The 144179-nt window shown below is 43.6% G+C and overlaps 4 protein-coding genes across 6 annotated transcripts; 2 read left to right on the top strand and 2 right to left on the bottom strand.

Annotated features, from left to right (window-relative positions):
• Positions 1–27144: 27144 nt before the first annotated feature.
• On the bottom strand, positions 27145–35461 carry pmm2 (phosphomannomutase 2). Its single transcript, XM_084002162.1, has 8 exons — positions 35182–35461; positions 33780–33891; positions 33040–33116; positions 32785–32876; positions 32563–32662; positions 31462–31537; positions 31191–31306; positions 27145–27810 (listed from the first exon to the last, which is right to left on the bottom strand). The coding sequence occupies exons 1-8, from the start codon at positions 35254–35256 to the stop codon at positions 27706–27708; spliced, it is 753 nt and encodes a 250-aa protein (XP_083858288.1). The 5' UTR covers positions 35257–35461; the 3' UTR covers positions 27145–27705.
• Positions 35462–37276: 1815 nt separating this feature from the next.
• Positions 37277–39954, top strand: hmgb2a (high mobility group box 2a). Its single transcript, XM_084005875.1, has 5 exons — positions 37277–37392; positions 38217–38381; positions 38736–38890; positions 39046–39220; positions 39339–39954. Exons 2-5 carry the CDS (start codon positions 38235–38237, stop codon positions 39501–39503), a joined length of 642 nt encoding a protein of 213 aa, XP_083862001.1. The 5' UTR covers positions 37277–37392; positions 38217–38234; the 3' UTR covers positions 39504–39954.
• Positions 39955–58337: 18383 nt separating this feature from the next.
• On the top strand, positions 58338–100507 carry wdr17 (WD repeat domain 17). 3 transcript variants are annotated; one of them, XM_084005815.1, is made up of 32 exons: positions 58338–58404; positions 61434–61562; positions 66518–66701; positions 69529–69759; positions 71547–71657; positions 71900–72040; positions 72432–72554; positions 73220–73407; positions 73497–73665; positions 74653–74744; positions 75349–75431; positions 75520–75606; positions 79571–79735; positions 80010–80125; positions 80251–80337; positions 83253–83402; positions 83479–83609; positions 84678–84803; positions 85804–85959; positions 87210–87274; positions 87877–88009; positions 88212–88300; positions 90536–90635; positions 90768–90907; positions 91414–91525; positions 92723–92864; positions 93827–93929; positions 94064–94165; positions 94830–94928; positions 96420–96487; positions 99234–99331; positions 99421–100507. In XM_084005815.1, exons 2-32 carry the CDS (start codon positions 61440–61442, stop codon positions 99538–99540), a joined length of 3834 nt encoding a protein of 1277 aa, XP_083861941.1. In that variant the 5' UTR covers positions 58338–58404; positions 61434–61439; the 3' UTR covers positions 99541–100507. The 3 variants fall into 3 exon arrangements, 2 of the variants coding, with proteins under 2 accessions (XP_083861941.1, XP_083861942.1); XM_084005816.1 differs by lacking the exon at positions 58338–58404 and adding an exon at positions 61163–61182; XR_014596861.1 differs by lacking the exons at positions 58338–58404; positions 94830–94928; positions 96420–96487; positions 99234–99331; positions 99421–100507 and having other exon boundaries at positions 93832–93929.
• Positions 100508–105791: 5284 nt separating this feature from the next.
• On the bottom strand, positions 105792–136159 carry hpgd (15-hydroxyprostaglandin dehydrogenase). Its single transcript, XM_084004997.1, has 7 exons — positions 135821–136159; positions 133686–133809; positions 129845–129951; positions 123773–123869; positions 108702–108778; positions 108390–108553; positions 105792–106321 (listed from the first exon to the last, which is right to left on the bottom strand). The coding sequence occupies exons 1-7, from the start codon at positions 135911–135913 to the stop codon at positions 106198–106200; spliced, it is 786 nt and encodes a 261-aa protein (XP_083861123.1). The 5' UTR covers positions 135914–136159; the 3' UTR covers positions 105792–106197.
• Between the last annotated feature and the right edge of the window lie 8020 nt (positions 136160–144179).

Here is a 144179-nt window from a genome sequence, read left to right as displayed (position 1 = left end):
GGGTTGAGGAGGGGCAGCCACAAAGGGAGAGGTACACTCGACAAACATCTCATTCTCATGAAACAAAAGTCGTTGTAACAAGTGAAGGTGTTAGTGCTCGACAATCTGAGCTTACAGAACTTAAAGATATTGTTATGAAACAGCAGGATATTGTGATGAAACAGCAGGAACAATTGGATATGTTGGTTGAAGCTCTAGGGCCACAGAGTGATTACAACAGGGGGGTGCAGAGGCCTAGACAGAGCCTTCTGTTTAAGCGTTCTGCAGATGGGCAGCCCATCTGTATTCGTTGTAACCAGGTAGGACATACAGCTCATTACTGTAAACAGTCTGTCCTGTTGTATTTAGATGATGTCATCGTGTTTTCTTCCACCCTCAAGCAGCACTTGGAGAGACTCGAGTTGGTTTTCAAACGCCTACAGGAGCAGAATTAAACCTGCCTAAATGTAATTTCTTCCAGGAACAGGTGCAATACCCAGGGCATGTGGTGTCACAGGAGGGGGTTGCCACAGACCCCGAGAAAATTGCAGCTGTACGAGATTGGAGGAGGCCCATCTACCTGAGCGAGCTAAGATCATTTCTTGGCTTCACGGGCTACTACCGGAGATACGTGGAGGGCTATTCCAAGCTGGTAGCGCCACTTAACCATCTAGTCAGCCTATTGAGTCCCCGGAAGGGTAAGACCCCAAAAATCCCACTGTTGTCACGATGGGATGTGAAGTGTGAGAAAGCATTTCAGGCCCTATGGGAGAGGCTCTGTACAGCCCCAGTATTGGCTTTTGCAGACTTTGCCAAACCTTTCATCCTTGAGGTAGACGCCAGCCACCAAGGATTGGGGGCGGTCCTATCACAGGAGCATAATGGTAAGATCAGACCTGTTGCCTATGCGAGTCACAGCTTGAAGAAAACTGAACGGAATATGGAAAATTATAGTTCAATGAAGTTAGAGTTTTTAACCCTTAAGTGGGCAGTCTGCGAAAAGTTCAGGGAGTACCTCCTGGGAAATTCCTTCATTGTGTACACCGATAATAATCCCCTTTGTCATCTGCAGACTGCAAAGCTGGGTGCCATGGAGCAGCGTTGGGCATCGGAGCTGGCATCCTTTAACTTTATACTCAAATACCGGCCTGGGCGTTCAAACTCCAATGCTGATGCCCTGTCCCGGTTGTCATTGGAGAAAGCCTCACCTGGCACAGCGATTCCCAGGCAGTTGGTGACAGGTATTGGGACATCGCAAGCACAAGTGCAGGCCATGTGCAGTGAGGTGACAACCCTCCCTGGTTGCACTCGTTCTGGCCTCTCCTCATTACAAGCCATAGATCCAGTTATTGGACCGGTCTTGAAGCTCTGGCAGAAGGGCCGCCCTCCTGAGGCTGGAGAGAAGGAAAGACTTGGTAAAGGGAGCAGGGAGCTGGCCCAGAAGTGGCATTGTCTGTTGGAGAAGGAGGGATGTCTGTACCACCTTACCTATTCCTCGGATGGAAATAAGGAAGTCCACCAGCTGCTGCTGCAGCAGAGCCTGCAGAAAGAAGTTTTTACCCAACTGCATGATGCCCATGGTCACCAGGGGGTTGATCGTACTACTGACCTAGTGCGGAGCCGTTGTTTCTGGCCAGGGATGCTGAAGGACGTGGAGCAATGGTGCAAGGAATGCCAGCGTTGTATTGTGGGTGTGAGACCAAAAGTGAGAGCTTACATGGGCACGCTCCAGGCCTCCAGCCCCAACGAGATACTGGCCATGGACTTTACCTTGTTGGAGCTGTCGAGTGATGGGAGAGAGAATGTCCTGGTTTCAACTGATGTCTTCACAAAGTACACCTTGGCCATCCCGACGAGGGACCAGCGTGCTAGCACTGTGGCTGACGTGTTGGTGCGAAATTGGTTCCATCTGTTGGGCGTGCCAGCTCGCCTTCACTCTGATCAAGGGAGGAACTTCGAAAGTCACATCATCCAGCAGTTATGTAAGTTATACAGCATTAAGAAGAGTCATACCACTGCATACCATCCTGAGGGCAATGGTCAATGTGAAAGGTTCAATAGGACATGATCTGCTGCGCACGCTGTCCCCAGACCAGAAGAGGCGTTGGCCCCAGTACCTTTCCAAGTTGGCATATGTCTATAACACCACTGTCCATCAGTCTACAGGGATGAGTCCTTATTTTCTTATGTTTGGTCGTCAGCCACAGTTACCTGTCGATCTTCTACTAGGCAACAGCAGTGAAGAACTGAGTGGAGGTTCTGTGGAGGAGTGGATCCAAGAACATCAGGATAACCTGCACAATGCATACGGCCGAGTGACAGAACGCCTACAGGAACGACTTGAGCGTAGAAATCTCAAGCACCATGCAGGTATCCGGGATGCGGGGTTCCAGGAGGGTGAGCTAGTATACCTGAAAAACCATCAAGTGAGAGGGCGAAATAAGATTCAGGATACTTGGGGCTCAGGCCTTTATCGGGTGGTCATGTGTCCAGGGGGCTTGGGGAATGTTTATTCTGTTCAATTCAATTCAATTCAATTTTATTTATAGTGTCAAATCACAACAGAAGTCATCTCAGGACACTTAACACATTGAGCAGACTAGAATACGCTCAAAATTTCAAGAGTCAACACAATTTCAAAGTCCCAACAACACCCAGGGGCAAGCGAAAAAACTGTCTTAATAGGCTTTTAGGCAGAAATCTCATGCAGCCCAGGCCCTTGGGTTTCTAACTGCATTTGGTGTTGGTAGTATGGTAGTAGTAGCATTAACAGTAGTGGTGGTATTAACAGAAGCAATAGTATCAACAGTAGTAGTCCATGGCAGCAGGCACAGCCACGCAGAGATGAATCCATCCCAAGCACGTCGCCATAGACCAAAAAGCAGGAGTAGTTAAGCAGTCACACAGCGGGCAGGTGCTACAATGTGGTGTTTCCAGCGTCAGGCCAGTAAGCAGTCTGCATCAGTCAGGACCTCAGTGGACTCTGCTGGACCAGAAAGCATAGCCAGACTCCCGGGAGTAGTCAAGTTAGTGACAGTATAGATGCCGATTTTAGTCAATTACTTTAATTAAAAATACTGGCGGTAAGAGGCAAACAAGACCACATACACAGAGAGAGCGCGCGCGAGAGAGCGAGAGAGCGAGAGAGAGAGAGAGAGAGAGAGAGAGAGAGAGAGAGAGGCTCAGTGTGTCACTATAATCCCCCAGCAGTCTAGGCCTATAGCAGGCAAACCTGAGCCAGCCCTAGCTATAAGCGGTGTCAAAGAGAAAGGTTTTAAGCCTACTCTTAAATGTGGGAACAGTGTCTGCCTCACAAACCAGAACCGGAAGACGGTTCCACAGAAGAGGAGCTTGATGGCTGAAAGCTCTGGCCCCTGTTCTAATTTTGGAGACTTTAGGAACTACAAGTAACCCTTTATTCTGAGAGCGTAGTGCTCTGGGAGGACTGTAGGGTTTAATGAGCTCTTTAAGATATGATGGTGCCTGTCCATTAAGAGCCTTGTAAGTGAGGAGAAGGATTTTAAATTCTATTCTGGATTTTACTGGGAGCCAGTGCAGAGAAGCTAATACAGGAGAAATGTGATCCCTTCTTCTGGTTTTAGTCAGAACACGCGCTGCAGCATTCTGGACCAGCTGGAGAGATTTAAGAGATTTATTAGAGCAGCCTGATAATAAAGAATTACAATAGTCCAGCCTTGAGGTAACAAATGCATGGACGAGTTTTCCTGCATCTTTTTGAGACAGCATTGGCCTAATTTTAGTAATGTTACACAGATGAAAGTAGGCTGTCCTTGTAGTTTGTTTAATATGCGAGTCAAAGGACAGGTCCTGATCAAAGATAACTCCAAGGTTTCTTACAGTAGCATTTGAGGCGATAGCAATCCCATCAATAGTCGCTATATCTTTAACAGCGAGCTTCGGAGGAGTTTAGGCCCAAGTACAATAACTCTTTTAACATCAGGAAATTGCAGGTCATCCAGGATTTTATGTCATCAACACATGCCTGGAGTTTAACTAGCTGATTGGTTTCTTCAGGCTTGATCGATAGATATAACTGAGTATCATCAGCATAACAATGGAAGTTTATAGAGTGTCCTCTAATAATGTTGCCTAAAGGAAGCATATATACAGTAAGTTGAAAAGAATTGGTCCGAGCACAGAACCTTGAGGAACACCGTATTTAACTTCAGTGTGCCTAGAGGATTTTTCATTGACATGCACAAACTGAGATCGATTGGATTAATAGGACTTAAACCAGCTTAATGCGGTTCCTTTGATGCCAATACATTTTTCCAGTCTACATATTAGAATCTCATGGTTAATGGTGTCAAATGCAGCACTAAGATCTAGCAGAACAAGTACAGAAACCAGTCCTTTGTTAGAAGCAATAAGAAGTCATTTGTAATTTTCACCAGAGCTGTCTCTGTACTTCGATGTACTCTAAATCCTGACTGGAAGTCCTCAAGTAGACTGTTATTGTTGAGAAAGTCACACAGCTGATTGGCGACTACTTTCTCAAGGATCTTAGAGAGAAAAGGAAGATTTGATATTGGTCTGTAGTTTGATAAAACCCCTGGATCTAGAGTAGGCTTCTTAAGAAGAGGTTTAATTACAGCTACTTTAAATGACTGTGGCACATAGCCTGTTAATAAAGACACATTGATCATATCTAATAGTGACGCGCTAACTAAGGGTAAGACTTCTTTCAGTAGCCTGGTTGGTATCGGGTCTAGGAGACAGGTTGAAGGTTTAGAAGAAGAGAACATTGACGTAAGTTGGTTTAGGTTGATTGGAGAAAAGCAGTCTAAATATATATCAGGTCTTAATGCTAGTTCTAAAACTCCTGAGTTTGAGGGTAACGCGGTTCCAATTGAAGGCAAGATGCAAGTAATTTTGTCACGGATTGCTAGAATTTTATCATTAAAAAAGTTCATAAAGTCGTTACTACTAAGATCTCTAGGAATGCATGGCTCAGTAGAGCTGTGACTCTTTGTCAGCCTCGCTACAGTTTTTATTCCTCTATTAAAGATGAGTAGTAGGCTGGCATTACGGAGAGCCTTATACGTTTTAAGACAGTCCTGCCAAACTAGGCGAGATTCTTCCAGTTTGGTGGAGCGCCAGATGGTTTCAAGTTTACGCAATTTTTGTTTTAATTTACGAGTTTGGGAGTTATACCAGGGAGCTAACTTCCTATGCTTTATAGTTTTCTGTTTTAGCGGAGCAACAGAGTCGAGAGTCGTTCGCAGTAGGCTTCCAGATTCATCTATAAGAGAATCGATCTGGGAGGGTCTAAGATTAACATAGAAGTCCTCCGTTTCATTAAGACATGGAAGTGAACTAAAGACTGGCGGAATTACTTCCTTAAACTTAGCTACTGCTCTATCCGATAGACACCGAGAGTAGTAGCTTTTTCCTAGAGGAGCGAAGTCCAGCAGCAATAAGTCAAAGGTTATCAAGTAATGGTCAGATAAAGAAGAATTTTGAGGAAAGATTATTAAGTTTTCGATTTCAACGCCATAAGATAAGACGAGGTCGAGAGTGTGGCTATGACAGTGAGTTGGTTTCTGTACACTCTGACTGAAGCCAATATAATCTATTAAGGAAGTAAATGCTACACTAAGGCTGTCATTTACAACGTCCACATGGACATTAAAATCCCCCACAATAATTACTTTATCTGATTTAAGGACTAAACTTGATAGCAACTCAGAGAATTCAGATAGGAATTCAGAGTATGGACCAGGAGCACGATACACAATAACAAACAGAATTGGCTGCATTGTTTTCCAGTTTGGGTGCGAAAGGCTGAGAATCAGACTCTCAAATGAGTTATAATTTAGTTTTGGTTTCGGATTGATTGACAGGCTTGAATCAAAAATGGCTGCAACTCCTCCTCCACGTCTGCCGCCTCGAGATATATGAGTATTAATATGGCCGGGAGGACTAGCTTTGTTTAAGCAAACATAGTCTTCATCACGCAGCCAGGTTTCAGTCAGGCCGAATAAATCAATATGATTATCTGATATTAAGTCATTGACTAATACTGCTTTAGATGAGAGAGATCTAATGTTTAAGAGTCCACGTTTAATTCTCTTATTTTGTTTTACTACATCGGAAGTGCTCATTTTTATTAGGTTTTCATGTGAAATCTCTCTTCTGTTGGACCAAATTAATTTGGTTGGTCGGGGGACAGACACCGTTCTTATGTGGTTTTGGTTTTGGGTGGGTGACTGCTCTGAAGGAGGCGCAGAGAAGTGTGTAAGACTGCAACTCTGCTTCATGGTCTCAACACTGGTTTGTCATGTTTTAGGACTACCAATGAGATCAGCAAGGTTTCTAGATAGGAGAGCAGCTCCATCCAAAGTGGGGTGGATGCCATCTCTCCTGATCAGACCAGGTTTTCCCCAGAAAGGCTGCCAATTATTAACGAAGCCCACATCGTTATCTGGACACCACCTCGACAGCCAGCGGTGGAAAGATGACATGCGGCTATACATGTCATCACTAGTAAAGTTTGGCAGGGGACCAGAGAAAACTACGGAGTCCGACATCGTTTTTGCATATTCGCACACTGAGCCAACATTAATTTTAGTGACCTCCGATTGGTGTAATCGGGTGTCATTAACGCCGACGTGAATAACAATCTTAGGCCCCGTCCAGACGAAGCAAAACAAACTTTTTTTCTCCGTTTTGCCTTGGCGTTGTTTCAAGAAAATCTGCGTCCAGACAAATCCACTGAAAACGACTCAGCGCGCTGTAGTACATATTCCAGGCCCTTATGCGGCGCTGTTTCTGCTACAAAAATGCAGAAGAAGAGACGGAGCGTGACCGGATGTTTGCCGTTGTTGTGGCAAAACGTGAGAGCTACGGCTAAATATCCACCCAACCACCCGATCAATAAACACCCATTAGATGACAATTTGGCCCGTATAAATAAAACCAACAATAAGCACCAACAGCCGTCACCCTAAGGACCTTGACGAGGCGTTGTCACACGTTGGGATGGATTAATTAGACAAATAAATGCCTACATTCATGGGAAGTTAGCTAGCGGTTGTTTGTTAGCATCGTAATAAAGTAGCATATCTGCAACTTTTTTCCTGGAATATCGCCCCCCTCTCTCGGCTCCGGTTTTTTTTTCATACAGTGGCCCTGATACACCGACGTACAGACGAGCAGAATATCTGCTACGAGCACGTAGGCCGCCGTTATTGTTGTTGGTACGAGACGTCGCAGGGAAGAAGTCAGGCTCGAGGAGCGGGGCGATGACGTCAGCGTATTCGTTTTCGCCGTCTCCACGAAAACGATCACGAAACGGAGGGGTGCCGTTTTTTTCTTTTCCACCCTGAGAGCTGGTTTCAAAAAAGTGCGTTTTCAGGGCCGGATCTGTATGGACGGAAGGCGAAACGCACAAGACTTCTGCGTTTACGCACTGAAAACGTTTTCGTGTGGACAGGCCCTTAGGAAAACCAGCTCTCAGGATGGAAAAGAAAAAAACGGCACCCCTCTGTTTCGTGATCGTTTTCGTGTAGACGGCGAAAATGAATACGCTGACGTCATCGCCCCGCTCCTCGACCCTCGAGCCTGACTTCTTCCCCTGCGACGTCTCGTAACAACAACAATAACGGCGGCCTCCGTGCTCGTAGCAGATATACTGCTCGTCTGTACGTCGGCGCATCAGGGCCACTGTATGAAAAAAAAACGCAGCAGAGAGAGGGGGGCAATATTCCGGGAAAAAGGTCGCAGATATGCTACTTTATTATGATGCTAACAAACAACCGTTAGCTAACTTCCCATGAATGTAGGCATTTATTTGTCTAATTAATCCATCCCAACGTGTGACAACGCCTCGTCAAGGTCCTTAGGGTGACGGCTGTTGATGCTTATTGTTGGTTTTATTTATACGGGCCAAATTGTCATCTTATGGGTGTTTATTGATCGGGTGGTCGGATGGATATTTAGCTGTAGCTCTCACGTGTTGCCACAGCAACGGTAAACATCCGGTCACGCTCCGTCTCTTCTTCTGCATTTTTGTAGCAGAAACAGCGCATAAAGGCCTGGAATATGTACTACAGCGCACTGAGTCGTTTTCAGTGGATTCGTCTGGACGCGGATTTTCTTGAAACGACGCCAAGGCAAAACGGAGAAAAAAAGTTTGTTTTGCTTCGTCTGGACGGCCCCTTACTGTATTTACATTTATCCTTTGCCAGCAGTTTCAATTGAGCTTCGATGTCGCCCGCTCTGGCCCCTGGGACACATTTGACTATGGTCGCTGGTGTCGCTATTTTCACTTGTCTCACTATGGAGCTGCCAATGACCAGAGTTGGCTTCTCAGCGGGTGTGTCGCTGAGTGGGGAAAAAAACGATTAGACACGTGAACATGGTGGTTAACCGTGGGCTTCGGTTTAGAACTATGCCTCCTTCGGACATTCACCCAAGCTCGTGGCTGCTCGGGGGGTTTGCCAGGGGATGGCTAGCTGCTACGCTATGTCGGTCCGCACAGTGTAGAGCTAGCGTCAGCTGGCTGGTTACAGCGGCAGCCGATGGAGGATTGTTGGTGCGGAGCCGCGCTTCCAAATCATTTATCCTCGCCTCCAAAGCAAAAAGTGAACTACATTTATTACATGTACCGTTATCAGTAAAAGAGGCAGAGTAGTAGCTGAACATCAGACACACCGGGCAGGAGAGAAGAGAAGGAGGACAGGGAAAGAGAGAAGCCTTCGTAGCCGCTAGGCTAGCTGTTGCGCTAAAGTAGCTTGCAGCGATAGCGCGTAAACCACAGCAAATTTAGCGAGGCAACTCAGAGAGTGAGCGATGTGTCTGCTGAAGCAGGGATAGCGTGTGCTTAGTTTAAACTTGGCGGTAGTAAGCCGCTGAACAGGGAAACTACGTTAAATTAACACAGTTAGGCTAGAGAGAAAACCTGTAGTGACTATCAGGGAGAAACAGGAAATGACGCAAAGCGCTTACCGTCAGTGAAGCCTCAAGAGGATTCAGGTCGCGAGGATTCAGCAGAGATAAAAATGAAATGAAATGAAAAAATAAATGAGACAAGGACTCAACCTCCTCTTTACAGAAGGAACATACAGGGTAAACATCAGGTCTAAATTTATGAATAAAGTCATTGCATGAGTAATATCTGTGTACACTTTTAATATGATTTTCTTTAACCTTATTGGGGACAAAAAATCTATTGCATTCATTCCAAATATTCCTGCTAATGTTAGGAAACACTATTTTCCAGCGATGAAAGGAAATAGGACACTGACTTTGAGTAGAGGTCATTACACCTCTGATATGAGCATTATTATATGAACGTTCCTCGAGAACCTTTCCACCCAGCCACAATCTAGGAATGTTCCCTATGAAAGGATCATATAATAGTGACGCTTTAATGAGAGTCAGCAAATTGGTGGATATACTTTTGAGTACTCTGGAATGTTGAGTTCGAGAAATGTCTAATCCTCTCTGATGGATAATTTCTTCATAGGTAGCTAGGTCCCCCCTATCATTTAGAAGTTCAGAAATGAACACTATACCTTGGTCGTACCACTCCTTCACAAATAGGGTCTTATTTCTGTTTACAACATGTTGATTGTTCCATAAAATACATGTGTGTGGGGAGAAGTTGTGCTTGAAAGCAATCTTCCATGTCTCAAGGGCTTGTTTGTGAAAGTTAGCGAGTTTGACAGGTAGTTTACCTGGGATAAAATTACAGGAAAGCAAAAAACCTTAATCCACCACACTTGTCAAACATCATGTTGGGAATAAAAAAACATGGGGAATTATTAACTAAACAATGTTTTAGCCAATTAATCTTAAATATTCTATTAATGGTTTGAAAATCCAAAACATTAAGGCCTCCTTCTGAATATTGTCTATAATAAGTGTTTTCCTCTTTACATACTCCGTCTTATTTTTCCAAATGAATTTGAATAAGAGTGAGTCAATAGCTGCACACGTTTTCTGGTCAACATATAAAGATAAAGCTGGATATACCAATCTGGATAAACCTTCCGCCTTAACACAGCCCAAAACGGTCAGGGCCCGGTTTCCCGAAGCCTTCTTAAAGCCTTCTTAACGCTACGTCATTCGTAACCCCTACTTAGAGTTCCTACTTAACATTTCGCGGAATCTCTTTCGTACGTCATACGTTGGTAAGAGTGGTCTGGAGCACTCTTAGAGCCTTCTTAGCTCTACCGTAGTGATGTTTCAGCTCCTGACGCTAGTCGCCGCCACTGTACAGTAATCCAGAAATCCCCATTGCGCATGGAACTGCACATTGCCAGTGTTGTGTTTCACCAGTGGTTTTAAGTCATTCATGAAGAAAATAAAAATAAAATGCGCATGCATTTCATCACAAGGCTAATCTTTACCTCAACCTCAGAAGTAGCTAGGTATATTACAGTGTCATTTAATTAGCCCATTAGGCCGAGTCAATGTCAAGGCATGCACAATCCTGCAAGCAATTTGGGAAATTGTCACATCGTCAAACAATTAAAAAATGTCATAAATGGACGCCGGTGACGCTTATGACCGACGCAGCTATATTGCAAAAGTTTCGACTACAACGGCAACAAATACGCATGTAATTTAGTATGTAATTGGCTCAATCTCCTCCGCTGTTTCTATATCTATTATATCTTTTTTTAAATCAGTATAGGCTATGGTAGTATGTTCGACCATGGTTAAATAAATGTTTAGGCCTAGAAGGATTTCTAGCAATGTTTTATTCTCAAAAACTGCAATAGCCTACGTTTTATAATATAGTGCTGTCATGCACATGCGCATGAAATGGAAAATCGAACTCTGAGCAATCGATTTCAGCACTTTCTTTCTGGACAGCGCCGTGTAAGTACGACATAAGGAGTGTTTCTTAAGAAGACTCCTAAGAGACCGTTCGGGAACCACGACTATAGAGGTAAACAACTTTGGTAAGTCATAACGTAGGAGTCTTTGTAGACTAAGAGTGGACGTTATCGGGAAAACGGGCCCAGGTCTCTTTGCAACCAGCAGTTAAAGATGGTTTTGGTTTTTCCAACTTTTGGTAAAAAATTTTTTAGAGATCCTTTCATCTTTAGATTTACTTATAGTGATTCCTAAATAATTGACAACTTTTTTAACCTTTATATCATCAACAAAGAGGATATCAGAATCGTGTACAGTCATTATTTCACACTTATCTTTATTAATAGTGAGGCCTGATGCAAGAGAGAAAACTTTAACGGCGTCTATAATGATGGGTATTTGAAGCTCATTTTGAAGGAACAAACAAGTATCATCAGCCAGCTGGCTAATGGTTAGAACATTGTCACTATCTTCATACCTTCTACACCTACGCAGTTGACAATATACAAATTAAGAAGTTCTTAAAAACGAGGAGTGCTAAGGATACACAACTATTTATGTTAGTATAGAATGTACTTATGATATTCCTGAAGTTCTCTTCAAACCCAAAATATTGTAAAGCCTCCAGAATGAAAGAATGCTCAACAGTATCAAAAGCTTTGTAAAAGTCCAAAAACAGTATCAATGACTTGTCATCAAATAGTTCTGGGTATTCTAAAATGTCTAAAACCAACCGGATATTATTAGAAATGTGCCGACCTTTCATAAATCATGACTGTGTTGCAGAAATTATTTCTTCCAAACAAAATTTTAATCTTTTAGCATACAAAGCAGCAAGTAATTTGTAGTCTGAATTAAGCAAGGTAATAGGTCGCCAATTATCAAGTAATAGAAGATCTTTGTTTGGTTTTGGAAGAAGAGAAATTACTCCTTGCTTCATAGAAGCCGTCAACTCCTTATTTTTGACACAATCTACCAAGGCTTCCAAAAGCATGTGTTTTATATCTTCCCAAAAGGTTACATAAAATTCATAAGGTAATCGATCTGGGCCAGGACTTTTATTAAGTGGCATTTTTGTAACAACAGACTGTAATTCATTTAATGTTATTGGACTTTCACAAAGCTCACAATTTTCTGCAGATATTTTTGGTATAAATGGGTTTACTTTGTCAAAAAATACACAGAAAGCATAAGGGTCAAAGGAGGATGTGTATAACTTCTGATAAAAAATTGAAATAAATGAGGAAATAGCCTTCTCATTCTCAGAGAGATTGTTATCAATATATAATGCAGAAATGTTCCTTGCTTCACCACGTTTTTTCTCCAAACTAAAGAAGAAGGAAGGATTTCTTTCTCCATGTTCTAACCACTTGGCTCTGATATGGAAATTTTGTACTTCTTGATGAGAGATATCTGAACTGAAGACTTACACATGAGAAGGTTTGGTGAATGTAAATGTGTCCTGTGACCTGTGACCTGTGGCCTGTGGCCATTTGTGTGTGTTTTGCAACCCATGGGTGTTTTGCGACATAGGTGTGGTTTATGACCCAGGTGGGGTTTGCGACCCATGCAAGGTTTAGATAAACATAGGAGTTTACGACTTCCATCCCTGTGAACTGAGTGAAAACACACCCACAAGAAGATGGATAAATATCATGTTCGTCTCACAATACGTTGAGTCTACACTTAGTAACAGACCAGCATGTTGCTCTGTGAATTCTCCTCTTGATCAAGATTAAATCCCTGTTTGGACCTTGAGCTGACTCCGATCTCCTTCCTCCAGTTCTATACCAACGGGTAATTATTTTAACACTTTGGCGCCCAACGTGGGGCCCCAATATCTTTCCCTCTCTTCGTACCAGAGGACCTGAAGACCTTAAGGCAGAGGAAATAGAAACCCTCTGAAAAGACCTCCACCGCGGGGCTCATATAGCCTCGTTTTGGACAGGAGGCCAGGTCCTCTGAAGAGGGGGCGGTGACGGGGCCAACCACAGAGGGGAGACGGACCAGCCAGGCAAACAGAGTCAGGGACTCATCGAAAGGATAAGAAATTTCTAATAAGTAAAGCAAGTCGGGAACTTGGGGGATCGATCTCTTAGAATAGGTCAAAGGACCTAATAGGAAAAAGGAAATAAATAGAATCAAGCCAAGGCTTGGGGGAGCAGGACTCACTTAGATTTAGGGCAGGACCCTAAATCCAGGTAAGCTGTCTTTGGAAGGACAAAGATTAAACTAATCCCGAAGGCCTGCGAAAACAAAAAGACGTCAGGGAGGGTCAGAGACCCATAGGTAAGAGTACTCAAAAGGAAAGAAATGAAAAGACCGGTAAAATAGAAAAAACGTTTAAATAAAATACGTATTGAAAATAATTAAATAGATAAATTAATAAATAAACAAATAACTAAACAAATTCAAGCTGGGAAATTGTAATAGTTGTTTTAAATTGTTGTTGTTTTTTTTAAATTGTTGTTGTGAACCTGACGAGGTTCAATATAAATGAGATGCAAAACGAATGAGCCAAGAAAGCTCTAGATAATGTAAAATATATAAAGAAGTGGGAAGAAAAGTATGGGTTTAAAGGAAAGTTGCAGGTGGAAGAGTGCAAAGAATTGGTAGAAAAAATAGAGGAAAGGTCAAAGGGAAGTGAGAAAAGGCAGAACAAAGAGGGATACACACAGGCGAAAGCATGGTTAGAAGAGGCAGAAGCAAGGAAGAGAGGAATGTAGAAGCAGAAAGTAAAAGTAAGTGAGACAATGTAAAGAAGAAACTGAGAAAAGAGAGGTTGAAGAAAGGAAAAGATAGGAAGAAAAGGAGAAAAAGGAAAAGAAAAAGATTCAGTATGTAATAAACTTTATCCTGTTTTGTACTCCAACCGAGATAAACAGAATGACAAGTATGTGCCTCTGGGTCTCCACCCTCCCCCGTACAACATCCCTCAGCCACCACCGCCTCTTGTCCAGGCCTCAGCTCCACTCCTTCGCCCTCCCTCTCTCTTCGCATCTACTCTCTCCACTCCTGCACCGATAGCAACAGCCGTAGGAAGCACCTAATTGGTGTTGGAACTGCTGGATACAAGCTACGACTGACCATGAAAAGCCAAGAAAGGCGGAACAAAAAAGGCAAGTGAAATATTTGTCATGGATGATGATGATGATGATGATGATGATGATGATGAAAATTATGCTAATTCATTCACTGATGTGTATTTCCGAGGCAATGTCAATCGTGGATGCTGGAGAGGGAGAGGAAGAGGAGAAGGACGGGGAGGACGGAGATTTGGAGATGAGAGCTGCTACAGTTGTGGTAAATTTGGACATTGGGCTCAAGAACGCAGAGCTCCAAAGGGCAGAGGTCAAGGAGGCTGGCGGGGGAGAGGAGGAGCAGGGAGACCCAGACGAGTTGATGATTCATCGGCGTGACTTCAATAAATCAGGTCATGCACAGTCACACACACACACACACACACACACACACACACACACACACACACACACACACACACACACACACACACCAAGACACAGATGAGGAGGAAGAAGAGGTATGTTCACTAGAAAGTTCTGAAATATTTTTAAGCATGAATCAAAAACCGATTACCGATCACCAGATTATTGGTTAACAATTATAAAACTTTAAAATGTTTTCTATGCGATACGGGAGCATGCAGAACAATTAGAATAATCAGAAAAGATGAAGGCGGTGGTAGACTGCCTACAGACAACTATTCTTTTCTATGGCCATGTCTGCAAACTTAGCAAAATTTGTAATAAATTTGTAATTTGTAAAATTTGTGTAAAAGCCAGATACTATTATATGTGGATGACATCTTAATAGCGTCTAAAACTGAAATAGATTGCAAAACAGATACCTTAGCTCTATTAAAATTCTTAGTTGAATAAGAATTTAAGGTCAGCAAAAATAAATTGCAATTGTGGCAAAAGGTTGTAAAATATTTAGGTTTTAATATTTCACAGTCAGGTAAACATCTAGACGAAAAAAGGAAAACAGCTATTTTACAAGCACCAAAACCTACAACCAAAAGACAAATGATGTCTTTCTTAGGTATGACTAATTTTTGCAGACAATGGATTGCTAATTATGCTGAAATAGCACAACCGCTCCAAAATACTATATATGACCAACCTATGGCAGCTCAAGACAAAATAACATGGACTCAAGGAACGAATGATGCTTTTGTTAGACTCAAACAAGTTCTAGTGAGCTCTGCAGTATTAGCTTTCCCTGATTACTCAAAGCCGTTTGTTCAGACTTGCGATGCAAGATCTGGTTTTATGACTAGTGTTCTAACACAACCATTTGGAGGAAAACAGAGACCTATTGCATATTATTCATCAAAACTTGATAACATCACAAAGGCTATGCCACCTTGTTTGCAGGCAGTACAGGCAGCTGCACTCAGTGTGCAGAGTTCTGCTTCTATAGTGTTATTTCACCCACTGACACTTATGGTGTCACATGCGGTCTCAGCACTTCTAATGCAGAACAAAATAGCTTTATGTCACCAGCGCGACATCTTAGTTGTATGACTATCCTACTGTCACAGCCACATCTCACTATAGAGAGATGCACTACATTAAACCCATCAACCCTGCTACCCAATGAAACAGATGGAATAGCACATGATTGTGTAGGAGAAACTAGTGCTAGAGTTTTACCAAGACTAGATCTCACCGATGTACCACTTGATGCTGCTGATATTGTGATATTTGTAGATGGCTCATGTAAAAAGAATCCTGACGGGACAAATGTAAGTGGATATGCTGTAGTAACATCTGACAAGGTTTTGAAGTCAGGCTCCTTACCGTCGCATTTCTCTGCGCAGGCAGCAGAACTTGTTGCACTTACAGAGGCGTGCAAAATAGGGAGAAATAAAGATATAACTGTATATACAGATAGCCAGTATGCATTCTCGACACTTCACGTGTTTGCACAACAGTGGAAAAATAGAGGCATGGTAACATCTACAGGGAAACCTATTACACATAAAGATCTCATTTTGCAGCTACGGGATGCCATTCAACTGCCAAGAAAAGTTGCAATATGCAAGTGTGCTGCACATATTACAGGTAAAGATTTTATTTCAATGGGGAATAAAAAAGCGGACGAGGAAGCAAAACAAGCGGCTGCTATTTAGAAAAATGTAGATGACATTTATACTACTGAGACTACGCTTACACATATAGATCATGACATTTTGAGAGACATGCAAAATAGTTCACCTGAGACTGAGAAAAACATGTGGCGAAGTTAAGGAGCCACACAGACAGAAACGGGGATTTGGGAGAGCCTCGACGGAAAGCCTATATTACAAAAAAATGTATTTAGATTTGCTGCGATATTGAGTCATGGGATTACCCATGTCTCAACAGGAGGGATGGTATCCACAATAGAGAACATTTTTACTACATATGGATTTCACAATTACACAAAAAATGTTTGTGCCTCATGATTGATTTGCTCTAAGCATAATGCTCAAGGTAGACTACGTCCTAAACCAGGTAAATTCCCAGAAGCGACATACCCATTCCAATGTATCTGTATGGACTTTATTGAATTAAACAGAGCCGAAGGAAAGAAATACTGTTTAGTGATAGTGGATATGTTCTCCAAATGGGTAGAAATTACACCGACAGTGAACAATGATGCAATAACTGTGGCCAAAATTTTGGCTACAATAATAGCTCCAAGGTATGGTTTTCCAGAAAAGATTTATTGTGATAACGGTCCTCATTTTAGGAATCAAGTAATACAAAAGCTATCGGAAATATTTTCAATCCAACTCAGGTTCCATTGTAGTTATCATCCACAGTCAGCAGGACTGGTGGAAAGAAACAATGGAACTATTAAAGCAAAACTGAGGAAGGCTATGGAAGAAACAGGGAAGAGTTGGGTAACATGTCTACCAGCTGTAGCATTAAGCTTACACATTCAACCTAACAGTACAGGATTATCACCATTTGAAATATTATATGGAAGGCCATTTAGGGTACCGCTAATAGATACAAAGGGAGATGATACAAGATTGACTGAAACAATCGTTGACTACGTGTCAAAAACAATGAAGAACAAGAGTGTTATGTCTACAGTATCTCCTCCTACAGATCCAGCACCAACAGGAGGGCCAATAAACCCAGGAGATTGGGTGTTTATCAAAGTCCTGAGGCGGGGGATTGGTCAGCTCCCCGCTGGGAAGGACTCTATCAAGTGTTACTGTCTACACCCACAGCAGTCCGCATAGCTGAAAGACAGACTTGGATCCATCTCACACACTGCAAAAGAGCACAAATACCACTGTCAGATAAGTAGAAACATTCACCATGCCGGATTTAAAGCTATGCTTGATAACTGTTTTATGTGTGACCACAATTGCATTCCTTATTTCAAATATAGTGACACATGGCCAGGTATACGATAAAATGAGGGAAAGAGCTATAGGAATACAATCCAGGTGGGACACTAGTAGAGGTGCAGTGATAATAAAATGTACTTAAGGGATGAATTGCATTGCTCAGATTGATGCATGTCAGGTTTTCCCCTGTTCAGGACAACACTTTCACTGGCCGGAGACAGAAAATTATATCTGTGTCACCACGGAGGTATGCAGCACATATAGAAAAGCGTGGGGTAGAGCTGTTCATATAGGTGGGTGTGCGTGCGAGAAGTGGAGTTGGGTAATTGCTAATACAGGACCACGGGATTGGGGATACAACCCGAATTCTAACTTGAAAAACCGACTGAAAATTATCAAGATATTTGCAAAACAAAATATTTGCAAAACAAACAATTGCATTCCTGTAATAATAACACTTAAGACTCCTAAACGCACTGATAACGGAACATATGTGTTGGGAGCATGGGGGAGTGGAATAAACAAGGTTGGGATATTCCATATAATAGTGTCCCCAAGCCCGAGAGATCAGACAACATCTGTAACAGCCACACCAACCAAACCGACTTCGATGAAAAATAATCCTGTAAAATATATAGACATAAGAAATATGAAGGAAACGTATGCCCTAGAAACAGGATTCACAGACTCAAATGTATGGCTACAATGGATCGTTCACACAGCCCGAAACAGCAAGTTATCCTCTTCCAGTTGTCTAGCATGTGCAGCAGCCAGGCCGGGGTTAGGCACAGTGCCTTTTCCCCTTAATCCGGATAATGATCAAAAAAGTTTTCGTTGCATGCTAGAATTATACAAATCAGAGAATGCTACAAACTGCACCACTTTGAAACTTCTGTTCCCCCCAGTGTCATCACAGATTAAACCACCTTGGTTTACGCCATACACCGGGAATTATACCTGCTTGACACGAAGCAGAGGTACTGTGTCAGTAGGAGTATTGACAACCTGTAAAACCATCATTGATGTAATTAAGGGCGAGAGCAATGTCACTGATGACATAGTGAATGATCAAACCATGGCCAGAGCTGATGTATGGTGGTTCTGTGGAGGTAAGATACTCAGAGCAAAATTACCAACTGATTGGAAGGGAACTTGTGCTATGGTACAATTATTAATGCCGACATATATTTTACCATATGACACAATGGCATTAGAAAAAGTGACGATACATAATTCACGAACAAAAAGAAATGCACCAGCAGGATCTTTTGACAACAGAGTTTATATATATGCAATTGGTGTTCCTCGAGATGTTCCTGATGAGTTTAAAGCCAGAAATCAGGTTGCTGCAGGATTTGAATCACTCCTGGCTTGGTGGGTAACCGTTAATAAAAATGTGGATTGGATAAATTACGTCTATTATAACCAACAAAGATTTTTAAATTACACTAAGGAAGCAATTGGGGGCATACATCAACAGTTAGATAAGACTAGTTTAATGGCATGGCAGAATAGGTTGGCGTTAGATATGTTGTTGGCTGAAAAAGGAGGAGTATGTAAAATGTTTGGAGATATGTGTTGTACGTTTATTCCTAACAATACAGCACCTGATGACAGCATCACTAAGGCGTTGAATGGATTAACCTCTCTATCTGCAGAGTTAGCTGAAAACTCTGGTTTTGAAGATCCTCTGACAGGATGGCTCCAGGACATTTTTGGAAAATGGGCAGGTTCTATAAAAACTATGATGTTATCTGTAACCGTAATGATTACCATTCTAATCGTTTGTGGATGTTGTTGTATCCCCTGTTTGAGAGGACTGTTACAGAGACTCATTGACACCGCTGTGAATAAAACAACTATGCTGTACAAAAGGATCCCCATCACCGATGATCACCGAGGGGACTATGAGAATGCAGCACAAGAAAATGTTACTTCTGATCTGACAGATGATGATTTATATGGTAACCTCTTTGATGAAGATAAGGACACTACGGACTAACAGATAATTGCTGTTATATGTTTATTCTACTGATTATGATGAGACTACAGAAAATCTAACTGAAGTTGTAGTTTTCTGAATTGGCCGACTAGAGCCTCTTAGGAGAAAAATATTCACAGCATTTGTACATATTGAAGGTGACCCCATTTCTTTTGTTCTTTTTACGTGCAAGGGATAGTTTAACTAGGTAGGGATAGGTCCGTAGCCAAGCCCGATAGGTTGACTAGCTTGGCGAGGACATTTATGTTTTGTTTTTGGGGGCAACAATGTAATCAAAATGCTTTTGAATTTATGCTTATTTTTATATAATTTCTGTGCCTTGTTAAATGGAGTACCTGCGGGTGGTTGCCGGGGCAGCGGGACCGTGAGAGAGTTTCCCTTTCTAGAAGGATAATGGATAATAAGAATGTTTTGAACTGCCTGATAGGGTTTTCGCTCTCACACTTCACAAAATGTATGTTATGATTATGCTTAGAATCAGCATAAACAGGAGGGATATGATATGGAAATTTTGTACTTCTTGATGAGAGATATCTGAACTGAAGACTTACACATGAGAAGGTTTGGTGAATGTAAATGTGTCCTGTGACCTGTGGCCTGTGGCCATTTGTGTGTGTTTTGCAACCCATGGGTGTTTTGCGACATAGGTGTGGTTTATGACCCAGGTGGGGTTTGCGACCCATGCAAGGTTTAGATAAACATAGGAGTTTACGACGTCCATCCCTGTGAACTGAGTGAAAACACACCCACAAGAAGATGGATAAATATCATGTTCGTCTCACAATACGTTGAGTCTACACTTAGCAACAGACCAGCATGTTGCTCTGTGAATTCTCCTCTTGATCAAGATTAAATCCCTGTTTGGACCTTGAGCTGACTCCGATCTCCTTCCTCCAGTTCTATACCAACGGGTAATTATTTTAACAGGCTCGAGATCTTATGAAAGCTCCTTTTGCTTTAGTCTGGAAAAAAAGATCTAATTTTTCCCTTAATGAATGTAACCTCTCTTTATCCTCATTGTTTGGAACAGGCATTTTAAGATATCATTCATCTCTTTTATATTGTCAGTATAATCCTTATTTATATCTTTAGAATGCTGCTTCCCGTAACATATTGAGAAACGTTGGCATTCATGTTTAAATAACTCCCATTTTGAAGTTGTCGTAACTTCAGACATTGACTGGAATTTAGTAATAATTTCCCTGATACCTGAGCAGTAAGCAGAGTGTTTTAGAAAGGAAGAGTTTAATTTCCAATATCCAGGTTTGCTACGAAGGGTAGAATTTGAATTTGAAAAAGAAATAAAAATACCTGCATGATCTGTTAAAGCAGCAGCAGTAATATTAAATGTTTGAACCAAAGGGGCTAAATTATCAGAAATGAGCCACAAATCTAACCGGGATCTTTGCGTTAAATCAGATTTGAACCAAGTATAGAGGTTTGTTTCCTGTGGGTGTAAGATTCTTAAGGCGTCTAATAGAGCTAGACTACCACAAAAATCACATATAACAGGATTAAAATTATCTGGATTCCCTCTAGCAGGGTATCTGTCAATGCATAAGTTTGGAGCCTCATTAAAGTCACCGCCAACAATTATAGATGCTGAAGGAAATTTGATTCTCTCTTGCAAAATTTTATCAGACAAAAATTGAAGTCATTAAAACCATAAACATTTACCATAATAAATATGTTATCCCCAGTTTTAATTACCACCAAAATCCACCTTCCATCATCTGATGCCTCTGAATACAAAACCTCCCCATTAAATTTAGGGTGGAACAATATCAAAACACCTCCAGAGAAATTAGAACCATGAGAAAAAATTAATTTACCTCCCCACTGATTACGCCAGAATGCTTCATCTTTAGGAGATGAATGGGTGTCTTGTAAAAAGCAAACATCCTTGTTTTGATAGCTACAAAATAGAAATAAAGCTTTTCTTTTAGTTATATCTCGTACTCCCCCCCTCGTACATTAGGAGAAAAACAAGAAAAATTCATGTGAACCATGTAGACTGCACTTGTCTACACAAAAACAACAAATATGAACACTTCTGTTCAAACAACAGCTGAAGTTGTGAAAAAGGGTTGAGAGAGATGTACAAAACTTGAATTCAAGAGCCCATCATGTACGTTAAGCAAACATCAGAGAATCAAATAATCATCACTGTAGAGATGAATAAAAAAAATACATTTAAAATTTTTAAAAAGGTTAGATCCATTTTTATCAGTAAATATGGTAATTATAATATGATCCTATGACCAAAACTAAGGGAACAAAGGCTAACTCTCCATAGGAAATATCAAAGATAAAATATCCATATACCAACCTTTGTTTTCATAAAATAAACAAAAAATAAATACAAATAAAGAATAATAAATAAATAAGAAGACTAAGAATGATAAAAAGCAAAATAATAATAGATAGATATATAGTAAATATAGGGACTATATGTAGCTTATTAGTCAGCCTACATACTTCAAACTTGAGTTTCCTTAAACAACTGCTTCTGCTTAATCATTCAGTTACCTCCTGTGAGATCCTCTACAGAGATCTTCTTCCCAGCAATTACAGCAAAGGGACGACTAAAGCCTGCTCTCTTGTTTTGTTTCCTCGCCTCCTCCACTAGTGGCCACAGCTTTGCTCTTGCATCCTTCACCTGTCCTCCGTCCTCCGATATCTTCATCTTCTTCTGCCTGAGATACTCACAGTGTTTAGCAACTGCCCAGACTTGGTCTCTGTGTGCTCGGTAAGAAAACCGAACTATAATGCGACGCAGGGGTTATTGTCCTGCATTCCTTATCCACCCAGCCTGTGTGCGATATCCACCGTCTTCTGAAGAGAGTCCGCGAGGCCAGGAGAAACATGAGAGAAGAGGTCTATCACAGTCATTTTAACATTTTCATCCTCGCACTCAGGAACTCCGGATATCTTCAGGTTCCATCGCCTGGAATATGCATCCATGTCGTTCACCCTTTCCGTCAGCTTCTTATTTTCAGCCGACTGCTGCTGCTGCTGAGACATAAATCCTTAAAAATGCAAGGTTGGTTTTATTTCAAACATTCTATCAACACATATGTACATCGATAGTCTGCCGTTACAATGGATTTGCCTTGGCACTGTGGAGTGGGCAAGACGGAGTGGAGTGTTTTTAATGCCATGCTAGCTAAGAACGATTGACTTGCGCTAGCCATAGCATAAGCGAACTCGGCAACTAGAAGAACTGAATGAAATTTCTTGAAAACGTCTCCAGACGTCTCGAACACACCGGCTCACTTAGAAAATAGGTCTTATGTCCAAAATTCTGAACTATCCCTTTAAATAGGCTTGTTCGGGATGGTCTTGGCTTGACTTGACTTGACTTATCACACCGACGAGAGCTGCAGGTGTCTGAGGGGGCGGGCTCTAAAAGAGACGGCAGACAAACGCCGTCAATTTGGACAACAAAGTCAACGTGACTATGGTGCTCAAGCGATAGAACACAGCAGCAAACCAAAGAGATATGTTATTTTATATATATATATATACACACATATATATATATATATATATATATATATATATATATAAATACATACATACACACACACACGCAAGGCAATATGTGGAAGGCAGTCCAGTATATTTGTATTATCATTCTGTTTGTATTAACCAGACCTCACATATAATAGGCTTACTCACAGCACAATGCACAGAACTTTAAATCAAGCCATGAGATCAAAGCGACCAAAATAAAAAGGCAAATCATTTCACCATAAGGTGGCCGCCGAGTGCGGACCTGAACACACGTCATTGAACTTTTAACCAATGAGAACCATTCCGCGTAGCGGAGGTGTGGGAAAGCCGGTTGCAGCCGTCGTAGACCGCGCTCCCAAGCGCTGCAAGAAGCGGCTCTTAAAAACTTGTTCCCGCAATGTTTTGGGTCACGTGATATGGTCCCTGTGACGTCTTTGCAGTCGGCTGCTAAGTCGATCGGACACAAATTCTAGCCATCCACAACACCCAGATCTAATATTAGTCGTGGAATTAGACAAGGTTGCCCACTAAGTCCTTTCTTGTTTTTGCTGGTCACACAGGTCATGGCAACACATTAAAAAAAGCAACTTTCAGGGTATAAGAGCCGTAGGTAGAGAATTCAAATTGGCTCAGTTAGCGGATGATACAGCAATTTTTTTGTCCAACCAAAATGAACTTGTCACAGCTGTGCAATGTATCAGAGAGTTTTCTGAAGTTTCTGGGTTGACAATGAACCTTAATAAATCTATGCTCTTTCCCCTTAAACATTGGGATCTGTCAGAACTGAATGATATTCCCATCAAACAAACATATTTGGGTGTTGTGCTTAACAGAAATGAGAACAGAGATCAACTTTGAACCAATAACTCAACAGATACAAAGAAAATTCAATATGTGGCTAATGAGAGATCTATCTTTACACGGTTGGACTGTTATCTAAAGCTGAAGGAATATCAAGATCTGTATATTTATCACTAACACTAGAAATGCCTGCAGTAGTCTCTAAGAAATTAGATCAAGTCTTATTCAACTTTATCTGGAAGAACAGATGCCATTACTTAAAAAAAGATATCTTGTGTAACTCCAAGAGGGATGGTGGTCTGGATGTGTTAACCTTTGAAATGTTGAATCACTCTTTCAAGATCAACTGGTTAAGTAAGTTATGTAGACAAAAGAACAACTTCTGGAACTCCTTTGCTACACATGTATTTAATTCATTAGGTGGTATACGGTTTATGATGAAATGTAACTATAAAATTGAAAAACTTCCTGTCAAACTATCAAATTTTCATAAACAAGCTTTGCTGTCCTGGAAATTGATCTACAAACATAATTTCTCACCAACCAGTTATTATATCTGGAACAATGAGGACATCCTTTACAAAAAACAATCACTGTTTTACAAGGACTGGATGGAGCATAACATTTTATTAGTTGACCAACTTATTAATTATCATGGCTTCTTACTTTCTTATGAAGAACCTTTGTTAAAATTTCAACTCCCAGTCACACCGAAACAATGTGGTGGTTTTTGATGCATTACCTCAGGGTGTGCTTCAGCTTCTTAAAGGGACTGAAATAATTACTGCTGTTCCAGGAAATTATACTTGTGAGATTTTTGTGGGCGGAGTTGATATTACAAAAAGAGCCTGCTCTAACAGATTTTTGAGAAGCTGCTTACAAACCAAGATCCTACCTACAGGTCAAACTAAATGGTCTGCACAATTTGGAGAAATTAACTGGAATAAAGCATGGTTGGTTGGTGAAAAATTCTGTCTCAATAATAAGGTGAAAGAAATCTTGTTTTAAAAATCTACCCTGCAAAGAAAACCCTTGAAAGATTTAAATTAGACATTGAATATGCATGTGATTTTTGTGGACTTGAAGATGAAACCATTTCTCACTTATTTTATCATTGTGCCTACTGTAAAACTTTTTGGAATGATGTTCAATACTTTGTGCAAGAGAAAACAGGAAGAATGATTCATTTCCAGGAAAAACATATTTTTATTTATTATGATGACCAAGACAAAGACCTGTGCTTTTTCTGTCAGTTAGTCTTGAGTTTGGGGAAATTAACATCCACAAAAACAAATGGGCCAAATCTAAACAGAACATCGTACCCTTTAAACATGAACTGCACCGTTATACTGCCACAATCAAGAACATCAGTAATAAGAAAGCTGCCAAAACGTACTTTATTATGGAGAAATTTTGTGCAAGTGACTTCTTCTGACTGTCTTATGTTTGTGTTTGGTTTTTTGTTTTTGTCTGTTGTGCTGTGTTTGTTGTCTCAATAAAAAAAATAAATAAAATTAAAACTGCGAGCAGTGATAACGGGCCCTCGCATGGCACGTAACTCGGTTAGTGCTACGACCGCCTGACATGTCGGACCGCCTGGCCTGGCCACCGCCACGGGGCGGGTCGTCCCCAGCCACCGCCACGTTGCCAGTCGTCCCCGGCCACCGCCACGGCGTGGGTCGTCCCCGGCCACCGCCACGGCTGGCGCCTGTCGTCCCCGGCCACCGCCACGGCGCGGGTCGTCCCCGGCCCCCGCCACGGCGCGCGCCGTCCCCGGCCATTGCCATGCAGCCGGTCGTCCCTTGCCTGAATCGTCGCGTCGATCACCGTATCAGACGATTGAAGTTGTCTTGCTCGACTGGGGTGCAAAGTTCCACGACACTGGGACCTTATACAAGTGTAAAAACATGACATTTCATGTCGCCATTCGGTGGCGCTCTGATTATCAGTCAAAATTCTAATGCAGACGCGTTGAAGATGGGACTCTCATCAAATGTGAGAAGTTTGAACCAGATCGCACAATGGACACTGAAGTTATAACAGTTTAGAGTATTGTGGCGAAGCATGAAATTCGTCCATGTTCAGGGCGCCGTAATTGTGCTCCTGTAGGACTTCTGTAAGACCTTTTGATGGTTTTTAATCGTCGAGACCTCTAGAACAGGCTCACTAAGTTTGGTAGGAATCGGATAAACAGTGTGGGAGGAGTTTGTTAAAATACAAAGCTTACAATTGAAAAATGGCTGATTTACTGTAGCGCCCCCGAGTGGTCCATTTTAATAAAACTTTCAGAATATGTTCCAGGGACATATGTCAACATATACTGCAAGTTTCGTGATGATTGGGTTAAATATTGTGGAGTTATGTGTATTGATTTCTAGAGCCCCGCCCCTCTAATGTTCATTGGCTTTTAACTTCTGAACGCAACAATGTCCTTTATAGGGATTGATCAGCTCGGTCTACTGATGATACACAGCAATTTTGGTGAGAATCGGATTTACGGTTTAGGAGGAATTAGCAAAAAAGTGTTTTTCACAAAATTCAAAATGGCGGAAAATTTCGGTAGGCGGACTTTAGTACTCCAAGAGGCTTTTTTTGTAGAGCACACTTGCCTGCACATGTGAGGCGAATTTTGTGTCAATTAGAGTTACGGTGTGCTGGGGCTGGCATAAGACGCGTTACGTGGCGCTAGAGAGCCACCTTTTTGTGGCCAACTATGAAACCTTTAAAATATCAAATTTTTCGCCAGTCCCAATATGCACGTCAATTTTGGTAAGCTAATTATATTGCTAAGGCCCCAAAAAAGGCAGTTACTTTGCATAATAATAATAATAATAAACGAAGCAATTACAATAGGGCTTCGCTGCCCGACGTTGTCGGCGCTCGGGCCCTAAAAAAAAAAATTCTAGCCATCATGCATCGCTTCAACCCACAATACATCACGTTAGGTAGCGCGCTGCAGGCGGCTACATCAAGTTGAATCCCCCTTATGTTGCTCTCGCAAGGAATTGTGGGTCGGCGTGATCTCCTTTCCTTTCGTATAGGAAGGTCCGTTGTATCCTAAAGGAGCTCTGAAAGGAAGCATTGGAGCTCCTTTCCTTTGAACCTTCCTAAGTAAAATAGACTATTCCACCGCAGCCATACATTTTTCTTCTTCTTCTCATATCTCATTCTTCCTGCTGAGCTACCATAATAACTAACAATTGCCATTTTCTTTTGTACTAGTTGATTGACCACTGAAAATCGTCTGATGGTTCCAGTTTGTTGGGATTGAAAGAAGCAGTAACACTAAACATGGCTGAACATAAAAAATAAAACCATAACTCCATTGAGGAAGGCAACAGAGCCCTGACAACAGCATTTGGTCTGGGAAAAGAAAAGCAGCATTCAGGTCTGTGTAACAGTGACATTTGACCAGCTTGGCTTTCCTTGAAACTTCCAAGACAAAAATCACATTTTAATTTAAATAAAGGGCCCTCTGTGTTTGTGTCACTGAGGCACGATGGGTTCAGTGGGAGTCGGGCTTTAGTTCAAACTGGTGTGAAGAAATGAATGAATGGAAACATTCAGTTGATGAATTGTTTTGGCACGTTTCCCATGAGGGAAGTTGATAACACAAGACAGAATCTCCTAAAATTAAACACCACATTTTATTACATCACATTTAAAATCATTGATGCTAAGCCCCGCCCCTTATGGTGTTTCCCATGGGACCTTATTTTATATACATATATATGGTAGTCAACAAAAGACAAGACGTTTTTGATCCAGTGTGAATCGTACCATGAATAACACGTATTTACGTGTAATAGAAGTCGTAGAACTGTTAGAGGAGAAAACTATGAACAGCTGCTACGATGTGTTTAGTACTAGGATGTAATGTTACACGAGGCTTTCTTGGTGCACAGAATTACCTTTAAATGGTGTTCATTCATGGTGTAATTCAAACAGGATCACAAACATATTTGCCTTTCTGTGGGGCCTCCCATTCAAAAGAACTAAAAGTAGCCAGAAATCCCTCCTTCCATTAGTCCGTGAGACATCCCTTCTGACGCTACCAGGGCTCCAAGACACAGTCTGCATTCAATCAATTAGTTTTGTAATCATCAGGACTCAAGACACGATCTTGACGGAGAATAAGACCTGTAAATAGAAGCCGTCTTGACATCCAGTAACAGTCGCTGCTTCTCCCTCATGAGAAGAAAAGCTGCTCACAAAGTTGCTGTGTTTCCTCTGGAGAGGAGACTTCATAGCCGGTGGTCCGGGGGTCGCAGTAGATCTCATAGTCGTTCCCCCCCTATCACACAGAAAACAGCTTTTATTTAGATGTTTGAAGAAAAGAAGATGTCACTTTTCAGTCCAACTGTACATGAACTTAGATATAGCGTAACACAACTGCTATTATTCCAGTTAGTGCAACATTTTCATGTGTTTGCTGTCATGTGTTCACAACAAACTGACTGCAGGGTCATTTGTTCTTGTTGCCGTCACTCGTGCTACATGTGGAGGAGTCTTACCTCCACGTAGACATGAACAAGGTTCCATCAATCATGGCAAATCAACCACTAGTGCTGTTTGTACATGTTCCTTTCCACTACACAGCACTTATTCTAAAAGACAATGTATCACTTATAAAGCTGATGACTGAGTATTTGCTGATAAGATATCTAGCATATAAAAGGTTATTTTTACAATGAGGAATCAGATCTGTTTTAACTGAAGATTCTCTGTTCTAGCTCTGTTAGCGAGACGTTACCTTCACTTTACCTGTCTGTCCTCTGCTCTCTGCTCTCTGCGTGTGTGTGTGTGTGTGTGGAGGGACATATCTCTATTGCCATCTGTATCCAAGGTTTTCATGAAATGCATGCTTTCAAGAATACTGCCATGGCTAGTTGACACTGGAATTCTGTCCAACAAACAAAAAGCCTACATTGACCGACAAGGCATGAATGAGCATGTTTTTTGCCTAAAGACTGCTATAGACGATTTCAAACATGAATCTACTAAGCTATACGTTGTCTTTCTCGACTTCAGAGATGCCTTTGGCACTTTGCCCCACAGAGTCATGATTGATGCATTGGAAGAGATACAGCTCCCTAAAATCTATGTGGATATTATAAAAGACGTTTATAGTGACTCCTTCCTACAAGTAATCTGTGGAAAAGACCTCACCAGACCAATACCACTCGAAGTAGGAATCAAAACTGGCTGTCCATGGAGTGCCGTAAATTTCATTATTGCATTAAACACATGGCTAAAATGGCTCTGTGCACATGCCCCGCCCCAAGTCCTGCCTCCTAACCCAGTCCAGGGCTATGCCGACGATGTGGTCATCGCATCCCGAGTTGAAGATGTGATTAAAAACATGCACTGCAAGTGAAGCACAGCAAATGTGCAGTTTTTTATGAGAGGAGAAGTGGTGGCAATCGCTGGTATAAATCAAAAGCCGACCAGCCCCCGTCATTTGACATCCTAGGCCAGCCAATCAGAGTGTACGCCAGACATGCGACCTATAACTACCTGGGCCACAAATTTAACATCGCTGGAGAATGGAATCAGCAAGTGATTGACATGGCACATCAGTTTATGACCAGACTGGATCTCATCGACGCAGCACCTCTTCATGTAACTTTTAAATTGCAGGCAATACGAGACATAGCCTTTTCTAAAATTCAAAATCTCTTTGCTAATATATATATATTGCATATTCCACAAAAAGTGTTGCAGGAAATGGACAATAAAACCGTAAGCACGGTTAGGAAATGGCTGTGTCTTAATACACATTCCACCAGATGTTTTATCTTCCAGAAAAAACAGGACGGGGCTCGGAGTTCCAAACTGCATGTGGGAGTACACAGCCGCAAGACAGTCTCACCTCACCAACATGCTGAATTGCGACGACACCAGCGTGAGGCAAATGGCCAGAGCATCGTTAATGCTGGATTTTTAAAAAACGGAAAGTGCTACATGCACGCAGTGGAGAAGAAAACTTCCTGGGCTTTAAAAAAAAGCCTAATGGAAAGTTGGATGGACGAGCAGAGGGGTTCGGCGTGTCATCAGACTGGCCAGACCTGAACGACCTATGCTGCAGGACAGGCACTGAACTTAAGTAGACTTCCCATCTCCAACCTGTAGAGGTCACCGATGCAGTCATAAAGGATCCATCTGTCGTTGTGGAAGCCAGGCTGCACCATAACAGCATTGTCTACCTGCCCAGCCTAGAACATCCAGGCAGACACTCGTGTCTATTCAGAGAGCACAAAATATGGAGTACTGGTCCAAACTAAAACTTCAGGGAAAGTTGGCAAAGCTGCCCTGTGCGGATCACTCTGTGTCACACACCATCTACAACAATGCCAACATCAGTGAGGAGATTCTTATCTTCTGTATTAACGCACACGTCTGCAGGTTCTCCCCACAAAATATAACTTATCACTGTGGTTCCCGTCCACCCATTCACCCCTCTGTATGCTACACGACTCCCCTCAACACCTGGAGTCAGTAGCTCACATCATGAACAGTTGCCCATCATTTAAAGGACTCTACATTGCCAGACACAATAGACTTGTGGACCTCATTGCTGCTCAGATTCCCTGTGTGGCAGGTGAAACACTTTCCTGTAGAAAATGAATGGTTTAACTCACCTGCAACACTTTTTTAGGAATGCCAAACACACCTGATATTATTATCATATCTCACAATTCCAGAAATGTTAGGCTATTTGAGGTATCATGTGCATTTGATCTGTTTATGGAAGACTCTTACTATTCTAAGACTGTAAGGTATCAATCATTGATATCCACCATTGAGAATCTGGGCTACAAATGCCAGCTTATCGTGCTGGTGTTTGGTAGCCTAGGGCATGTATAGGCTGGCGATCCGTGGACTACGCATTGGGGGGCTTTCTAGAACAACAGCCAAACAGCTAGTAAAGTACTGCTCAATTTCTTCTATCGTAGGAAGCATGTTTATCTGGAAACGGAGATGTTTCTTGTGGGTACAAGAAACATCTCCGTAAATTGATCAAATGCACATGATACCTCAAATAGCCTAACATTTCTGGAATTGTGAGATATGATAATAATATCAGGTGTGTTTGGCATTCCTAAAAAAGTGTTGAAACAGTATAACAATCTGCTGATCTGTTTTATCCTGTTGGATCATTCAAAATATTTGATTCTTACTGAAACCTGACTTGTAATGTGGAATCAAATAAAGTATATAAAATGTGTGTGTGTGTGCATTTATGTATGTATGAGTGCGTTAGGTTAGATGCGGAGATTAATGATTGTGTGAACAGCAAGCAGGGCTGCATGAATATAAGGAAACACTCTCCATACTTGACTCTGTCTTGTTTTCTCATGTAAGGGAGAGCACAAATATTGTTTGGATCACAAGTTGGACCGACATAATTCGATCGCTGCCCGATATGAGACCCTCCACAAAACTAAAAGAGGACTTTTCAAAAACGCTCTTGAGTTAATCCATCTGCAAATGCCAGCTCAGGAAAGGTAGACAGTCAATAGTAAGAGAGAGGGGTGTTTTCAAGTCTAGCCGGGTGTTAACATGGTTTGAGTAACCGTGCTATGAATGAAATGAACAACTTTGAAAGAGTGCTGTGCGATCTGCAGCCATCAGCCAAGTCTTGTGTGCTTCAGCGGGCGTTAGCATACTTACAGGTTTAGTCTTGTCTCCAAAGAAGTGAATGGTTGAGTAGTTGTCCTTCTCAACAAACCTCAGACAGAATCTCTTATCCCAGCCATCAGGAAACACGTCGAAGCTGATCTGCCCCCCTGCAGAAACACAAAGCCGAGAGGCAGGAGGGATCATGTGGACCGTTTACATATCACACCACCCGAGGTTGGAACAGCATCAGAGTTTCCTCCAGATTTACGCCAACTCATTGCAAATGCACACTTCATAGTTCTCGTGAAAGCAGCTGACTCACCGATTGAAAAGGACAATCCTTTTCCTTTGAACTCTTCCTTTAATACAGATACAAACTTCTCTCTGATCTTCTCTTTCTGAAAGGAGCATAAAAAAGAAGGAAAATCACAGCCCTGCATATGATGTCATTATCAGTTGTTTATTCAAAGTGATTTCTGGATTTCAGTTAAAGAGGAACAGACGGTTTCAGAAACGTACACGCTTATCTTACAATCACAGCAGACATGAAAGTGCCGGGAGCAAAGTAACACAAGGCGTTTGAATTATTATCGCCCAGCACATTTTTAATTTGCTCTCAATTCTGTTGTTGAGTTGCAGATGAAGGAATAAAGCTGAAATATTTTCATACATTAGAATACATCTAAGCAACACATTGATTGAAGGGAACAAACAAATGTAATGAGTCAGACCCATCGTACTCTAGATGGCTAGTGACAGTGTTAAGGTGTGGTCACACCAAGCGTAAGGCTAATTATTCATTAATGCAGTCAATGCAGACATGCGAATAAATGCAAATGACTCCCCCCCTTTTGCGTGAGCGCTCTCACAGCCAGACTGAGAAACCCTGGTTGGCCGCTGAGCGGCATTACATGTACATTTGCATTTTAAGTTTTCAAGTACATTTACATTTAGGGCATTTAGCAGACACTTTTGTCCAAAGCGACTTACAATAAGTACATTTGTCAAAAGAAAGAAAGAAAGAAACCACAACATATCATTGGCGATAAAGTAAGAGCTAAAAATAGAAACAAGTGTTAGATCCTCGTCTGAGTAAAGTAGTAGCTGTTCAGCAAACATACCTTAAGAATAACAGTGCTATGATCAAAGTGCTATAGGTAAGAACATGGAAGTGCATTTTTTTTCATCACAGTTGTTAGTTAGTTAACCCAGATAACCTAAAGATAATCTGGACATGTTGAACTCTTCTTTGTACAGGCCTCAGGTTAGTTTCCCAGCATAAGTTGCCATAGTAACTGAGCTTTAACTAAGTTGAATTTGCTTAATCGAACCGAATCAACTGAAAATGAGTTGGACAAACCAAAACCCTTTTACAGAACACCCTGTCATTTGCATGAAGTGTGTGTGTGTGTGTGTGTGCTACCTGATCGAGCTCGTAGAACTCTTTCCTCTCTTCCTGTGAACAGCTCCGTCCAATAGGAGAGATGTTCAGCATGCCGTTACGGAATTCAATGAACGTCCCTCTGAAACAAAAACAGTCTGCAGAACACCAAACCAGGAGATTCCCAGCACCCTTCCATGCTGAGCACATCAGAGCTGTTGATGATGATATATTGATGAGATGATGACTGTGATGTGTCTGTACCTCTTCTTAGGCAGTTTGATCTGAGCCATGTAATTGAGACAGAAGTTGATGAAATCTTGGAGTAGCTCTTCTCCCATATGGGCCTGGATGGACTGACAAAAGCAAGTAGATAATGTAAACCTCACACGAGGTAATGCCATCACATTCAGGGTATCTCCAAACCAAGACTAGGACAGCAAATCATCCCAATGTGTCAAACGAAGCCTGGCAAACTAAAGTTAAAGCATTGCATTGGTCACATTACATGAGTCTTACCTGGACTGAGAGTAACTGTCCATTCTTATAGGCCACGAGACCGTTCTCAGCAAACACGTAGTCCACTTTCTGGATCACTACACACAGACACACACACACACAGACACACACAGACACAGACACAGACACACACAGACACACACACACACAGACACAGACACAGACACAGACACAGACACACACAGACACAGACACAGACACACACAGACACACAGACACACACACACACACACACACACACACACACACACACACACACACACACACACACACACACACACACACACACACACACACACACACACACACACACACACACACACACTTTGGTTGTGCATGAGAGTCCATACAGCTGTGAGTTAGTTCTAGTGTGTATAGGTAAAGGGGTGGTGGGAGTTGGGGGGATTTAAAAAAAACAAATAAGGCATCTCCCCTATAATTTGATGAGCTTTGTACAACATGTTATAGGACCTGTCTAATTCTTGCCATTAGCAGAATTTTTCCATTTTCAAGTACATTCTGTAACATAAACAAACAAACTATCTCACAATATCTGAATAAAGCAATTTTGGTAAACATGCTAGAGGTTTATGTAAACTATGTTGTCAATAGACAATGCTATTTAGTAACACTGGTATGGTCCTTTAAAAACCAGATACATCTAAATAAAACACAGTTTCAAAGTACCTGAGGGAAGGCTATATAATTGATGTACTATTAGTGGTACAGTTGTGTCTCACCATCATTTCCCAGCTGCTCTTTGATCTTGATGAGGTCCGACCCTCCGACTACTCCCACTCGGACCCGAGTCCTCAGCTTCTCCAGGAAGTCTGCCATGCACCGAGTCACAGGCTGAAAACAAACAGTGGATAAAACATAATACTTTACTGTGTAGCACTCAAAGTTAGAACAGTCTGCACTTTCAGCAGGACTAGTAGTACCAGACAATTTTTTCAGGATTTCACTGGCCATTCTGCAGATTAAAATGCCTGATTTAATAGTAGTTTTGATTTCTTTGTTTTTTTAATCGCGACGAATGTTACAACTTGTTCCAGTGAGAATAAAGAGACAGAGAGACACGTGTCCGAACAGCAAGCACAATGTAAACAAACGGAGCCTATCAGCTGGTAATCCAGATCAGACTGCAGACGCAACCATGAACAGATGGATGAGTAGGACTTGACGTCTTCTGACAGAACGTTTTATGTTGTGACATTTACTGGGAATGACTTACAAGGGCTGACATGTAGAGACAGACAGGTCCCCATCCTGCATGTCTTTGGACTGTGGGAGGCACCCGGAGAACCCGGAGAGAACCCGCGTACATGGGGAGAACAACTACCATACACATTTTTCCCTAAATAAGGGCTGCGTTTCAAAAACAGGTTGAGTCGCCCTCGCTCACTTGCCCTCAGCCCTTGCTATGACGTCACACGGAGGCCACTTGGAGGGCGGAGGGAAAGTGGGCGGAGGGGTTGTGGGGTGAAAGAGGTAAATGGAACACACCTGCCCTCGTTCACTAACAGCCCAGACGATCATGGATCAACCACACGTTGTTGGAGTAGCGCTATACTGCCTATTCCAAATTACCAAATTAGTATTCTGCGCTTGATGGCAATACGTCGGCTTATATACTTACACTTGTAAAAGGTGGGCTCTGCCATAACTCTGCAACAGACAGTCTAATTGCACAATTTAAGTGGTCTTTAAGGTCTTCCTTGGTGGTGAATAGACAGCAGACAATGGTGTTTGAGGTTCATTATCGCCACCGCATGGACATATTTTTCGTGCACCATTGCAATGCATTGTGGGTGATATACAGCTCTAGAGTGACCATCGTTGTTGACTCGATCACTCAGCCCTCAAGGGTCGATCTCACCGGAGTTCACTTCAGCTGTTCAGAGAAATGGAACAGCCCTGATGATGGCGGATTCCCCCGAGGGCAAGTGCTTTGGGCAAGTGAGCGAGGGCGACTCAAACTGTTATTGAAACGCAGCTCCGGAAGGGGCGTGGCGTAACCTCGCTTAAAAAAACTACAACAACAACGTGGAGCCGGATGTTGCGCCGACACAACGAAGCCTGCTGTCAGGTGTTTGTATGACTGAAGTAAAGTCTAACATGAGGCTCACAGACACACGTTACCTGTCTCGCCGCCGTGAGCGTGCCGTCCACATCGAAGAGGCAGAGCGTGTTCGAGTCCGGAGCGGTTTCACTCATCTTCCTGTCGTCTGCGTGCTGCTGTATCACTGTCTCTCTGTGGTGGACACTGTCTCTCTGTGTTCCCTCTGGTGTAAAGGGACCAGTCAGTGTGTGTCCACAGTCTCTCACGTCTCAGCTTTCTGCGGTTACAGACGCCTGTCAGCCAGCTGCTGCACTGCTGTGAAACCCTGCTAACATTCTTCTTCGTCTTCTCTGCAGTGACGTCATGGCGGTCAGCAAACAGCGTTATGACGCATTACCGCCACCAACTGGTGTTGTATGAATCAGGATTGTCATTATTCACTTATTCTTATAATAAAGAAAAATGCAATCGTACACAGACATTTACAATAATAATGTTATTCTCTCTGTGAAATGAGTTCTCTTGAGATTTGGAAACTAAAATAAATGACCCACCCAATATAAGCTCCCTTCTTTCACCATCATATTTCAGACAGTAAAGTATCATATGTTCATGAGTTTCTTCCAGGCAGCAACCTCCGGTTGAAGCCAAGGCTGAAGTGGAACAGATTAACCTGCAATCTAAGAGAGAAGAAAACATGCAGGTCAAGACCCTGACAATATTTTAGGTAATTTTCCCCGGACCTATGACCACGATCGAGATACCACTTTAACAGTTGCATTCTATACAAAGACAAGCTACAGATCAGAAATTGAGCAATGAGCACTGTTCGACAATTACATTGAATCTATTCATCAAACGTGTCAACATGTTGGAGATATTTTAGAGGTATTTTGAAAACATGTGAGACCTGCTTTACAAAGACAACTTAACAAAGACAGTTTTGTACTGGTAACCCTGGTAAAAGAAACCCTTTTTGATGACTTAAAAACCTCCCTGCATCACTAATGAGCTGGTACATTGTAATCCACTCATTAAGGCATTACAAATCTGGCTTGGTTTATGATGTCTACCAAAGTTATCACTATGATTAATAATGAGTTAAGAATACAAATTATCAAATTAACCAGGATCCATTCATTTCATTTAATGCAAAAGACGTCCAACAAAGGAAAAATAAATATTGTCACACTTATTTTGACATTTTTGACATTTTATTTTGACACGGCGACGTGGTTGGGATGGATTCATCTCTGCGTGGCTGTGCCTGCTGCCATGGACTACTACTGTTGATACTATTGCTTCTGTTAATGCCACCACTACTGTTAATGCTACTACTACTATACTACCAATACCAAATGCAGTTGGAACCCAAGGGCCTGGGCTGCACGAGATTTCTGCCTAAAAGCCTATTAAGGCAGTTTTTTCTTGCCACTGTCGCTGTAACGCTTGCCCCTGGGTGATGTTGGGACTTTGAAATTGTGTTGACTCTTGAAATTTTTAGCATATTCTAGTCCTGCTCAATGTGTTAAGTGTCCTGAGATGACTTCTGTTGTGATTTGACACTATAAATAAAATTGAATTTTTAAATATATGCAGCACTTAAAGAAAAGTAAGTGGAACAATAAGATAAGAAAACCTTTATAAGTCCCATGAAGGGGACATTTACAAAATTACAGCAGCAAAGAGGATAGTGCAACAATATTAGGCAAGACACATCAAATATAAACTAACTAAACAATCAAATCATGGACAGACTGAGTGATTGAATTCACATTATCACACATATTTTGCATATGAAAGCTGAATTCTAAAGTCTTATTTTTATTTTCTAGCCAGATTATAAAAGCAAATGAGCTGTATTGTTTTGGACTTGTTTGAGTCGTCTCCTTGTACAGCTGAGCCTTTACAGGACTGTAAAGGCTCCTGTTGCTGTCAGTCTCGCCCAGAAAACAAACGTTCAAACCCCCATTACCACACATGGACAGCCAAACTTAATTTGACTAGAGCAGACAAAGGACTTTTCGCGCCGTATGTTTAAAAGCCCAGTTCAACCAATCAGCCTACAAACGACACATACAAACGTGCTCGCACGTAGCGTAACCAATCACAGCGTTGTGTCTTTCTCATGCTCGACGTTCAAATGTAAATGTTTAAATCCAGCCAATCCGCGGATGGCAGGGAGGAGCTATGGAAGTGCTTCTAGTCAAGTTAGTTCGGCCCTGCAGACAGTGACAAAACAGTCCAGCTTTTGTCCTCATTCAGTCGACGCACAATTTGTCTGGTAACAGGTAAGGCTCCAGCGTTTTTACAACTTTATCGAGCTACTTTTCATTGAAAGACTCAGTTGTTAGTATGTGAATTTGGTGTAATGTGTCTGGCGCATTTATACAAATTAAAGCTTTCTGACTTATTAAGTCTTTCGTATGTTACATTTAAGGTTAATATTACGATACATATTAAGGTTTGCTCTAAATATCTCCAACTTTAATAATTGTCTTGTGGTTTATATGCGTATTACAAAAGCTGAAGTTTCCGGCCTTTGTCGATATTGGGGCAGGCGGTGTGCCTCTGTGAGCGCAGCATGCCGTTCAAACGCCATTTGGATTTGCTAGCTTAGCCTGCTAAAAGATGGTAGCTCCCGCATTTGAGTTTGACTTAACCACTAGGTCGCAATTCCCTCCTGTGGTTAGTTGTACTGCTGTTACGGGCGGAATAACGGCCCGTTAAGTTAGTGGAAGTGACGGTTAGATGACTTATCGTACGCTTGAGGCACAGCTAAGTTTAGGCGGGAAGATACAAAATGGAGTCTCGTCTTTTTGTCCCTGAGAAGCAGAAATCCGATTAGAGCCGTAAAACACCCTTGGGCGTCAGCTTGCTGTGTTGCAACAGCAATCTTAAATTGTGAAACGATGACGCGCCTTAAAGCATTTCCTTAATGAACTTACGTATACGTGTTTTTAAGTTAAATAGTTGTGTGGCTCAGTTAAAAGCTAGAGTAACGTCAGGTCTAATGTTATAACTTGGATTAGCGTCACACTGCCTGTCCATTGTTTTTCAACTAAGTTGGTTCGTTATGTTCCGTGAAGTTTTATTTTCTGCCTGTATTTTCTAGTCTAGATCAATTGCAGCCATGACAAAGGACCCAAATAGACCAAGAGGAAAGACCTCCTCGTATGCTTTCTTTGTTGCGACATGCCGTGAAGAGCACAAAAAGAAACACCCAGGGACCAGTGTAGGCTTCGCAGAGTTCTCCAAGAAATGCTCCGAGAGATGGAAGGTAAGGTCATACGCTTAAGAGGTTTAAAAATGTATTTGTGGGGGACCATCTTTACCATCCAAGTTAAATTATTAGTCGGATATGGAGATTATTTTGTCTGAAGGGCTGAGTTCATATCTCCATTTTACCCACTCTCACATAGCCTCTTGTGATGTGTAATCATAGGTAACTTAATAGCAAAGCACTGCCCATGTTAATAATCCTACATAAGGTTGTTGCGTCATACAAATTCCCAATAAAATACAACTTCTGATGCCTATGCAGTTGGGGAGACTTCTGGAGGTGTAAAATAATTTAACTGTTAAATTGGAATTCCCATTATGTGTTCATCTTTCTTTTGCTTCTGTTTTGTAGACCATGTCTGCCAAGGAGAAGGTAAAGTTTGAGGATTTGGCTAAGAACGACAAGGTCCGATATGACCGTGAGATGAAAACGTACGTCCCCCCTAAAGGCACTCTGGGCAAGGGCGGCAAGAAGAAAAAGGACCCTAATGCACCAAAAAGGCCACCGTAAGTGTAACCCCCCCTCCCCCAGCAAATGGCTGGAAAACAAAATGTTACCGAGATGTTTACAAAAGAACATAGAAAAATAGTTTAGTTTTTAGCTATTGTCATGTGCAGAAATGCAGTCTGGAGCATGGTATTTATTGCCCCCTTCTCTCCAGGTCTGCTTTCTTCGTGTTCTGCTCTGACCACCGTCCCAGAATCAAGGAGGAGAATCCTGGTATCTCCATCGGTGACATCGCCAAGAAGCTTGGAGAGTTGTGGTCCACACAGACTTCTAAAGACAAGGTTCCCTATGAGGCCAGGGCTGGCAAACTGAAGGAGAAATATGAGAAGGTATCCTTTCACTTCCTAATTCTTTTTCAGTTTTTCTCATAGCGAGTTGCATCATAGTCTGACACTTGTGAAGTAATTTAATTAACAGACTAACCGGTGTAAATGTTCTTCTGTTTAGGACGTTGCTGCCTACAAAGCCAAAAGTGGTTTGGGGAAAAGTGATTCTGGTAAGAAGGGTGGCCCAGGCAGGCCCGCTGCCAAGAAACCACAACCAGTTGACGATGACGACGACGACGATGAGGATGACGATGATGATGATGATGATGATGAAGATGACGACTAAATGGTTAATATGTTAACAGGATGTGAGTTTTGCAATGCGTTGTTCAGCTCAGCTTTTGTGTGGGTGATTCAAACAGTATAGCCTGCTGTCCCTGTTGGTCTGCCTCTGTAGGACACCAGACCTGTATTCCTTTTCACGTTCAGGGATTTAGTTTTTATTTTGTAACTTAGTCCCCTAATTTTTTTTTAAACAGTTTTTCTGCTGAACTCGTTTGTTACATCCTAGAGCCTCATTGCTATCTGAACGGGCAGCTAGATAAGGATTTCCTGTGAATATACAATGGACTGAAACTTATGTACAAGCTGTGGACGGCAGCAAATCGGTAACGTTTTTTTAAAAAATGTATTGTTTCTGGAAGCACTGCTTGGTTTTCTCTTTAGTGGTGCTGTTTCTTCACTGTCATTTTACTACCAAGAGTTATCTGTAGTTTGATTAAAAATGTTTGAAGCCATTTTTAATGTAGAAGTTCTTTTTTTTTTTTTTTTTTGTAATAAAATTTTGTATATTAACTGTATGGACTCTCAATTCTTGAATAGTTTATCGTCTTGAGAGCATTAAATAGTGGTATTAAACGGATAATTAAACTAACTGCTATTAATCTTACTGTATCTCTTAGTGGGGCTTTTAGTTGACCAAAGCTGCACAAAAATCATTATTCAGATGCAGCAGAAATGTTGATTAGATTATGAGAGCAAGCTGGCAGCAACAGTTTAGGATTCAAATTAACTATTGACACCTACATTACAGCCCCTGAAGCCGCATAATCACTTGTCATATTATCATGTGGAAAAGTGATTATGTGGTTTCAGGGGCTGTAATGTATGTGTATTTTATGTAAACTGGTCCTTTCATCAAGGAATTCAATGACTTCCTTTTTTAGAATTTTATTAGCAGGCTCATGTGCTCACTGATCTAGATTTATTTCTTGTCTCGGTATTTAAACGGCAAATACCAAGAAAATACTTACTGTGGAGTTATTCAGGGAAACGATCAAGTTGAGAACTTGATGGTGAATGTTTTGCATGTGGTCATAAGGGCTCAGGGGACCGCTCCGGATGAGGGCAAAAGGGCTACGAAGTGCTGAAAAATTCAATGTCTTGGAATATGTTTTGAGTTGTCGTCATATTTTAGACACTGCCAATCAAAAACAATTCTCTACCCATCCCAAGGATTCTCAATGGGGTTCAGGTCTGGACTCTGAGGTGGTCGGTTCATATGTAAACATGTCTTCCTGAACTAGACTTTCATCCTGGAATCCTGGCATTGTCATCTAGGAATATGCCTGTGTCATCAGGGGGGATGGAAAAACCTGGTCCTTCAGTATATTCAGGTAGTCAGCTGACCTCACAATGTTGCTGAACCTCCAGCTGACCAACTGAAGGGACCCCAGATCCCCCACAGGCCTGTACGGTAGGAGATGAATTGAGGTGAATGATGGGAGCATCACTTCACCTCTCTTCTGGAACAGGGTCAATCTGGACTCATCAGATCACATGACCTTCCATTACTCCAGTCCAATCTTCATGCTCCCTAGCAAATTGATGCCTCACTGATAAGTGGTTTTCTTCAGGCTCCAGAGCTGTTAAATCCAATCTCTTGAGTTCTCTTCACATTGTGTGTGGAAATGTTACTTTCAATGTAGATTTTTTAGGATTTTATTTCACCAAACGTTAACATTTCCAATCATGATCATTCAAGATTTTTTTTTACCACTTTTCTTCCTTGAAGGTTCCAGGTTTTAATGTGTGGTTTAGATGGTGTGTGTTCTCTTCATGGGAGGATATAATTCCTGATAATTCCTGGAGGCCTTTTTTAAACCAGGCTATATTTTAACTTCTCTACCATGACGGCGAGCTAGTAGCTTTTTGAAGTCACTTGTGACGATATTCATGATTACCCTGATAATGGAAATCAACTTATTGTGAGTGTTTTTTATTGCGATATATCGTCCCGTCACTAGTGTCTGGGGGATTAGTGTTTGTTTGGTGATTACTCTTATTGGTCTTTGGCTGAAAACATACAAGCCAGTATTTATTCCTTTAGATAGTAGCCTATCCTGTTATCTTGGAGTCGGGTGGATTTAATGAAGTACATTTACTCAGCCAAGCTTTAACCAAGTACAACTTTGAGGTACTCTACCTGAGTATGTATGTGCTAGATTCTACTGCTGCTGCTACTCCATTAAGAGACAGCTATAGTCACTGGTTATTTGCCTATTTGAAGAAAAACACGATGAGCATCTAAAATATCCCCCATTGTTCAGTGAAAATGGATCTTTGTCTTATTAAACTAATTTTTATCCTGAATGGTTTATTTGATCATTAACAGTGACAAAATGCTGCGAATATAGTGTCTATATTGCAATGCAAATTGACTCAAGATTTCATTTTTGATGTTTTTTACAGGAGTAAAAGTATTGTGCCGGTAAAACTTTAGCCTAATATTTTGAATGCAGGGCTATTTAGGGCTACAGCTACAGTTTGTGTGTTCAAACACGGGTCCGCCACCTTAAGTGCCATTCCAAACCAGCTAGTGGGGAGAGGAAGTGGGTTATAAAACCCTCCAGCATTGAGCTTGCATCCATGCTGACCTACTGACCATGTGCAACACCTAAACTGTTGGTCATGGAAGACGATCGATACACACATTTACTCATAAACTGCTCCAACTAAGACGGATAAGATAAGATAGAACTTTATTAAAATGGAAGGAAATTCTAGTGCCAGGTGTTACCCAAATATACAATAACAAAGAATAAAAAAAAAAAACTATAAATTAAGTTATAAATATAACAAAATGTGAGAATAATCCACTTGTGAAATGATTTATTCCCTACACCTTAATAAAGGGGACTTTATTCGGCTGAGAGTGGGACTCCCACTCTGTGAGGGAGTGGGAGGGTTTGGCCCCCAGACAGTAGCCCAGTCCCCAGGGCGTTCCCGTTAAGTCAGGTCTGTCCCACGGACTCTTTGAGCCCTGTATGCCCACTTCCTGGAAAATCAGCATGATGTTGACTTTACCTGAGGGAATTACCCACAGTTCATAGCATTGCAACATGAATTCCAGGGTTACAGGGAAGACCGGAGGAATTAAAAAAAAGTGGATGTCGCATGCGTGGAATATACATTTACACAGAGACATTAACATTAAAGATTTAGGCCAAGTTTACACGTAGCAGGATATTTAGAGAAACGAATATCCCCCCCCCCCCCCCCCGTTTTCAAAAACAACATTGTGCACACAACATCGTTCAGCCTGCATAAATCCGCCGTCGTGCGGCATTGTAACTATGCCAAACCTGTGGGCGGCAGTGTAGGAGAAGGATAAAGCCATGCAAGCCAATCAGAATCCTCAGAATCAACAACAAATAACACGAGCGACTTCCTGTGAACCTAAAACCCCGTTTCTCCCAGTTGACACGACAACACATAACCGGCGTTATCAGAAATCTCCACAGTTTTCGGTTTAATGTGATAAAAACGGTGTTTTCATGTAAATGAGAGGCCAAACCGTGTGGAAATATCTGCGTTTTCCCTTCGTGTAAACCGCACCTTAATATGGAACATAAAACACCTGAAATCATAGGAATGTCATCATAGGCCACACACTGTACCCCTTTTCCACCGAGGCATTTTGAGGTCCGGTTCGGAGCCGGTGCCCAATCGCGAACCAGTTCTTCCTGTTTCCACAGACAAAGAGCCGGCTCTCGGCCAGGAAAACTGGTTCCCGAGCGGCCCCAACTCTTTGCTGGGCTGGAACTGGGCCCGGCTTACGTTAGAGGGGCTGGGGGCGGGGTTAACGCTCGAGGCAACGGGGGAAATACGCCACTGCGGAGTGCAGAGTTTTACTAACGTTACTGTGCCCGGTAAGTTTCACTTTTAAAATGTTTCACCTCGTTGCAAACTAACGACACATTTCTGTTTAGTTTACCATGCTAGTGATTACGTTCGTAATAGCAGCAACTAGTGGCTTTGCTTCCTCGGGTAATGTAAGCTGACCGGCTAGCTAGCCAGCTAGCGTGATATTGCTAACAACAACGTTAGCATGCCACTTTCTGACTGCCGTTGGCTCACTAAACGTTACCAACTACCAACGTAACATAACATCTGTGTTCACAGGGTCGTGGACACGTTTGTGATTAAACCGCTGTTCTCTGGTTTGTGTTTGTAGAGCTGTCGGACATCGGCGATATTGAATGGAGGTCCAACCTGCAGATGACTAAACATCAAACACTCGGATCTATTGATCACACACAGTTCTACACTTTAAAACATGTTGTGATTTTAGTATTTTGTGTATTTTATTGTTATTGTATTATTTGCCAAAATAAACACTTTTTCTGAAGAGACATGTCTGCTATGCTTGAAATTAGCGCTGCGGTTGAACCAACTGCGAACCAGCACGGCACCGGCCCGGCTCTTGAACTAGGTTCGCGTTGGTGGAAAAGGGGTACTAGGATTTGTGCTTAGCGAGGTAACTTAAGCGTTAGCTCTGGGTTTTCCGTCTACGACGCTGGTTCACTTCTTACCGGGGTAGATCGCCATGGTAACTTACGCTGTGGAGCTAACCTGCTCCGGAGCAGGTTATGTTCATGATAAGAGATCAACGTGGAGCAACACACCGCCGACTGACCAATCACCTCTCTTGGTGCACGGATATATAAAAAAGAAGAAGCTCGGTGGATTGTGAGAGGGTCGCGTAGGAGAACTATAGAGTGTACAGAGACCGGCAAAACCCTTTTGTCTGTCCCTGACGATGTTTTATATGAGAGATACAGATTCTCATCGGAGGGAAATACTTTTCTTTGTCAGCGTACAGCCTACTTACCACTTTGAATTATGTTTTTATATTTATTTGATTTGCTCCCAAGTCCGTTTTACACCGCCGGGATTGCAGCTGAAAGAATGAGGCTGATATTGTCATAAACCACGTTATAAGAATACATCCAAGCAACACAATCATTTTAAAGTGTTAGGTTTGGCCTTTTATTGCGGAAGGACATCATAAGAGTTAAAGGGACGAGAGAGAGCAACGATATGATTTAAATGACGGCCGAAGTGCGGATTCGAACCGACGCCGCTATAAGGAGCCTCGTGACATGGGGCGGTAACGCTACCACTAAGCTATCAGCAAAGTTAGCGCTATGACTTAATCAATCAGATGTAGTAGTGTCCTTATGATGGGGTAGTCATATTATACTACTAATACTATTAATACGACTTCCGCATTCACACAGTCGGCGAGTTTTTGATCCATGTATGTGATTGGTCAAATGCTGCAAACGCCGCCTCTTTCATGTGCACGCGCTCATAGCTGGACAGGTAAACCCTGGGTTGAGTTAACGAGTTGATAACCAGCTTGTGTGACCGCTTATCTCCGATTGCCTTTGTTAGGGTTACTTAGGGCTGGATCTCTGAAAGATACCCTGGGTATCAGTGTTGCCAGGTGAGAAATGTAGGATTATCGTACCAGAGACATAAAATTATCGTATTTTGAGGGAAATTATCGTACACCCGTCATAACCAAAATAACAAGTCTATTGATGCGCTGTAGTCACTCTAGTGTTGAATAGCGTCTAACATGTTCACTAATTTTCAGTGCTTCTTCTTCCAGGCTGGCTCTGCTTCTTCTTAATTTTTTTATTTATTTTTTTCCTCACTCATGGGGCGGGCGCAGCGGACTATTCAGCCAATCATGGCCGTTGTTCTGAGGCAAACGCATACACGTCACTCGTAGCTCACATTTAGAAAAGCAAACGGATGCCTTCAGATTCACAAAAAAACTCCGACAGACAGTTGGGACAGGCTGATTACAACCAATTACAACAACACATTCACGGAAGGTCTTTTTTGGGATTATTGATCGTACATCGTACAGAGGGCAAAATTATCGTACAAATACGATAATTATCGTACACCTGGCAACACTGCTGGGTATGTTGAACTCGCTTCGTAGTACAGGCCCCAGAGGGGTATTCCATCAAACTCGCTAAGCGCAAAGCCGGGCTAATTTCGATAAGCCTCGCTACCTTTAGCGAGAGTTGCGTTCCATCAACGTGACTTGAGGGACTCTCCGCTAAGTAACCATGGGAATTTATCCGACCAAACTAGCCTGCTCCGGGGCAGGCTAAACATCAGGCTTACTTTAGCGGGGGTTTCAGAGAAGTCCGTCTGTCGGAAACAACTGTACCAGCAGAAGGTTCCGCCAAGTCTAGTCCTCGTGATTTCATCACGTGAAAGACCAAAAATTACATATATGAAGTACAAACTATATTTGCATCAAGTGTCTAAGAATACATGCTTGCAATTAAAAAATATGAATAAATCGTTTATTTCCTGAACAACAAATAATTTTTTTTTGATTGCATAATTGTCTTTAGATCAGAGAATTAGACCAACATTTTACTTTAACTATGATAAATATGTCATACAATTTCCCCAGAGCCCAAATATAACTTGCAAAAACATGATAGATATAATAGCATGGTATAGATCCCAATGACAAAGGCATTGCTGCTTGCAATTTTCAGCCACATAAATTCCTTTCAGGTGAGTTCATTAATAGGTTCATTGAATGTATTCATTAAATTGTTGCGATAAATGAGTTGGTCAATGTAGATGCATTTACTAGGCCTATCTAAAAAAGAGAGAGAGAGAGAGAGAGAGAGAGAGAGAGAGAGAGAGAGAGAGAGAGAGAGAGAGAGAGAGTGAGAGAGAGTGTGAGAGAGTGAGTTCCGGCCAAAGAAAGAAAAAGAAACGACAATGGACGGGAATTGAACCGTGGGCGGCTGCATGTACAGCCGGCACGTTACCTCTACACTATCCTCACATTAGAGAAAATGTAGTCAGTGTTATATTAGAACATGTTACTCTTAACGGTACTTCCGTATTAAATCGCTCGGCAATTCTTGCCCAAGCAGCCTCGCGATTTTTATTTATCACTACAGTATTCCCTTTATTGGTTATGATGGGTTTGTACTCCTCGTACAGTTCCATCAATAATTTTTGCTCTGGTCTTTTCTGCCATTTTCTCGATGATTCGACATTCACGGTTCTGGTCTGGCTTCATATCCCATGAACGGCGTAACACAAGACAACGTTAGCCTGGCTTGAATAAGCCTCAACAAGGCGCGGCTGAAATGCGTTAATGGAATGGGTTTAGCCGCAAGTGGAAGTTGGCGTTAGTTTTAACCAGGCTTAACCAGGTAAGCGCCGCTTTAATTAGCGAGTTTGGTGGAATACCCCTCTGGTTTATTATTATTATTATTATTATTATTATTATTATTATTATTATTATTATTATTATTATTATTATTATTATTATTATCCATTTAATTATTATTATCCATCCGTCCATCCATCGTCTACAGCTGACAGCTTGGATGGCTGGAGCTAATCCCAGCTGTCATTGGGGAGAACATGCAAACTCCACACAGAAGGAAACCAAACCCGACCTGGGAATCGAATCCGGGACCCTCTTGCTGTGAGGCGACAGTGGAACATAAAACACCTGAAATCATAGGAACCCACTACACCACCGTGCAGCTCAAGCTTACAGCACCAGGCGGTGTTGCATCCGACAAAGTACCGACAAGGCCTGACCCTTGTTTGAGTTGAATTTGAATGGCAGGAAAAGCTCAATTTGAAGTGTATTTTGTGAACTACTATGTGTTACAACACAACAACTTCAAGTATACTTAGTAAACTTAAGTACATGGCTGTGTAATATACATGCTTGAGTGATGAAAGTAGAGTTTCCAATATTATATTACTTCAATATATCACCTTAATATATTTCCACATTGTACATTGTTAGTATATCTTGCCATTTCAGCACAAGTTAAATTTAAATGGACTTCATTTATAGTGCTTTTCTAGTCTTCCATCCACACACTGGATCTGACTCACACAATCATGCACAGCAAATGACCAATTTGGGGTTCAGTGTCTTGAGGACACTTCAGCATGTAGAGAGTGAGGGCTTGAACCGTTATATATATATACCCTGATAACAAGTAGCTCAGACTAATCTGATCCTTCACAGTAGCAGGCTAATTCATTACTGTATTACATTTACATTTACATTTAGCAGACACTTTTCTCCAAAGCGACTTACAATAAGTACATTTGTCAAAAGAAGGAAACAAAGAAACGTATCATTGCCGATAAAGTAAGAGCTAAAAATAGAACTTAGAAAGTGTTAGGTCCTCATCTGAGTAACGTAGTACGTTAAGGCGACAGTGCTATGATCCGAGTGCTACATTTTTTTGGGGGGGGAGGGGTGTTAGTGGGTCATGCTATGTAGAGTCGAGGTGAAGTCTGAACAGGTGAGTCTTGAGCCTTTTTCGGAAGATGGCAAATTACTCTGCTGTCCTGACATTGGTCGGGAGTTCGTTCCACCACTGAGGCGCCAGAACAGAGAAGAGTCTGGACTTTGCTGAGCGACATTTGTTTGATTTCAGCGATGGTGGTACCAGCCGGCCAGCTGAAGTAGAGGAGCAAAGTGCTCGCTTTGGGGCATGAGGTTTGACCAGTGTTTGAAGGTAGATGGGTGCCGTTCCATTGATGGCCCTGAAGGCCAGTGCCATCGTCTTGAATTGGATGCGTGCTGCAACAGGGAGCCAGTGGAGGTCACGGAGGAGGGGGGTCACATGGGATAATTTGGGTAGATTGAAGATAAGGCGTGCTGCAGCGTTCTGGATACGCTGCAATGGTTTAATCGCAGAGGCCGGGAGTCCGGCCAGGAGAGAGTTGCAGTAGTCAAGGCGGGAGATGACCAGTGCTTGGACCAGGAGTTGCGTTGCATCCTTTGTGAGGAAGGTCCGAATCCTGCGGATATTGTAGAGGGCAAATCTGCAGGATCGGGCCACAGCAATGATGTTGGGGGTGCAGGATAGTTGGTCATTGAGGATTACACCTAGGTTCCTCGCAGTTGACGACGGCAATACGGTGATGCCCTTGACAGTGACTGACAGGTCCATGCGAGGGATGAAGAGGAGTTCGGTTTTATTCAGGTTAAGCTTGAGATGATGTGCAGTTGTCCAGACAGAGATGTCAGCCAGACAGTCTGAGATGCGATTTGCAATGTGAGTGTCAGAGGTTGGGGGAAAAGAGAGGAACAGCTGGGTGTCATCTGCGTAGCAATGGTAGGAGAATCCATGCGATGTGATAACAGAACCTAGTGATCTGGTGTATAGTGAGAACAGAAGCGGTCCAAATACTGAGCCTTGAGGGACACCCGTGTCCAGAGAACAGGGTTTGGACATAGAGCCATTCCATGTGACCTGAAAGGTCCGATTTGTCAGGTATGATGTAAACCAGGTGTGAGCAGAGTCAGTTATGCCAAGTTCAGCCAGAGTGGAGAGGAGGATTTGGTGGTTGACTGTGTCGAATGCAGCTGATAGGTCGAGGAGAATGAGAACGGAGGAGTGGGATGAGGCTCTGGCGTCTCGCAGGGACTCAGTCACTGTGAGGAGGGCCATCTCAGTGGAGTGAGCAGTCCTGAATCCTGATTGATTAGGGTCAAGGAGGTTGTTCTGCAAGAGATAGGATGACAGTTGGTTGTAGGCGGCACGTTCCAAGGTTTTAGAGAGGAATGAAAGAAGAGATACAGGTCTGTAGCTTTGGATGTCAGTAGCGTCTAGGGTGGGTTTTTTAAGGAGAGGCTTCACGGTAGCTGTCTTAAAAGCCGCTGGAATGACACCTGAGGTGAGGGAGGAGTTGATCAGGGTGGTGAGGAATGGCAAGATGTCGTGTGAGATGTCCTGGAGAAGAGAGGAGGGAATCGGGTCAAGGGAGCAGGTGGTGGCACGGTTAGATGTAACAAGTGCGTGAACGTCTTCAGAGGTGAGGGGGCTAAAGCTGGTAAGACCATCAGAGTTGAGAGTTGGGGGAGATGTTTTCTGGGAGGGAATAGGCGTGAATGAGGAGCTGATGTCATTTACTTTCTTGGTAAAGTAAGTTGCAAAGTCATCGGCAGTAAGGGAGGAAGGGGGGGAGGGGTATGAGGGGTGAGGAGGGAGAAGAACATGGAGAAGAGTTTCCTGGGGTTGGAGGCAGAAGAGTTGATCTTGGCCAGTGTTGGGGTAGTAGCAGGAGCAGATTTGGTTATCAACAGCTAATTATTAATGTCAATATGATTATCGATATTAATAATTATATTTAATATATTATCATGATATAATCATGAATAAACGGGGCACCACCCTGGGATCAGGGAAAAGATAACCTAAAACTGTATTCAGTCTCAATATAAAGGTTTTATACTCACATGCCAAGGATCGTGATCATTGGCATAGAAGTACAAAACCAATCGAACAATTAAAAAGGTGTGAAATTCAAGCACTAGCCTTCACAACCTGCTGTTGTCCAGTGACATATACACAACAGGCACAAGAGACCGCTAGTTATAATATAACAAGACTTATTAAAATCAGTAATAATGATCACAATCAATAACACTGCAATTAACAAAGCCTTATTACCTAACTACCTAACACACAAAACTAAGCTAAAACAGAAGGAGAGACACACGTGGAGTGTGTGTGTGTGCGTGCGTGTGTGTGCGTGTGTGTACATTTACATTTACATTTAGGTCATTTAGCAGACGCTTTTGTCCAAAGCGACTTACAATAAGTACATTTGTCAAAAGAAGGAAACAAAGAAACCACGACGTATCATTGCCGATGCAGTAAGAGCTAAAAATAGAACAAGTGCTAGGTCCTCATCTGAGTAAAGTAGTACTTCAAGAGTAACAGTGCTACGATCCGAGTTTTTTTTTTTTTTTTTTTTTTTTTTTTTTTTTTTTTTTTTGCGGGGGGTGGGGGGGGTCGAGGGAGGGTGTTAGTGGGTCATGCTATGTAGAGTCGAGGTGAAGTCTGAACAGGTGAGTCTTGAGCCTTTTTCGGAAGATGGCAAATGACTCTGCTGTCCTGACATTGGTCGGGAGTTCGTTCCACCACTGAGGCGCCAGAACAGAGAAGAGTCTGGACTTTGCTGAGCGACATTTGTTTGATTTCAGCGATGGTGGTACCAGCCGGCCAGCTGAAGTAGAGGAGCGGAGTGCTCGCTTCGGGGCATGAGGTTTGACCAGTGTTTGAAGGTAGGCAGGTGCCGTTCCATTGATGGCCCTGAAGGCCAGTGTCATCGTCTTGAATTGGATGCGTGCTGCAACAGGGAGCCAGTGGAGGTCACGGAGGAGGGGGGTCACGTGGGAGAATTTGGGTAGATTGAAGATAAGGCGTGCTGCAGCGTTCTGGATACGCTGCAATGGTTTAATCGCATAGGCCGGGAGTCCGGCCAGGAGAGAGTTGCAGTAGTCAAGGCGGGAGATGACCAGTGCTTGGACCAAGAGCTGCGTTGCATCCTTTGTGAGGAAGGTCCGAATCCTGCGGATATTGTAGAGGGCAAATCTGCAGGATCGGGCCACAGCAGTGATGTTGGGGGTGCAGGATAGTTGGTCATCGAGGATTACACCCAGGTTCCTCGCAGTTGAGGAAGGAAATACTGTGATGCCCTCAACAGTGACCGACAGGTCCATGTGAGGGCAGTCTTTCCCTGGGATGAAGAGGAGTTCGGTTTTATTCAGGTTAAGCTTGAGGTGATGTGCAGTTGTCCAGACAGAGATGTCAGCCAGACAGTCCGAGATGCGAGTTGCAATGTGAGCGTCAGAGGACGGGGGAAAAGAGAGGAACAGCTGGGTGTCATCAGCGTAGCAATGGTAGGAGAATCCATGCGATGTGATAACAGAACCTAGTGATCTGGTGTATAGTGAGAACAGAAGCGGTCCTAATACTGAGCCTTGAGGGACACCCGTGTCCAGAGAGCAGGGTTTGGACATAGAGCCATTCCATGTGACCTGAAAGGTGCGGTTTGTCAGGTATGATGTAAACCAGGTGAGAGCAGAGTCGGTTATGCCAAGTTCAGCCAGAGTGGAGAGGAGAATTTGGTGGTTGACTGTGTCGAATGCAGCAGATAGGTCAAGGAGAATGAGAACGGAGGAGTTGGATGATGTTTTGGCGTCTCGCAGGGACTCGGTCACAGTGAGGAGGGCCGTCTCAGTGGAGTGGGCAGTCCTGAATCCTGATTGGTTAGGGTCTAGGAGGTTCTTCCGCAAGAGATAGGATGACAGTTGGTTGTAGGCAGCACGTTCCAAGGTTTTAGAGAGGAATGAAAGAAGAGATACAGGTCTGTAGCTTTGGATGTCAGTAGCGTCAAGGGTGGGTTTTTTCAGGAGAGGCTTCACGATAGCGGTCTTAAAATCCGCTGGAATGACACCTGAGGTGAGGGAGGAGTTGATCAGGGTGGTGAGGAATGGCAAGATGTCGTGTGAGATGTCCTGGAGAAGAGAGGAGGGAATCGGGTCAAGGGAGCAGGTGGTGGCACGGTTAGATGTAACAAGTGCGTGAACGTCTTCAGAGGTGAGGGGGCTAAAGCTGGTAAGACCATCCGAGTTGAGAGTTGGGGGAGATGTCTTCTGGGAGGGAATAGGCGTGAATGATGAGCTGATGTCATTTACTTTCTTGGTAAAGTAAGTTGCAAAGTCATCGGCAGTAAGGAAGGAAGGGGGCGGAGGGGTAGGAGGGGTGAGGAGGGAAGAGAACATGGAGAAGAGTTTCCTGGGGTTGGAGGCAGAAGAGTTGATCTTTGCCAGGTAGAAGGCAGATTTAGCTGCCGAAACAGTTGAGGTGAAGTCAGAGAGGAGGAGGTGGTAGTGAGCAAGGTCCTCGTGCTGTCCCGATTTCTTCCATTTTCTCTCTGACGCTCGCAACAATGATCTGTTGGTTCGCAGAGGTTCAGACAGCCAGGGAGGGGGGGGAGATGATCGCGCCGGTCGTGCGATTGGGGGACAGAGAGTGTCCAAAGAAGAGGCGAGTGAGGACATCAGGATAGAGGAGGCTTCCTCAGTAGGCATTAAGGAGAACTGTTCCGAGGATGGGAGCGAGGAGATAACAGTTGAGGAGAGAGCGGAGGGAGTGAGGGATTTCAGGTTGCGGCGGCTGGTGACCATTCGAGGCGTAGAGGGGAGGGATGTGGTGGGCTTCATGGGGAGGGAGAAAGTCACAAAGTGGTGGTCGGACACGGTGAGCGGGGTAACAGAGATTGCCGAGATGCCACAGGATCTTGTGAAGACAAGGTCAAGTTGGTTCCCGGCCCGGTGAGTTGGTGGAGAGGGGGAGAGCGTAAGGTCAAATGCGGAAAAGAAGTCGATGAATTCAGATGAGTGTAGCTTTCCCGAGTGGATGTTGAAGTCACCGAGGACGACGAGCGGTGTGCCATCATCAGGGGAGCAGCTCAGGAGGGCATCCATCTCATCCAAAAAGTCACCAAGAGGACCGGGTGGGCGATAGATCACTATGATGTTGAGTTTGAAAGGAATGGTGACAGCGACGGCGTGAAATTCAAGCGTAGATTGGGGTAGGTGGTCGAGAGGAAGGACCTGGTAGGACCATGTGGGTGAGATGAGGAGCCCAGTTCCTCCTCCTCGCCCTGTTCGTCTTGGGGAGTGTGAAAATGAGTAGGCAGTTGAAAGGGCAGCTGGAGTGGCAGTGTTTTCTGGGGTGATCCAGGTCTCTGTGAGGGCCAGGAAGTGGAGAGACTGCAGGGAGGCATAGGCTGAGATGGTGTCCGCCTTCTTGACTGCAGACTGGCAGTTCCACAGCCCCCCTAGTACTTCAAGTTCCTTACCGGTGGAGATTGGATGGGTTACAGCCTCGAATGAAGGGACTTCGGTAAAATCTTCTCCAGTGCGATGTCCTGACTGGGATAAGACACATGGCTGCGAGGGGGGGGGGGGGGTTGAGATGTTATACCTACCTCAATGGGCTTCCTCGATGGACTCCCACAGATAGACTCCCCTTGTCTTTGTTCAGCTGTCTTGACTCCCACAGATAGACTCCCCTTGTCTTTGTTCAGCTGTCTTGACTCCCACAGATAGACTCCCCTTGTCTTTGTTCAGCTGTCTTTGTTCTGATGGCCCGACGCTGCAGCTGACGCTGTAGTGACAGCCTTTTAAGTGCTCAATTTACCGCAAGTACTGACTGTGGCTCCTCCTTCCCTCTAATCAAGTCTATTCACTACAGGTGAGCTGGCTCAAACAAGCTGATTGCTCACTTACCATAGACAGCTTCACAAGAAGTTCAACAACAAGCTATCAATACTAGACTAAATGTTACCACTAGCTTTACACACACAATGCCTAAACCCAAATCTACAATTAGTTTCTGACTTACCAACAAGAGACAAAGCAGCTTCCTTCCTTTCTCCAGACCAAATGTGTAGAGAGAGAGAGCGAGAGAGAGAGGGAGAGATGGAGCTATTCCTCACAGCGTTCAGGGGCGGAGCCACTGACGTCAGATGGCGTAGCGAGAGAGGGAGAGAGAGGGGGAGAGATGGCCGAGTGCAGCCACCGGATGTAGCTATGTCCTTAGCGTCCGCCGGGAACAGCTGGCGTAGGACACGTGTGTGCGGCGTATGTGTGTGTGTTAGCGGGACACAAACAAAGAGAGAGAGAGAATGCACGAGCGATATTCTGAGGCTCAGAAGGCGTGCAGCTATCACACGGCGTTTATTCCGTGAGACCGGTCTTTTAACTGATAGTAGACGCTTACTGAACTCGCGAATATGGCTGAGGTTAGTCGAAAACACTGTTACAGAAATCAACCCAGCGGCGTGGGTACACAATCATTATTCAAATACAGCAGTACATAACCAACGGACTCGGCGGTCCGCGATCAGAACTTAAAACACATTAACAAGAATTACAAGCATGTCCTACACTATCGAATCTCTGCTTCTGCCCAGACAAATAGCCTCTTACTTTTGTCGATGTGTCGATGTGAGGTTTCCGTCCCGTGCAGTGATGGCGTTTCTCGACGCCGGCAACGGACGTTAGTTCGCGGGCGCTCGTTCAGCGCCGGATCCAATTAGTTGAAGAAAACCGTTAGTATTTCTTCCTTCTGCAGGCAACGATACACAATCGCGGCTTGGCGATTTAGTCAGCTTACTTCAGACAGCGTCTGGTAGCTGGAATGCAGGAACTGGCTTGGTTCCTCTTGTTGCAGCGGTGTGCTGCGGGGTCGTGTCCACCTCCTGTTGGTGGAGGGGTCGCCTCCCGTGGCAACGTGGTGTTGCATTGGAAGCGCGTTGGAAGCAGGAAGAGAAGAGGTGGCGCTGGCTTATATAGTTCACGGCTGCTGCCGGGGACCCCCCGGGGTTATCTGCGGTTATCAGCCAATAGGGCACCAGTTGTGTGACGTTGCACTTCGCACTTACGTGAGAGGTGAAACTAAAATGGTGGTGTAGTTTTCAATCCCCTTTGTCCCTTTGTTCTGGCCGCATGTGTAGGCTTTTGTAGGCCGCATTGTGTAGTCCTACTAGTGAGGTCCCAACACCAGGTAGAAGGCAGATTTAGCTGCCGAAACAGTTGAGGTGAAGTCAGAGAGGAGGTGGTGGTAGTGAGCAAGGTCCTCGTGCTGGCCCGATTTCTTCCATTTTCTCTCTGACACTCGCAACAATGATCTGTTGGTTCGCAGAGGTCCAGACAGCCAGGGAGGGGAGGGAGATGATCGCGCAGGTCGTGAGATTGGGGGACAGAGAGTGTCCAAAGAAGAGGAGAGTGAGGACATAAGGATGGAGGAGGCTTCCTCAGTAGGCATTAAGGAGAACTGTTCTGAGGATGGTAGCGAGGAAATAACAGTTGAGGAGAGAGCGGAGGGAGTGAGGGATTTCAGGTTGCGGCGGCTGGTGACAGTTCGAGGCGTAGAGGGGAGGGATGTGGTGGGCTTCATGGGGAGGGAGAAAGTCACAAAGTGGTGATCGGACACGTGAGTGGGGTAACAGAGAGTGCCGAGATGCCACAGGATCTTGTGAAGACAAGGTCAAGTTGGTTCCCGGCCCGGTGAGTTGGTGGAGAGGGGGAGAGTGTAAGGTCAAATGCGGAGAAGAAGTCAATGAATTCAGATGAATGCAGCTTTCCCGGGTGGACGTTGAAGTCACCAAGGACGACGAGTGGTGTGCCATCATCAGGGGAGCAGCTCAGGAGGGCATCCATCTCATCTAAAAAGTCACCGAGAGGACCGGGTGGGCGATAGATCACTATGATGTTGAGCTTGAAACGAAGGGTGACAGAGACGGCGTGGAATTCAAGTGCATTCTAACAATGTCAAATTAAAGCTGTTACATCAGTCACATGCATTTCCGTGACGATGGGTATTTCTTGCATGGGATGGGTGGCACTGGAAATAACAAATCTGCAAATTGTGTGCCGCTACCTGTGTCCACTAAACGCACATGCACACTAATTATTAGGCATGGGACAATATTCAGATTTCATATCATGATTATCCTGCCAAAATAATTGCTATTCACGATATTATCCTCATAATAATCAAAATGTGCTTTAAACTATAAGCACTAAAACAAGCTGGAATCACTTTACATTTTGTTAATAAAGAAATACATAAAATTTGTATTGTGTCACAGATAAGACCCACAACTTTTTTGAGTGAACATCCATTTTTGTGAACAATTAAATCATTTTAAATAAGATGATCATAATGAATCCCTCCCTGCTTAAATTAGGGATAAATATTTGTTTTAGCCTAACTCAATATGGTTGTGTAGATGCCTTCAGGCCTGGACTCTCACCTCCTGTGTCATGGTGAAACATGCAAATTCCCAACTTTGCCACAGCAACGCTGTTCCATGAAAGCCCAACGGCTTTGTGATTTACAAATGAGAAGGTCTTGAGATTCTGCTGACCCAATATGAGATGGATCTGGTGAATCCTTCAGGAGTTTCAAAAAGTTCCCTGTAAAGTGCCTAAAAGGGCATTTTGTTACGTAACCCATGACATTATTGAAATTAAATTGGCCGATTAAGGTGGAGATAATGAAAGCCAATGTGAACACAGGTCTCCTCTTTCTACTGAGATGTCGACCTCAACACAGGTCTCCTCTTTCTACTGAGATGTCGTCCTGAACACAGGTCTCCTCTTTCTACTGAGATGTCGACCTGAACACAGGTCTCCTCTTTCTACTGAGATGTCGACCTGAACACAGGTCTCCTCTTCCTCCTGGGATTTGGACCACAGGTCTCTAGTCCCCAAGCAGTGCCCTCAAAACAGCCAACAAGCTGGCTGTTGGAGCCTGCTTCTGCAACAAAGACAAGAATTCCTATAGGTAAATGGCCTTATTTATATAGCGCTTTTCTCCAAAGCGCTTTACAGGAATGACTGACATTCACCCATTCACACACACATTCATACACTGACGGAGTCAACCACGCAGGGCGACAGCCAGCTCGTCAGGAGCAATTGGGGTGAGGTGTCTTGCTCAGGGACACCAGACACTCAGCTTGGAGGAGCGTCTATAGTCGAGACGCATCTCACTAGAAATTCCTCCATCCACAACTCCAAGGACAGTAACTTTCCTTCCCAGGAACCTGAAGACAGCAACCTTTCTTCCGAGGAACAAGCAACCCTTCTTCAAGGACTGGTAACAATCTGGGCATAGCTTAGGACAGAAACTGCATGTGATGACATTAATTTTTCAAAGTAATTTTCTATTTGATGTATCGTTGAGTTAAGTGTGTAACCTTAGTTCAGTTGTTAGTGATCTAGAACAGACAGATTGCATGGTCACTAATCCAACTTTCCTAACAGCTCTACATGTATTATACTAATGATACACGTATATAGAAACCTCCTTCCCTCCAGGCAGGACCACACGGCCTCCCACAAAGAACACCCCCACTCCACATGGCTGACTGGTCATAGAGGCCTCCACCCACGTCTCTACATAATCAGGCCCTTCGAAACACACGCACACACACACACACACACACACACACACACACACACACACACACACACACACACACACACACACACGCACACACACAAACACACACTTGTATTGTATTCAGTTAGATAGGCCTCTTAGATGTAGTGTATGTTTATTTGTTTATTGTTAATAAATCCCTTTTGAACATACTGCTGTGTTTATTAATGACTTTAAGTGTAAATATAAAGTGTATAAGAATTAATGAATATCAACCTCTTCTCTGCAAAGAATTAATAAATCCACTTTTATGCTAATAGTTATTAATTATTGCCATTTGAGTACAAACCCCTTTATATTGAGACTGATTGCAGGTTCGGTTATCTTTTCCCTGATTTCAGGTTGGTGCCCAGTTTTATGAATTATATTAATAATCCTATTCATATCACTAATTCTATTGATATCAATAATAATCTATCAATAACCGAATCTGCTCCTGCTAGTTCCCCAACAATAACTTATAATATACTTAGTATTTATGTTTCACCAGGCAGGCGGGACATAACACTTGGAGCAATTTGATTTGATCGTTGAAAAGATGAACTCACCACCCTCTGCAGAGCTGAGGAGGCAGATTGATTGATGGGTGGATGTCATGATATTATTGGTTGTAATTGGTTGGTAGGCATGCCTCATATTTTGTCTCCCAGGAAGAAAACAGATTTGATTTTGATTGTGAAAATACATGTTTCTATGCCATTGTTAAACAGGGGCACAATAAGCCCGGGGGTTGTGATATAAAGGGGTTTAAAAGGCATTTTCCATCTCAGATCAGCTTTGAATCACCCTGGTGAATCTGAACTGCCTTTGTACAAAACGATATCTGGATAATTCCGGTTTTAATTCACGCAGTCACACTAATATAGTACCTCATATTGGGCAGAATCATGAAAGGAGTCCACGCTCACTGACACGCCGGCCAGCCAATAGCTATTCAAATCGATCATTCCCGAGGGCCAATCACTGCCGCCGTTACGGCTGAGCTCGCGCGGAGGACGGAGAGCAGGGAGCGTTTCAGAACCGGGGAGCTGTCCGCTGTGGCCCAGTCCGCCGAGACGTACGGTAAGAGCAAAACCAGATCCAGACCAGCAGCCCGCTGGTCCCGCTATTACAGACCTGTTAGCGACACACACCGGAGAGGAGCGGCACAGGCGGCTGTCATGACAAACCTGCCGCTCCGGGGCTCCAGACCCGCCGTATCTGCGACACTCCGGTGCCGCGACAGCAGACCGCGACTAGTTTGCGCTGCGGAAACCTGTTGATGAAACACACGAGGAGGCGGGATGAAAACGCCTCCGGCTGGCGATTCTGGAGGAAAACAGCTGAAGCTTCCAGGAAGGGTTAGCGACAACAGCCGGGCACACTGCCGATTATCCTGACTGAACCCGGGGTGCACATCATAATACTTCAGTGCTAAATGCCTGTTAGTGAGCGGGGGTCTCCAGTAATCATGTACATTCAGGAGAGACTGGTTTATATGTAACGTAGACGAGTAAATTGAACCCTAATTGTGCGTGACAATGAGCCTCAGCGGAGATATAGTCCACGTTATGACTGATGACTAGCCGTCCTGGACAGCACCGCGGTCTTATATGAAATACATATTTTAAAGCTGCAACATGGCTTTTCATGTCTGCATCTTGATTGGTTGTGATTTAACCAATCAACGTGAAATAACATTATCATGGTTGTATTCGGCTGCACGATGGTGTAGTGGTGTAGTATCGCCTCACAGCGGGAGGGTTGCGGGTTCGATTCCCGACTGGCGACCTGTCCAGGGTGTACCCTGCCTTCGCCAAATGACAGCTGGTCCATGACGGTTCACTGAATTCCTGATGGAACAAAGCCATAGAGGCTAAGACTGTGCAGGGACGGACCCTGTACGGGGACACGGACCTGTACGTGGACACGGACCTGTACGGACACGGACCTGTACGGGGACGGACCTCTACAGGGACGGACCTGTATCATTTAGTTTAGTGTGCAACTGCTCAGTGACATACAGAAACGTATTCTGTACGTCACCAACACAGGATTACCTTGTCTTAGCTCCGTCCAATCACTAATGGAAGGTTATCTTACCGGACGTGTAATTCAAATTCAAATGTCACAATTCAAACAGGATCAAAAAATGATTTGTCCCTTGCCGTGGACTACTGTACACATTTCTTCTAAAGTAAAGTTCCATGGCGGTCCACTGGGAGGGGCGGGGCTTAGCCGCTCTACTGTTAATGTGTTATAGTAAGTCAAAATGTTTGCTGAGAAATAATGTTATTGTGCTAACGCTAAGCACAAAGAATGGTTTCCAGTACGAAGCACTGTTGGCTTGAGCTTGCTCCGCAAGTCGGCGTTTCCTGGTATGAACCACTTACACACCTTTATCCAAGGTGCTGTCTGAGTAATCTACTAACAGGCTGGTTTATTCACACAGTACTGAATTCATTATACGGCACTTGGGTTGATAGAGATGCTGAGCTTGAAACTGAATATATTGTGTAATGGTGAGTTTGAAGAGACAAGTGATGAATCTGGTGCGCCTTTGACCTGGTGTGCATGGGTGATTCTTCCCGATATCATTTGCTGTTTCCCACGTTCACATTATTATTTTATATATAATTAATAATGCTACACAATAAAATTAAGCTACACTGTAAAGATTCGGTCTGGTGACGCCACAGCTGTCTAGGAAATGTGTGATTCAAGCCATTCAGATTTGCGTCACACTGGAGCGCTAGAATAATTTGGAACATAGTTTGCTGAGCAGAGTGCTCTATTAATTTGAATAGCTAAGTATAGCTAAGTAAAACATTACACCAGGTAGTAACCTAATGTTATACAACACAGAGGACCAGAGCCCAGAAATGTAACAACCATCTGACTAATGGTCCATATTTCCCATCATGAATATTGGTCGATATATCGATATCGGAATTCTTTTACTCCATAATATTGGAATGGGCCCTAAAAATCCTAATGGGCTCTAATAATCTCAGGTTGATGTCACCCAGATTATTATGAGGGCACTCGGGTGTTAAATTGACGGATGCGAGTCAAATGTAATTATGGAGTGTCTAGAACGGTCCACTTGTAGTGTAACACGTTCCTTCATCAAAGTGCCGTGAGGTCATAATGGGACAAACTGCACATCATTTCTGTTCAGATGATCAGTCAGAGAGAGAGAGAGATGTGTATGTAAATCAGGCCATGTGCAAGGTAACTGGTCAACATCTTTTTGAAGATGACCTTTGATAGGAAAAGTGTGACAGATTATAATTTCACTTGCCTTCACTTTGTAGGTCCAATAAAAAAACAACAACAACAACAAACAGTTTTAATTCCAGGTTGTAAGGCATGGACATAGCAAAACCCAAGAGCCATTAAAACATAAGGGATACATGATAATAATTAAAAAGTCTATTTGTATTATGCATTTTTAAATCAGACATTTTCAAGTCACAGGTGATGATATTTCCTATTATCCCAATAATGTAAATTCCCCACTGAGTGTTTTTTTTTTTTATAGTGATCAGCAATAAAACCATATATCATCCCATCACAAGTAGATAGAAAGGAAATGGTTTAATGGCTAGCCCAAGATCATCAGAAAATGATTATACTATTTTCTACAGTCGTCTTTGCAGGAGGTTTGAGGATGTGTAGTTGCTACAGTGAGTAAAGTCCCACCATTCATTGTATGTTGTTGGGTCAGTTCCTCACTGTAACAGTAAGCAGCTTTCTTAGCCAATCACAGCAGGGATTAATTAAATCCCCTCTTTCTCTTTAATCATTTTATCCCCACCAACCTGTGGATCTACGTAGTATCTTGTGAAGGTCACTCAGGTAGGAATACAACTGTATACTTTAATTTAACCCATGAGAAACGTTAGTTAGAGAGGTGCTGACACCAAACATTACAAGGCCATATAAAAGCACAGATGATAGTCTTACATTTTAGCTGCAGTGTGCCCAGAGATACTTAGAATATGATCAGTTATTATAAGTTATTTGCAACAAAATGTGCCATTAATTTACATCCGAGATCAATGCTTTCTTACCATTGATAATGATCGTTTGCATGTGTTTGTCTACAGGTGATCATGGCCAGGGTGAAGCAGGTGGGCTTGCTGGCAGCAGGCTGTCAGCCATGGAATAAAGATGTGTGCGCTGCAAGTGGAGACCGCTTTGCCTACTGTGCCACGTTGGCTATATACATCTACCAGGTGAACAACTTTCAATTTAAATTGTGAATTTGTGAACCAATCACTAATGGTTAAAGTCCCAGTGGGCAAGTCCGGTGGATCGAGGGAACTCTGTCAGATTTTGAATGTTTACAACTCTCACACTCCTCCCTTACGACCACCGAGCTCCTTCCCCTCGACTTCGTGCCCTTTGAAATCCCTTAGATCACGCCACCTTTGAAATGCGGGTCCGATGTTGACTCTGGTTTTATCACGAGCACCATCCCAATCTTTCTTTTTTTCCTTCTTTTCCACCGGTGTTTTCTTTTCCTTGGTTGTTTTGGACCTCCTCGTTTCGATTTGGAAGCTTGTTGCTACTTCCCTCCGCCTCCCCCTGTGATAGTGGAACGACCCGAGGGGGGAGGGGCTCTGTGTGTGCACGAACACAGCCCTGCGTGCTGAGTGGATAGGATGATCCGGGCGCTATCGATTTTTTGCAAAACAAACAACAGGCTCTATGTGCACATAGAGACGCCCTTTTTTTTCTAAAACCGGATGATTTATGTTTTTCTATCGGAGGATAGTGTCGGCTTCAGTGAATATGATAAAAAAAATGTTGCAGACTGGGACTTTAACATGCCTTGCATGTTGGTCTGGCGTGGTTGAAGTGCTTATCAGGTCAACAATAACAGTGCATCGTCGTGGACACATGCAGCCACTTTCCCCGCGAGCCTGGTAGGACAAAGAGACAATAAAGTCATGCTGCTTTCAGTTTTCCCTGTGGGACCTCAATTCAGAAAGAATATGTACAGCTAGAGACAAATCATATTTTCGTCCCATTTGAATTTATTCAACAAATTGTTCATTTGAAATGTCAAGTCTCAGCTTGTGGTAGGTTTCTTGTCGTATCATATAGTTTTGGACAAAACCGCTCAGTGAACTTCATTTCTGGTCTCACACAATGTACGTCACCAACACGGCCGTTAGTTTGGCTAGCGTTAGTTTGGCTTGCTAGCTAGGCTTGCTTGCTAGCTAGCTGACTTAACTACCTTAACAGCTTAAACTTTGAGATGGATCAAAGGACTTAGCGCAAAGAAATGTTTTGAGGTGCTTTGAACATGGGCAGGGATGAGGCAGAGCGGATGTGGAGAGGGAGACTATTCCAGTTTGTAGGGGCATGGGCAGAGAAAGCCCTGTCCCCAAATGTTCGCAACCTTGTGTGGGGTATTGCCAGCAGGTCCTTGTCAGAGGACCGCAGGGAACGTGACTGAGTGTAGGGGTGGAGGAGATCCTTGAGGTATTGTGGTGAGAGTCCATGGAGAGCTTTGTAGGTGAGCAGGAGGATCTTGTAGGTGATGCGTGACTTGACTGGCAACCAGTGGAGCTGTTGGAGGATGGGAGTGATATTCTGCCAGGGCTTGGTGTTGGTTAGAACCCTGGCAGCTGAGTTCTGGACACGCTGGAGCCTGCTAAGGTCCTTGGCGGGCAGTCCAGGCAGGACACCATTGCAGTAGTCCAGGCGGGAGGTGATGAAGGCGTGGATGAGTGTTTCTGTGACTGAGTGCGTGAGTGAGGGCCGGAGTCGTGAGATGTTTCTGAGGTGATAGAAGGCAGACTTGGTGGTGTTGCTGATGTGAGACCGGAAGGAGAGAGTGGAGTCCAGGACGACGCCCAGGTTGCGCACCTCAGGAGAGGGGGAAATGCAGCAGCCATCCACAACCAGGGCCAGGTCTCCAACCTTTTTGAGCAGTGGTGCAGGGCCCACCACCATGAGCTCTGTCTTATTACTGTTAAGTTTGAGTAGGTTTGTGGTCATCCATGATTTGAGTTCCTGCAGGCAGTTGACAAGTTGTGTGGGTGGGAGCTGGGAGGAGGGGTTTGTGCTGAAGTAGAGTTGAGTATCATCGGCATAGCAGTGGAAGTTGAGGCCATGTTTACGGATGATATGGCCTAGAGGTAGCATGTAGATGGTGAATAACAGTGGACCAAGTACTGAGCCCTGCGGCACACCATAGTTGACAGATGCTGTATGGGAGTTGGAGCCATTTAGGGTGATGAATTGTTTCCGGTCTGTGAGGTAGGACCGGAACCAGGACAGTGCTGACCCACTGAGGCCGATGAGCTCAGAGAGGCGGAGGATGATATGAGAGACTGTATCAAAAGCTGCAGAGAGGTCAAGGAGGATGAGGATGGAGATGAGGCCATTGTCGGCAGCAAGCAGGAGGTCATTTGTGATTTTGATAAGGGCGGTCTCAGTGCTGTGGTGGGTTCTGAAACCAGATTGGAGGGGTTCGAAGAGCTCATGGTGGGACATGTGGTGTTGTAGCTGGGCAGCCACTGCTCTTTCCATGATTTTGCTGAGGAAAGGGAGGTTGGAGATTGGACTGTAGTTGTTGGGGTCATCCGGGTCTGAACCTGGCTTTTTGAGAGTGGGAATGACTGCTGCCATTTTTAAGCTGGATGGTACCACACCAGAGGCCAGAGATGCGTTTATGATGTTAACCATTGGGTGGCAGAGGATGGGAAGACAGGCCTTTACCAGGGTGGTGGGCATTGGGTCCAGTTTGCTGGTTGACGACTTGGCTGAGGTGACCAGTTTTTTAACTTGGTCAGCATCCAGTGGAGAGAAGGTGGATAGGCAGCACTGGTGAGAGTGGTCAGCAGCGTGGTGGGGATCTTGTTGGGGCAGTGAGGGGCAAAGGGAGGGCCCAGGAGACTGGAGTTGCTGGTGGATGTTGTCCACTTTTTGTTTGAAGAAATCCAGGAACCTTGAGCAGAGGTCAGCAGTATCTGAGGGGTTAGCAGCATCAGGAGGGATGAGAAGACGGTTGATGGTGGAGAAGAGCAATTTGGGGTGTTTTTGTTGGTTATTGATGAGCGTGGAGTAGTTCTTTGTTTTCGCCTGAGCAAGGGCATCATTGTAGCTTGTTGCATATTCTTTGAATGCTTCACGATGGACAGTGAGGCCGGATCTTCTATATCGTCTCTCGAGCCTGCGTCCTAAGGTTTTCATCCTGCGGAGCTCAGGGGTGAACCAGGGGGCAGGCCGAGAGAAGGACACGTAACGCGTGGTGAGAGGTGCTACAAAGTCCAGGCTGAGAGAGAGGGCACGGTTGTAGTGTTCCACCATGCCATCAACTGTTTCATGGAGGTGGGGGGTGGCGAGGTGGGTCGCTATGGTGTCAGATAGCGTTGAAGTACACACCCGTTTGATGTTCCTGAGTGTAATGGGCCGCTTGGTGCACTTCTTAGGGAGAGGCACAGGGACCGAGAATAGAATGGCAAGGTGGTCAGAGACAGCCAGGTCAGTGCACTGGAGGTGGGAGGGGGTTATGCCAGCACAGCACACCAGGTCCAGTGTGTGCCCTTTGTCATGTGTGGGGCCTTGTACATGTTGTGTGAAATTAAAGCAGTCCAGCAGTGAGAGCAAATCAGTAGCAAGAGAGCAGCTACTGGAATCCACATGAATGTTAAAATCACCCAGAAGGATAGTAGACGGGGATTTTGGGCAAACAGTGGTAAGCAGTTCAGTGAGCTCAGATATGAAGCAGGCAGAGGCTTTGGGGGGGCGGTAGATTAGGACAACCTGTAGCTGTGAGGACCCACTCAACATGAAGTGAACACACTCAAAGGAGGTGGTATTCACTGGGATGTCTTTTACCAGAATGTCAGACCGATGGATAACAGCAAGCCCGCCACCACGGCCAAGGCTGCGAGGCTTCTGGATATAGCTATAACCTGGTGGGGTGGCTTGGTTGAGAATAATAAACTCTTGTGGATTTTGCCATGTTTCAGTAAGACATAAAAAATCCAGTGATTTATCCAAGATGTGATCATGGATGAGAAGGGCTTTGTTATTTAATGAGCGAATGTTAAGCAGCATGAATGATGTTGGCCTGGTTAGTGCAGTGTCAGGAGTGACCATATGGTCAACACAGACCAAGGGTAGCAGATTTGCATGAGAGGGGCGTGGTTTGGATCGATGACGTCGCTGGCGAGAGGCATGGCAACGAACAGCTGGGACAAACAAAGTTTCATGAAAGTAAACAAACTTATAATGAGAAGCCCTATGGAGATAGGGGGGACGACGCAGGAGATGGAGAGATTTTATCACCTCTAGGCAACTCGGAGATGTATTTGAGTTGAGACTCATGAGTTTTGCTGCGGTATATTTGATGGAGGTCGTAGCCAAGGGGCAGCAAGCAGTTGTTAGCATCCTAGCTCGGTTAGCTACTTCCATTACGGTGACAGGAGGCCAGGAAAACCACAGCGCAGCGAAGGAACGTTTTTGGATAGCAGTTACAGGAGATGAGGCTATCGGAGGACTCACGGTAAGTCACCCACAGTACTTCAGTAGCAGATCGTCTGATGGGTTGATGGTGTAGTAGTTTGCCGCGGCAGCGTTAGACAGCCATGTCAACGCAGCGTAGCCGAGCAAACAGCAATAAACATCCAAACACTGATGTCGAATGGTTGTAGTATGGTTGTAGAGCGTAGAATCCACAAGAAATATCGGTTAGATCAGAGATGAGAAGCGGCGACATACACGCCAGCGTCCTCTCAACATCCGGGTTAATCATAAATAAAAGCGAATGAACCTGCAGTCAAACATGCATCAGTAACGTGAAAATTTGCATACACCACTCAGGGTCGAGGGGGGCTGGAGCCGATCCCAGCTGTCATTGGGCAAAAGCAGGGTTCACGTATATAATTATACGTAGGGCAATGTATCCAAATCTTAAACATAACTTTAAAGCATTCAAACACAGTACACTGCACACTATATACCCATACTATAGGATGTTTTATATGCTGCTTTTGTTTGCTCTGTTTGTTTACAGAACTGAATCACTGAACTGAACCTCCATAATCCCTCAGTGAACATTTAATACCACAGAGAGATTTGATCAAAAACCCATCCCAGGACAAAACTGTGGAGGAGCTGTGTTTTCCCGTTTTTTTAATTCCTTGTCATTCTCTCTGTCTCCCTGTTGTAGTTGGACCAGCAGTACAATGAGTTTAAGCTGAGGTCCATCATGTCGGAGCACAAGAAGACCATCACAGCCATCAGCTGGTGTCCTGACAACCCTGACCTGTTTGCGTCAGCCTCCGCTGATAACCTGCTCATCGTATGGAACGTAGCAGAACAGAAGACTGTAGCAAGACTGGACAACACTAAAGGTTGAGTAGTGTCAGTTATAGGGTCTCTTGGCACACTGAACTGTTCCATTGTTATCCTACGAACACACTTTATATTCAGGGACTACAGACTGGTGTCTCTGGGGACCCCAAGAGTAAACTACTGTAAGACACATATTACATATTGTGTTAAAAGAAGGCAAGGCAAGGCAACTTTATTTGTATAGCACATTTCATACACAAGGCAGTCTCAAAGTGCTTCACATCATAAAAATGTCATACAATAAAGTGAAAAAAAAATAGAAGGATTAAAAGAAAATAAAGGCAAAATGAAAATGCATAGAAAAACCCTCAAACCCAGAATGGAGCTTTGGGGAACTCCAAAATGTTTTGCCTGCTCAGATGTGAAATTATCTATAGACACAACGTAGTCCCTGTCCTTCAAGTAGGATTCAAACCATTTTAATACTGTGCCAGAGAGTCCCACCCAGTTTTCCAGACGGTCTAGGAGTATGTTGTGATCGACTGTGTCGAATGCAGCACTGAGATCAAGTAATACCAAGACTGAAATTCTACCATTGTCCATGGTGAAGTGGATGTAATTGAAGACCCTAACAAGAGATGTCTCGGTGCTGTGGTGTGGTCTAAATCCTGACTGGAAGACATCAAAACAGTTGTTTGTTACCATGAAGTTGTTGAGCTGCTTAAAAACTTGATGATTTTACTCAGAAATGGGAGGTTTGATATTGGTCTATAATTGTTCATTAGTGAAGTGTCTAAATTGTTCTTTTTTAAGAGAGGCTTGATAACAGCAGTTTTCAAGGCCTGTGGGAAGACACCTAACAGAAGAGACGTTTTTACAATCTGTAAAAGATCTGGGGTCATGCAGTTTGATGCATTTTTGAAAGGGCTTGTTGGCAGAATATCAAGGCAGCAGGAGGAGGATTTCAGATGTTATATGATGTCCTCCAAGGTTTTATGGTTAATCACATGAAATTGTGCCATGGTTTCTGAATTGACCTTGAGTGGAAACATGGACAACACATGTCCTCCACCTGATGTGGAGGCGCTGACTGCTTGCCTAATTTTCTGGATTTTTTCTGTGAAGAAGGAGGCAAAGTCATTGCAGGCCCTGTTGGAAAGCAGTTCAGGGGCTACTAACACAGGAGGGTTTGTTAGCCTGTCGACAGTAGCAAACAAGGTCCGTGCGTTATTGTTTTTTTTGGCAATGATGTCCGAGAAGAAGTATTGTCTTGCTTTTCTCAGTTCCAGGTTGTAGATTCTAAGTCTTTCTTTATAGATATCATGGTGAACCTGGAGATTTGTTTTACGCCACCTACGTTCAGCTTTCCGACACTCTCTTTTTTCTGTTCTTACCAATGTGGCATTTTTCCATGGAGACCTTTTCAGCTTAGTGGGCGCAATGGCATCAATAATATTTGTGATTTTCACATTGAAATCGTCAACAAGCTCATTTACTGAGACCCAAGGGAGGGAGGGTGTGGAGGAGAACACCTGGATAAATGTTTCACAGGTGTTTTCTGTGACATACCGTTTTTTGATTACTTTTCTTTGAACATTTGTCTGCACAGAGATAGCACTCTCAAAGAAAACACAGGGATGATCAGAAAGAGCAACGTCAGTCACAACAACCTGAAATGATAGCAATGATAACACTCTTGGACATGATCAAGTCCAGGGTCTGACCTTTGTTGAGTGGGCTCTGTCACATGCTGAATCAGTCCATAGTTATCAATGACACAACACAGTTCTTTAGTCCCCCTGTCATGGAGTTTGTCAACATGAATGTTAAAATCACCAACAATAACCACACAGTCAAAGTCAATACAGTAGTTCAGAAAAATCATCAAAAAAGGTTGCACAGTATTTAGGTGGCATGTAGACATTTAGGAACATAACGTGGGAAGAAGAATTCAACTGAAGAGCCACGTATTCAAAGGATGCAAAGTTTCCATAAGATATCTGCTTGCATTGGAGGGAATCGTTAAACAAAACAGCCACTCCCCCTCCTTTCTTATGCACTCTAGCTTCACTCATAAAACTGAAGTTGGGAGGAGCTGATTAAATAAGAACAGCAGCACTGTTATTTTGATCTAACCAGGTTTCAGTTAAGAACAAACAATCAAGATTGTGCTTGGTAATAAAATCATTGATCAAAAATGTTTTTCCTGCCAGAGACCTGACATTTAATAAAGCTAGCTTTAGTGTGTAAAAACCATTATCTTCCCAATGTTTTGGGACTGGCTGTGGTTGATGAGGAATGGATGCTAGATTTGATAACTTTGCAGAATATGTTGGGTGCTTCTTGCTTAGCCTTTTTCGATTTCTTATCAAGACCGGAACTGACGAAGCTACCAGTGTATAGGGCCCTGACTTATCCTGGAAAAAGTCATGAGTGTGATCCGTCCTGTAGCCTGAGCCCAGCACATATCAGTTAGAGCTTGCTGTATTTTGCACACAAGTAACTGAACATGCTGAACTGTTATCAGGCTGTGGAGACAGAAGATAATTCTGCCGTCCTTGTAGAGGTGGGGTGTGATTTTGCCAGAACTGGATGAGGACTTAGAGCCAGTGGTGGAAGAGGAGGTGGGGGAAGATGCAGTGGGGCATTTGAGGGAAGAACCTGGGAGTAGGGCGGGGTGTGAATCTGGTCCCAGCAGTGACCAGCTCTTTCATTTGGAAAACAGACCAATTACAATGAACGGATCTGGCACCTGTGAGATCTGACTAAAATAGCTCTGGGGGTTTGTGGGGACAACGTTTGGTTGGATAACGGTTAAGGTTAGAGTACTGCAATATCCCATCCTCCATGAAGTATCACCATGAAGTATCTCCTCCTCTTTTCCAGGTGTTCCTGCATCAGTAAGTTGGTGCTGGAACTTCGCCAACGGAGTGGCATTTGTCTCCCAACGAGGCCCGCTGTATATCTGGGTATATGGAGGTCCTGAACCTGGGGTCACAGTGCATAAAGAAGCCCACTCCTTCCTGTCGGATATCTGTCTCTTCAGATGGCACCCCACCAAGAAGGGCAGACTGGTGTTTGGACACACAGATGGAAGTCTGTCTGTTTTTCAGCAAGGTACCGATGGTTAGATTAAAACACTCATGTGCATTTGTGTATTTCTTGGGATATGTTTTTTTTTTTTTTTTTTTTTTTTTAATAAGTTTATTTGTATCAGGGACAATGTACAAAATAACATTAGTCTCGAGATGAGACGAGATGCCTTGTACCGGATTTAGCTTACTAGCTTCTTTCCATCCGTAGTCCCTGGGCAGGTGAATAAGAACAATAGAAATATAAGAATTATCAATTTACATAGCATTCTAAACATCCATACACATATGCATATACACCCTCTCACACATCACAAACACTCAGGACATAGTCCTATTTCATATCAGTTAACAAAACATACAGTTATTAAAATACTTCACACTTTGCCAAGGTTAAGAATAATTTAGGCTCACGATTAATGCAGACATGTCTGATTTCTTAGGATCCATTGTTTGACTTCCCGGGAGAAAACATTGAAGTCTGTACAAAGTTTCAGATTAGTTGGAAGATTGTTCCATGATTTGACAGATTTAAAAGAGAGGGCAGATTGAGCAAAGGCAGAGCTACGCTTAGGGATGTTACAATCTCCACTTGAGACAGATCTTAATGCTCAGAGCAGAGTTTAACAAAGGTTTTCAATGGGGGAGGGGCAACATTATGAATTATTTTGTACACTAGACGGACATTAGAATACATCATTAGATTATCAAAGCTAAGCATTTTATATTTGTTTAGTATTTCACAGTGATGATATGTCTCTGACTTACATTCATTGCTTGGAGGCATATACTCTGAGCCTAACTATGACATATAATTGTGGAAATAGAAATGTTTTAATTTACTATGTATCCAATTGCTCGGCCCTGCGATAGACTGGCGACCTGTCCAGGGTGTAACCTGCCTTCGCCCAATGATTGCTGGGATCGGCTCCAGCCCCCCCCGTGACCCTGAATACAGGATAAGCTGTAGACAATGGATGGATGGATGGATGGATGGATGTATCCAATTGCTGTGTCCACATTGCCTCTATTTCTGTCAGAAAAAATGCCTGCAGGGTGCTGGGGATCGCGTATTAAAATGTTTCTATGACAATAATATCTTGACAACATATCAACACTCGAACCTACATTGTATGAGACACGAGCATCACCCCTTTGCCTTGAGAATGATTACTTCATACTTTGTATGGATGAGGTGGCAGATTCTGGTTCTAAACGGTCTATGAGAAAATGTATTATCTCAGTAAACATTGTAAACATGAGTTTATGGTCTCAATCTCTAGTTTCAAGTCTTCTTCAATCCAGCATGATGTTCATTTAGTACATTATGGTCCATTTAGAGTCCAATAGACCAGAAAGCAGGGCTTTAGGGGCAGGGCTACCGTCGCTATCACACTACGATAGATTGGAGGTAGGCTGTGCTAACATCGTTGCTGCTCCATCAACACTCCAAATAAGGTCATCCATTCCTCTTATAGTCTGGTCTGGTCTCTGGACTACCACCATGACCACAGACACAGGAGACAGCATTTCTTTCATACATTTATGATTCAGCAACATCAGGACGACAGGAGGAGAATCCTGATGCTGAAAGGCTTTTGTGACACAGCGTCACATGAATAACTAATGTGAGGTGAAATATTTAAATTCCCGCAAATACGCCAATGATTCAAATTTTGCGACTTTGCTTTAACGATGTATGCAATAGAAAGCTAGTTAGCATAACCCTCCTTTCCTTCAGGTTCCATATGCAGAGGCGTGTTTCTGTAAACATGTCTTCATTAATCTGTCTTTCTGTCCTCTCTTGTTTAGGGAATAAAGGGCAAAAGCATGTGTTGCGTCCAGAGTCATTAGAGGGCACAGATGAAGAGGACCCCATCTCTGCTCTGGAATGGGACCCTTTGTCAGCTGACTATTTACTAGGTTGGACAAAACAGGAACAACACTGCCACATTTCTGTTTGCTGAAGTGATTTCAAAAGAGAGACTTACAGCAAGACATGCAAATGTATTTTATAGAAGAATTGTGTTCAGTAATTACAAGTTAGTACCATAAAATAACAGAGTATTCATGTCACCCATTCAGTTACGAATTATTACACAAATCTCTATGAATACAATTGCAACCACAGATGCTAAAACACAAAAAACTTCTCTCCATCACAGTGTCTAACCTGCATAATGGTATCAGGCTGGTTGACAGCGAGGCCTTGGCTTGTATCACGTCGTTCTGCTTCCCGTCAGCTGCTGCATCCGTTCAGTGTTTGGCCTGGGTCCCTTCTGCACCAGGCATCTTCATCACCGGAGGTAAAGACTGTGTGAGTGTGTGTGTGAGATCTGGATTCCCTTCTGGATGTGTTTACCGCTACAGGTCAGACTTGCCCTTATGCCAGGTGGTAAGTGAGATTTGTTCTTGCCACAGTGCCATCTGTCTAATTATAGATTAGACATGGGACGATATGAAATTTCATGTCATGATAATCCTGCAAAAATAATTGTGATTCGGGATATTATCCCATCCCGAGCATAGATGCATGTTAAGGAATAGATTTACCACAATTATATTTAGTATTATACAGCCTTGAGACAATTCATATCACTTCCACGCGTGCATTATGAGAGGGCATGATTACAGATCAATACAGACCTACTACACATTTGTGATGTTTGAACTGATATGTCTCTCTGTGTCTCTCAGACTCCCAGGTTGGAGTATTGAGGGTGTGGAATGTGTCTCGCTCCACTCCCTTGGACAGCTTTAAACTGAAAAAGACTGGATTTCATGCTTTGCATGTTCTCAACTCTCCTCTTGCCAAGAAAGGTAACATTTGGAATAAAAACTTTTGAACTTAAAAGTGTGATATAGAAACGATAAGATCCATATATCACGTTCAAGTCATATAGGTCCTTGTTTTCAGGTTGCCATCAATATTTTGTGTCAAATTACATTCTAATGCTGTGTTCACACCAAACGCAAAACACATTTTTTGCACAGCACAATTGCATACAAAGTCAAAGCAAAGATATGAAACCTGTGTATTTGCACGAATATTCTCCTTCTGTTGCTGACGTCCTCATGTTGTTAAATCAGAAATGGAGGAAACAATGATTCTGTCCATTTGTCGTCTCTATGATAGTAGCTCACATTAGTCCAGAGACCAGACCAGACTATGTGGAGAAACCAGACACTGTCTGTGGTCCCCCAGAGGTCTAGGATAATAGCTCACATTAGTCCAGAAACCAGACCAGACTATGTGGAGATGTGGAGAAACCAGAGACTGTCAAGGAGTTATTTCAGCATGCTTCTTATCTGTTTATTGCTAGTCAATCAAAGCAAACCACGATTGATGCAATGTGTTGGTGCCAATATGGAGGTAAGACTGAAAGGCTTCCTTTGATTAGTTCAGCAGCACTCTGCCCCCGAAACACGGTTGAGACTAACTGTTAAAGAAATGCCGAATCACACGACATGTATTTCCTCTACAGCTCAGAGTTCCTGTTCCCCCAGTAAAAGTCTGCACACCAGTTCCACCAGTGAGGCTGTGCCTCCCCCCACCCTGTCACAGAACAGGTCTTTCTCTCTGCCTCCCGGCCATGCTGTGTGCTGTTTCATGGATGGAGGGGTGGGACTTTATGACATGGGGGCCAAGAAGTGGGACTTCCTGCGAGACTTGGTATTCTATAACGTCCTTTGTAACTTCAACAATGGCTGAATGAAGAAGCCTTGTGCTGTGTTTTTGACTTGTTTTCATAATGTTTCCAGGGTCATGTTGAGACTATATTTGACTGTAAATTTAAGCCAGATGATCCCAACCTGTTGGCCACTGCTAGTTTTGATGGAACCATCAAAATCTGGGACACGGACACACTAACGGCTGTTTACACCTCTCCTGGCAACGAAGGAGTGGTCTACTCTCTGTCCTGGGCTCCAGGTATTTTAGCTCCACCTTGACACGCAAGCACATGCATGTACACTCAACACACTAACGTCTCTAGACCCGTTTCAACTAAAAAGGATCCTGGTAGTTTTAGTCCCGGGACTACTTTACAAGGAACTAAAACCTTCATTCAGCCCATCGTTGTTTGCGGTTCCATCACAATCTAAAGAATAAGCATGCATGAGGTGGAACAAATGCTGCTGGTGGTTGGAGGGCAACACGTTCTCAATGCCAAGGTGTTAAATAATGCAGCTTGATCATTGCTCCTTTGCGTTTGACATTGACACTCATTTAGTGTGCGGTTGTTTGATATTTGAGTGAAACTGACATAGACATGCACTGTTTTTCCCCTGTGTTGCGATATAAAAAACCCTTGACACATTTTCATCCGAAATGTTGGAAATTCTTTGAATGCATTTGAGATCTGAATTAAGAGGCTAGATCTACAAACAGTTTGGGGCTCAAGTGAAAAAAAACAGTTACATATTGTAAAAATGAATTTATGGTCTCAATCTCTAGTTTCAAGTCATTTAGAAGTGACAGATCGCTATCACGGCGTTGCTACCGTTGCTCCCTGCAATTTGCTAATAAGATGACTTTAACACGTAGCTGTAAAGTTGACCTTGAAGCTTACTTTGTTAATGGCTTCACACCAGAATCCAGATGGATCCAGATCCAGTAAGGTTGCTGCTCGGGGTACAGCTCTGCTGCTTTTGTTCATCAGAGTCAACTAGCCAAATATAATATAATATAATATAATATAATATAATATAATATAATATAATATATAAGCAAAACATTCAAAGTTCCTCAAAGGGTTCCTAGTTCGGGGGAAAAGTTCCTGCTTTCAAACAACAAAAACTCCACATTCCCAGTACACAAACAGGTCAGGTTTATGGTACAAAGGACAATATGTCAGTAGAGTGTATCATCTGCTGCTTACTTGAGAGTCTGTGACCTTTGTGACATTTGTGTTTTCAGGAGACCTGAACTGCATTGCAGGAGCAACATCTCGTAATGGAGCATTCATCTGGGACGTCAGGAAAGGAAAGATCATTACTCGCTTTAATGAGGTTACTTTCACACTCAAGTGCAAACTGTTTCAGTCTATCATTACAGTTGTTTTTTTCTGAATTAGACACTCTTGAAACTGTAGGATACTTACACCTTACACCAATCCAGCATAACATTATACATCTCATGCAAACCTCTTCAAACTGTGGAAAAATTGTGTTTGTGTTCACATAAACCATCATTTGAATAAGCACCAACTACACACTGCACACAGCACAAATGGTTAGAGTAAAAACACACACCAATCAGATCACACTAGGCTTTTTGGGAGGGAGGGGCAGGAGATTAGGCTGAGCATTTCAGAGAGATGGGGAGAAGAGCTGCTGCACCACAGCCTGATGGAAAAATAAATCAAAGCATGTAACTATGTTGCTGTAGGAACCAGAAAAGAGCATGATCGCTCCTGTTGAATGATCACTGTCAGTGATTAAGCATTCAGAAAAAAAACTGTACTGTATGAAAAGCACCAGTGTAGCATTTGGGTTAATGAGTCAGAATATGGCTTCTGTTTTTTCTACTGATAAATGTATTCCAATGTTAAACTTCTAACTCAAACTTATTAAAAACGATGTCTGCAGTGACGACCTCTCTGTCTTCCTCCAGCACGGTAAGAACGGTATATTCTGTATATCCTGGAGCCATAAGGATTCAAAGAGGATCGCTACCTGTAGTGGAGACGGATTCTGGTCAGACCTCATTTTCACTGATACCTCTATTCTGAAAAAAGCACTCTTCACAGAAAGTCTTACACGTTTTGTTTTGTTTTGTCAACAGTATCATCCGGACCATTGATGGTAAAATCCTCCATAAGTACAAACATCCTGCTGCTGTGTTTGGTTGTGACTGGAGCCAGAACAACAAGTAGGACCTCAATCCATCTGCTTTCTGTCTCAGTTTGGTGGTCTTTTATTAATCTTTGCTTTACTTCTTTTACTGAATTTTGCCTGAATTACACATACGTTGTTTGTCAATTAAAAAGATTGTAACAATTGCCCTTATCTATATATAAAGGAAATAATTACTATGCTACAATTAATGGAGGCAGGTGGATCTGATACTGCACATAGACATAGACTCCGCCCACCTACCTGCCTAAAAGGAACAAACTTTCTAAAACTAAACCCCAAATTCTTATCGAAACCCAATTATAATATCAACAAAATATATATAATAACGAAGGAGACAACGATTTGCTCACCAAATAAATCATACATGACAAATACATTAAACAAAATCAAGTCCTACCGGGACAGCACTTGCAAACAAAAAAGAGGATGGCACGAGTGCCGACCCAACAATGGAAATACAGTCCACAAAACAAACAGCCCTTGAAACCCCAGTCCTTGTATTGTCCCACAGTTCCAAATTAATATGACCAAGCAGTCCCGGTTCCATAAAAAGAATCCCAAACAGCAAAAGTTTGAAGCGGGAGAGGTGCGTTGAGAAGCCGCAGCCAAAGTCCATACACCACGCAAAATCTGACCACCACCGACCGTCCAGGAAAAAAGGTCCAATCCACCCGTCTCAAGCAATAAGGACGGTCCGAGGGAAACAAGAATGACAATAACAATTAAAAGTCCATTCACAATAGTCCTATATATGTGTCAGATTTACGATGGACACAAGTGTATTGGCTTTACAGAATCAGATTCAGAATCAGAATCAAAATTCCTTTATTGTCCCTCAACGGGGAAACTTGTTTGCCACAGCAGCCAAAGGACAGAATGTTACAAAACACACACTAATAATAATAACAATAGCAAAAATTAACAATATAATTTAAAAAGGTAAGAAATAGAATAGACTTGTATATACATATAAACATGATATTGTACAAAATTAACAGCAGTGAATTTGTTTTTTATTTACAATATAGTGTAGGGTGCAGAATGAGGTCTATAGGGAGCAGTGCTGATTGTAGAGTCTGACAGCAGCAGGAAGGAAAGACCTGCGATACCTCTCTTTCACACACTTGGGGTGTATCAGTCTATCACTGTAGGAGCTGACCAATGCGGTGATAGTGACCTGCAGGGGGTGGGACTCCTTCACCAGCAGCGATGACAGCTTGTCCATCATCCTGCTCTCTCCCACCACCTGCATGGGGTCAAGAGGGCATCCCAGGATGTCTCTTCAAGTCTCTTCCTGTCTGCTGCCGAGATGCTGCTGCTCCAACAGACTACACCATAGAAAATGGCCGATGCCACCACAGAGTCATAGAAAGTTGTCAGGAGTGCCTCCTGCACTCCAAAGGACCTGAGCTTCCTCAGCAGATGGAGTCTGCTCTGACCTTTCTTGTATGTTGCTGCAGTGTGATGAGACCAGTCCAGTTTATTGTTCAGGTGAACTCCCAGGTACTTGTAAGATGTCACCATCTCAATGTCCGTTCCTAGGATGTTCACCTGTGTGCAGGGTTGTTTGCGCCTGCGAAAATCCACCACCAGCTCTTTGGTCTTCCCGGCGTTGAGCTGGAGATGGTTCCGCTGGCACCGGTCCACAAAGTCTTTAATAAGTTCTCTGTAGGCTCTGTCGTCCCTGTCCCTGATGAGGCCGACGATAGCAGAATCGTCAGATAACTTTTGTAGATGGCTGTGAGGTGTTTGGTGCAAGAAGTCTGCAGTGTACAGGGTGAACAGAAAAGGGGCCAGGACTGTTCCCTGTGGGGCCCCCGTACTGCAGATGACTGTGTCCGACACACAGTCCCGAGTCCTCACATACTGTGGCCGGTTGGTGAGGTAATCCAGGATCCAGGTCGTGAGGTGTTGGTCCACCCCCGTGAGCTCCAGCTGGTCCCCCAGAAGTACAGGCTGTATGGTGTTGAAAGCACTGGAGAAATCAAAGAACATGATCCACACAGTGCTTCCACTCTTCTCCAAGTGGGACAGTGATCTGTCCAGGAGGAAGATGATGGCGTCGTCCACTCCGATGCCAGGCTGGTAGGCAAACTGGAGTGGGTCCATAAAAGGACCCACCTGAGGGCGGAGATGGACGAGGACCAGCCGCTCCAGGGTCTTCATCAGGTGTGAAGTGAGAGCAACTGGTCTGTAGTTATTGAAATCCTTAGGATGAGGGATCTTTGGTACTGGTACCACGCAGGAGGTTTTCCACAACAGTGGCACTTTTCCCAGCTTCAGGCTCATGTTGAAGGTGTACTCCACAATCCTGCACAGCTGGATAGTGGAGAGGGACAGATTGGAGCAGGGGGGCTTGTCAGGTGGGGGAGGTGGGTGAATGTCAGGGGGGGCAGTGGGGGGAGTCTGCAACATGAAAGCAGTGGAAAGGGAGGTAGAGGTGAGAATGGGACAGGAAACAGGGGGGATGGATGAGGTGGTGGGGTGCAGCAGAGATGACTGGGCCGGGCGAGGGGTGGGTGTCTGGTCAAACCTGATCCCCTGCAGCCTGGGAGTTTGGTTTCCTCTGCCCTGAGATCGTTTTAAGGCTTTTCCAGACTCCACTGACATTTCTCTGCTGCAGCTGGTCCTCCATCTTCCTCCTGTAGCTGTTCTTCCCCTCTCTGATCTTCTTCCTCAGCTCCTTCTGCACAGCCTTCAGCTCCTCCTTGTTGCCTGACCTAAAGGCCCTCTTTTTCTCCTTAAGGAGAGCCTTAATGTCAGGATTAATCCAGGGTTTGCTGTTTGCAACACAGAAGTTAATGTAGTCCGTTATGCATCCTGTTAAACTGTCGATGTCCTCCCCATGAGAAACACACAGTTCTTCCCACACAGTTGAGTCAAAGCAGTCCCTCAGAGCCTCTTCAGACTCCTCAGTCCATGCTTTAACTGTGCGGGCCTCCACTGGTTGCCTGTTTACGAGGGGCATGTACACAGGCAGGAGATGAATCAGGTTGTGGTCAGATCTTCCCAGGGGAGGGAGGGGGGATGAGTTGTATGCCTCCTTGCAGTTGGCATAAAATAAGTCCAGTGTTTTATTGTCTCTGGTGTGGCAGGTGACATACTGTGTGAATGTGGGCAGAGTGGAGGACAGAGAGGCATGATTAAAATCCCCAAAGATGAGGAAGAGGGCCTGTGGGTGCCGTGTCTGCAGTGAGCTTGTGACTCATGACAGCAATTAAACAGGTTACCTGTCATGACGTGGGGCTATTGTTTAACTTGTGATTTTGCCCACTGATTCCCCTGTAGTGTGTGTTTTATCCAGGGACTCTTTTTATCAGCAGGAAGAGAAAGAAGGAGTGAGACCTGTTGTTAGTGTGAGTAACGTAACATCCTGGTACCCAACACACTGAGAGACCTGTTGTTATAGTTACGTAACATCCTGGTACCCAACACACAGAGAGACCTGTTGTTAGTGTGAGTAACGTTACATCCTGGTACCCAACACACAGAGAGACCTGTTGTTATAGTAACGTTACATCCTGGTACCCAACACACAGAGAGACCTGTTGTCAGTGTGAGTAACGTTACATCCTGGTATCCAACACACAGAGAGACCTGTTGTTATAGTAACGTTACATCTTGGTACCGACACACAGAGAGACCTGTTGTTAGTGTGAGTAACGTTACATCCTGGTACCCAACACACAGAGAGACCTGTTGTTAGTGTGAGTAACGTTACATCCTGGTACCCAACACACAGAGAGACCTGTTGTTAGTGTGAGTAACGTTACATCCTGGTACCCAACACACAGACACGCTTCAGAGAGAGACATCACTTAACACACTTTTGGGTGAAACGTCTTTCTAATTATGTATTTTCAGTCTACAGTTGGACGACCAAATGCAACTTTCTTGATGTGCAAAATTAGCCTCTCTACACTACAGTGTCTGGTAGTTTATAACACATCCTACTACTTCTTTCTCTCTCTTTGTAGGGATATGATAGCAACAGGCTGTGAGGATAAAAACGTCCGTGTGTACTACCTGGCCACCAGCTCCGATCAGCCTCTCAAGGTCTTCACTGGTCACTTATCCAAAGTATTCCATGTCCGCTGGTCTCCACTTAGAGAGGGAATACTTTGTTCTGGATCAGATGATGGGTGAGTGCAGACAATAACTGTGTCCCAATTCAGCTTTGCGGCCTTCGCGGTCTACATCCGCCTGTTCCGACCGGCAAGGCTGGACTGAACTGAACTGAGATGGCCGGTTCTACAAAGGATTTCCTGTTTGCGTCATCTTTGCCAATTCTGTCACCTAGCAATCAGCTGTGGTGACAATAAACTAACTTTAGTAACACGTGACAAACTTTATATGATTAAAGTGTGTGTGTGTGTGTGTGTGTGTGTGTGTGTGTGTGTGTGTGCGTGTGCACAGTACTGTTCGTATATGGGACTATACACAGGATGCCTGTATCAATGTGCTGAGCGGTCACACAGCTCCTGTCAGAGGCTTGATGTGGAACACAGAGGTTCCTTACCTCCTCATTTCAGGTAAAAGTACTTCTTTTACACCAGTTTGTAATTAAGCTTGCAGTAAATTGATTTACCTATCGTTCATCCTGGTGGTGCATGTAGATTTTTGTGCTTAAACTGTAACATGTATTTTTATGTTGTAGGTTCTTGGGATTATACAATCCGGGTGTGGGACACAAGAGATGGCACATGTCTCGATACAGTCTACGACCACGGAGCTGATGTCTATGGTAAGCCAGAAGCATAGGATGAAGAACCTGCAAGACTATATCATGCAGACCAATGATGCATGTCAAATCTCCGTGTGATGAATGAGGTCCTTCCCGGAAAATGCAATTAAAACAGTCAGATAGCCCATAGAAATTGAATATGAGCAGAAAGGACATTAAACTGTTTGCAGTGGTCATTTGACGAGTACAAAAAAATGGTTATTGTTGTTGTTATGGCCACACCACACTTCAGTAAAGTGTTGTCACAGCTCGCCAGGAAGAGAGCAGACACAGCTCCGGAGACAGATGTCTGGCTAGTTAGCTAGTTAGTTAGCTTGTCTATTTACCAGCCTTCTACTTTGCTAATTTTCTGTAACCAGTGTAGTGTTAAAGAATGACAAGCCAGCTGTCTTCTAGTTAGCTAGCTAACTTGCTAATTCCCTTGCTTTAATTTGCACTTATTACAGGACATGAACCAAACAAAGATGTCACTCATCTGACAATAGCAATGTGCTTTCCTGCGGTAAGTTGTTAAATTTGACTCATTGGGCCCTAGTTTCGTGGCGCAGCGCAGGGCGGCGCAGGGTGGCGGAGCCTGCGTAATGCAAGTTTCGACCCGCGCAGTCTTGCGCACTGTCAGTTTGGCAGTTTGGTGGATCGCCTGCGCCAAGATGGGTGTGGCAGCGTCACAGATTCAGCTTGGCGTAGCCGAAGTTTCGTGGCAAAAAGCCTCGCCGAGACTTTGCTGCAAGCTCGCCAGCTCCAACCTAGTCTACTCCTGGCGTAAGGCGCAAGGCGCAAATAAAGTCCATTCATTCAAGGCGAATTACAGCTGGCAGAGTGGAAGTTTGGCTGACCGTCGCGCAGTGCGTACACGTCGCCAAGACCTCACAGGCAGGTTTCCACAGTTCCAGGCACATTTAAATGCAATAAATAATCACAACAAACACTATTTAATGCAACATATTGAATCAACACGTGAATTTATATCTATATAGATTGTCCCGTCACATCTGACGTCAGATCAAAGGCGGATGGCACCCGTAACGGAAACTCAGCCTCTCGGACCAAAACATCTCCCTCTCTCTCTCCTGTTTTTCATAATATTGGCATTGTTATTATTATGATACGCACGCACATCGCTTGATGCGCGTGGTGGGAGCGTCGGCGCTGCTTCTGTCATCGGTTTGTCAAGTGACGGAACTTGCACTGAACCTCCCCTAACGCATTAAAGGTGAGGTGAGGAGCTCATTTGATTGGTGAAGATTTTAATCGGCTGTATTAATCCCAGTCCATGCCTCGTCTCCTCCTCGTCTCCCACTCACGCCTTCTCCTCCTCCCTCTTTCCCACTTGCGCGGGTGGGCGAGACGGGAGGTGTGCCTGCGCTAGCCTGCGCGGTGCACAAAACTTGCAAAGTCCAGGCGGACACATCCCCATCGGCGTTGCTACTCCTACAACTTACTGCAAAACCTCACCTCAGTGCCACTTGCCGTAAGTCTGTTTAAATACAGAAGTGACACGTTGCAATGATACACACCCAGTGACCATCCTGCTACCTTGATTTGAAAAGGAATGTCCGTACTACTCCTCTTTTACTTCTAGGGTTAGGCCTAAGTAAGATAATTAAAATGACGTGCTGTAGAATCAGATTGCGGCTGCGCGGTGGGGTAGTGGGTAGCACTCTCACCTCACAGCAAGAGGGGCCCGGGTTCGAGTCTGGTTCAGGTTTGGGTTCCTTCTGTGTGGAGTTTTCATGTTCTCCCTGTGTAAGCGTGGGTTCTCTCCGGGTTGTCCAGCTTCCTCCCACAGTCCAAATACATGCAGGATGGGGATAGGTTCATTGATGACTCCAAATGTCCCATAGCTGTGAATGTGAGTGTGAATGGTTGTCTGTCTCTACATGTCAGCCCTGTGATAGACTGGTTACCTATCCAGGGTGTTCCCTGCCTTCGCCCAATGGGATCGGCTCCAGCCCCCCCACGACCCTGGACAGGGTCGTTGATGGACGGATGGATGGATGGATGGATGGATGGATGGATGGAGAATCAGATTTCATGCATGTTATATTGCAGTTCGTTCTTTGATACACCTCTTGGTGTAACCTGGACATATAGTCAGTGATGTAGCCAAGTTTATCTGGTGTTTTGGGTCTGAATATCAGACAACTTCACCTGTCTCTTCAGGCTGGAGGCCATAGGAAGCCTTTTCAGTGGCTTCCAAGATGTTCTTCTTTGTACTTCCAATGCCCAAAAATCCCCAAGATCCCAGGGGCTGCTGTGAAACTGGCCTGCGAAGCCCACTTCAAGTGGCTCACACCGGGCCGTCCACCCATTCCACCATTCAGCTTCCAGATCTCTTCCTTTATTGTGCCTTCTCCATCCGAACTTCCCAGGGGACAGATATCACTAGAAAAAACACTAATGTGTTTGACAAAGTCATCAAGTAGCTGTGATAATATCCGGGAACCTCAGTTGTCACCCTATGGCAACCAGGAAGTGCCAGTCTCTTGCTGTTGAGAGCAGACTACTTTTGGCAGGGGCCGAGGCTTCTTCCTTACACGAGGTGATGTTGAGTGTTGCTGCTTACTGAAGATGGTCTACTACTACATGCAGAACTTGGTCATGGCTCCAATGATTTCACCAGCCACCCGTACAAGAAGCTGCTTTTCCTTTCAAAGCCCTCCATGATGGTGATTGGGATTTTGTTGAATAGCAGTGGTAAGAACAGTCAGGGTAGGATTCCTTGTTAATATATCCAGGCCTTGAATTTTCCAGGAAGCCCTAACTTGTTCATTGTTGAGAGCTAAGTGTCAGTTATTTTGCTGAATTTTGGTATCACATGGTCTCCAACATGACACTTTAAACCTCCGCCCTGAAATACTACCACACTGTTTCTGTTATGACGTGCATTTACTAAACTGTGCATGTGCCTGTAGGTTTGACATGTCATCAGAATCGCCCGTTCACCATGGCCAGCTGTAGCAGAGACAGTACAGTGAGGCTGTGGTCTCTTACACCCCTCATCTCGCCACTGCTGCTGAACATCCTCACCAGCCAGCCCTGGGAAAAGATAATAGGAAACACAGGTAAGAACAGAGGCTCAGCCACTTATATTGGATGGGGTTCTGTTCTCATTTAACCATGCTGGTTGTGTGTCTGCAGACACAGCTATGGTTCCTGGCTCTCCGCCGCTGCTCTGTGGTAAAGTGTCTCGAGACATCAAGCAGGAGCTGGATAAACTGAGCTCTGACTTCAGGGCCAAGAAACTCCGCTGGTTCTCTGAATGCTTTTCGGTAACTTTATTCTGAATGCTTGTTTATTATTGGAGTGAATAATGTGATTTATGTGGAAGCTTGCAATTTTAGCAATTTCCACGACTTTTCTGCAAATTACCGAAATAAGGTGGGAGCAGGCAGGGTGGAGAATGCATATCACAATCTAAAATATGCGAGTGGTCGACACAAACAGCTGTTTGGCTCACAGGGTGTACTGAAAGGGCGTCGCATACCGAACTAAACATCCTGCACTGAAAGGTTCTGGTACGCATATCGTTACACCCCAATACATCGTGTGACTTCTGTCATGTGGTGCATTCAGTGTGCATCGCTTCGCCTCTATATCCTGCAAGTGACCTTATTTACGAAGGCATTGTTGGATTTTTAGTAGTCCTCAGCCTTTTTGATAACGTTACTCAGAAATGTTTAGCTTTATTCTCACTGGAACAAGTTGTTTTTTAATGAATTATACAACACTAACCACATCTAATTTCATTGCAAAGCAACACCTAAAAATATTGCAACATGCATCCCGTTTACAAAAAAAAGATTCTGTGAAATTATTTTAATCCACAACAATCCCCAAAAATGCCTGCCAAATCCTGGAGGCACAGATATATATATATATATATATATATATATATATATATATATATATATATATATATATATAAATTACCAAATAATGTGGTTGCATAAGTATTGTTAAATAGTAGTACAGGTTAAATAGTAGGTCAGCCATTATATATTATATCACAATCTTTAAGTAAACAATGAATAAAGGGAGAAGTTAACAAAAGGCCCTGTTGACCCAACTTCCAGTTGTAAACCAAAGTCAAACATTTCAAATGTAGCAAAGCTCCACTTCTGGTTCAAACCTGACTCTGGGTGATGTATTACAGGGCTGCAGGAATGTCAGTTAACCTCTGAATGTTACATTGGTACATCGTTATATCCCAATTTGAAATATTACTAGAAAACAACGTCAACATATAAACAACTGCATTGGGCATAGTTTATATTATATATTACTTATATGCTGCGTGTGTTTCTGAGCATAATGGTGCATGCTTTGTCCTGCACTAGCCTCCAGGGGGCAGTAGTAACCTGTGGGACTTGGTATGGGTCATGAACGGCCAGGACGACTCGCTGCTTCCAGCCAGCTACAGCAAGGGAGTGATGCACATGAAACACCTGCTCAAGTTTAAAACGGTGAGATCCTTTTCACTAGTCCCTTTTCAAGGTTAAATGGTTTGTTTATTGCCATACAATGAATACACATTATGAAAGATTATCATAATAAATACAGCATACACCTATCCAGCAACTGTAGATTGAATTCATCATGGAATGACGGACAGGAACTCATGAGTACCTTTTGTTTATGGGTGTTTTCACATATATTCCCCTTTAAACCAACCAAACTTAGTCATCTTAAAGTGGACCATCAGAAAAGGGACTATTTGTTTGATTTTTGTTCACATTTTCAGTTTATTGGAGAGAGGCCTCAGTCCTCTTTCTATTCACGCTGTAGTCCCTACCGTCATCCCTCTGCTGGTCAATGACATGTTTAGTTGCTTCCATACAGAAAGAATACTGAGGCTTTTCTCATTCATTCCGTCCAAATTATCTATTTTATATTCATGTGAAAACGTCTCCTTCAAACAACTGCATTATTTCAGTTTTTCACAACAAACTTACTTTAAACACATCATATTAAAATTATAATATTCGCCCAATACTATTACAGAATAGAGCCTGAATGCATCATCATAGAACCTCCATTAACGTTAGCTGTTAGCGCTGGTTTTTAGCCAGTAGGCCAGTTTTGGCCTCCCTGCACTGGGTTCCTGTCCATTTCAGCATCGGTTTTAAGATTTTCTTGCTTGATATTAAGGTTTTAAATTGACTAGCACCACCTTATCTAGAAGAACGTTAAAGCCGATCTTCAGAGCACATGTTACTACTGATGAGACGAGGCATTGCTTACGGCAAGCCTAGAGGGCTAAAAAACAACAGGAGAGGGTCTGGTTACACTTAGTTTCAGAGAGTTCAAATATGCACAAAATAGGCTGACTTTGTCTGTCTGCAAAGGTTTTATCACCACGATAGTGTCACAACCATATATATAATACAGGTGTGTGTAAATGTACCAGTATAAAGTGTATGTCACGTCACTTGTTTCTCTTCCATTTGTTCCATTGTCTCTCAGTCCGAAGCCCAGGAGCTCACTATAGTGAAGATGTCTAAGTTTGGAGGAGGGATCGGAGCTCCCAGTAAAGAGGAGAGGCTGAAAGAAGCAGCGGACATCCATCTGAGACTGGGACAGATTCAACGATACTGTGAATTAATGGTGGAGCTGGGACAGGTTTGACCATTTTAATATTTAATATTATATTTAATATTCTTTAATCAATGCCTCACATCCAGAGGGTCCTGGGTTCGAATCCCAGTTACCTGTCAACCCTGTGATAGACCGGTTACCTGTCTGTCTCTACATGTCAGCCCTGTGATAGACTGGTTACCTGTCTGTCTCTACATGTCAGCCCTGTGATAGACTGGTTACCTGTCTGTCTCTACATGTCTCCCTGTGATAGACTGGTTACCTGTCTGTCTCTACATGTCTCCCTGTGATAGACTGGTTGCCTGTCTGTCTCTACATGTCAGCCCTGTGATAGACTGGTTACCTGTCTGTCTCTATATGTCAGCCCTGTGATAGACTGGTTACCTATTTGTCTCTACATGTCAGCCCTGTGATAGACTGGTTACCTGTCTGTCTCTACATGTCGGCCCTGTGATAGACTGGTTACCTGTCCAGAGTGTACCCTGCCTTCGCCCAATGACAGCTGGGATCGGCACCAGCCCCCCCACGACCCTGAATACAGGATAAGCGGTATACGATGGATGGGTGGATGGAATCAATGGCTGACTCCACCTTCGTCTCTTTTTATCCTCCTCTAATACCATCTTTCAAGTTTGCTGGACTGAAAGCAAAGTTTTCCAGCTGTTGTAACAAAATGGCCTAATTTACAAGTCATGAGACAATATGAGAATTTCATGTCTTCATTGTCCTGGCCAAAATGATTTCACTTTGTGATATTATCCTCACCAAAATATGCTAAATAATCTTACAATGACAGGAAAAAGTACTGGAATCACATTTTTATTAAGAAACAAATCTTTTTGTTTTAGTGTCACTAATCTTTTTTTAGTGAAAACAATCAAATAATCCTAATGAGAAATCATAGGGTCTCCCTGCATAAATAACTAATAAATAAATTACATTTTTGCATCCTTTATCTATTAAATCAAGTTCTATTTTTCACATCTCTACCATGATAGTGAGGTAGACAGCTTTTTCATGTTTCTAATGGCGATATTTACAATTATACCCATAATGAAAATTCATCATGATCAACTTATTGCGAGTGTCCCTCGTTGCTTATATTTGTACCACCATTTTGTCTCTGGCATCATAAAATGCTTGGGTTGTCATCGTAGAAGAGCCTGCGAGTGGAAACTGGAGGTGAAAGAAGTTGAAAAGAGTACTGATTCTATTGTGAGAAAAAGATAAAAGAGTTTGTAACTTGACCTAACGGAGGGTTTCCTCTCTTCCAGTGGGAGAAAGCATTATCTGTGGCACCAGGTGTCTCCATGAAGTACTGGAAGAAACTCATGCAGAGGTAAACCATGGGGCAGTTTCCTGTTTCAGCTTCCCGACTAAACAACAATAGAAGGGAAGCAAAGATTTCATGTCGTGGTGTTTTTCTGTGTGAACTTCTTGAAATGTTTGGAATGGAAGTCACGTTCATGTCACTGCAGTTGTCTGTACATTGTGGTTGCAGAAAAAAAAGTGGAACAAGAAACTGACGAAAATCAAAATGCACAAAAAGAGATGCTTTTCATTTTTCTAGAATGCCGTCATTGAAAACACCCTTTGAAGACAAACACAGCTGTTAAACAGACTGATGAGATGAGATCATCCTGAATTCTTGTCTCTGCAGCTCATTTCACATCAGTTTGCTCCTGTTACTTACTTGTGAAGAATGGTGTAAATGGTGTACCCCCATCCCCCCCCCCCCCAGCATCATCAGAGACCCTCAGGAACAAGTTAACATTGTTGATATTGTTACATCTTGTTAAATTCTTACAGCTCGATTGGAACCAGGGATATATTCTTTTTGTCATCTTAATTACAATATAAATACAAACAGAAGGACAAACCTGTATCTGCACATTGCTTATGTTACATGTTTACGTCATTTTATTTATGTTCGTGTCGCAGGAGAGCTGACCAGCTGATGGCTGAGGATAATGATGATACGATCCCATACTGCATCGCCACAGGAGACATAAAAAAGCTTGTAACCTTCTTCACTGGACGAGGACAGCTGCTGGAAGCCCTAATAATAGCGCAGGTACAGAGAGGGAGCATGAACCGGGAACAGTTTTTCATTCGGGCTGGATGGTGGGTTAGTGGTTACAGATGGGGTGGATAGATAGCTAATGGGAGACAAAGACAGATACTAGGTGAGTAAATACATCAACAGTCATGTTGATCTTTGTGACAATATTGATAGGAAATGGTTAAAAATACATAATAATTTTCTCTGTTTTTAGGGAGCATGTGAAGGGAACATTCGTGCACCTCCAAGCTCCTTAGTGAACCACACAAATAATGACGTGGATAGCAGACAACAATACCAGAGGTAAAGCAAACACACACACACATATCAAATATAACAATGGCCTGTTCACATCAAATGCAAAGCAAGTTTTTGACTCGTCTTACTCATGCAAGTTTGACCGCAGGGTCATTTGTGTTTATTTGCATCATTCGCACTAGAGGCGCCGGAGAGGCGGGGCTTACCTCCATGTAGACACCAACAAGGTTTCATCAATCATGGCTGAAATAACCATTATAGATGCTTTGTACATGATGTGAAGTCCTAGATACAAAAAAGTCCAAAGTCATTGTTTGTTAGGTCTGTCTGCAAGATGACAAGCACACAACATTTTCTGAAAGTAGTTTGAATTGATCAGAATAGGCTGTTAACATTGTAGCTGCTCCATTAACACTCCAAATAACATCTTCTAGACATAAATACAGCAGTGACCTTGTTGACTGTACCATAGACAGTCTCTGGCTTCTCTCCATAGTCTGGTCTGGAGACCAGACTGACCAGAGACTGTCTATGGTACGTTTTCAGAGAATAGAGAAAGTAAAAAAAAAATGCAGAACATAACTTTTTACAAGTAATCTCATTCAGTCATAATGTAGATATGTGAAATGGGACACCCTGATGAGCTATAAAGCTTGAGAAGAGAGAAAATGTCCACAATAATTCTTAACCCACATATAAACATAATCTCTTAATCTTTCCAAACACACATTATTCTTAACAAAATATGGATAAATAGACTGTTTCCATACCAATCCTCACATTGATTACACAGTATACTGTATTAATATTGTTATTGAGTGTGTTTCAGTGTATGCAATCTGAATGAAAAGTCATGTATCTAAAAAAGAGCATCATAACTAGAAACAGCATCTTCACTCAGAGGGCCCTAGTTTCGTGGCGCAGGGTGGCGGAGCCGGTGCAATGCAAGTTTCGACTAGCGCAGCCTTGCGCACGGTCAGTTTGGCAATTTGGTGGATCGCCTGCGCCAAGATGGGTGTGGTGGCGCAGCAGGGGGAGGCGTCACAGATTCAGCTTGGCCCAGCGGAAGTTTCGGAGACTGCGCCGAAAGCCCGCCAGCTCCAACCTGGTCTACTCCTAGCGCAAGGCGAATTACAGCTGGTGGAGTGGCAGTTTGGCTCACCAGCGCAGTGCGCACACGTCACCAAGACCTCACAGGCAGGTTTCCACAGTTCCAGGCACATTTAAATGCAATAAATAATCACAACAAACACTATTTAATGCAACTAATTGAATCAACACGTGAATTTATATCTATATAGATTGTCCCGTCACATCTGACGTCAGATCAAAGGTGGATGGCACCCGTAACGGAAACTCAGACTGAATTAACACAGCTGAAACTTGGACCCTGAAACATTAGTTTCATCCTGGGAAAAGTTTGGCCATCTGGCGCTGCTGCTGCTGCTGTCTTCTGTCCAGCGCCGCCGCTAGCCATTTTGGTGCCCTAAGCGGAATTCCTTTATGATGCCCCCCCCTACCCGAAAAACAGTGATTTAGGGGCGCGCAGGTGGCGGAGTGGTTAGAGTGCATGCCATGTATGTTACACGTACGCATACGCTGCCGACCCCAGTTTGAATCCCGTCCGAAGGTCTTTTGCTGCATGTCACACCTCCCTCTCTCTCTCCTGTTTTTCATATCTATCCACTGCTAATAAAATGCGTCTATGCCTGAAAAAATCTTTACAAAAAAATACAGCAGCTCGTGCCTGGTCTTGCGCCTCGGCAGCCTGTTGTCTGTGTCTGTGGAGAAACGTGCAACTTTGCCGCCAGCTGGAACCGGAGTTCGGGCTGCAGCTGGTCTGAGCGGCGCGAGTGTCCTGGTGTTGGACGGGGGAATCCGGTGCAGCTGTGGAGCGCAGATGATGAAGACGGTGATGATGATGATGAATTGCTGCTTGTGAAGGCACCGGGTTCTCGTCACCATGAGTGTTAATCCCACTCCACGCCTTGTCTCCTCCTCGTCTCCCACTCACGCCTTTTCTCCTCCCTCTTTCCCACTTGCGGGGGTAGGAGTGACGGAAGGCATGCCTGCGCCAGACTGCACCGTGCACGAAACTTGCAAAGTCCAGGCAGACACACCCCGTTGGCGTGGTGCAGGTGCGCTGCGCTCCGACTGCGCCTGGTGTACGAAACTAGGGCCCAGAGTGTTGTAGAACAAAATAACCTTGGAATCCTTCCAGTTAAGGTTGCAGGTTGATTTAACGGTCCAATCCCTGGCTAGACTTCTCTGTTTGTCCAGTCTCCTCCATAAGGTATGTAAGGAACTGGCTGAGTGGTACTTCCAGGACGGATGCTCTGTCCTGGCAGCATGCTGTCACCTAGCTGTGGACGACATCAAGGTACACACCTTCAGAGTCTAGGCATTAATCACATACAGTGCATTTGCTTTTGTTTGTGTATCGTGTCTTTTCTTTATCGTTGCTGATCATTCATGATAACAACAAGTCTAAATGTGTGTGTTGTGCTTTTAGTTAGCCATGACCAGTCTTATCCGAGGTAATGAGCTGGAGTTGGCTGCGTGTGTGGGAATTGTCCTTGGAGAGGCAGCCAATCAGAGCACTGCATACTGTCTTGAACTCTTGGCCAGGAAGTACATGATGACACCTACTTGGTACGTCTGTCTCCATGTATGTCCACTTAACGTATCCTCTATTGTTCTTCTGTAACGTTCCAGGTTTAGCTTCGTAGGGCAAATTTATTTCTTTAAAATGTTGTATTTATATTTGTTTTTCCTACTTTTAATGTGTAGATGTGATCTTGATCTTTATCATGTTGCTGATTACTGTATTTGGTTTGGTGTTCAGCCAGCTGTAACAGCCTGAGAACTTTAACAAACAGGCTATGTTTGACTTTACATCATGACACATGTCCCTGGTTTCAAGGTTACACTTGAAACCCTAGTTCTTTGAGCACAGGCGGAGCCCAGTTACCACCAAACTTTTTTGTGCTTTGACTTCACTTTGCATTAATCGTTTTCTGTCGCTGTAGATGAGCAGGGAGCTAAAGGTAAAGGGCTCCAGCTGTGTTGATAACTACTAGGGTTACAGTGCAAAACAACAAACCTGCAGGGAATGCTTCTAAGGCATTGCAAAAACTGTTATCTCTGTTTACATTTAGGGAGCTATCAGCAGACCTACTGCAAATTATTCCTGACAACCACATTTTATTGGCTAAGCTGTGTGCACTTTACCCCGGCAGTGCCACTGAAATCAACCAGTTTCATGAAAGGGTGAGTAGGCAGTCATTAAGTCAAATCTAAGACATGTTTCTGCTGAAATTAAATGGAGGCTAGATGTCTGATGTTACGTTCCCATCTAAACTGCACTCTCAATTGCGTTTCCGGACAGAATAGTAGCAGTATTAAACACTTTGAAATATGTGGTTAACAAAGAAAACCAAACAAACAAAAAACAATACAAAACTACATAGTTACATCATAAACTGTATATAAGAAGACTTAGTCATCGTGACGTCACGCATTAGTTTGTGGACTATGAACACAAGCAGCAGAGCAGCACCCTTACTGGATCTGGATCCATCTGGATTCTGGTGTGAAGCTGTTAACAAAGTTAGCTTCATAATTCAAAGTCAACTTTACAGATAAGTTTAAGTCATATTAGTTGCTAATTGTATTGGTATTGTCATAGCGACGATACCGTGGTAGTGACCTGTCAATCACAAAGTAGTCCCGCTCCAAAACACCCCCTGCTTTCTGGTCTGTTTGACATTCAATTCAATTCAATTCAATTCAATTTTATTTATAGTGTCAAATCACAACAGAAGTCATCTCAGGACACTTAACACATTGAGCAGGACTAGAATACGCTCAAAATTTCAAGAGTCAGTAAATGGACCCTAATTTACTAAATGCACATCATGCTGGATTGAAGAAGACTTGAAACTTAATGTTTACAATGTTTACTGAGATAATACATCAAGAGAGAAGTAGGACCATTTTCTCATAGACTTCTATACAACCAGACTTCTTTTTGCAAACAGAGGAGTCGCCCCCGGGTGGCCAGCAGAGAGAATGCAAGTCTAAGGCACTTGAACTTTGGCTTAATTTTCCAGGACTGGAGGTTGTCGCCTGAGTCACATTGAGACAACAAAGCTACTGAGTTAGGTTCAGTAAAACCATCATTGTTTGCCTTAAATGACTGAATTTAAACAGAAACAAAACAAAAACGTGACAAAGCTACTGGGTTTAACGGGACACTAACATCAGTCTCCGGGTGGTAGTTCTTTGTTTTTTGACCCATCCAACACTCAGACCTCCTCCCTGATGGACTTCTGCAGACTCGTTATCACTAATTTGTGATAGGTCAAGAACAAACGGAATTCACAACAAAATATGAAGCGGATGTTGATTATATGAACATTTGTCATCATTAAAGTGACTATGATTTTGTGTTTTCTGTCATTCAAGTGCGGCCTCCCTCCATTAGAGGAATGTAAGGCCCTGGCAGATGCAGCCATGTGTGAAGGAGATTTGCTGTCAGCAGTTCAATTCTACCTGCTGAGCTTGGAACCTGAGAATGCCCTTTCGATAGGACTGAATCACGTTAAAGGTATTGGCATCTCAGTTTTAATTGTGTCTGTATGTGGCTACCTACCTTACATAGCATCTACACATCTACACTATGATGATCCAACACCATTCAAAGTCAGAGATGTTGCTGAATCAGAGACTCTGTCCCCCAGAGGTCTACGATAGTAGCTCACATTAGTCCAGAGACCAGACCAGACTATGTGGAGAAACCAGCGACTGTCTGTGGTCCCCCAGAGGTCTAGATAGTAGCTCACATTAGTCCAGAGACCAGACCAGACTATGTGGAGAAACCAGAGACTGTCATGTCTAGATGATGTTGATGGAGCAGCATTGTTAGTATAGCCGAGCACCCATCAATCCAGACTCCATTCAGAAAACAAGCATTTTAAAAGTTTGCTTGTGCATGACTTCAGACTTTTTACAAATCATCATTATTTAGTCATTTGAGCATCCTTTGTTTTTATCAGTTTATTGCAATTAAATCAGAGCAAAATAGTTTATTTTAGGTTTATAGAGCTGTAGTAAACCAGCCAACGTGTCTTTCTAGATACAGTGAATAGCACCAAGCAACCTCTGGATGATGTTTTGAACCCAGAAAGGACGGCATCTGGTTTCCTGGTGTATCTGGGACTTCACAACACGTACAATGTATGTCGGTGTCCCCCTTCTGTGCAACTAGCACGAGTGAAACTTGCGAGAGTAACACAAGGCGTGAATTTGTTTGGTTCGAAGATGTCACAAGACAAAGGACTTGACACTGACACAAAGACTTCATACACAAGAAACAAATCAGACAACAAGACACAGGTGGTCAGACATGAGGGCAGGCTAAAAACTGATTGGTGGAAACAAAGGGAACACAGCAAGGCTGAGGTGATAACCACAAAGACAGGAAGTAAAATCAAACACAGGACCCAAGATCATGACATAGTCTTCTGTTCCGTAAATCAGTGATTTATCGAACATTTTCCTCCTCACCAGAACAGCTGACTGGACCTGATTGGACAGTGGATACTGTTCAGCCAATCCTGGACCTGATGAGTTACATCAGAACTGACTGTCTCACCATGGCCAAGTTGACTGAGTAAGAACATTTATTTCTTTATTATTAGTATTCATATTTCATTATTATGTTATTATGCTAACCCTAACCCTTCTCATACATTGTCAGACTTGAACCTCATCCAGGCCTTTATGCGTGTGTGTGTGTGTTTGCAGAGCCCGCAGTGAGCTGTTGATCCTTTGTGGGTATATTGGAGGTCTACTAGCCATCAGAAGACAGTACTTTAGCATCGTACCAGCACTCTACGAATACACTAGGTAGGCGCCAACTCTGTGTTTGTGTGTTTGTGTTTGTGTGTGTTCAGAATTGTTTGTTTAACATGCAACACTTCCTCACTTGTAAATTGTAAGTATAACTAATAATAACGAGGGCTGTGCCGAGTAGTTTCAAGCTTTGGAGCTTCATTCATAGCATTAACTGCAATAATCCTCCTATTCCTCTCTCTCTCTGTCTCTCTCTCAAACACACAGAGCGAGGGAAGCAGCGCTTCGTAATTATTTCAGCCCAAATGTAAAAAAATTACAGAAAAAATATATTTATCTGTTCTCCTGCACGCACCTGTATTAACAAGGCGGTCTATCAGTCTATCTTTGGTCTTGGCTGATTCCCTTCACTCGCTAAAATAAAAAAGTTGATACAAAAGCCTAGAAACACTCTTGGTTTCTTCCTGTGGAGTCTAAGTAAACGTCTGCTGTCAGTCAGCCTGGTGAAGGCAGGTTAGCGAGCCGATAACATATGGTTTTCTATCTGATTTGCCTGTGGTGTTTATGTTTGAGTTACATTTAGCTACTGAGATGACTTTAACACTTGTATGTAATGATCATTCAGTATTTCCTTACTTTGATAATTGCCATTATCAGGTTGAAATTGGATGAACAGTCTGTAAGTCAGTCCAATGGTGTTTTTCTTTTTGTCTCTCAGTCAGCTGTTAAAGCGGAGGGAGGTGTGTGTCCCTCTGAAGATTGAGCAGCTGTCTGTGGAGCTGGATGCATGGCGGTCCTGCTCACAAAGTAACAGCAAGTAGGTAACACGCAAACACAACTATAATTATATTTTACTTTCCTAATTTTGTTATTATATATTATATTATATATTAATATTATTTTTATCCATCCATTATCTGTAACCGGTCATGGGGGAGGGGGGGTGGGGGGGGCGGAAGAAAAGAAAAAATGATAAGAACATATAGATAACAATGATGATAACAAAGAAAAATGATAACAACATATGGGGCCCTAGTTTCGTAGACCAGGCGTAGTCAGTGCGCCACGCCGACGGGGTGTGTCCGCCTGGACTTTGCAAGTTTTGTGCACCGCGCAGGCTAGCACAGGCACACCTCCCGTCTCGCCCACCCGCGCAAGTGGGAAAGAGGGAGGAGAAGAAGGCGTGAGTGGGAGACGAGGCGTGGACTGGGATTAATACAGCCGATTAAAATCTTCACCAATCAAATGAGCTCCTCTCCTCACCTTTAATGCGTTAGGGGAGGTTCAGTGCAAGTTCCGTCACTTGACAACCCGATGACAGAAGCAGCGCTGCCGCTCCCACCACGCGCGTCACGCGCTGTGCGTGTGTATCATAATAATAACAATGCCGATATTATAAAAAACAGGAGAGAGAGAGGGAGATGTTTTGGTCCGAGAGGCTGAGTTTCCGTTACGGGTGCCATCCGCCTTTGATCTGACGTCAGATGTGACGGGACAATCTATATAGATATAAATTCACGTGTTGATTCAATTAGTTGCATTAAATAGTGTTTGTTGTGATTATTTATTGCATTTAAATGTGCCTGGAACTGTGGAAACCTGCCTGTGAGGACTTGGTGACGTGTGCGCACTGCGCGCCGGTCAGCCAAACTTCCACTCCGCCAGCTGTAATTCGCCTTGAATGAATGGACTTTATTTGCGCCTTGCGCCTTACGCCAAGAGTAGACCAGGTTGGAGCTGGCGGGCTTTCAGCGCAGTCTCTGCGAGGCTTTTTGCCACGAAACTTCCGCTACGCCAAGCTGAATCTGTGACGCCTCCCCCTGCTGCGCCGCCACACCCATCTTGGCGCAGGTGATCCACCAAACTGCCAAACTGACCGTGCGCAAGGCTGCGCGGGTTGAAACTTGCATTACGCCGGCTCCGCCACCCTGCACTGCGCCACGAAACTAGGGCCCATAGACTCACTCATACTGGACTGGCTCCCTCCCAGAGGGTGTGAATGAGAGGGTATGACCCCCAGTGGGCCAGCTCCTCCTACAGGTCTGGCCCACTGGGTCGCTCCTCCGCAGCCAAATATGGTCACATCGTTCATTGCAAACATTCCAAGATGGCAATGGCCAAATGCTGTCAAAAACTCAAGAACCGTAGTCCACAAACCATAGGGTGACGTCACGATGACTAGGTGTACTTCTTCTACACGGTCTGCTGGCTCGCTCCACTAACAGTGCCTGTTATCACTGCAACACCTCTCTGCTGCTGACATGCTTGGACACAGCTTCGTAATTGTTTCTCTGTCTGTTTTCAACAGGCCTTCATCAGAGTGTCAAAGAGAAGAGTTCAGCTGCCTCAAGAGGAGAATCCAGGCAACACACTCTGGTATGAATAAGAGTTGATCAGGGGAGTTCCTGAAAATAAAACACTGCTCTAGTTCTGGGATCAGCAACACGATCCCCAGAATTTGGTGGGGTGCTGATGCTGGTGGTGTTCTGTTGGTGGCATCAGCATCTGGAGGCAGTCAGGGGCAGTCAGAGTACGCTGATCTGTGATTGGCTTGTGTGATATTGGAATGTAGTCGATTAAACCTGGTTGCCTCCTGATCAGATCTAACAGGATGTATTTACTTTGTTTCTGTGATTTCCTGTAAATCATCCTGTTGGGACCTCAGGGTTTGTGTCTATGAAGCAATTCACGGATGCAGATTGAATTGTTTCTGAACATTCAGATTGGAGCATCCTCTGTGTGGAAACACAGCCACGCACCTCAACAGGGGGTCTTTCCCCCTCCCCCATCTGCCTGCAGGTCTGTGTCACTGAAAGTGTCACGTACCTGTGAACTCCAGATTCCATTCTGATTGGTCAACTGCAGTGGAAGTTTTGCTTCGTACTAAGCAATCCAAGTTTGGATCTCTCTCTTTCTACTGAGATGTCGACCTGACCACAGGTCTCCTCTTTCTACTGAGATGTCGACCTGAACACAGGTCTCCTCTTAATACTGAGATGTCGACCTGACCACAGGTCTACTCTTTCTACTGAGATGTCGACCTGAACACAGGTCTCCTCTTCCTCCTGGGATTTGGACCACAGGTCTCAAGGCCCCAAGCAGCGCCCTCAAAACAGCCAACAAGCTGGCTGTTGGAGCCTGCTTCTGCAACAAAGACAAGAATTACTAGTCGAGACGCATCTCACTAGAAATTCCTCCATCCACAACTCCAAGGACAGCAACTTTCCTTCCCAGGAACCTGAAGACAGCAACCTTTCTTCCGAGGAACAAGCAACCCTTCTTCAAGGACTGGTAACAAGCTGGGCATAGCTTACGACAGAAACTGAATGTGATGACATTAATGTTTCAAAGTTATTTTCTATTTGATGTATTGTTGAGTTAAGTGTGTAACCTTAGTTCAGTTGTTAGTGATCTAGAACAGACAGTTTGCACGCATATATTATACTAATTATACACGTACTGTATATAGAAACCTGTTCTCCAGGCAGGACCACACAGCCTCCCACAAAGAACACCCCCACTCCACATGGCTGACTGGTCGACACCCACATATACCCCTTTTCCACCGAGGCATTTTGAGGGGGGGTTCGGAGCCGGTGCCCAATCGCGAACCAGTTCTTCCTGTTTCCACAGACAAACAGCCTGCTCTCGGCCTGGAAAACTGGTTCCCGACTGGCCCCAACTCTTTGCTGGGCTGGAACTGGGCCCGGCTTACGTTAGGGGCTGGGGGCGGGGTTAACGCTCGAGGCAACGGGGGAAAATATGCCGCTGCAGAGTTTTACTAACGTTACTGTTCCCGGTAAGTTTCACTTTTAAAATGTTTCACCTCGTTGCAAACCAACGACACATTTCTGTTTAGTTTACCAAGCTAGTGATTACGTTTGTAACAGCAGCAACTAGTGGCTATGCTTCCTCGGGTAATGTAAGCTGACCGGCTAGCGTGATATCGCTAACAACAACGTTAGCATGCCACTTGGTTACCAACTACCAACGTGACTTAACATCTGTGTTCACAGCGTCGTGGACACGTTTGTGATTAAACCGCTGTTCTCTGGTTTGTGTTTGTAGAGCTGTCGGACATCGGCGATATTGAACGGAGGTCCAACCTGCAGATGACTAAACATCAAACACTCTGATCTATTGATCACACACTGTTCTACAAAAATTTTGTGATTTTAGTATTTTGTGTATTTTATTGTTATTGTATTATTTGCCAAAATAAACACTTTCTCTAAAGAGACATGTTTGCTATGCTTGAAATTAGCGCTGCGGGGAAACCTCAGATGTATACAGTGACGTAATGACGTGGCTCTCTGGGCTCTCTAGCCGGTGGAAACGCAAACAGGTTCTCGGACGGTTCGCAAGTTGAACCAACTGCGAACCAGCACGGCACCGGCCCGGCTCTTGAACTAGGTTCGTGTTGGTGGAAAAGGGGTTATAGAGGCCTCCACCTACGGCTCTACGTAATCAGGCCCTTCAGAGTCAGCTACATAAGATAGCGTCCACTAGGGGCCTCCCTCCTCCTTTGTTCAGCTGTTCCATTCTGAACACCCGGAAGAATAGCACCGCCTAGTGGCTGGAGCCCAACCGGCCCGCTCTCTCTCTCTCTATCCCCTCCCCCTCACCTTTATCACACACGCACGCACACGCACACACACACACACACACACACACACACACTTGTATAGTATTAAGTTAGATAGGCCACTTAGACTTAGTGTATTATTTGTTTATTGTTAATAAACCCCTTTTGAACATACTGCTGTGTTTATTAATGTTGTATAAGAATGAATGATATCAACCTCTTCTCTGTAAAGAATTCACAAATCCTTCAACTGTTTGTACTCATATGCTAATAGTTATTAATTATTGTAATTTGAGTACAAACCCCTTTACATTGAGACAGGTTTGGTTACCTTTTCCTTGATTTCAGGGTGGTGCATCGCTTTTTTATTAATTATATTAATAATCCTGTGCATATCAATAATTATATTGATATTAATAATTATCTATTAGCTCCTGCAAGTACCCCAACAGTCCCCATCATTAATATGGACCATCTAATCTGTGAAACCTCATGACAGTGAATCCATATTGTGTGTAATGTGTTCCTCTCTCTCAGCTGGTTTAATCCTGTGTGGAGCTGATTATGTGACTGGCTCCAATCTGCCGAGCCACTCCGATGTTCAACTGTCTTGTTTCACTGGACACAGAATACAGGTGTGTTTCCTTCTTTTATCAGTATATTTACACTAACATGTATCATCGATGTGTGAGTTTTAACATTGTTTTCTTTTTTCTATGTGCAGGGTCCAGTGTTTTTGCTAGAGGATGGTAAATCAGCAATCTCTCTAAATGATGCTTTAATGTGGGCAAAAGTCAACCCTTTCTCCCCTCTGGGAACAGGACACCACATCAACCCCTTCTAACACACACACACACACACACACACACAGGGACAGTCCTAGTGAAATGTTTACAGATTGGAAGGAAGGAAAAGAAAACATGATTTCCGTTCTTCAGCTATCAGGCCAAGTGTATTTAATGAGTTACAGAGCCAACACATGTGGTTCACCAAACAATGCATTTCTGATTCTGTACGAATGATTCAGTTTCACACAAGCTCATGGTAATGGTAGGTTTTCATAATAGTTGCACTTGTGTGATGAGAACGTAGCTGGTCAGTGTATCTTTTGGTCATTTGATTTTCCATTCAGAAGCGGGTATGAAAAACGAATGAGGTTTGATTTTCATTTTAAAATAAAAAAAAAAAAAAAAAATTGAAACACATGGCAAACAGTGTTTTCTTTTTCATGGTCAAGAAGGGATGAGCAGAATATTTTTAAAAAAGTTTCATTTTATTTTTCAATTCCTTAAAAGGAACCTCAGCTATGAAGACTTGTAGGCCCTAATACGCCACAATTGTTCTCTTGTACTAAAATATGTTGTTAGAAGCACACAAAATGTTGCCATTGCTTTAAAAATATATAATATTTAGTACATATTTTGACCTACGTAGGACGCGATGTTTTCCGCGCGCAATGTACTCTGGGGGCGATGACGTAGAATGGTTGCACTCGGTAGAATAGGCTTGTTCGGGATGGTCTTGGCTTGACTTGACTTGACTTATCACACCGACGAGAGCTGCAGGTGTCTGAGGGGGCGGGCTCTAAAAGAGACCGTAGCCAAACGCCGTCAAGTCGGACAACAAAGTCAACGTGACTATTCTTTTTTTCCAGTATATTTGTATTATCATTCTATGTTTGTATTAACCAGACCTCACATATAATAGGCCTACTCACAGCACAATGCACAGAACTTTAGATCAAGCCATGAGATCAAAGCGACCAAAATAAAAAGGCAAATCATTTCACCACAAGGTGGCCGCGTGCGGACCTGGGGTCCGTTTCACAAAGCAGGTTTAGTAAAAACCTTGAGTTAGTTAACCCTGAGATGAGGGAAACCACCAGCCAGTTCAGCATAAATCTGAGTCAGTTACCCGGGTAACATACTCCGTGAACCTAACCTGCTCGCTAGCAGGTTTGCTTCAACAAACCCTGAGTTTCTCCCTACATGTCTCCGCCTTTTTCCGGAATCTGAACCAACTCCGAAAAATTGTGCCGTCCTTTCATCGTCAACCTAATCAATACGGAAATAAAAGTGATTCTAACAGCTTTGCGTTGGGAGACAATTTTGATTACCTTTCCTTTCAATCACATTAGATATTATCTAAACAATATTCTCCGACATTTTCAACATTTCATATCGCGGACATAATCAGTGATATAAAAAAGAATCGCAACCAGATTCTTTGCGGAGCTAGCTTTTTTGCGAACGGGAGATTTATGAAATGTTTAAGTACATTCCTGTGTTGAAATACCTGCTTATATTTACTGTTTAATATGTGAAATATGATTAAAATCATATGTCATCTTAAAAACTTGTTCCCGCGATGTTTTGGGTCACGTGATATGGTCGCGACCCTGTGATGTCTTTGCAGTCGGCTGCTAAGTCGGACACAATTCTAGCCATCATGCATCGCTTTCAACCCACAATACATCATGTTAGGTAGCGCGCTGCAGGCGGCTACATCAAGTCGAATTCACCTAATAGCTATTGACGCTAGTGTTTGTTTACGTGCGTTTGTTAAGTAATTTCAAGTAAAATGCCACATTGTACTGCTTTTGGATGCGATTTCCAGTCAAAAGGCAACAAGGGGAGTGATGTGAGTTTACACTGCTTTCCTACTGACAAGAAGAGGACAAAGGAGTGGGAAGATGCCTGTGGACGGACACAACTTCCCAAAGATCCGCGGCTATGTTCTCGACATTTTTCTCCTGATGCATTTGAGGCTTTTAGTCGACCACAACTGCTGAAAGAGCTCACCGGAGCGGCTGGGTATAAACGCAGACTAAAATCAAATGCTTTTCCGACAATTTTCCCACATAAGGAGCCTAAACGTCCTCAGGGAGCGAGTGAAATGCGCGTTAAACATCGATAAGTACCGCTCCGTCATAAAACGGTACAAAGCGATAAACAAAAACTATCTTCTACAGAGACTCGCAAAGTGGCGTGTTATGGTGTTATGGATGATTACCGGAGTTAGCGTGCTAGTGGGACTAAACGAAGTGGCTACTTTTGTTCGTTGGACTCTTACCTTTCTCTGGATATCGGGATTATCATGCTACATGTTGTTTTTGGACTTCCAGACAGCTCGAAATGTAGGGAACGCTGTGTTTGCTTTTGATGCGTCTGTGATCCTAAAACGGCTTGCTTTTTTCGATTCACGAGATTCTCAGCTTTCAAATGATGTATAAAATGACGCAGAAGCATTGAAAATAATATGCGATTAAACGGAATGAATGCGAAACTAGTGCAAAACGGCCCGCGGGCGTCCCGTGGCCACGCAACACTAATTATCTATAGATCTAATTATCTATATCGGTTGAGACGCAGTTGCCGCACATACACCACCGGTTTTGTCCCACTCTCGCCTCATCCCGTCTTTCTTGCTCTTCATTTTGATGCTCGTTTTGTGAAACATTGTCAGTGCTGTCCTCCTCATTAATGTTTCGCTCGGGTTCAAATTGAAAAGGCTGAACAGATGACATGTTTATGTCGCTGAACAGTTACAACAGGGTCCCGAAGCCGGCCAGTGCAACCATTTGACGTCACTACCCAGAGTGCATTGCGACGTTAACAACAATGGCGACCTACGAGTTAAACTATTTTTACAAATTTTATAAAAACGAAGACATCAAGAAGGTTTTTTATATCACTTTATTATAACTGATACTAACATTTATCTTTTAAGAACTACAAGTCTTCATAGCCGGGGTTCCTTTTAAACAAAAAATAAATTCACCAGAAACAAAGTACCTTCCAGGTTACTCTCTATAAATGGAAGATATTGTTACTATAATGTACCGTTATAATATTGTGTTATGTACAATAAAAATAATAATAAAATGTCATATATGTTCGCTATAAATTCAGACTTGATTGAAAAGGAAACGCAAGGCAATTTCCCTTCAGAATGATAGCAGACCACCTCAATGTGTCCTTCAGATTGTATCAGGACTTTCTGGTGTGGAATGTAAAGAAATTAAATTGAGATTGTAATTACATTTCAAAATTTGTTTGAGTTTTTGCCATTGTTTACACACTTGTTGTGGAATTTGGCTCACTGTATCAAAACTCTACACTTGAAGATAAACATCTCACTTCTATGTCAAAATCCAAATCCTGCAACGTTTCATAAATGTCAAGTTTAGAAAAAGACCATGGTTTGGTTGACATAAATCCTTTCTGCCAGACCTGGGGCCCGTTTCACAAAGCAGGTTCAACAAACTCTGAACCTAACCCTGAACTCTGAGTTGACCAACTCTGAGATGGGCAACTCTGAGTTTTCAGTTTCAGAACAGCGGTTTTGAATTAGTTCAGTCAACTCTGAGTATGTAAACTCTGAGTTATGCGCGTGCCTGCCGACTCTATAAAGCCATCATCAATGGAGCTCCGATACTACGATTCACCATGGCAACGGGGAGAGCGTCATTAGATATTACTGAGTGTTTATGTAGAAAACGAGCTCATCCTGAGAAAGCAGAGCAACGTAACTGCAGCAAAGTAGCGATAGTTAGCGTGGCAGACAATTACTGCCCGATCTAATGTGTATAACTGAATGAAACAGTCTATTGATCTTAAGGTAATAAGTCTTTATTTTCAGACTTGCACAGCGACACTGTGATGTAATGGTTAGCAGCGACAGGGGTTCAACTCCTGTAGTTCACAAAGTAGCGCACTGAATTAATTATCATTTTCATTGGGTGTAATCCCCACAGGCACAGAAAGAAAGTGGCGTCAGTTGAAAATTAAGCATAAGAATATTGCGCAAATACGTTGACCAAGACATATAATTTGAATCATATTTCACATATTAAACAGTAAATATAAGCAGATATTTCAAAACAGAAATGTACTTAAACATTTCATAAATCTCCCGTTCGCAAAAACAATACTTCCGCAAAGAATCTGGTTGCGGATTATGTCCGCGATATGAAATGTTGAAAATGTCGGAGAATATTGTTTAGATAATATCTAATGTGATTGGAAGGAAAGGTAATCAAAATTGTCTCCCAACGCAAAGCTGCTAGAATCACTTTTATTTCCATATCGATTAGGTTGACGATGAAAGGACGGCACATTTTTTTCAGAGTTGGTTCAGATTCCGGAAAAAGGCGGAGACATGTAGGGAGAAACTCACGGTTTGTTGAAGCAAAGGTTAGGTTCACGGAGTATGTTACCCGGGTAACTGACTCAGATTTATGCTGAACTGGCTTTGTGAAACCGAAAAACCAGAGTTTCCCTCATCTCAGGGTTAACTAACTCAAGGTTTTCACTAAACCTGCTTTGTGAAACGGACCCCTGGTGAAGACCTCAGAGCAGAAATCTTGTTGATAAAATGTTTTGGTCTTGATAAGCAGTCCAGTTAAATTTCAAAGGACACTTCCGGTTAAAAGATGTGGTTAAAACGACCGAGATCTAAAAGCATATCATAAAGATACTAAGACTGGATGAAAAGTCAAATCAACACATTGACTCTGACAGGTATAAGGAAAATGTAGACATAGTCTAACACTGTGTTCAAACCAAAGGTGACGCAAACTTTCTCCTTCAATTACTCACAAACTGTAAGTTTGCAAGACGCACCTCTGACCAGAGGCCTGTACTCCTCAGCGAGTTCAACATACCAGGGTATCTTTCAGAGATCCAGCTTAAGTAACCCTAAGAAAGGCAATCAGAGACAAGTGGTCACACGACGCTGGTTATCAACTCGGTAAGTCAACCAGGGTTTCCCTTTCCAGCTATGAGCGCCTGCACATAAAAGAGGCGGGGTTCGCAGCATTTGACCAATCACAAACATGGATCAGTCTACGGCAGCAGAGCAGCATATTTCACGTACGAGGAGCGAACCATAATCTTACAGAAATACAAATAAGTTAAATGTATAATACAGGCAAAAAGCAACAGTTTCATCTGCAACATGCAGGAAGGACAGCTGGCAAAAACTCACAGATTGTGCTAACGTGTAAGTTGTATTTATAATATTAATAGTCGTATAATTAGGCTGGGTGAACCCTGCCTGAAACTTTCGGGAAATTTGGATTTCGCTCGGCAGTTCAGGCTGGACACCCTCAGGCTTACTTTCGCTGTTACATTGCCAGAATCTTTGGCTCCAATCAGAAACGGCCATTCTCTCCTGGCACGCTATTGGCCGGTGACGTGACGATGACGAAACATAAGCGACGCGAAGCAGCAGTTGTTGTCCGGAAAGTTGCTCTGATTGGTTGTAGGACTATCCAATTGCGTACGGAGTCATTTGAACGATGCCCATTGATCCCGCCTCTTGAGCAGTAGAAACAAAGCGCAGCTTCCCCAGACTAATGTTCAATCTTAAAAGATTGACCTTAGTATGGTGAAAACCAGACTATCGTATAATATGACTGCCCCATCATAAGGGCACTACTAGATCTGATTGATTAAATTAATGTGTAGAGTGGTAGAGTTACCCCCCCCCCCCCCCCTCTTTTAAAGCATGTCGTCGCTCTCTCTCACCCCTTTAACTCTCATGCTGTACTCACGCAATAAAAACCCCAAAAATTACTTGAAAATAATGAATTGTTGTGTTGGGCTGCACGGTGGTGTAGTGGGTAGCACTGTCGCCACACAGCGAGAGGGTCCCGGTGCCCGTAGGTGTGAAAGTCAGAGTGAATGGCTGTCTGTCTCTACATGTCAGCCCTGTGATAGACTGCAACCTGTCCCGCTTTCGCCCATTGACAGCTGGGATCGGCTCCAGCCCCCCTGCGACCCTGAATACAGGATAAGTGGTAGACAATGGATGGATGGAAATGATTGTGTTGCTTAGCTGTATTCTTATAACGTGGTGTATGACAATATCAGCCTAATTATTTCAGCTGCAATCCCAGCGGTGTAAAACGGACCATGCACCAAGAGAGCTGATTGGTCAGTCAGTCGGATTCAGCAACGTCAGGATGATAGGAAGACAATCTTAATGCCGATTGGCTTTCATTGACTTCCGAGACAATTGTGCTTCGACTTTGGTGTGAACACAGCATCAGTTTCATTAAAATATGAATAAATGAGACCAATATCTACCATATTAAAATACCCCACTACATTATTTTTATTTTCACACAAATCACAGAAACCAGCATTTAAATAACTGTTACAGTTGTTAGTACTTTGTCATTTCAATTGGGCCGAGGTCATCATTATCATATTATTAGCATAGTTATTGTAATCAGACAGATCACAATTTGCATTTTTGGGGGATAACGTTCATGTATTAATTTGGACATCTAAAGGCATATATATATATATAGTATCTATAAACATGATATGTGTTCAGATCAGTTTTCCTTGCAGGATCCAAACAATGCTCTGACACAGTTCTGATACCAAGTCCAGCAGCAGCCAGCTGTTCTGAACAATTTTCTGTTGCTTTGATTTCAGACAGGATAACAGTGTATTGTTCTCCTCGGCAGCAGAGTCCAGTGCATCCAGGCTTAAGCAGACATGGGTTCATAGGTGTGGAAGTGGATTCCCTTGGAGCAGGTGATCTTCATCACAGCTCCATTCAGACTGGTGTCCAAAATCAACTTCATCATGCCCTCTGCTATCAATGATGGCCTGGAGATAATTATACGTGGCATTAGATGAGATTACAGATGGAAAAGACATACACACACGCACACACACACACACACAGACATTTGGACTGCTGAGGAGCCAAGGTTAGATCTGATGCACAACACAAGCGGCAGAGGGTCACCTTTACTGGATCTGGATCCATCTGGATTCTGGTGTGAAGAGTTTAAGCCATAAATGAATGTTTACAATGTCTACTGAAGTAATAAGTAGGTCATTTTCTCATAGATTTCCATGCAATTGGACATATTTTGCAACCAGAGGAGTCACCCCCTGATGGCCAGTAGAGAGAATGCAGGTTTAAAGCACTAAAGTGTTCACCTTTCAGAACTGGAGCTTGTCACCTGGTCTAACCTTAACCTTAAAAACCTCAAACATGCCTTTTAAAGTCGGTCACAAAGTGAGGACTGGCCAAAATGTCCTCACTTTCCAAACATGTGCTCACTCTGATCTCTGTGAGTGTTTGTTGTGTGTGTGTGTGTGTGTGTGTGTGTGTGTGTGTGTGTGTGTGTGTGAGAGAGAAATCAGGAAATCAGCCTCAACTTCCTGTCAAACTAAACACTTCCCACCTCCCGTCCGTCTCCAAGCTGCACAATTTGAAAGAATACTTGTGCAGCGCCACACATAGAGAGTTTGGTCACACCAGTTTGTAACAGTTCTGATCGATGCTCATTACTTGACACATTTACCATATGATTCTGTCATAGCTGTCCTGTTATGTGTATGGCTGTTCTGTGCTCTGGCTCAATCCAACTTTGAACGGCTCCAAATAAACACTTGTCAGGTTTTCCTGAAAGATTAAGTATCGTTGGGCTGCCAAGAAGACTCTGGACTACTTGTTTGAAATAAGAATGTAATCAGAACGAATAGAAGAAGGTCAGAAAGAAGTTGAGAGGCTATGAGTTTGGAACCAGAGGGAAGGGCAAATCAGTTCACAAACAGAAAATCACTAGATCTGATATATGAAGTAGAAAGAGCATTTCATTACAACAGCTCAACAGTTTTATTTAAACGTTCTCCGACTGAAACAACTCCGGCTCTGTTGATCACTCACTCTGACCAGAGGCGGTGACGATTATAGGCGACATGTTTGATTTTGTATGATAAGCGGTTGATGATGTATGATAAGGATGGATTTACAATCAGACACACAAGATAGAAACACACCTACTGTAATGTCAATATGAGTCATTATGTTGAGAGCTGTTGAGAGGCAATAAAAAAGCCCCTACTCTCACATAAAGCATTAAAACCAGTTGTGATTAAGATTCTTTCATTTCATGGTTTAATCTACATTCAGTCACATTTAGCTCATTAGCTTGATTCATTTGGAGGGGAATGTTTGAACACACTTACCCATTTAGAACTGCAAGTTTAGTTGATCTATTGCATGTCTCTATTTTATTGAATATAATGTACATTTTGTCATCAGTTTATGTCATGAAGCTATCTGACACCCGCTGGCCCACTTACTGTCAATCACTGTTCTCTTCCTTTCATGCAATTTAATTGAATGAATGACTTCATTTATTAATTCATTTGTATTTATTTTTTTACTTGAACAATAGCACACACACTGCTGTGCTGCATCTCAAATTATTCTTCACGTTCCCAGGTTTCAGATGATGAAGATAAATCCCATGTAGCATCGACTGCAGACCTGATATCTCCTCCTAAAGATAATCTTCCCTCCTAAATAATAGACAGAAATGGTTTGGTCTCTAAAACACCTTTGCTTCAATTTGGTGGTTTAATAAACTATTAATATAATCCAAATATCCTAATGTAACAAACAGAATATCTCAATTTAAGAAATGACCATTAAGCCCAAATAGTTTTGGGCTAGTTTATTCTTCGTGTATTTCCAGACACTTTAAATAACGTAATATACTCCAAGAAAACTGAGAGCGTTGCTGTATCTGTGCAAAATATGAATTCCATATGTCACTAATAAATTCCCCATGTGATATTGATGTACGTCGAAAGGATCCCACCAACAAAGAATAATTCTAATTGGGTAACCAGTAGTAACACGTGTGAGTTCACTTACTGTAAAATTCCAAACTTGCTCATGCTGCGTTTGAAATCGTCCTTGAACTTGACAAACTTGCCCATGTTGTCCTCATGTTCCACGGAGTGCAGCAGAGGAGTGTCGACGAAGGCCGGACACAGGACGTTGATACGGATGCCGTAGTCGCCCTGAGAGGATGCGTCCTGCAAGAAGACGTGGAACAAGCTGCTGAGCTTCCTGAATGTCAAGAGCTCAAGATAAACTTTTATGCTGTGTGTGTGTGTGTGTGTGTGTGTGTGTGTGTGTGTGTGTGTGTGTGTGTGTGCGTGTGCGTGCGTGTGTGTGTCCTACCGCCATAGCTCGAGTAAAGCCTATGACTCCATGTTTAGTAGCAGTGTAGACAGGCTGATGAGGAGAATGCAGGAAGGCTGAATTATATAAAACAAGTGGAGACGAGAGAACAAAGATGTTAAACAGAGCAAGAACATCTGGATTCTGGTGTGAAGCTGTTAACAAAGTTAGCTTATTAATTCAAGCTCAATTTTACAGCTAAGTGCTGAAGTCATCTTAGTAGCTAATTGCATTGGTAGCGTGGTTGTGACCTGTCAATCACAAAGTAGTCCCGCACCCTAAAGTATCCCCTGCTTTCTGGTCTGTTGGACTCTAAATGGACCATAATGTACTAAATGAACATCATGCTGGATTGAAGAAGACTTGAAACTAGAGATTGAGACCATAAACTCATGTTTAGAGTGTTTACTGAGATAATACATCAAGAGAGAAGTAGGACCATTTACTTATAGACTTCTATACAATCAGACTTCTCTTTGCAACCAGAGGAGTCGCCCCCTGATGGCCAGCAGAGATAATGCAGGTTTAAGACACTTAAACAGAAAGTAAACCTTCACATCTTAACATTTAATGCGTTAGTAACACGAAACGTGAGTGCCGATAATCACTTGACTAATTGGTGAGTCAAGATAACGTCAATTACGCACTTTTCCTGTGTTCCCTGTGTTTTTGTTGCCTAAACCTAACTTCCTCCCCCCTCCTATCACAGCACAGGACTTTTATCATGGTATAGTTATGGAGATAGTAAGCCAGTATAGGTATTTGGGCACCATCCTGGATGACAAAATGACTTTTGATGCCAACACTGACTCCATCTGCAAAAAGGCCAATCAGAGAGTTATTCTTGAGAAAGTTCAGGGGTTTTAATGTTGACAGATCGCTCTTGAAAATGTTTTATTCATCTTTTATTGAGACAATTTTAACTTTTGCAGTGATTTGTTGGTTTGGAAACCTCAGCATGGTTAACAAAAATAGACTGAGAAGGATTGTTAAACTATTTTTATTTATTTATTTTATGATGTGTATTGGTTGTGTTGACTACTGTTTGCAAACCAAATTGCCCTTCGGGGACAATAAAGACTATCCTATCCTATCCTATCCTGTGGAGATGGGAGTTTATTTTGAAAAGACACATCTGTAACAAACAGACGAATACTGTATCGACAATGTAGAGCACCGTAGTTTGAAGCATTGTAGAACTGACTGAATCTGTGCCTTGTCATTTTAACCACTGGACAGTTACTTCAGGTTTAGTGAAACAAGAGATGTTATTATTTTCATGTTCAATGTCTTTCAAATGGCAATCTCCCTGCAAATCTCAATAACCCCCCCCCCCCCCCCCCCCCAAAAAAAAACAACTAATTTACATACATTATATTTGAAGGACCTGCACAAAACTCATCCATGAGGCAAAATTGTCCCCATGTCATCTGCTGGTACTTAAGCTGCTGTGAATATAGGTCTTGTTTATCCATGATGAAAATGAAAAGCAGCGGATCATCCTCTCAAACAGCTAACCATTCAAACATTCCCCGAGGAGCTACTATATTGATGGACCAGAGAGGCGAGGAGAGGGATTTGAATTCTCAAGAATCAAGCTATTTTAAATCTGGTTTAATAAAAGCAAATCAAACACGGCTATAAGATCAATCAGTCTCATGTCGAGAGTCTGATAATGGAAACCTTTTAGATCACAGCACAGCTCAACAGACAAACATTCTTTCCCTCAAAACCAAACGCTCGGAGTGTGTTTGACCATGTTTGGACAAGTCTGTGTTTGTCTTGGTTAGTACTCATGCACGCATGCACACACTGATGCTATCACAAGTGAGATGAAGAGAAAATGATTGCTTTGTTGTTCATGGAGGCTGAACTGGATCTACAAGCTGCAATCTTATTAAAACATACGGAAAACATCTGATAACTCAAATCAATATTTCCAGCTTCTTCTCTGACATTACTTGGACGGATACACTTGAAGGGTTTGGGGGCAGGTTACGACAGTCAGTACAACTGCACCTGCTGTATTGGCAGATGGACAATTTTGGGACCATGTAACCCCTAATCAGATGGGCTGTGGCTGACGGCTATATCCCGCCCACCCCCCATACATTGCCGGTGGGGGTTTAGTGGGCCAATCAATCTGGCATTTGCTTGACGACCTGGCTAAGAGGCCGTCCAGACGAAGCAAAACAAACTTTTTTTCTCCGTTTTGCCTTGGCGTCATTTCAAGAAAATCCGCATCCAGACGAATCCACTGAAAACGATTTAGCACGCTGTAGTACATATTCCAGGCCCTTATGCGGCGCTGTTTCTGCTACGAAAACGCAGAAGAAGAGACGGAGCTTGACCGGATGTTTGCCATTGCTATGGCAACACGTGAGAGTTACGGCTAATCTCCGCCCGACCACCCGATCAATAAACACCCATAAGATGACAATTTGTCCCATATAAATAAAACCAACAACAAGCATCAAAAGCCGTCACCCTAAGGACCTTGACGAGGCGTTGTCACATGTTGGGATGGATTAATGAGACAGATAAATGCCTACATTCATGGGAAGTTAGCTAGCGGTTGTTTGTTAGCATCGTAATAAAGTAGCATATCTGCAACTTTTTTCCCGGAATATCGCCCCCCTCTCTCGGCTCCGTTTTTTTTCATACAGTGGCCCTGATACGCCATCGTACAGAGGAACAGAATATCTGCTACAAGCACGTAGGCCGCCTTTATTGTTGTTGTTACGAGACGTCGCGGGGGAACAAGTCAGGCTCGAGGGTCGAGGAGCGTCTACACGAAAACGAACACGAAACGGAGGGGTGCCGTTTTTTTCTTTTCCACCCTGAGAGCTGGTTTCAAAAAAGTGCATTTTCACGCTGCGAAAACGGCGGATCCGTAGCCTATGGACGGCAGGGCGAAACGTTTACGCACTGAAAACGTTTTCGTGTGGACAGGCCCTAAATGTCATCCAGGAGTGTTTGTTGCTAATGTGCTCACTGGAGCGCAATCTGTTAAGCAGGCTCAGGATGTTGATCCGTGTGATTCTTTGTTTGTTTCTGTTCTGACAGGGGATAGGTTGCCCTCTGTTGGTGATGTGGTGGATTGCGCACCCAAGGAGCCAAAAACTAAACTACCTGGACCTGCAGACCCCTTGCTGCTAACACGTAAAGCACTGATTAGTGCTCAGGAAGGTGATCCATCCTTAGCGAAATGTTTTGTGTTTTTCTCTGTTCCCTTCAGGTGACACCCTCATCCTCCTCGTCAGTGTGTCGAGCGCCACACCTGAGGCTACTCGTTTCAAGAAAATCTGCGTCCACACGAATCCACTGAAAACTACTCAGCGCGCTGTAGTACATCTTCCAGGCCCTTATATGGCGCTGTTTCTGCGACAAAAATACACCAAAAACTCAGAAGAAGAGACGGAGCATGGGGAGTAAACACGTTGCTTGACCGGATGTTTGCCGTTGCTATGGCAACAAGTGAAAGCTACGGCTACTATCCATCCGACCACCCGATCAAATAACACCCATAAGATGACAATTTGGCCTCATATAAATAAAACCAACAATAAGCATCAACAGCCGTCCCCCTAAGGACCTTAACGAGGCGTTGTCACACGTTGTGATGTATTAATTAGAAAAATAAATGCGACATTCATGGGAAGTTAGCTAGCGGTTGTTTATTAGCATCGTAAAAAAGAAGCAAATCTGCAACTTTTTCCCCCCGGAATATTGCCCCCCTCTCTCAGCTGCACAATGACAAGCACGTAGGCCGCCGTTGTTGTTGTTATGAGACGTCGCGGGGAGAGAAGTTAGGCTAGAGGGTCGAGGGGTGGGGCGATGACATCATTGTATGCCGTCTACACGAAAATGAACACGAAACGGAAGGGTGCCGTTTTTTTCTTTTTCACCCTGGGACCTGGTTTCAAAAAAGTGTGTTTTCAGGCACTGTTACGGCCCCAGCCTATGGCTGTGTCCTGTCTGTGTGTGTCTGCGTGGGTGTGTCTGCTGTGTGGGTGTGTTTACAGGCTGCTGATTGCGGACCGGCTGGAAGCGCCTGTGTATGGTTCCCTGATTGGCTGGCTGATATAAACCCCTGCCGGGGGCTGCCTCGCTCTAAAACTCATCCCAGAGACCTTCAACCTGCTGCACCTCTTTTGTTATGCTCTGCACCTGACTACATGCACCACACATACTGCATACCACTCAAACACCTGCACACACCACTGACGCTCACTCCCACACCCCATCGCACATTTCCTTTGTTGTCAACTCAATAAATATTGTATTTTTGCTACATCGCGCTGCCTTGCCCTTTGTGTTGTTGCGGCCTCAGAGCCGGGCGTAACAAGTTGGGGGCTCGTCCGTCCTTTTGAACCTGCTGGGCGTCTAATGGATTGGTTGCCTGGTGGGTATGTATTTCGCCAGGGACGTCTGGGTGAGCGCAGCAGTTGGATACTGCTGTGTGGGTAATTGGCGGCGCGTGGCGTTGGTGCGATATGGTTAGTATTTGTCCATATATGGTGTTGGTTGTGTTGCCGCGCATACAGTGTGTGCGTCAGGAGCAGGTGTGTTTGTTCGACAGCTGATTCATTCATTCATTCGTGCGAGATGGGTCATGGTGGAAGCGGAGAAAGGTGAGTGTTGGACAAGGTGTGTGTGCATTGGTTTGTCGGAGTTTTCCTGGTAGGTATAGCGGCGTCTCCCCTTTGGGATTCGTCGTGGGGGGTTGTTAGTGTTGGGGTACGGTGGTTGAGAGCTTCCCTTTCCCTTTTCCCTTAATTTGCTCGGGAGCACTGCTCGTGGTTACGGGGCGGTGGTCAGTTTACTGGGTGCCGCTTGCGTGCCAGCGGGCGCTAGGTGCATAAATACCCGCCGCTACGCCCCATGAAGACTAGGGGGGAGTTAGGTAGTAAGAGTCTGGTTAGGCACATAGCTAGCGGGGAACTCCGACTTGAGGCTGAAGGCCGTGAAGCGCACAGGTGAGTCCGACACTTAATTTTTTCTCCGTGTGTTTTTTTTTTCCCTCTCGATGGATGAGTTGGTGAAGGCGTTTGTAGCGAGGCCGTCTGGGCAGTTGCTGGACGAGTGCTCAAGGGAGCAGTTGGTTAAATTGGCTGACTTTTACAAGGTCGATGTTGGGGACAGACGCGTAAAAGAGGGCGTTCGGGCCAATTTAAAGGTGGAGTTGTGTAAAATGGAGATTTTGGACGCAGGGAAGGGAGTCAGTGCTTCTGTGTGTGAGGACTCGTTTCCGCTTGTGGCGGGTCCTGGTGTTGGTCCTGCGTTGTCTTTCGAGCAGCAGAAGGAGTTGCTGGAGCTGCGTCTGAAGTTAGAGGCAGAGAAAGCAGACAGGGAATTGTCTGTGGAGAAGATGAAGCAGGAGACTGAGTTTGCGAAGCTGGAGCTGCAGAGGCAGCAGCTGCAGTTGGTTCGTGAGGGAAAAGCAGCCGCGGCTGATGTGTTACCTGGTGGATCCTCTGTGTTTGGGGGGAGTCCGGTAAGGACTGGTACAGGTAGTGATTTGAGTGATTTGAGACTTGTGCCTAAATTTAATGAGCGTGATCCGGAGACGTTTTTTCTCATGTTTGAGCGTCTGGGGGATGCACGGGGGTGGTCTGAGGCCACGCGCACGTTGTTGTTGCAGTGTGTGATAACCGGCAGGGCCCAGGAGGCGTATTCGTCCTTGAGTAGCATTGAGTGTGGGAGCTACGCACTGGTAAAGTCAGCTATTCTGAAGGCGTTTGAGCTGGTTCCTGAGGCGTACCGCCAGCGGTTTAGGACGTGGAGGAGAGGTGAGAAGTCACACATGGAGTTTGTACGTGACTTGTCCACTCATTTTGATCGCTGGTGTGTTGCTGCGGAAGTTGAATCGTTTGATGATCTGCGAGAGCTGGCTATTTTGGAGCAGTTTAAGAGCTCGGTGTCGGAGCGCATTGCGACTTACATAAGTGAGCGCAAGGTTAAGACGGCAGCCGAGGCCGCTGCCTTGGCCGATGACTATGTGCTGACGCACGGGGGGGGTGCTTCTGTGGCTCGCGGTGGCGGGTTCAGGGACACTTCGTCCGGCGGCAGTTCGTGGTCTGGCCGACATGTAAGACCAGCCGAGCAGCAGAGGAACGATCATGGTGCACGTGAGTCTGATAAAGTGTGTAGTTTCTGTCACAAGCGGGGCCATTGGAGGCGTGATTGTTATGCGTTAAAGTCCAGGCCTAAGCACACAGAGTCCAGTTTTTCCCCCAAGCCGGCAATGCTTGTTGCGCCGGTCTTGGAGGGGTTACCGGCAGATGGTGAGGCGGGGCCTCAGGTGGCCGGTGTGGGGCTTAACTCTTTTGAGCCTTTTATGGTGTTAAAAGGTGTTGTTTCTCTGGTAGGTGGGGACGAGTGTGTGCGCGTGAAGATATTACGAGATACTGCCGCTTTTGATTCTTTCATTTTGACATCAGTCTTACCGTTTTCAGATGCGACCTACACTGGGTCGTTTATCCCTGTGCTTGGGATGGGATTGAAAGTTTTGCGTGTGCCTCAGCACAAAATGATGTTGTCTTGTGATCTGTTTCAGGGTGAAGTGGTGGTTGGTGTGCGACCGGCGTTGCCTCTAGATGGAATCGAGGTGATTTTGGGTAATGATATATGCGGTAGTAGAGTGTGGGCTGATGTGCCCCCTCCTATTGTGGTTCCGGTGCCCCTCGTTAGCAGTGACCCTGATAAGAACGAGAGGGAGTTCCCTGATGTATTTACTGCATGCGCTGTGACGCGTGCCATGGCGCGCGCGCAAGATGATGAGAGTTCCGCAGCAGAGGCTGACGGTTCACTACAGAATGATGTAACATGTCCTGATGTCCCTTGGTCTGCCTCTTGTAGTGAGTTGGTGGAGCAGCAGCAGACGGATCCCTCCCTCAAGGCGTTGCTGGAGTCGGTTTGCCCTGTTGGTGAGGTGGAAAATCATGCACAGTGTTATTTTGTTGCTAATGGGGTGTTGATGAGGAAATGGGTGCCGCAGTGGGAAACCTTTGTTGGGGATCCTGTGTTGCAAGTTGTTGTTCCCTCTAAGTTTCGCAGCTTGGTGTTGCAGATTTCCCATGACGAGAGTGGTCACTTGGGCGTCAGGAAGACATATGACCGCATCCTGAGGTATTTCTTCTGGCCCCGGTTGAAGAGGGATGTGTCGGCCTATATAAAATCATGTCATGTGTGTCAGGTCACCAGTAAGCCTAATCAGACCCTCAAGCCTGTTCCTTTGGTCCCAATACGTGCTTTGAGTCAGCCATTTGAGCACCTTGTCATTGATTGTGTGGGGCCCTTGCCACCTTCGAGGTCAGGAGTTTGTTATTTACTCACAGTGATGTGCCAGAGCACAAGGTATCCAGCAGCTTACCCGCTGCGCACGATCACGGCCAGGTCTGTGGTGCGTGCTTTGTCGCAGTTTATGTCAGTTTTTGGTGTTCCTAGAGTCATTCAGTCCGACCAGGGGTCTAATTTTTCTTCTCATCTGTTTTCCCAGGTCCTGAAACAGTTGCGGGTCAAGCATAATCAGGCCTCTGCCTACCACGCGCAAAGTCAAGGCGTTCTGGAAAGATTTCACCAGACTCTGAAATCAATGTTGCGTGCGTATTGTGTTGAAATGTCAAGTGATTGGGAAGAGGGCTTACCATGGCTGTTGTTGGCCGCTAGGGAAGTCGTTCAGGAGAGCATAGGGTTTAGTCCCAACGACCTTGTGTTTGGTCATACTGTTCGGGGCCCTTTGGCCCTCTTGCGTGACAATTGGAAGGAGGAGGAGCCTCCTCAGAATCTTCTGGAGTATGTGTATGGTTTTCGCTACAGGTTGTATAGGGCTCAGGAAGTAGCTAAGAGTAAATTGGGGGGTGCGCAGAGCAAAATGAAAAAACATTATGACCGTGGGGTTGAGAACCGTGTTTTTCTCCCAGGGGATCAGGTCTTGGCTCTGTTGCCCATTGTAACATCCCCTTTTCAAGCTAAGTTTTTTGGTCCTTACTCTGTGGTAAAGAAGTTGTCTGACCTGAATTACCTGGTTGCTACTCCAGATCGTAGGTCTTCTACTCAACTGTGTCATGTGAATTTGTTGAAACCCTACTGTGTTCGTGTGCAGGAGGCCAGTGAGGTGGTGCAGCCGTCGGATGTCCATCCTGCCTGTGTGTCTGCTTCTTCATCCCCTGTGGTGGCAGAGCAGGGAGGGGACGGCGTCCCAGGCCCTGATGATGCTATACTTTATGGTCGGCTCAAGAATTCTGAGACTTTGCAGAATTTAGATGGTTTGTTTAGTCATTTAGAGGTTTCTAAACGCGCACAGTTGGTCAGTCTGATAAAGAGTTATACATGTTTGTTCAGTGATACACCTACACGCACACATTTGATCGAACATGACATTGATGTGGGAGATTCTAAGCCCATTAAGCAGAAGTTTTACTGTGTTCATCCAGAGAAGCGCAAGTTTCTTGATGCCGAGGTGAAGTATATGTTGGAGAATGACATTGCGGAGCCATCTTGCTCCCCCTGGGCTTCACCTTGCTTGCTTGTTCCTAAATCAGATAACACGCCCAGATTTTGTTCTGATTTTCGTAAAGTAAATAGTGTTACAAAACCAGATTGTTTCCCCCTCCCCCGTGTGGAGGATTGTGTCGACCAGGTTGGGTCAGCTAAATTTGTGAGCAAATTTGATTTGCTCAAAGGGTATTGGCAGGTGCCATTGTCGAAGAGAGCGAAAGACATTGCCTCGTTTGTGACACCCACGGGTTTGTATTCTTATTCGGTAATGCCTTTTGGGTTGCGAAATGCGCCGGCGACCTTCCAACGCCTCATGAACGGGGTTGTGAGTGGTCTGGAGGGTTGTTCGGTGTATTTGGACGATGTCGTGGTTTATTCTGATGAATGGGACGTTCACCTTGACCGCATTGGGAAGTTGTTTGACCGCTTGGCTCACGCACATTTAACTGTAAATCTGGCCAAATGTGACTTTGCGAAGGCTACAGTTACCTATCTCGGTCGTGTGGTAGGTCAAGGGAGAGTCTGTCCTGTGCGAGCAAAGGTGCAGGCTATTGATAACTATGTTCCTCCTACAACCAAGAAAGAACTGATGAGGTTCTTGGGGCTCGTTGGGTATTATCGTTGTTTTTGTAGGAACTTTTCAACTGTTGTGGCGCCTCTTACTAACTTGTTGAAGGGTAAAGTCAAGTTTGAGTGGTCTCCTGCGTGTCAGTCTGCATTTGAGAATGTGAAGTCCCTGATTTGTAATGCTCCGGTTTTGGCTGCTCCTCGGTGGGACAGGCCCTTTAAAGTGGAGGTAGATGCCAGTTATGTGGGGGCAGGAGCGATGTTAATGCAACCTGATGACTTGGAAGTGGATAGGCCTGTTTGTTTTTTTTCTCGGAAGTTTAACAAGCATCAGTTGAATTATTCTGTTATCGAAAAAGAAACACTGGCTTTGGTTTTGGCTTTGCAGCATTTCAGTGTCTATGTTAGCTCTGGGCCTGTTGTTGTGTTTACTGACCATAACCCTTTGACGTTTCTAAATTCTTTACAGTGTCCAAACCAGAGCTTGATTCGTTGGGCCCTGTTGTTGCAGTCCTTTTGCCTTGAGATCCGCCATATCAAGGGCTGTGATAACCTGGTGGCTGACGCCTTGTCAAGGGCTCCATGTGATTAGCCTGTTGGCTATGTACTCATGTTGGTTTCTGTTTTATGTTTTTCAGGTGCCGTCTGCTTCTGTGTCCCTTTCCCTTGGGCCTTTTGGGCTACCAGGGTTCCGTGTGGGACCCTGTCTTTATGGGGGGGGGTGTTACGGCCCCAGCCTATGGCTGTGTCCTGTCTGTGTGTGTCTGCGTGGGTGTGTCTGCTGTGTGGGTGTGTTTACAGGCTGCTGATTGCGGACCGGCTGGAAGCGCCTGTGTATGGTTCCCTGATTGGCTGGCTGATATAAACCCCTGCCGGGGGCTGCCTCGCTCTAAAACTCATCCCAGAGACCTTCAACCTGCTGCACCTCTTTTGTTATGCTCTGCACCTGACAACATGCACCACACATACTGCATACCACTCAAACACCTGCACACACCACTGACGCTCACTCCCACACCCCATCGCACATTTCCTTTGTTGTCAACTCAATAAATATTGTATTTTTGCTACATCGCGCTGCCTTGCCCTTTGTGTTGTTGCGGCCTCAGAGCCGGGCGTAACAGCACCGAAAACGCCGGATCCGTGTGGACAGTCGGCCGAAACGCACAGGACTTCTGCGTTTACACACGAAAAACTTTTCTGTGTGGATGGGGCCTAAGTTGCCAGTGGGCTGGCATGCCCAGGGGGGACATGCAGAGAGCCTGAGCGCAGGAGCTACGGGCTACGACCGACAGTTCTTTCTGAGAACAATAGCACCTTGAATAAATAGTGTTTTTGCTGGCTTAAATAAAGATGTTTTGAGTGAGTTACCCATTGTGTCTTTCCCCTCCTTTTCACCCAGATTGTCATTTCACTATGTTACTCCCTTCATCCCCGAGCAATACGGGGACGTACACTATATTGCTAATCCGATTCTTAATCCATAGGGTTTAATATGACGTCGGCCCACCCTTTGAAGCTATAACAGCTTCAACTCTTCTGGAAGGCTTTCCACAAGGTTTAGGAGTGTGTTTATGGGACTTTTTGACCATTCTTCCAGAAGTGTATTTGTGAGGTCACACACTGATGTTGGACGGGAAGGCCTGGCTCTTAGTCTCCACTCTAATTCATCCTAAAGGTGTTCTATCGGGTTGAGGTCAGGACTCTGTGCAGGCCAGTCAAGTTCATCCACACCAAACTCTCTCCTCCATGTCTTTATGGACCTTGCTTTGTGCACTGGTGCACAGTCATGTTGGAACAGGAAGGGGCCATCCCTAAACTGTTCCACAAAGTTGGGAGCATGGAATTGACCAACATCTCTTAGTATGCTGAAGCATTCAGAGTTCCTTTCACTAGAACTAAGGGGCCAAGCCCAGCTCCTGAAAAACAACCCCACACCATAATCCCATTCCACCAAACTTTACACGTGGCACAATGCAGTCAGACAAGTACTGTTGTCCTGGCAACCGCCAAACCCAGACTCGTCCATCAGATTTCCAGATGGAGAAGCGTGATTGGTCACTCCAGAGAACGCGTCTCCACTGCTCTAGAGTCCAGAGGCGGCGTGCTTTACACCATTGCATCCGACACTTTGTATTGCACTTGCTGATGTATGGCTTGGATGTAGCTAATCCCCATGGAAACCCATTCCATGAAGCTCTCTACACTGTTCTTGAGCTAATCTGAAGGCAACATAAAGTTTGGAGGTCTGTAGTGTCAGAGACTCTACAGAAAGTTGGTGACCTCTGTGCACTCATGCACCCGCATCCGCTGACCCCGCTCCGTCATTTTACGTGGCCTACCACTTCTTGGCTGAGTTGCTGTCGTTCCCAATCGCTTCCACTTTGTTATAATCCCAATGACAGTTGACTGTGGAATATTTAGGAGTGAGGAAATTTCACGACTGGACTTGTTACACAGGTGGCATCCTATCACAGTACCACGCTGGAATTCACTGAGCTCCTGAGAGCGACCCATTCTTTCACAAATGTTTGTGGAAACAGTCAGCATGCCTAGGTGCTTGCTTTTATACACCTGTGGCCAGTGAAGTGATTGGAACACCTGATTTCAATAATTTGGATGGGTGAGTGAATACTTTTGGCAATATACTGTATGTCAAGTCGCAGACACACTGAGCTGAGGTTTTGCAGTAACAACTAGCAGTGGAGTAGTAATATTACAAAGCTACACATCTTCATGCTATGACATGTTTTCATTCTGGGTATGTTGCAAATTAAAGTAAAAAAGGCAGTGATAGTCTGGTGGAGTACAATTAGGCGGAGTCAAGGGCAGATCCAACCATTGTACCTATGATGCTGCATGCCTGGTGTGTGCACCTATCTTGCACACATTTTTGTTGTGTTTTTTAGATAGACATCAAAGTATGTCCTCAGCGCTTCAGCGACGGGTGCAGAGTTGCATGTCTTGTCAATGTCATACAGGCACTTGGTGATACTCTGTCACTTCCTTGCTGTATTGATGCTGATAAATGCTGACTAAAGGCTGATATAGTTGTTTTTAATTACCATGGACTACATATTTTTTTCAGTATGTCATGGACACAAAACCTCCACCTTTTCCCTCCTCCTCATCTAACAGCAGAGCAACATAGCTCCTAGTCTGCTTGAATCCACATCTATCATTTGTTTGATCACGCACCCCCCGCTACACAGCTTCATCAGCTGTTTTGCCTGTTGGGACGTGTCTTTGTGTGATCTGGGCCTAAGAAGAGAATGTCAGTGTTATGGCTGGACTTAATATTTCTTTCTACTACACAGCCTGGTGCAATGGTCTCTATCTGTCTCCTTTATGCTTCAGTCAAATTAATGTATTGTCAAACATTAAAAGGCAGTAGTTTTAATCATGCAGAAGGCAAGCCAACAGGATTAACTGTGTCAACGGCTGCTCAGAAACATAAACTACTATATTACCCTACCACACTTTAGAAACAGTAGCAGCAGCAGCAGCTGCTTGTTGGAGGATCCTTATCCCCAAACCAAGAACTGCTGTGCTCAGGGCCATGGCCCCTCAGGACATGACAAACAGAAAGAAAAAGGAAACTGATCCAGGTGGGAAAATGTTTTCAGAGAGGAGGGAGCCAACTTTGGTTCCTAGAAAGCATTCCAGGTCACAGTGGTAATGTTACTTGGCGAGGAGTGAATAGGAATCAGAGCAGCATAATGAGGCTTTGTGTGTCTGCAGTCTAACCAAACAGCACTGAAGAACCAACACATTTAATTAATATTTTCACAAGACTGTATATAAGAAGTGAACATGAAAAGTGAAGCCTTGAATTCAGTGTTAAAGTCATCTTGCCCCTTTTCCACCGAGGCATTTTGAGGGCCGGTTCGGAGCCGGTTCCTCCCAGAACGGCACCAACTCTTTGCTGGGCTACAACGGTTCGCGAACCGTTCGCAACCTACGTCAGGGGCTGGGGGTGGGGTTAACGCTTGAGGCGACGGGGGAAAATACGCTGCGGCGGAGTTCTACTAATGTTACTGTTCCTGGTAAGTTTCACTTTTCAAATGTTTCACCTTGTTGCAAACCAATGACACATTTCTGTTTAGTTTACCAAGCTAGTGATTACGTTTGTAACAGCAGCAACTAGTGGCTATGCTTCCTCGGGTAATGTAAGCTGACCAGAGCCAGGTAGTGTGATATTGCTAACAATAACGTTAGCATGCCACTTTCTGACTGCCGTTGGCTCACTAAACGTTACCAACCACCAACGTGACTTAACATCTGTCTTCACAGCGTCGTGGACAAGTTTGTGATTAAACCACTGTTTTCTGGTTTCTGTTTGTAGAGCTGTCGGCCACTGGCAATATTGAATGAAGGCCCAAGATGACTAAAAATCAAATACACTCTGATCATTGTTATTGATCACACACTGCTCTACACTTTAAAAAATGTTGTGATTTTAGTATTTTTAGTATTTTATTGTTATTGTATTATTTGCCAAAATAAACACCTTTTCTGAAGAGACATGTCTGCTATGCTTGAAATTAGCGCTAGCGGGAAAACCTCACATAATAATAATAATAACTTGGACTTATATGGCGCCTTTCATAGTACTCAAGGTCGCTTCACAAAAAGTGTGTGTGTGTGGGGGGCAGCGCAAAGAAATGTTTTGAGGTGCTTTTTGAACATGGGCAGGGATGGGGCAGAGCGGATGTGGAGTGGGAGACTATTCCAGTTTGTAGGAGCATAGGCAGAGAAAGCCCTGTCCCCCAATGTTCGCAACCTTGTGCGGGGTATTGCCAGCAGGTCCTTGGCAGAGAACCGCAGGGAGCGTGACTGACTGTAGGGGTGTAGGAGATCTTTGAGGTATTGTGGTGAGAGTCCATGGAGAGCTTTGTAGGTGAGCAAGAGGATCTTGTAGGTGATGCGTGACTTGACTGGCAACCAGTGGAGCTGTTGGAGGATGGGAGTGATATTCTGCCAGGGCTTGGTGTTGGTTAGAACCCTGGCAGCTGAGTTCTGGACACGCTGGAGCCTGCTAAGGTCCTTGGTGGGCAGTCCAGGCAGGACATTGTTGCAGTAATCCAGGCGGGAGGTGATGAAGGCGTGGATGAGTGTTTCTGTGACTGAGTGCGTGAGTGAGGGGCGGAGTCGTGAGATGTTTCTGAGGTGATAGAAGGCAGACTTGGTGGTGTTGTTGATGTGAGACCGGAAGGAGAGAGTGGAGTCCAGGACGACGCCCAGGTTGCGCACCTCAGGAGAGGGGGAAATACAGCAGTCATCCACAACCAGGGCCAGGTCTCCAACCTTTTTGAGCAGTGGTGCAGGGGCCACCACACATGTATACAGTGATGTAATGACGTGGCTGTCTGTGCTCTCTAGCCCGTGGAAATGCAAACAAGTCATCAAAAGGTTTGCAAGTTGAACCAACTGCGAACCAGCACGGGCACCAGCCCGGTTATTGAACTAGGTTCGCGTTGGTGGAAAAGGGGTATTAGTAGCTCACTGCATTGGTAGCATGCTAGCGCCCTGTCAATCTAAGGTAGCCCCGCCCTAAAACATACCATGCCTTCTGGTCTATTTGAATCCAAATGGACCATAATGTACTAAATGAACAAGACGTGAAACTAGTGATTGAGACCATAAACTCATTCTTACAATATTTACTGAGATAATACATCAAGAGAGAAGTGGGGTCATTTGCGGGTTTCTTTTTGCAACAAGAGGAGTTGACCCCTGATGGCCAGTAGAGAGAATGCAAGTTTAAGGCACTTCAGCATTGATTTCACCTTTCAGAACTGGAAGTTGCTATCTGAAAGAAATCCAGTGATATATATATATATTTTTTTATATTCCTACTAACTAATAAAGATCTGCTTCCAGTCACAAGAAAAGGTCCTGGGCTCTGCTTTATGTTATGACATAATGTAGTTTGATGCCTGGTAGCAGTTGAATACATGTGTACATGTGCATGTGTGCGTTTTAGTGTGTGCATGTGTTACCTGCCATAGAGGATACGTTGATAATGGTGCCTCCTTGTTTGCCGTGCTCTTTACTCATGTGTTCCAGTGCCAAGTATGTCCCTTTAATCACAGATGTCTAGAAAGATAAAGAGACAACAAGGTCACATTGGTAATCTTCACATGTGGACCGACTGATAAGTAAAGATAGTTATCGTTGTGTTTGTCATTGAGCACATCTGGGCCCCGTTCCAGAAAGCAGGTTTTCCTGAAACTCTGAGTTTGTTAACCCTGAGAAGAGATACCTTCCGTTCCAGAAAGAGAGGCAAAAACCTTTAGGTCAGTTTCTGGAAAACACCCCTGTTCCATCTATTCTCTATAAGCCTAATTATGTGGAAACCCAAACAAGAAATACTTTATAGTAACACATGCATGCTTTCTATGCTCTTCCATTCCTGCTGGTCATAATGGAATGCACATGTTTTCCCAATAAAAATAATCGTATTAGTTCCCCCTTGATTATGCAGGTTTTAGCAGCATTCTTTGGACATATGCAACACATTCAGAATGTGCGTCTGGTTTTACGTCACTTTGTGATACACGGGCCCCTTTCCTGTTTACGACCAGCTCTGTGGGTTGGACACAAAACAACCAGCCAACAGCTTGTAAAGCTGGAGGAGAGATGGATGGCCGAAAGTAAAGGATGAACACACCTACTTCTAATCATTATGAAGGACTTGGATATCAACAGGTTTTTCTAAATGCACAAATATCACAATAGCAATTGTATATTGTTAAAATATTGTTCATGAAATAATGCTGAATAAAGCGGACATTTTGTTCATAAAATAATCAAAATCGACAGGATTCAATATCTGCCCCACAGATTTTGAGCTATATGTTTTCATTTACAAAATGACGATCAATGTAATATGAAGGACTCATTCTAATCTAGAGAAACACAGCGATTCTTATTTCCAGGTGATTATGCACTAATAAAAACATAATGACTTAGAAATTAAACTTTTTGGCCATTTACTGTTGTGCACTTAACAATACTACATCTCTGACTGGATGTCATGTTGTTGCCGGTCATTGCTCTATGCAAACATCTGTAAACCAACTCCAACAATGCATTAAGATAGATACTGAGGGACTGTCAACTCAAGTGAACTCTTTGTTGTTTTTGTCGTTATGCTCATAGGGTTATGAGAGTACATTGGAAGACTGACAATGTTTTTTCCACAGCTGGAGCTCTAACTGCCTGCTGAGATTGTACTTTGCAGAACTATAGTCATAAGGCCTTGGGCTTGGTTGTGGTGTCATGAACGGCACGAGGGAGGCCTGCTGATGTAATGGAGGAGTCGGGTCAGCCTGATGTTGCACTCAGCTGGGGTCTTTGAGGAACAATTCCAGCTTGGCAGTGGAAGCATTAAACATTATCAACAGACCACGCTGCCCCACGATGATGCCTGGCCCACGAGATATCACCACCTACACAACGTATTCATTGCAGTTTACTATTGAAACCCTGCATCCTCATGACAATTGAGTAATTTCAATTTTCGACCATGCTCTGATTTCACATGATGGTATTATGGGCTCAACCACATAACCCCTAGCTCGATCCCCCATTCTATTGTGGCTACTTAACGGTGAGTTTCTGGTATTTTCAGACTTTTTGGTTCACTGGCATCACTTGTGATATTGTCCTGCCCTGGGTTACTGCTGATTGTTTGTCAGTGTTTCAAATAGAGGTTGAGTCAAAATGGACTGGCTGCAGTTCCTTTAAAATAAACAAAAATTGTGATCACTTTGGCATTGCTGACTGACATAAACAAATGGGGCTGTTGCATTAAGCACAGGGGATGGTAAGCAATCTCCGTGACGACACACTGTCTATTAACCTGTTGTCACAGTGTAGGAGGGTTGGGATAAATAATAATAATAACTAGAGAATGCAATTTCTACGAAATTGCGGTGTGAATGATGACTGCTGAATAGCTGATGCTACGCTGGTATGATGACTTGAATGTGTATGAAGAAGGTAAAGTAGTATGAATAGTTGGAAAAGTGGGAATAGTTTGAATAAGTATGAATGTCTTTGAAGAGTTGAATAAAGTATGAATGTGTGTATGAAGAAGGTAAAATAGTATGAATAGTCAGAAAAGGAGGAATAGTTTGAATAAGTATGAATGTCTTTGAAGAGTTGAATAAAGTATGAATGTGTGTATGAAGAAGGTAACGTAGTATGAATAGTTGGAAAAGTGGGAATAGTTTGAATTAGTATGAATGTCTTTGAAGAGTTGAATAATACCATGAATGTATGAGAGATGTTGAATATTTTAAGTTATGAATAATAGCTGACGCTACACTGGTATGATGATTTGAATGTGTATGAAGAAGGTAAAGTAGTATGAATAGTTGGAAAAGTGGGAATAGTTTGAATTAGTATGAATGTCTTTGAAGAGTTGAATAATACCATGAATGTATGAGAGATGTGGAGTATCTTAAGTTATGAATAATAGCTGATGCTACACTGGTATGATGATTAGAATGTGTATGAAGAAGGTAAGGATTCGAACCGTGGTCAGCTGCATGTATGCGTACATGGGTACATGCACTCTAACCACTCCACCACCTGCGTGACAGTGAACTTTCCCTATTATAAGTGTGCCTCTGGCCAGGGTTACCGTGGCAACTTGAAGTCCCCCCAGGCTGAGGGAGAAACATGGAGAAAAACGCCTCTGCGCTGGTCTCACATTTGGACAAATTCTCAAAAAACGGTCGGTCCTATCAGAAAGAAAAACACACCATCATCGCTGTAAGGCTTTCCCGAACGTTTTGATTTGATGTTGGTGTTTCTGCAGTCCATATTTTGGAGAGAGTTGCAAGTTTAAAACAGGGCTCCTCTCTCTACTTCTCTCAGAACATTTTCTATTGGACTCAATAGGAGCAGAGACTGACATGGCTGCACTTAGAGGCTGCTAATTCAAATTCTGTAAATCTCACAGATTTTTTGAGCACATTGTGAGAGACAGGACAAGTTTGTCTACAAATTTGGAAAATATCATGTGTGTAGAGTGTAAATTGTGGCCGGGAAGAGTTTGGAAAGAGGAAAAAAAAGTTTTTTGGGCTGCCCTTCCACTCTGACGATGATGTCATCCACTCTAGCACGGCGAGTTCCGTGCAATACACACCCATTATAATCTCATGATTTCTCCCAAAACGATCATGGTCATTGAACAGTGATTGCTCAAAAACTATATGACCTATTGAAACGCGGATTGACACACCAATACACAAGACTTGTGTCTACATTTTAAAGTTTAAATGGAGTTTCTAGGTGAATGTATGAATGAATGGTGAGCAGTTGAATGTGCCAGAAAATGCACAGAATTTTGTCAAATTTGAATGTTCCGCCCATTGACTTCAATGTTAATAAAATGACGTAAAACGTTGAATATTTCTGAATTTCTGAATGTTATGAATGAGAAAAGTAGTAGCGGGAATGTCCTAAATGAGATGAACGTTTTGAAGTTTGAATGAAGTGAATCGGTTGAATAATGTTGAAGGAGTTAAGGTTTGAAAAAACAGGCGGAAGAATAATAATAAAAATACGTAGAATAACAAAGGACCAATAATAATGGATTGGAATTATATGGCGCTTTTCAAGACACTCAAAGCGCTCTGACAGGGTTCCGGGTTCCATTCATTCACACACAGTCACAGTGGTAAACTACGATAGTAGCCACAGCTACCCTGGGGCAGACTGACGGAAGCGTGGCTGCCATTCTGCGCCTACGGCCCCTCCAACCACCACCTCAAACAAACAGCAGTCATACACATTCACACGAGGAAAACTGGGTAAAGTGTCTTGCCCAAGGACACAACGACCATGACACAGTGACAAGGGCGGGGATCGAACTGCCGACTCTCCGAACATTGGCCAACCCGCTCTACCAACTGGGCCACAGCCACCCCAAATAACCCCCAAAACAACTGTCACATCCTACATGTAGGCTTCAATTGACCCAACCAGACACAACCAAATCTTCTCTGCAACTTGTTGCCCTTCTGTGTTCTGCATTTAACAATAAACATGGAATTAATTTGTTTTATAACTGTATTTTTTTGTAATTTAAAAAGTAAAATATCTGTTATAATAGCCTAACAATTATGACTATTTATATCGCACTGAAAGCAGGATAAATGAACAATTTTCAAAAACAAAAAACACAATAATACCACATATTGCAGTATTGAGCCAATTATTATGACCACAGGGGAATTTCGTTCACTGTGACAGCCCTATAAAAAACAAGTTTCATATGATCTGTCTGAAGCTCAGCTGCTGAATTGGTTTTTGGGTTATGTCACAGTTGGACAGTATAACAATTGCTCTGGCACAGGGTGATTTTGTCACTGATAATTTGTAGAAAGGGTGTGAAGTTTTATAATTCTTTAAATGTGAAAAATCAGAAAATCCTGTCACCTTTTGAGTTACTTCTATTTCACCAATAACCTGGATTACAGGTAATCTTCAAAGACAATACACTAAAATTAAAAATGTAAAATGTAGATCTTGCAATCACTCTCAACACTAAACAACAACTTAATCTACATTTATATTGTTTTCTGATGATGGCTTAGATGGTTTATACTAGTAATACAGTAAACAGAAAAGTAAAGGGCCATTATTCAATCATGACCCTTTGAGATAAAAGCTGGATTATTCAACAATTCTTCTGCCCTCTTCCACCAGAACAACAACAACACAATAAGTAGACAGCCAAAGGTTTACCTCTTGTCTTCTCCCTCTACTTCCTTTCATATCTCTGACAAGTGAAGGCCACATATATTTTATTTCCTTGTGTTGTCCATAGATGAACTCATCTGTAACAAGCGGAACTGTACTTTTCCTGTAAAACCGGGAGTTTATTTTGAAAAGATAATATGCATGTCATAGTTTCAATAGGATCATAGTTTGAATTGTAGGGCCACTGACCAAGCGGCGGTATTGAATTGAAAATTGGGGAGTGACAATGTGTTGCAACAACACATTTTTTTAATTTCTAAAAATTAAAATATGTATAAATATATATATATATATATATATATATATATATATATATATATAATACAACCTTTAATAAGCAAATATAAATCTTCCTATTTATTAAATGTTATCTTGTGAAAGTTAGAAATGCCAATAGAATTCAAATATGTTCTATAAATATATGAATCCATTAACAATTATTATTTGAATGGCTTAGCATTGTATACATATATAATTACTAAGTACTTTCATACATGGCACTAGATTGCACTACACATTATTATTGGACCGGTTTAATAAGCAATTTATGATATGTAATAGGGGGTCCCTCCACTGTGTCACTATAAGCCAAGTGGTCCTTGGGCAGAAAAACAGTAAAGACCTCTGTACTAGAGAATACAATCGGCAAAAAATCTTCAACAGTGATTTCCTTCATGTGTGGATGTCCAGCGCTTTACAAAAATATGAAATTGTTCAACATATTTGCTTTCCATGAAAGTGCATCTGTCATCAATCAAAGGCAACTATGCAAAATGTAAGTCATTGCCCAAGAGAAGAAAGAGAGAAAAACTGTACTCACATTTACTGTAACTATGCTTTATCACCACATTGCATCGCAGGAAGGAAACCTGGGTGTTACCAATCACTCTGATCTTTGCAGTTGCATATAAATAATTTCAGCAAAACCACATTTTATCATCTAAAGAACATTATAACCTTCATGGTCAGACCTTTTCATTCTTGCTCAAGTTTTTTTTTTTTTATTTGATTGTTATTTTGTTAGGCAGGCACATGCTTGCTTTCGGTAGGAGGATAAAGGGAACGAAGGCCAACAACCAGGCAAGCATTTCTTCTCCCTGAGGGGGGACGTGGGCTTGGGGGTCACTGAGAGCCTCAGACAGATTAGAGACTGGTACGTGTGCAAACACATGTGAGGACCTAGGATAGAGGGTGTTTCATGTTATACAGGTAAAAAGTTCACAAATGACACATGTGATCTATTATTTTATGCTACAATAAAAAAAATAAGACTTGACCTGAATTCTTCATCTTACCAGGTTGACTTGTATCGTCTTCTCCCAGTTCTTTTCATTGTTGATGCCGGCGTTGTTGATAACGATGTCTAGACGCCCAAACTGGTCCACCGTGCTCTGGAATGCATCTATTCCACGGAAACAAAAACAAAAAAAAAACATCAGTGAATGATTTCAGATATTGACAGAGGATTTGCTGAAAACCATGACTCTAAATCAGAACATAATGCTGCTTCAACCACTGTTTCATATGTATCAAGACTGTATGACGACCAATAAGGAAACAGGGCGACAGAGTTGGCAAAAAAGTGTGAGCAAAGACCGAAACTCAGTCTCATTACCATCATGAGAGCACAAGTGTCATTAATGCAATTACACTGAGCCACTCCTTAATCCACAACTGATACTCCACACTGACATTATCTGCTGATCAGTCAACCCAGAACCCAGTCATTGATGTTATGAGGAAGCATCACAGGTTCAGACATGATCCCAAACTTGTGTTTTTATTCTCCTCATAGTAAATGTGGCAATCAATAACATCAAAACATCTTTGTCGGTGTGTTTTCATGCTTCTTAAAATGTTACTGGACTGACTAAACCAAATGCACCATATATACATTTGGAGAAGGAAATCTCATTTGAAAGTCTGTTTGAGGTAATGTGTTTTTACATTGTTCTCGTAACAACAAGAAGGAATCCCTTGTGAATGTGAATGGAGAGACAATCGCGAACGGCTAAAGGGAGAAACCTGATGTGGTAAAACCTGCATGTATCATCACCTGCTGCATTCCTCTTGTGGACATCCCACAATTTGGAATAAACATACCAAATTAGAAAACTAACTAACCCTAACCCTAATTTTAGGGTCATTCCATTGACTCACTCTAATACTGACCAGAACTGCAACCAGCCTCTTCCTGACCCTTACCCAACCTTAAAGGGATAGTTCGGAATTTTGGACATAAGACCTATTTTCCAACTCAGCCGGTGTGTTCGAGACGTCTGGAGACGTTTTCAAGACATTTCATTCAGTTCTTCTATTTGCTGAGTTCGCTATTGCTAGCGCAATTCAATGGTTCTAGTTAGCATGGCATTAAAAACACTCATAACGACTCCACAGTGCACCCGAGGCAAATCAATTGTAACGGCAGACTATCAATGTACATATCTGTGTTGATAGAATGTTTGAAATAAAACCAACCTTGCATTTTTAAGGATTTATGTCTCAGCAGCAGCAGCAGCGTGTAATACTTCCTAGTAGGCTATGGCAGCGGCGGACTGATATCACCTAGCACTTATAAGTTCTATAATAGTTTGTTTACCTGCTGTCATTGCTACAGACGCAGAGTAGCCTGCAGTGCTAGTTTCTTCAATCTCACAGAAATGGCCACTTTTGGAGAATATACTGAAACTTTTGAAGACTCTGATGAGGAGTTTTTTTCCACCCAAACCCAACGCAACGCCTCCGAGGGTTTACGGTTCTCCGAACGGAGCAGAGGTTCGGGTTCGCGGTGCGTAATTGTGGGTCCGCGGGGCCGTGTGCTGCCCGGTGTTTGAGTGAGCTCCGAGGGCTTTTTAGACAGCATTGGGGGCTTAAGGGCCGACAAATCGGCGGTGTTCAGGTGTGTATTTACCGGCTGGATTCCGAGCAGCTTGCTTAGAGTTTTGAGTCCGACGGAGCAAAGTAAAATTCCGCCGCTGCTGAAAAAACTAGTCCCTCAAAAAATGGATGATTCATGCGATGCGAGGTTAGTTTTGTTTCAAATATTATTCTATCAACACAGATATGTACATCGACAGTCTAGTGTTCTAATAGATTTGCCTCGGGTGCACTGTGGAGTGGGCAAGACTGTTTTTAATGCCCTGCTAACTAGAACCATTGACCTGCGCTAGCCATAGCACAAGCGAACTCGGCAACTAAAAGAACTGAATGAAATGTCTTGAAAACGTCTCCAGACGTCTCAAACACACCGGCTGAGTTGGAAAATAGGTCTTATGTCCAAAATTCCAAACTATCCCTTTAAAGTCCCAGGCGGATCGAGGGCACTCCGTCAGATTTTGAATGTTTACAACTCTCACGCTCCTCTTTCACGACCACCGAGCTCCTTCCCCTCAACTTCGTGCCCTTTGAAATCCCTTAGATCACGCCACCTTTGAAATGCGGGTCCGATGTTGACTCTGGTTTTATCACGGTCACCGTTGCAATAATTATTTTTTTCCTTCTTTTCCACTGGTGTTTTCTTTTCCTTGGTTGTTTTGGACCTCCTCGTTTCGGTTTTTAACGAGGAATTGGAAGCTTGTTGCTACTTCCCTCCGCCTCCCCCCTGTGATAGTGGGACGGCCCGAGGGGGGAGGGGCTCTGTGTGTGCACGAACACAGCCCTGCATGCTGATTGGACAGGATGATCCGGGTGCTGTCGATTTTTGCAAATCAAACAACAGGCTCTACGTGCACGGCTTCGGTGAATATGATCAAAAAAATGTTGCCGATTAGGACTTTAACCTAAACCTAACCTTTAACCAGGTCTTCACCCTAAAATATGATGATTTACGGTATGGGGACGTGCAATTGTCCCCCCCCCCCACACACACACACACTAAAATTAATCTCTTTTCACCCCAAACGCACTGCCGTCGGCTGGCTGCAGTCTTATACTGTGTGTCTACATCAACACTAGTGCTATCACACAGTTAGAACACCAAACAGCATTCCTCAGTGGTTAGCCTGCAGGGATTTACTTTTTCTGTGTCTGACAATGAAACCCTGTTCTTCTCTCGCTCTCTCTGAGACACTCATTCACTTATGCACACTTACATTCTTGTCGTTCTTACCCCAACACGCCCACACTCACACACTCACAACACAACAGCTCTGACACATCTGCAGAAAAGGAGAAGTGAAATGAAGAGCAGTAGCACAGCACACATACAGTTTATGAAGCTGTACACTGGCATGGTGACCTCGAAACTGAAACACAGTAAAATAATGATGATAGGTATCGGCTGTGTTTAAAATCACTCACTATTGCTAATACTTGTCCTGGAGTTTGTGCTGTCCGAATATTTAGTGAGAATTATAATACCCTATATAGTGGACTCAGAGTATCCCACAATTCAGGTTGAAACGTAGCAACCAAACAACGGTCAATCACCGAGCATCATGTACCATCATGCAAGGAAAGATTATGAGACGAGATTAGAGAGAGCAGCATGATGGCAGTTCCAAGTACTTATTTATAGAATGTATTCATTCATTTGGGAAAATACATTACTGCAGCATATACTGCTCTTTTATTCTCATCTTTCACAATAAAAGCCCGAGACATAAACACTGCTCACCAGTTGATGTTCAATTACTACAAATTTGTTCACAATATGTATTTATTACAAAAAATGTGTCCCTGTCAACCAACCGCCATTGCTCTGGCACAGTTTAAAAGTGATTAACAGACCAAAAGTTTTTTTTTCATTTTACAATATTATAGTGGTCTACATAGAACTCCTTGGACAGTGAGTAGCGAGTAGTGAGTGATTTCTGACACAACCTTCTTCTTGCTGGACCATGAGTGCATCCTGTTGAATAATGAGAACTCGCCTTTTTCCCAAATGTGACAGTTACTGTGTTGCAGCCTGTTTGAATACAGCTGTCCCCTCAGAGAGCACTAATAGTAACCTCTGAAGCTTATTTTCCTCTAAGGAACATTCATTTCTGCAGGCTGCATAATAAGTGGTCATTACAATAGGCAACAACCTGGACAATTAAATTTGTTTTTGTATTAATAGCTCTAAACTGTTCACATTGTGCCACTCAGAAGTACTAAGGGATGTAAAGGCATTGCACTCTGTTATAACAGTTTTACCTCTCAGTGCTTCTCCATTGGACACGTCACATGGAATAAATTTGCAGTTGGCCTCTCCGAACTCGGCATCCAGCTGTGCCTTGCTCTCTTCGCCACATTTCTTGTTTAGGTCAACCACAGCCACCTGAAGGACCAAACGCTGTTTGTTAATTGGACTTTTAAAATCAGTACGTAGACAAACAGCAGTTTGTGGAAATTAGACTGTAAAGTTTGAATGCATCCCGGCACAGAAACTAATATTAAACAAGTGTGACCACGTACGAGCATGTATCCCACACGAGATGACGACAGATGGCTAATGAGTTATGGAAGAGGGCGTGGCTCAAGTATAGGGGCTAAGTCACACCAGTGAACCAGCTGAGACCAATAGCAGAGTCTACGACAAACGCTTCATGAGTTTGGCTATGGTATATAGATCAGTTTAGAAGGCTTTATGTTGTAACTGACACAGGCTCCATCCATGTGAAGCTTCGCTGTGATAAGAGTGAGCCAGATGTATAGATTGATGCGCCTGGAGACCCAGCTCCACCCGCCAACATTCCACCCCTGCTTCAGGTCACGCCGGCTTTGTCAGCAGACCATGATGATGACATCATCAACATCCCATCGGTGCCCTGTACATCAGCTGGTAGGAGGAGAAAAAAAAGGATTACACCTGCACACTACTCCATACCACAATATATTCATTAACATTTAAATCCTGCTTGGACCCTCAAAACATTGTGACCTGATGAAGATCCAAGCAGGATGGGAACATTAAATAACCAATGAGTAAATGGTGGTGTAGTGTGCAGGTGTTATCTTTTTTCCTCTATGATGCGATACTGCAGCAGTGATGTGAGTATAATTCCTGAAGCCACATCGCTTGACCATGACTTCCTGCTAGTAATGGCAACTGCAATGAGGTGTGTTTGGCAACCCCCCCCCCCGAATCTGGGTTCGAATCAGCCTTCTGTGTGGCGTTTGCATGTTCTGCCAGTGTCAGCGTGGGTTCTCTCCATGTTCTCCAGCTTCCTTCCAGGGTTCAAAGACATGGAGGTTCAGTTTGGATTTTAAATAGGTGTGAATGTGAGTGTGAATGGTTGTCTGTCTCTACATGTCAGCACTGATGGACTGGCGACCTGTCCAGGGTGTACCCTGCTATCCCCGCGACCCTGAATGCAGTGCAGCTGCTAACAAACAGGGTTTGGCTGGTATCTCCCTGACAGTCTGGACCCTAGCATCTGCCAAATGTGCAGTCTGATGCAGGTTGTGTGATGTCTTAGCATTATTATAGTGATTGTAGGAGAGTATTAGCCATTGAGTATGTTGAGTCTGTGCTAAAAAAAAAATAGGGTTAAATGTCGACCTCCTAAAGGTGGAAACTCTTTCCGCCAAAGTGTGAAGAATTGTTGTTGTGGACCAACCCCGACCAGCTGAGCGTCCATTCACAGCATAGGAGATAATACTGCAGAGTTTACTGCTAACTTCCTCTGCTTAGATCTGTGGTTTGATAAGTGTGGCTGTGAACAGCTTAGTCAGCCACCGAGCACTGCTTAGATAGAGAACAACAACAAACAAACATTTAACACGTTTTAGTCCTGTTCCTCAATTCTAATCAAGTCTAGTTTTCAGGTTGAGAAGGAACTTCATGGCTTACAAAATTTGCTTTTCCTTTCTTGTTATATTGCCTTCTTTTCCCTATTGTCTATTAAAAAATGCCACTTGTCTCAAAATGTTATTAAACACATTATATTAATACTATGCTTTTTAGACTCATCATTAAGACAATTTGACACTTGCCTGGTCCAAAACATTAAAAACCTTTGAACGCACACTGTCCAGCAATACAGAGACAATGAAAGATTAATAAAGAATGTGATGAGGCAGTAAAATTAACATTAATACATTTTCATTTGCTCAAAACAATCAAATGTAAAATTTGGTTTGTGTTTGAGCAGTCGAGATAACACCAGAGAACATATGACAGTGACTTCAACAACAACAACAAAAAAATAAAAGTAAAGTTAAAGCACAGAGAGCATTGTAGCATTTTTAATGGAGACATTTGTAAAGTGATAATGTAAAACATATGTCATGTGCTGCATGTTATGAAGCTTAAGCAGAAAAGTGAAGGCAGACCGAGCTGTACTGACCTTAGCTGAACTCTGCAGGAGGGACTGGACCACGGCTTTCCCGATGCCCTGAGCACCGCCGGTCACCAGAGCCACCTTCCCATTCAGAGACATGATCCCAGTGCAGCAGCAAAGCCCTGTACTCTTCTTACGTCTGCCTCCTTCTGGCTCTCACACTTTACCTCCCCTTCTTCTTTCTGTCTGACTGGATTTTCTTCTGTCTTTTCCCTGTGTCTTTATGCACCCATCTGCTCTCTCTGAAACACAGTGCTTTCTCACCAGGTCTAGGTTTTCTCTCTTTCAGCTGGGCTGTTTTCCCTTCCTTCTTTCCTCTCTCTCTCTCTCTCTCTCTCTCTCTCTCTCTCTGCTTATCAGTCTATGCAAACACAGCAGTGTGTGCTAGAAAGAGAGAGACAGAGTCACGGTCTATGTAAACTCCGTAGGATGGTAATTACAGGTTTTAACCAGCTTGTTATACCTGCCCTCCTGCCTCCTCCTACTTTTCTTTACCCCTCCTCCTCCTTGGTCAACACTCCTGTGTCAATTTACACATCACTGTTTCTAGAATCTGTTTCTTGGCGTGAAAAAAGAAAACACTTAAACAACCTTTTAAGAAGCTGTCAATGTTACATCCTCCTCTTCACCCAGTCCATGTGGGTTTACTGTGTGTCTTCTGTGTAATTGCTGTTACACAACATGCAAAATGTTCAGTAATCACTTATATAAAGGTTCAGGTCTCTGCATGTTGACTCTCACACTGGGCTGAAATGAATGGAACCAATTGCTTCTGACTACAAACCAAACATAATCGCGTTCGGCCCCAGTAAAGCATAATGACTAACAGTTAACTTCTGTGTACTGGGGCGAAGTCCCGCCCTTCCTTTGTCCCCCACGGTACCTTGTTTCAGAAAAAGAAAATTGTACGGTAGTCAATGGCGAAATATTTTGATCACATTTAACTTGTGCCATGAATTACACACATGCTTTTTTTGTCAATTTAAAAGATCAGTGTTAAAGCCAGAAAGTCTGTCGTAGCTTAATTTAGTTTAGTGTTAAACCGCTCGGTGAAATTATCTCCTCTCACACAATGTACGCCACCTACGCGGCTGTGAGCCTGTCTTGCTAGCTAGCTCGCTAATTTAGCTATGGTCCATCACAAATGTAAAGTTATCTATCTGTTGTTAGTGTGAGTTAACGTTCATTTCGGACAGTTAACAGTCAAACAGGACAAGAATAACAGATAGTAAGAACTGCAGAAGAGATTACTGGATCCAACCTGCCCTCTCTCCTGGACTTGTACACCTTGTGACTCAGGCAACAGGGAGTACAAATAATTGCAGACACCTAAGTGTGTATGTAACAGAGTTCAAATGCACTTTAATAGTTATTACATACCATTATTAATTTAAACATAATAAAGTCCCTACCAGCATTTTGCCCCTTTCTCTGCCGTAGTAGACCTGCCTGCCCCTCACAGGCGGCAACCTCCAGTTCTGAGAAGGGAAGCCAACGCTGAAGTGCCTTAAATTGACATTCTCTCTGCTGGCCACAGGGGGCGAGTCCTCTGGTTGCAAATAGAAGTGCACCTGCATGGAAGTCTATGAGAAAATTACCCTACTTTTCACTTGATGTATTATCTCAGTAAACATTGTGAACATGAGTTTATGGTCTCTGTAGTTTCAAGTCTTCTTCAATCCAGTATGATGATCATTTAGTACATGATGGTTATTTAGAGTCCAACAGACCAGAAAGCAGGGGATGCTTTAGGGCGGGGCTACCTTGTGATTTACAGTTTGCTAACACTGCGTCACTATCAAAGTGTTGCAACCATGGCCTTGCTGCAGTCTCTACCACCAATGCAATTAACTACAAAATATTACTCTAACACAAAGCAGTAAAGTTTATGTCAAATATTGAAGCTAACGACAGCAAACACACGCACTGTGTGAGCACTGTATGAGAAAACAATCTCACAAGATCTGATTTCCATAGACCATAGTTTCACTCCAAAGCCCTGCAAACAGTGTGCAAAAATGTGATACTTTTCCTGCACACATGTCACTATTTGTTTGTTGAGCAGTAGTTTATGCTAGTTTTATTTTAAAGCAAACCCACTGGTACCAGCAGACAAAGGGACTCAAAAGCAAGACTCGCCACACTGAGATGTTATGGATAAAAGACATTTAATGTCTTTACTTGAAAGCAGAGTTTGGTACAAAAACAGCCACAGGTTAAAAAAAAGTGTCAGTAACTTAAGATTGGTCTGGTAGTAATTCCCAAGTGACCAAAAGACAAAGGGGCAGGGTTGGTATCACACAAGGGCAGGAAGTGAAGTTATGTGAAAAAAGGGACAAGGTGACTAATTAAAAAACAAAAAACAAGACTGAATGAATGACACAAAACAAAGGAAAATGCATTACCTAAGGCAAAGTAGGCCTACAGATTTGATAAATTTTTCTACTTTGTCTTCGACTTAACATGTTTAAGCAGAGGCCAAGCCCCCTTACTGTTGCTAGCCTTGTTACCTTTTCCTTTGCAATGATAATGGAGGCAGATTTGCCTCAAATTCATAATAATCACAGTGTACATACCACTATTGAAGATAACTGTGATATTTAAAAACAAAAGTGACAACATTTTTGACTGTGGAGGATCGGCGGTTGGCTCTGATGAAGTGGCAGAACGGCACCAGCTGGAATTTAATCTCCTTCATGTTGTCAGCCTCAGCTCAGCTTGGCAATAAATTGCTTTCGGCCTGTCAGACACTAGTGGCTCCCTTTGTCTGTTTGTAAGAAACATAATATTATGTTAATCACACTGTCATATTGCTTATTACTAACACAATACCAATTGGATTCAATGCATAATGACTTGCCGGTTCAGCTGGTTTTTAAAAATTCAAACCTGTTTAAACTTGTACACCTGACCAGACTGGCACAACAGGAAATCGAACCAAGTCTAGCAGATAGCCAATCAGGGGTGGTGCCTGGGGTGGCTAATGAGATTTCAGGGGTGGTCACCCAGGCCACTCTCTGGCCATGAAGCAAGGCAGCGTTATATAACTTATCCAGGCAGACTGAGAGACTAGAAAGGACAGACAGAAAGGACAGACAGAAAGTCGACGTTAGGACGACGTTGTCAGTTGCCAATGCAGTGAAATTGAATTGGAGCTATGTAAAATATGCATCTTATTTTCATTAAAAACAATGTGTATGCTCTCAACAAATGAAGGTTGGCTCTTTACCATTTACCCTGTAAAACCCAGACATGGAAACAAAATAAAACATTTGTTGACCCTCCACCTCCAGATGTTGTAAGAGGCGTCTGATGCAGAAATTAAAGTGATTTTTTTTTTTATGTTTTAGTAAGTTTTAGGAAAATTTTATAATATTGCAACGTTGGGCTTATGTGGGAGTAGAATTGATTTAAGTATTTGTACTCACACTATCATAAATTATCATATGTATGAAACCCTGAAAATTAAGCCTGGGTTTAATTTTTTATTATGCCCCATAATACTTTATATTGGGATAATAATACAAGTCATATTTTTTTCTCAATAGTCATTTATTAAAAACAACATAGCCCTGTTGTCGTACCATTTGACAGGAAATGTTGTGGTTGCCTCCATTCCATTCTCCATGCTACACTGGTATGGCCCTTTAATTGAACCATGTCATGTTTGTTCTGTTGTATATTTGAAAGATACACTATATCGCCACAAGTATTCACTCACTCATCCAAATAATTTAAATCAGGTGTTCCAATCACTTCCATGGCCACAGGTGTATAAAAGCAAGCACCTGTTTCTACAAACATTTGTGAAAGAATGGGTCACTCTCAGAAGCTCAGTGAATTCCAGCGTGGTACTGTGATAGGATGCCACCTGTGCAACAAGTCCAGTCGTGAAATTTCCTCACTCCTAAATTTTCCACAATGAATTGTCAGTGGGATTATAACAAAGTGGAAGTGATTGGGAACGATATTAACTCAGCCAAGAAGTGGTAGGCCACGTAAAATGACGGAGTGGGGTCAGCGGATGCTGAGGCACATAGTGCACAGAGGTCGCTAACATTTTGCAGAGTCAATTGCTACAGACCTCCAAACTTCATGTGGCCTTCAGATTAGCTCAAGAACAGTGTAGAGAGCTTCATGGAATGGGTTTCTATGGCGATCAGCTGCCTCCAAGCCATACATCAGCAAGTGCAATGCAAAGCGTCGGATGCAGTGGTGTAAATCACGCCGCCACTGGACTCTAGAGCAGTGGAGACGCGTTCTCTGGAGTGACGAATCACGCTTCTCCATCTGGCAATCTGATGGACGAGTCTGGCTTTGGTGGTTGCCAGGACAACGGTACTTGTCTGACTGAATTGTGCCATGTGTAAAGTTTGGTGGAGGGGGATTATGGTGTGGGGTTGTCCTCCAGGAGCTGGGCTTGGCCCCTTAGTTCCAGTGGAAGGAACTGAATGCTTCAGCATACCAAGAGATGTTGGACAATTTCCAAATATTGCACAAAGGTAGGCCTAGTAAGGTGAGTTTTGTGTTAATCGCCATACTTATCGCAAATATACGTCAAGATTCACAACACTTGAAGCTGTTACCAAAGTTAGATTCATAATTCAAGGTCAATTTTACAGCTAGTGTTAAAGTCATTTTGGGAGCTAACTGCATTAGTAGTGTGGTAACGTGGTAGCGACGGTAGCGATGGTCTTGCTAGTGACTTGTCAATCACAAGGTACCCTGCTTTATTGTCTATTATATTCTAAATGGGACCATGATTTTAAAAAATGGGCATTATGTTGCATTGAAGAAGACTTGGGGCCCTAGTTTCGTAGACCAGGCGCAGTCAGCGCGCAGCGCACCTGCGACACGCCGACGGGGTGTGTCCGCCTGGACTTTGCAAGTTTCGTGCACCGCGCAGGCTAGTGCAGGCACTCCTCCGGTCACTCCCACCTGCGCAAGTGGGAGGGAGGGAGACAAGGCGCGGACTGGGATTAACACAGCCGATTCAGATCTTCACCAATCAAATGAGCTCCTCTCCTCAGCTTTAATGCGCCAGGCGAGGTGCAGTGCAAGTTTCGTCACTTGACAACCCAATGACGGAAGCGGCGCCGCCGCTCCCACCACGCTCATCATGCACTGTGCGTGCGTATAGTCATAATAATTATAATGCCGATATTATATCACTATAGAAATTGTAGGCACATTTTAGGCATGTCTATCACAAAGCAGGGTCAGGGCGCACAGCAGTAGACATAATAGTGGCAAGAACCCAGTGCCTGCACGAGCCGGCCCCATTCATCATCATCATCTGAGCTCCACAGCTGCACCAGATTCCCCGTCCAACACCAGAACGGCGGGACACCAGGACCTCGCGTGCCGCTCAAACCAGCTGCAGCCCCAACTCCGGTTCCAGATCGCGGCAAAGTTGTGCGGCTCTCCACGGACACGGACAACAGGCTGCTGCGCGAGACTAGGCACGAGCTGCTGTATTTTTTTTAAAGATTTTTTTCAGGCATAGACGCATTTTATTAGCAGTGGATAGATTATTTATTGCATTTAAATGTGCCTGGAACTGTGGAAACCTGCCTGTGAGGTCTTGGTGACGTGTGCGCACTGCACACCGGTCAGCCAAACTGCCACTCCGCCAGCTGTAATTCGCCTTGCGCAAAGAGTAGACCAGGTTGGAGCTGGCGGGCTTTCGGCGCAGTCTCGGCAAGGCTTTTGGCCACGAAACTTCCGCTGCACCAAGCTGAATCTGTGACGCCTCCCCCTGCTGCGCCACCACACCCATCTTGGCGCAGGCGATCCACCAAACTGCCAAACTGAACGTGCGCAAGGCTACGCTGGTCGAAACTTGCATTACGCCGGCTCCGCCACCCTGCTTCAGTTTTCAGAAACGTAGGTTGCTGCCCGGTTGCAATGAAAGTGAGAACTATGTAGAAAGGAGTCTTAAAGGTATTACAGGCGAGGTTATAATTTTGAAAAGATTTTTGACTTTGAAAGCATTGGCTTACCGGAAAGATCCAGTCCACTTCATTCAGACCTCTGAGCCGTGCCCCCCAGAACGCGTGAATGCGCACCTTACTACAACACAAAAGATCACTTGGACGAGGAACACAACATCGCTAGCTGACATTCACAAGAAAACACCTAACATTATCATAATAAACGTAAACAACATGGCTGTTGTTGCTAGGCATGTCAAGCTAGCATGTTAGTATTAGGAAATGTCATTGAAAAGGGAGTTACGATGCAGCAATTTATTGCTGGCTAGTTAGCAACAGCTGGTGATGCTAACCGCTAAATCGGGCAATGTTAAAATAACAGATTAGCAATACTACACAGCTCACGTTTGTTTTTAGTTTCATTTATAAACTTGCTGGTCAGTGGTTCTCTGTGTAGTCTACCTGACATGTACAGTGTATAAAAGGCCTCTTTGAGAACAATAAAGCTCTGTTCAACAAAAACGTCTTATCAAGATGTTACTTTACAGGCCAGAATTCCAGGACTGAGCTTGGAGCAGTCACATCAGCTGTTGGACCTCTGATTGACACACAAACACAAAGCCTGTTGTTTGTCTGTAGTAATGCAGTAATCAGACGAGCCTCCTCAACCGACAACTTACTGTGTGGCAGCATGGAGCACTGGAACAGGAGCACTGGGACAGCAGTTAGTATAGACAGTTGCTGTGACTGGATGATAATTGCTCACTACACAGATCCACAAGGACAATATAAGGTTTCATCCCTAGGATTAGAGTAGTGAGTGTAGTGTATTGCAATACCAATGTTTATTTCTTTACCATTTATGTTGTGCATAACCTGTTCTAAATTATTTTAATACATCTTTAAAATGTTCAAGACCTTTCCTAATACTCACAGCATAAACAATCCAATTTTTTTTTTTTTTTTTAATATTCTTTTCATTTTCATTTTTCATTTAAAGGAAAACAGACATAACAGTAACAACAACAGTAACAACACCCCGGCTCAGACACGTAAAATTAAATTAGAAAAGAAAAATACCTGTGACTTTAGTAAGCACACATACACATAGATGAGTGCATAAACAAATATACAGTAAGGCTACCAGTTATTTGTCATCTGTCCTGGTCTCATCCAGGTAGGCAAGGAAGGGGCCCCAAATAGCCAAAAATGTTCCAATTGAATTAGTCCCTGTGAACCTGAGTCTTTCCATTTGTATGGTTGAGGCCATGTCAGCCAACCACCTCTGAAAGCAAGGGGGAGACATCGACTTCCACTCCAGTAGGATTAGCCTTTTTGCAATAATCATCCCCAGCATCAGAGACTGCTGCATTGCTGCAGGTAGGCTTGCTGTAGTCTGTGAGCAGCCAAAGATTGCAAGTTCAGCCTCCGGTTGGAAGGGTCTCTTATAGGCCTTGGAGAACCAGTCAAATATTTTGTCCCAGAGTCCAGTCAGCAAGGGACAGAGCCAGAAGGTGTGAGACAGTGTGCCCTCCGACACCCTACACCTGTCGCACAGCGGTGAGACAGAAGGAGCGATCTTATGCAGTTTGAGTTTGCAGTGATGAAGACGGTGAACAACTTTGAATTGAATCAGCTGATGTCTGCTGTTAACCGAGCAAGATTGTATCATAGCTAAACATTTCTTCCATGTTTCTGCAGACAGCTCAATGCCTAGCTCTCCCTCCCAAGCCGCCCTCACCCTGTCCGTGGCAGCCTCGTTACAATCATCAAACAAACGCACAAATCTGGAAATAAGATGCCTGGAGTCAGGGGGGCTCCTTAAGATGTAGAAAAACACACAGGGAGAGTTTTGAAATCAGGGATTTTGGATCGAACATAGTCTCTGATTCGCAGGTAACGAAAATGGTGCGAGTGTGGTAACTCAAATTTTGCCCGCAATTCATCAAAAGAAGCGAAGTGTCCATCCACGTACAAATGATTTATGTAAGTAAGGCCCCTCTCCCTCCAGGCATGGAAAACTCTGTCTGATGTTGAAGGCATAGAGGAGTGGTTGAAGCAGATAGGTGTATGTACAGATGTCGTTGGCAGACCCAAGGCTTTTCTCACCTGGTTTAAAATTCTAACAGCGTTTTTAACAACAAAACTTTGACTCCTCGAAATGGCTAGCTTCTCTAGTTTGCAGAACAGCAAGGCAGATAAAGATGATCTGATGCCCTCCATATTCAACCAGGAGGGGGCCCCAGGGGCCAAACTGCCTGGAGATTCCAGTTGCCAGAACATCAATGCCCTAATGTTAGCAGCACAGTAATAATGTCTAAATATAGGTAGACCCAGCCCTCCCGCTGATTTGGCCTTTTGTAAATGGGCTTTTGAGATCCTGTGGTTCTTATAATTCCAAATGTATGACAAAATTATGGAGTCTAGTTCTT

The sequence above is a fragment of the Eutrigla gurnardus genome, assembly GCF_963514095.1.
Source record: "Eutrigla gurnardus genome assembly, chromosome: 3".
Taxonomy (NCBI): domain Eukaryota; kingdom Metazoa; phylum Chordata; class Actinopteri; order Perciformes; family Triglidae; genus Eutrigla; species Eutrigla gurnardus.
Note: the sequence above shows the minus strand (reverse complement) of the source record. Positions and strands in the feature narration are given on the sequence as shown.

Coding starts and splice junctions, on each gene's coding strand:
- pmm2 (XM_084002162.1), bottom strand. CDS start 35,256: ATGAGTGAAACCGCTCCGGACTCGAACACGCTCTGCCTCTTCGATGTG. Junction 32,877..33,039: donor GACAGTTACTCTCAGTCCAG/GTAAGACTCATG, acceptor TGCTTTTGTCAG/TCCATCCAGGCCCATATGGG. Junction 32,663..32,784: donor ATCAAACTGCCTAAGAAGAG/GTACAGACACAT, acceptor TTTTTGTTTCAG/AGGGACGTTCATTGAATTCC.
- hmgb2a (XM_084005875.1), top strand. CDS start 38,235: ATGACAAAGGACCCAAATAGACCAAGAGGAAAGACCTCCTCGTATGCT. Junction 38,382..38,735: donor AATGCTCCGAGAGATGGAAG/GTAAGGTCATAC, acceptor TCTGTTTTGTAG/ACCATGTCTGCCAAGGAGAA. Junction 38,891..39,045: donor AATGCACCAAAAAGGCCACC/GTAAGTGTAACC, acceptor CCTTCTCTCCAG/GTCTGCTTTCTTCGTGTTCT.
- wdr17 (XM_084005815.1), top strand. CDS start 61,440: ATGGCCAGGGTGAAGCAGGTGGGCTTGCTGGCAGCAGGCTGTCAGCCA. Junction 83,403..83,478: donor AAAGATAATAGGAAACACAG/GTAAGAACAGAG, acceptor GTGTGTCTGCAG/ACACAGCTATGGTTCCTGGC. Junction 99,332..99,420: donor TCACTGGACACAGAATACAG/GTGTGTTTCCTT, acceptor TTCTATGTGCAG/GGTCCAGTGTTTTTGCTAGA.
- hpgd (XM_084004997.1), bottom strand. CDS start 135,913: ATGTCTCTGAATGGGAAGGTGGCTCTGGTGACCGGCGGTGCTCAGGGC. Junction 123,870..129,844: donor AGACGATACAAGTCAACCTG/GTAAGATGAAGA, acceptor TTATCTTTCTAG/ACATCTGTGATTAAAGGGAC. Junction 106,322..108,389: donor AGCAAGTTTGGAATTTTACA/GTAAGTGAACTC, acceptor AATTATCTCCAG/GCCATCATTGATAGCAGAGG.